Raw genomic sequence first — 122,730 nt, 5'->3', positions numbered from 1 at the left:
TGATGCCGGGGCGCAACTATGGGCTGTCCAGAGGGCCCACGATGCGGCGGTCGGGCAAGGCCTGACTGTCCCAACGTGGGAGTGGCCCGCAGCGCGCTGAGCCGTGTACCTCAGGACCTTATTAAAGTTTTGCATGCATCCATCCATCCATCCATCCATCCATCCATCCATCCCATATTCTTACAAATGCTTTTTCAGCAGTCCCTAGATATGGCCACACTACCTAAAGAATGGACAATCGGGAAGGTGATTCCCATACATAAGTCAGGTAAGAGACAACAACTGTCTATTGCCGCAGATTGCTAAAACTGATACAAAGAACGAAAGAACTGCGATAAAGCTCGAGCGGGGCCAACTGGATGAAGTCGGGTGCTGGCTCCCAGGGTTCGCACACTATGGCTTCCTTAACAGATGCGCCTTCATGAAATTGGCAGCCAAGGGTCAGCTGGGAAGACAGTGGGACACAAGGGTTGAGATTACGTTGTACTTACACATACTTGCTCCAAACGGGTTTGCGCGAGTGACAGATTCTGGTGACTCGGCGGTGCCTGCTTGCCACATTGCATGACCCTCTGGCCAGCGCCTGGATGTAGGAAGTGGCTGTTTTTGGTGTGGGCTTCCGCTCATTGCGAGTGGCGTGTATCACAGCCTACACATTGATCAGCCGGTTTCAGAGTCAGGCAATGAGTGGAGTTAGCACTTTTGAAGTTACTTTTGGTGAATTATCAATCGGGAAATATTGTATACCGGGTAGTACGAGTAACATTTGAGACGAAATAACCACGCAGGAAGTGGCGCGCTGAATATGGCTGACTGAAGTGTTTACAGAAACAATAGAAACCTTCCAACTACACGTAACTCTCTAGCTCCACAACAAAGAACTTAATGTTATTCCTCAATCAGCCACCTAATCGTTACACAGAAATATGCTAGTGGTGGAACAGGGCTCATTATTAAACCTTATATGCCTGATCGCATGTTGTGCTCGTTTTATTGAGAATCTGGGGTCACGTGACCCCATCTGTCTTCACCATGAAGACAGATGAGAAACAATCATGGGTACAGCAAGTAGGTGTGAGTAACTTCACTTTTTTGTATCAGTATATTGTCTCAACCGATGTATCAAATAGAGAAGAGTAGTCACACCATGTTTGAAGGTACGTTAATGTAAATGAAAGCTCTGTCCGCGCAAGACACACATCTAAGGTTATTTGATGAACGACTGCAGTTTTATGATGCAGTCATCAAAGGCAAGGTGACAAGTATGTGTGAATTAATTTTTTTGTTAACCTTCGGCAGTCTCTCGGGGAAATGTTTCTTGATTGAAGATAGGCGGTGTCCTAGCTCGTACTTGCTCAAAGAAGTAGACTCACACTTTCAGAAGAAGGCGACGTGGCGCATTTTATTGGCCTGAATCCGTGGCCTTGCGCCGTAGTGTTCAAACAAAAGACAACTACAAGAGTGTGTCGTGGACTGCTTAGCGGAAAGCTGCAAACGAAACGTAGTGGCATTGTCAAACTGCTCCTTTTTGAAAAGATTGACGATGTAGTTTCCCGAAACTTGATAGATAGGATCATTGTTTCATGTCCGAAGTCTTTTAGACGTCGAAGGAGTGATGCTTAAGAAATGTGTACATTGTGAAAGCCTCAGTGACCTGCAATACACAGTACTAGCAGCGGAGGCCGTTACCGAGGCATTGCATTTTTATAGCCTTGCTGCGCAAGTGCCTGACGACACCTGCACGGTTTTGAATGGTCGGAAGGAGACAAAACGAATAGCGTGATAGCTACCCGGAGAGACTCGAATACTGCCGTCTAAAGTGTAAAGATAAGAGTCAACTGGCATCGTACTAATACTATGCATTCGCGTGATGTCGTTTTCGTCTTCTACATTATATCAGGCATTTTGGGTGAGTATATTTATTCTCCAAGAATAGTCAGATGCCTAAGCTAGCACAAAGCTCCATTATTTTCAATTTACCAGAAGGTCTTTCGGCAGTAATTGCTTGCGCAAGCTTGAAGAGAAATATAGTCCGCGCTATATTTGGTGTTTCGGCTACGACAACCTTAATTAATTAAAATGAGGGATTCAAAACAATAGCATATTGCCGTGTTGCTAATTGGTTGATTTACGATGAGCTATGTTTTCACAGAAATTTCAATCTACGAAATTCAAGTAGCTGGCTTATGAACATGTTGCAGTTGATGAATTAAAACCAATGACTGGTTAAGGTTGATCGACTAAGCGGTAGCGCTTAGTTAGCACCACTTCTATTATTCGTCCATAAAGGTTTAAAAAGAAAAACAAACGAGCAACGCCACTGTATTTTCTCGTGTTTAGGCTGAGAATATTCTGAAGGCGTTGCTGGTAAAAACAATACTACTATTATACCACTCCTTTACCACGAACGCTTCTCCATGCTGCTCCATTGAATTATCTCAACATAACGCATTATATACATAACCTTGCAGCCACCACTGTACCTTCCTACTTTCGTTACCGTAATTATATAGTAGCTTTTCTAAAGCACCCATAAATTTCAAAGAACTTGAGATAGTAACTTTTCAACTTATCATAAATTTCAGCATTTTAATATTCAAAAGATCATTGCTGTAGCGAGGCTTTGAACCTTAACGTCCAGTGAGTTCCCATTTGCTTGAAGACCTGCCGAAAAATGACGCTGGTAACTTTCTGAAGTAAAAAATTGCTGATAACTTCACCTTCAAAATAAAAAATACAACTGCCGAACAGTGCAATTCAAGAGACATAGCAGTCACTCTCTAATGACCTGCCCAACTGTGTCTGCCCTGCAATTGGGAACGCTTTACTTGGCTTGGCAATCTGCTAAGCCAGATTGCCAAGAAAGCAATCTGGTTTAGCACGTGTCGATGTGCAGCGGTGTCCAACCAGATTTTACGCTCAGCACAATATTGAAGACGTAGAAGAATCACCTCGCGCGCGAAATACTTGAAGACCACGCAATCCACCAAAGATTCTAATAATAATTATATAATGATTTATTTCCATCAGCATTACATTGATGGAGGGGATGGGAATAAAAGCGATTGACGCTTGACTAAGTTCCCACCCCCCGTACAGCAGGTGAGCAGTGGCATGCGACGGCACCTCTGCCACGACAGCAAATACAAAGTCAATGCATCAGCATTCCGCCAAGTGATGTGACAAATGAGGAGCTCGACTATCTTGAATAACCGATATAGATTTATTCTTTGACTAACCACGTGTGCACTCGCATCAGCACATATGCTCTGTGTATATTTAAATAAATCATATGTTGATACTCTACGTTCGTGTTTGTTTCCTTTCTTGTCCCGTGTTCGTGCAGTTCACCAATCATTCGCGCGCAGTAGTTGCATAGTGGCTATGGTGTTGGGTTGTTAAGCACAAGGTCGCCAGACCGAATCCCGGCCACGGCGGCGGCATTTCGATGGGGGCGAAATGCGGAAACGCCGGCGTACTTAGATTTAGGTGAGTGTTAAAGAACCCCAGGTGGTCCAGCTTTCCGAAGTGCCCCACTGTGGCGTGCCTCATAATCAGTAGGTAGTTTTGGCACCGAAAACATCATTAAATAAAAAAAAGTTCACCCAAAAGGTAATATGCCCCAACAAGTCTAGGTGAAAACCTTTCTTCACATTATTTTAGGATACCTCAGCCTCGCGTTTTCTAAATATTTGGAATTTCTTATGGTTCCCACATTATATGCTTGTCCACGGTTAGATTGAACTGAACTTTTAGACATTGTCACTACGCACATATGTACGGCCATTCAGCACGTAGGAAATGTAACCTTTCAAATATCCCACTTTCAGCAGGAGCACGAGCAATTGCTTGCATTTTCGTGGTATCGGCTCTCCGACAGTCATATGGATATGTTGTGTCCACCTGTTTTAACATCAGCTTTAAGGACTGCACTCAACGCGCTAACAGACTGGCATTTTCACCGCAGTTGTGGAAGCGCTTCGTCAGAAAGTGAAAGGAGGGATACCGGCGAGAGCCGTTCGGGAACAGACCAGCAGGAAATGTCACACTTGTGACTTATATCTTACAGACTTCGCATAAGCTTCAGAAAAGGACGAGTATAGGCATAATATGCCGACTGTGCGGACCTCATGAACCAGTACAATTCTTCTCAGGCAGTCCTGAATTGAAAAGGAAAAAAAGAGAGCATGCTTGTGTGACTTCCCTGTATTACAAGCTAATTTCAAGAGCAGCTGCTTCTCTGATTAGCCTTTAAGATCTAGCTAAATGTCACACATAAATGTGTTCACGAAATATTAACAAGCTGAATCTCCTATTTCATCAAAGACACCGCGGGCGCCACATATACCACATAAGCATGCAGAGAAATGAGGCTCCAGGAAAATGTTGCATAGCTCCTTATACGGCCAGAAATGTCGCAGTTTCACCATGTTAAATCAAGTTTGTCTTCCATTTTAGCAAAAGTGAAATTTTTGTGACGTGCTCTCGGTCGACTGGGCAACATAGCAAATAAGGACTGTGCAATGCGGTGCAGCACTAGATGAGGGAATTACCTACAGTGTCTGCAATTACGGTACACACATTTCTCTTCACGTGGATATAGTGGTAAAAATGTTCCCCCGCAGCTTCTTTTAATGCATACTGCGCAATCAACATCCAAACCAGGTAGGCATGATAAAGAAACCAATAATACCAAGTAGGCGAATAAACAAGACCTTCCTCTTGGTTGCAGCCACAGCTCTCAGAGCATAGCAAACGCAATTCCGTGCTATTCTTAAGATAAGATTGTAGTGCTTCACAGCAATTGCACGCGTAATTTACTGGACACGCCATGATTATCTCAACGCTTTGAGCATACACACGTCACTCATACCTTTGTCTTATGTTCAATAAAGGCAAACCAGGCGGATTCTCATACTGAGGACATGCGGGAAACCTCCTACGAGCAACGTGGAATGCATGAACATAGGTGAAAAACGACGATTCAGTAATAGCATTCAGACCTCATATTTGGACCAGGGGTGTTATATTTCGACAAGCATTACACTTACTGTACCCTGCATCTTCAGAAAATTAGAACTCGGCAACGTCTTTACCGCTTTCGCCACTTGATAAAGAAATTTATTTATAAAGAAATGTTTCACAAAGGCTGTACGCCTCACCTCTTTTCTGTATTTCCCACACATGTTTGATTTCGCATACATGCAAGTGACATACACCCCCGCCTTTTCAACTAAATCTACATTGGTAGTAGCGATAAATTCCCAAATACAGCGCTTATATTCTGCGCCGTTTCTAAAAGAACATAACACACTGGAGGCCTCAAATGCATAATTTACTGTGGAGGTCGTGATTAACCTACACAGTTTTAGCTTATCAGTAGATGATGCTTAAAATTACCTCTATTGCCATCAACTATAAACAAGCTCCGCAGGTGCTGCAGTACGAAAGTAAGAAAATATTCGTGGTTCAGCGATGAAGTTTTCCCACATAAGACATTTAACATGCAATACATTTTGCCAACTGTGAACTTGGGGAGTATTTTGCAACAAGGAAAATATAACCAATAACAACCGTATAATAGTTTCGAGTCCTGGCTGAAAGAATTTTTCGCCAGAACTGTATTTAATTTTGGCGCATTTGCCGAGACAGTGACAGTGGAGATTATCTTCGGCTTGTCAATAAATTATTCTGTTGACGGTCGTATGTCTTCCAAGAAAGAGGACTGAATTATGCGGCATCGTAAAACACCCTGATAACGTTTCACAGCATTCGCATTCGTAAATTATTGGAAATACAGTAACCGACCCGCAAATATAAGTCAGATGCGTTGTTTACTTTATTGAAGACATGAGGTCAACCCACTATGTGCATCAAGGAACGCACGACATGTCACAAGACATGTCGGAGGAGGTAATCTTTTTTTTAAATATCAGTCCCCCCAGGATCCAATACCTTAATTGTCAATTTTAATTCTTCAGAAAGGCCTTTTAAAAGAAAAGAGAACAGCAGCATAATTTTCAGGTGCTATTGATGCGATAATTTAGTTTAAATGTGTGCAGTGGTGGCACGGCTTATTTTTCTTTACACAGGTGAAGTAACAAATATCTTTTTTCAAGCTAGCAAATGCGCACATACAATTCTATTTGCTCAATAATGTGTGACACCTGCAGGTCCCGTATATTGTAACGCTCAATGTCGTTTTTTTTTTCAGCTCTTCATGTATCGCGCTATGTGGCTCCTATCGAAGCAAAACTTTTAATCTGACAAACTCCAAGCTACGTTTAAACTAATGACCAATGGCCATAGCTATGGAAAGTTATATGGGTCATTAGATTAAATGGCTCCAGTGAAGCGGGGTCATAGCGAAAGTGAGGCATACCATGTGAGCGCCTAGAAGCGAAATCAGTGGTACTCAACCGTCAGAAAAACTAAGCCAGTGAGAAACTTGCATTAATCATTTGCTTCATCAAAAGACAAGTTTTTAACAATTGCCGCATGTCCATAAAAAAGTACGCACGAACAGTAATATGGCCTGTTTGCAAGCAAGTGCCTTTAAAAAAAGTTATTCCGCTCATACAGGAGAGTCATTGAGCTGATCATTTCGCGTTAACGCCTTGAGTGATAAGAGATAGAAATTAGTTTGTTGATTCCGGTAACTTGAAATTACACCCTTAAGAATGCCTAATATTAAATGACCAAGCATAGGCGTGAACACGCCTACGCTTGAGCGGGATTACGCCTTGACTATGGCGATGGCATCCACCATAAGACGAAGCGAAAAATAAGTTCTAGCGTAATATCATAAGAAGTCAACAAACACTGACAGTCAGTACCACATAGGGGAAATTACTTGTGCTTAATAAATGAAATAAAGAAACGATAAGCAAATGGAAATGAAAGTAGATGAAAAAACAACTTGCCGCAGGTGGAGAACCATCCCACAACCTTCGCATTTCGCGTGCGATGCTCTACCAATTGAGGTTCCGCGGTGCCATTTTCCCATCCACGTTCTTGGGTATTTATGTTTCCTAGTAGAAGCCTGGGAGTGTTAGCCAGCGCCACTACTCATAGACCTTGACGGTGGATGTGGAGCACCCCTTCTGCCGCAGGCGTCACGAGAACGTGATGTTTTTGGGTGAAGGCAACCGGTCAATATAACCAGGCATTCTAGCTGAAGGCATGAATGATACGGGATTCGAGATGGGAAAACGGCGCCACGGTTCCTCAATTTGTAGAGCATCGCACGCGAAATGCGAACGTGGTGGGATCCCACCTGCGGCTAGTTGTTTTTTCATCCACTTTCAATTCCAATATTTCATCGTTTTTTATTTCATTTATTAAGCACAGATAATTTGCCCCATGATGTCCTGGCTATCGGTGTTCGTTGGCTTCTTATGATATGACTAATAAAAATTGGGTCCCTTTGTTTTACCCCCTATCTTCAAGTTCTAGCATAAGCACGATAACGTTCTGTTTTTTTTAGAAATCAGGAAAGATTACAGCTCCTCCAGTGTTGTAGTAAGTGGCACGTCGTTTCAAAAAGGCGCGTTTTTTTTCAAACTTTCGGTCGCCGACATATAACTAACCTTTCGAACATGTTTATATTGCCCTGCACCTATGGTGATAATCCGCAGAAGGTCCAGCCATGCACATTTAAAGTATTTCCACTCAAAACACACAACATGCTCCCAATATTCACCAATCGTAGTTACGATGTGATGAAGAGTTCTCTCGAGACCTTCAGAAGCGTAGCGGATAACTGCCATAAAACGGTTTTGAATACTTGATCAATACATTTAACGAAGGCTCCAATAACTCACTTTGGAAACTGTGCTGGCGCATTACGCATGAAACACTTAAGGCCTTCCTTGAGAATGTGTACCTTATAGCACGGTAGGTTCTATTGCAATCGCAATTGTACGGACACTCCAGGCACAATCTTGCCGCCATTGCCACTGGGCCTCGTACGCTGTATGTGCGAGTGAAAGCACGCGAAGGAAGCCGACGATCGCGGCTCAATCTCACGCGTCCACGGGAGAAAAGAGGGGAGGAAATGCGCCATCTTCCGTCGCGCACATGGCGCCGGGGAGAGAAGGGAGGTGGACGGGCATTGTACTTCGGCGGCAACTGCGCATTGTGCGGTTGCGCGCGGGCTATCTTGAAAGCGATCTGCTTTAGGGGCCGAATCTAAGTGCTTCGACGGCTGACACATTTGTGCGTGCTCTGTTTTCACCGCTCACTTTGCGCTGAAGCGATAGACAACAGCGTTTTCAGTCATTGTCCGCTGTCATCGAGTATGATGTGTTCATGCTTCCCTGTATGTGCTGACGCCATATTTCTTAATTTAGAATGTAATGTAACCAAGAGTATGCGGCCGATAAAACTGCGATCCTTACTTCGTATATCTGTTTACGCATTCGTATCTCAATCGATCGTTTATCTATCGAAACTACGACTTCTTTCAAGGCATGAGGCCAACTTCGTAGGCGTTTCGTAAATACGCATGTAAAGCTCTAGAACTCATCAGTGAGTAAGGTTGCACATAAGTGGCAATTCTACTCCCCACTTCCAACTTTCGGTAAGGTCACCCTTAACGTAGGCCCCATACTTCGTATGTATACATTGCCTGTATCCATTAGGTTTTCTACGGTGGTTGGTAAGTTTGCAGCGTTTCATACAACGTCTCTAAGTAGTCCGATAACAAACGGTTTAGAAATTTTCATTGGGTTTATAATTATTCCCTCCACTCGAATAAGCTTTCCTGCCTGTGAGTTCAAAGATACTCTACGTTGCTCTAAATAGATGCTATGCAAAATACTTCATATTACCACGGAGATAACACTTTGGAGCGTTTCTTGTAGACGAACAGCTTTGCTGTAAATGTAAACCTGCAGTAATAAGCACGTGTATCGGCATGTGGAGTGTGCAGTGGAGGTAAATTGCTAATGTTCGTCATGATGTGCAAGTGATATATGTAGGGCCTTGCTCGTCTAGCCTTGTCCTTCAGTGCGGTAGCCAGAGGTTCGTAAGGGCGCAATGCCAACTGTGACAAGCGAGGTACGTCCCTTTTGTGCAGCGCACGGATGCGCTAATCTGATTATGGGTGCTAACGACAACTGTGACAACGCGAAATTTCGTCAACCCACGAAGAAGAACCTCGTTGGCTACTCTCATCCAGTAGACCTATTCTTCGATGTGACATACGCGCGCCAGCGTATGAACCAACGCTACGAAGCTCTCTAATGCAAAAAGCCTTTAACTGCAGCGCCGATAATCTATATCGAATTGATAACCTTATGGAGCTAGACAATATACCAATGGCTATGCAGGCGAAAACTTCTGAACTAGAAATTTGCCTCAATAAAGCTAAGCTCTAAGTCAGGATGGAACAAGAAGAAAAACCACTAGAGAGAGTAATGATACACTCAGCCCGCCATTAACAAGGCTTACACGATTATTGAAATCCGGTATAAAGTCACAGTGTCAATAAATATATATGAAGAACTCAGGAGCAGATATATAACCTATCGCCTATCAGGGACCACGGCACGTTTTTTTTTTTATGTGTGCCACCGTCAGAGATGCTGTCGCACTGTGAAGCCGATGCATAGAGCCGCGGCCGCTTACTTCACGGTCCGCACGTACGGTTCTTTCGCTCGAAGCACGGTTGAGAGCACTGCAATGCAATAGCGCATCAGAGCAGTCAAGAGGCTTTTAACAACGGAGATGTTAAAGCTTTCGTTCCATCGTGGAGGTTACCAGAAAATTCATCACAGCTATGCGCCGCCTCGCTTTGCCTAGCAACCATCTGCGATAGTGCCGAGCCACGTAACCTCCTCGTTATCCACGCGCGTAGGGCGGAGTCGGGACGTCACAGGCAAGTAAAAGCTCGGGCCAGCGCGGCGACACACTTCTCGCCTCCTGTGCTCCGCGTGTTCGGGCTGCTGACACGGGAAGACGGAAGAAAATCCGGATGCCCGAAGAAGAAGAAGCGGCTTACTAGGAAGAGGCCATACTGCCAAGCGAGAAGCGATGCGTCGCCGCCGAGCTGATCCTGAACATGGCGCCGAAGCTGCGACGTCAAATTCAGTGACGCCGACTCGAGCATCCCCAGTTTCAGTTCAGGGAACGCGAGAGTGGGTGCCTGAACGCTCGACTTTCCCGCGAAAGAGTCCCGGCTTGCGACTGCTCGAAAGCTTCAAGCGTCAAGCCCGCCGAGAAAGGGGGGTGCGAACGGCCGATTCCAGCGCGAATTTCTGGGCATAGAGTTTGAGCACTGCTGTCGCCTCTGTGACCTACAAGGAAGCTCGGCGCGCGGCTCAGCGGCACTACGATAGACGAAGGAGAGCCGATCCTGTCCATCGCGACGAGGCCGCCGGCGGCAAGCGCCGTCGCCGAGACGAGAATCCCGTGTTCCGGGCCGGAGACAATGAACGCTGCCGAGTGAATGCTCGGCGCCGCCGCGAATCGGTTCCGGGCCTGGGCGTCACCACGAACTTCCAACGCCAAGCCCGCAAATCCTTGGGAGGTGCGAACGACCGCAGCGTGAATTCCTTGACATAGAGCTCGGGCATAGCTGCCGCGTCAGTGGCCGGTTCTTGTTCGACGTGAATCTCTCCATGGTGAGCTCGGTGCGGAACTTTGAACACAGGAGCTCTGCCTTGCATGTGCTTCGCGAAGCTTTCCCCGACGCCATCGACCACGACGGCGACCACGACGACGGTCGGTCGTCAAGGACGAGGACCGGATCGAGATGATGACGACTGGTACTGAAGCACTGTACATGATGAATCCACGCACTGTGGATTGTATGCTTGTGACTTGCTAGATCTTGTGTGGCTCACCGGCCTGGCCATGTATGACATCTCAAAAACTTGGCGAAGCTTAGTATCAGCATAATTAAGCCATGCATAACCTCGTAAGACTCAGCAACATCTAGCTATGCTTGGTATGAGCCTAGCCAAGCCATGCATAACCTCGCAAAGCTTATAAAAACCTAGCAATACTTAGTAAAAGCTGGAACTATCTCCGCTGTGACCCGCCCTTATCCCACTAGTGCAAACTGCCTACATTTTTTTTTATTTTATATTTAGTGGGTTTTGTTTACACTCCGGAAAAAAATCACCACATAGCATGTACGTTGTCATAATAAGCTTGATGATGCTTTTTTTTCTGAATCGCCTCTACAAAGTGATGAAACACACATTGCCCTAAACTAAATAATAAATGATTTGCATATTTGATCTTAGGTAACGAACTAATTAAGCGAGTTATAAAATGTATTCGAAGGAACACAACATGACGGCAAACCATATGTTATGGGTTTCATTCAGGTGCTGTTAACCACTTTTCTTACAGCCTAGGTTCAAATTACGAGAAGCACCCTTTATGGTACCTCCCGCTTTTGCCTGAGCTATGGCTCCCAGTATTTGTAAAAAAAAATTACGTGCTAGAGCTACGATACGGTAACACATTGAGAGGGCGTCGGATAGGAATCATCACAACAATATTGTCTTCCACTTGAGAGCGAAAAAAAACTTAAAGCTTAAAGCTCTGGGCAAGAAGCAGTCATTTACCGAGAAACTGTGCCAATTCATTACCTCACCTAATATAATGTTGAATATCCTTTTGTGTCTTCTTTGAATACTTATCTAATGCTCCTGTTTTTATTCGAAATACACTGCTTATTGCTTGCGAAGTGAGTATGCGATTTCGACTGACTCTTCTTTAATTGTATTTACTGGTTATCGATTTACAGAGAACACAACTAACGCTCAAGAAGTGGAGCCTGCGCCAAGTAAGTTAAGCAATTTGTAGGCACTTTTTTGTTTATCTGTTCGGGCATTTTCGACTACTGTTTATACTTTTTGCTTTATTTGTGAATGCGGCGTTCTTTTGTCAGGACGATAGCACGGGGCAGGAACACACTGCACTGCTGCTTCGAATGAAAAATAATTATAACTGAGCTTCCTATTTCATTTCTGTTATTATCACTTTGTTAGGCCGAAGCCATAACAAAAAGCAGTGCGGGGGGACAAATAAATGAGTGTAATGTGGTTGCCAATAAAAAAGTCGGCAGATCCCACGCACTGTGGGAATCGATGTTATGCGAAGAAGTATGCGACGAAGCTAACAAATTAACGAAAAGATCATGACAGCACCAAGCAGTAGGAGATATTCATGTCCTGGCCGTTTGTCGTTTTTCATACCCTTTTGTCATACTAAGCCAATTTTTCGACAAGTGCACTTGTGTTCTTCATGCCCTTGAAGAAGACAAGTTCACTTGTCGAAACGTTGGCTCCTGCTTTCACCTTGTTCTCATTCTGCTCAATGTCTTTAATTTCCATCTCCCGCCTTCCCCGTGTTAAGCCAATTTTTGTACATATGCCAAGTTACCTAATCAACCATGAGAGCTCCAAGGCGTAGGTGGCTGTTTCATTATCTACATGACGCAGATGTCAGGAAATTCATGTCGTGTTCTATCATGTATGCTCGTCATACACTTTTGTCACACTATGCCAATTTTGTGACATAACAAGTTAACGAAGCGACAGTGAGAGCACCAAAACTAAGGCGGCTGTTCCATGACCTACATAACACGCGCGTCATGTCATTCATGTCGCGGTCCATCATTTATGTTCGGCATACACTCTTGTCTTACTACGCCAATTTTTGTACATACCAAGTTAACGAAACGACCATGAGAGCTCCAAGACGTAAGCGGTTGTTTCACGACCTACATGACACGCATGTCGTGACATTCTTGTGGTGGCCAATCGTTTATGTTTGTCATACACTATCGTCATACTATGCCAAATTTGGTACATACCAAGTTAACGAAACGACCATGACAATAGCAAGACTTAGGCGGCTGTTACATGACCGACATGCCACACATATCATGGCATTCATGTTATGGCCCATCATTTATGTTCGTCATACACTCTTCTCTTACTATGCCAATTTTGGTACATATCAAGCTAACGTAACATAGACGGGGGCGGCTGCTCATGACCTACATGACACGCATGTAATCACCTATAATTCAGATTTGTCATACACTCTTGTTATACTATGCCAACTTTGGTACATATAATGACGTAGGCGGCTTTTCCATGACCTACATGACACGCATGCCATGTCCTATCATTTATGTTCTTCATATGCTCTTATACTATGCCAGTTGGCGTACATACCAAGTAAGCGAAAGGAGCATTAGGGCACCAAGACATAGGCGGCTGTTTCCTGACCTGCATGACACAAATATTGTAATATTCATGTCATCAGCGTCATTTATGTTCGCGATACACTGTTGTCATACTACGCCAATTTTCGTACATAGCAATTTAACAATACGACCATGATAGCACCAAGGCGTAGGCGGCTCGACAGACAGACAGACAGACAGACAGACAGACAGACAGACAGACAGACAGACAGACAGACAGACAGACAGACAGACAGACAGACAGACAGACAGACAGACAGACAGACAGACAGACAGACAGACAGACAGACAGACAGACAGACAGACAGACAGACAGACAGACAGACAGACAGACAGACAGACAGACAGACAGACAGACAGACAGACAGACAGACAGACAGACAGACAGACAGACAGACAGACAGACAGACAGACAGACAGACAGACAGACAGACAGACAGACAGACAGACAGACAGACAGACAGACAGACAGACAGACAGACAGACAGACAGACAGACAGACAGACAGACAGACAGACAGACAGACAGACAGACAGACAGACAGACAGACAGACAGACAGACAGACAGACAGACAGACAGACAGACAGACAGACAGACAGACAGACAGACAGACAGACAGACAGACAGACAGACAGACAGACAGACAGACAGACAGACAGACAGACAGACAGACAGACAGACAGACAGACAGACAGACAGACAGACAGACAGACAGACAGACAGACAGACAGACAGACAGACAGACAGACAGACAGACAGACAGACAGACAGACAGACAGACAGACAGACAGACAGACAGACAGACAGACAGACAGACAGACAGACAGACAGACAGACAGACAGACAGACAGACAGACAGACAGACAGACAGACAGACAGACAGACAGACAGACAGACAGACAGACAGACAGACAGACAGACAGACAGACAGACAGACAGACAGACAGACAGACAGACAGACAGACAGACAGACAGACAGACAGACAGACAGACAGACAGACAGACAGACAGACAGACAGACAGACAGACAGACAGACAGACAGACAGACAGACAGACAGACAGACAGACAGACAGACAGACAGACAGACAGACAGACAGACAGACAGACAGACAGACAGACAGACAGACAGACAGACAGACGCGAATCGCCGAACGCTGCAAGCAAGCTTTCCTCTTTAAGCAAGCGTTGATGTGCTTGAAAGCGCAAACTTGCTGCAAGAAGGAAATATAGGAAGTGTTTCTCTTTTGATGCCGTAAACAACAGAGGAATTACCTAGCACATGTATAGCTGGAACCCTCTTTGCTGCCGGCACGGAGAGGGAGAGGCGGCAGAAGAGGAGGGCTGTCTTTACCGATCGCCTAAGGCCAGCATGTTAATCTTCAGACGCTTGAAACCTCTCGCGCGAATGTAAGTGCTTGAAGGACCAGCCGCGTTCACTTATGCGAGGAGCTCTGTCGCGCTTCACAAACGATGTTACGAAAGCATACTCTATGTCTATGTGGAGCCGAGCTATACACTCGGACTGTCACACGTTCCCTAATTTCTCACTGTCTCTGAGCGAACTACCACAAAAACACAATTCTCGTTGTGCACAAGCATCGGACAAACTAAGAGAGAATGCTGGTAAGTAAAGAATACTGCGGCATGCATAAATAAGAAAAACTGAGTCACCGGAGTACTTTTATGTCATTGAGGGGGAAAGCATGAGAAAAACCTTGAAATATGCCGCAGGCCATCTTAATTCATTTTATTTCACCCTAATCCACTTTATTTCACATTGAAACATGTTGTTTCAAGTAAATTAACTTTTCTCAAGCTTAGGTCCCCTTACTATAATATCGCAACTCCATTCCACCTAAGTGTTCCTTCATCTACTATAATTTACTTTAAGTGTTAATAATTACTCATAATTACTACTAATTACCGTTAGTATACTATGTACTAACTTCTTTATTTCTTCTTATTTCATGCGTGATCCTGATGACGTCACCGGCTCCCCATTGGTGGCGCCATCACGTGCCCTATAAATCACGCACTTGGCCACACGTTTGTTCAGACAGATGGCTGCGAGGAGATCTGTGCAATGACGCATGTACTAGGCACACTTTTAGGAATCTACAATCGTGGATCAGCTCTGGCGTCGAGGAAGCGTGTTCGTCCCGCATCCCAGTGGCCTGGGTTCGATTCCCCTCAGAATGAAATTTACCTATTTTTAATGCAAAAGCATTATACGCTCCATTACCCAAATCCGGCGTTGTAGCCGGCGCCGTGACCGAATGATGGTAACAGAAATGGCCGTGAAACCACAAAAAAAAAAATGAGAACTCAGTGCACTTCCGCTCTGTGAAGAAGGATGACCAGCGAAGCTGTATATGTGGGCCCCTTAATGGCGAACTGCACCTTTGCCGCCGGTCAACCTGGCACTCGCTATCTTCGAGACCGGCCCACGAATGGGGAGTTCTTAATGGCTGCTTCATCTCCACCGCGGCTCGACCCGGCACTTCACTATCTTCGGGATCGGCCCACGTAAGGGTGGGCTTAACGCCTGCTGCACCTCTTCCGACCCGTTAACACTACCCGCAATATAACTGTAGCTCTTAGTGGAAATGAAGGTCGCCATGTGTCAATAAGAAGTGAATAAATGCGAAAGGATATGCCATGAGAAGGCATCGTATTCAACGCTAATCATTTATCGACCTTTGCGTATGTATTTAGCATAAAGGAAAGGCTGCTGAATGTTGGTAATGCACTCTGATATTCCTGTGCTACTGCGTACACTGGCAAGTAGTGACCATAGAGCACTCCTAATGATGTGTCAACTGTCAGTGATTTAAGTCTATGTGCTGTTCAAGGCTGGTGATACAGGCTTTATTGTAGTACAATTTCCAGTAAACTAAATCTACGTGCCCTTAACACGCACGTAGATTTCCGCCCGATAACTAAGACGATACATAAGCTAGCTGTCTTAGGGAAACAAGGCGAATATGCAGATTTCACCTGTTAACTGCGGAGTTCCTCGGCATAATGATGGCATGAACTTGTAAACCGTAAATCAGGCCGTGAATCATACAGCGTAAAAAATACTTTCCTGGTGTCACTGAAACGAATCGATTTTTTTGTTTCTTCTAACATCTTTCATGAATTGATTGCAATTTTATTTGTGACGCAATTGCTCTACGTTGCAATATATTATTAAAATTCTCGCTCCCGTATTACCAAGCACATCAATAAATATCTGAATGAAACTCGCATGCCCTTGTTAGAATTGCTTACGTGTGCCGTGGGAGCTATATATCTCAGTTTCAGCAAACCAGCTTGTCTCCACGACACCACAATCTTCGACGGCCTTGCCACTGTGCTAGTGCAGAGGGGCAACAGAACAAAATAAGGGACAGTGAAGTAATTCGCGGTTAGTGTCGGCAATTATACAGTGCTGAACCTGAGTGGGTTGTGCGTTCCCCCCTGAAGTCAGGTGAATCTGCGTAATGTGCATCTTCAAGATCAAATAGATTACAAGTAGTTATAGGGGCGCTTTACTTAAAGGTAGTAAAAATATTTTTCGTTGAATATGAGACCACAAGAAAAAGAGTCTGCACATTATATTTTGGCCATTGGGTCAAAACTTAATTTCTTTAAGCACTGGCTATTGTAATCATAGCCACATATTGTCACGTGGTAGTGACGGTGAAGAAAGAAGCAGTACGGTGGAATACAAAACTAGCTTTTATTGGGCGAACCTGTGCCCACAAAACAGGCTACACTTATAGCACAACGAAAGCGGCGAACACAGTCGGCGATCGGCGAAAATCTCATCTGCGGGTCAAGCGGGTCGGCTTTTATAGAGCAGTCGTCGAATGTTCCAGATTAATCGTTCGGAACCGCGTGCCTTCCACAAAGTTCTACACCATTCGCGTCAGGTGATGAAATCAGATAACATAAGTCTCGGCGACAAGAGACAGCGGATAGAAGCATCGATAACTTTCCAGAAACTTCGGATACATGCAGGCGCGTCCCATGCTGCGCGATTACATTTGTTAGGCGGCGAAACGTGGTTGCCCGATAAAGATAAGTACACGTGTCAATACCCCCCTCTTAAAAAGCATCGAGCCGATGCTGTATACAAACGAGAGTAATAAAGAAAAACACCCGTAGCAAAGAAAACAAAATAAGGAAGTTTGTCAGCGTCCGTAAAAGGGTTTCAGACGCACCACGTGGACCACTTCATATCGTGCGCGGCGCCGCTGTGAATGCGAAATTCCGTCGGGCATGACCTCATAGTCCAGTGCGCCAATACGTCGAATGACCTTGTAGGGTCCAAAATAGCGACGCAATAGTTTCTCACTCAGTCCTCGTCGGCGTATCGGTGTCCAAACCCAAACACGGCCACCGGGCTGGTACTCGACGAAGCGTCGTCGGAGGCTGTAGTGTCGGCTGTCGGTCCTCTGCTGGTTCTTGATTCGCAGGCGGGCGAGCTGTCGGGCTTCTTCGGCTCACTGGAGGTAGGTACGGACGTCAATGTTCTCCTCGTCAGTGACGTGAGGCAGCATGGCGTCGAGCGTCGTCGTCGGCTTCCTGCCGTAGACCAGCTTGAACGGCGTGATCTGTGTTGTTTCTTGTACCGCCGTGTTATAAGCGAATGTTGCGTACGGCAGGACGGCATCCCAGGTCTTGTGTTCAACGTCGACGTATATCGTTAGCATGTCGGCGAGGGTCTTATTCAGCCGCTCCATAAGACCATTCGTCTGCGGGTGCTAAGCCATTGTCCTCCTGTGCCTTGTCTGACTGTATTTCAGAATGGCTTGTGTGAGCTCCGCTGTAAAGGCCCTTCGTCGGTCGATGATGAGGGCTCCTGGGTCGCCATGTCGCAGCAGGATGTTTTCGACAAAGAATTTCGCCACTTCGGCTGCGCTACCTTTCGGCAGTGCTTTTGTTTCAGCGAAGCGGGTGAGGTAGTCCGTCGCCACGACGATCCACTTATTTCTGGTTATTGACGTCGGAGAAGGTCCCAGCAAGTCCGTCCCGACCTGCTGGAATGGTTGGCAAGGAGGCTCGATTGGCTGTAGTAATCCGGCTGGCCTTGTCGGCGGTGTCTTGCGTCGCTGACAGTCTCGGCATGTTCTGACGTAACGGGTGACGTCGGCGGTCAGGCGCGGCCAATAATACTTTTATTGTATCCTCGATAGTGTCCGGGAAAATCCGAGGTGTCCAGCGGTCGGATCGTCATGTAGGGCGTGCAATACTTCTGGACGAAGTCCTGACGGGACAACAAGAAGGTAATTGGCGCGGACTGGTGAGAAGTTCTTCCTCACGAAGATAATCCGCGCTTAAATGCCCTGGGGACAACGTCGGTGTGCCCTTCCAAATAATCGACGAGGCCTTTAAGTTCCGGGTCCGCTCGTTGTTGTTCGGCGAAGTCTTCCGCGCTTATTATTCCAAGGAAGGCGTCGTCATCCTCGTCATCTTGCGGCGGCGGGTCAATGGGGGCGCGTGATAGGCAATCGGCGTCTGAGTGTTTTCGTCCGGACTTGTATGTTACAGTGATGTCGTATTGTTGTAGTCTGAGGCTCCACCGTGCCAGCCGTCCTGAGGGATCCTTTAAATTCGCTAGCCAACACAATGCGTTATGGTCGCTGACGACTTTGAATGGCCTGCCATATAGGTAAGGGCGAAATTTCGCTGTAGCCCAAACGATGGCGAGGCATTCCTTTTCGTCGGCTTTTGACAACGACCGGCTAGCGTAAGCTATCACGTGTTCATGTCCATCTTTTCTCCGGACCAGGACGGCGCCGAGGCCTAGGCTACTGACGTCAGTGTGGATTTCGGTATCGGCGTGCTCGTCGAAGTGCGCAAGTACGGGCGGCGACTGCATGGGTCGTTCGAGTTCTTGAAATGCCTCGGCCTGCGGAGTTTCTCACTTGAACTCGACGTAACATTTAGTTAGCTGCGTCAGCGGCTCAGCGATGCGTGAAAACTTCTTGACAAATCGCCTGTAGTAGGCACACATGCCAAGAAATCTACGCACTGCCTTCTTGTCGATGGGCTGTGGGAACTTTGCTATGGCAGCTGTCTTCTGTGGGTCGGGGCGGACTCCAGATTTGCTGATGACGTGGCCTAAAAACGGAAGCTCCTCGTAAGCGAAGCGGCACTTTTCTGGCTTCAGAGTAAGTCCTGATGACCTGATGGCCTCTAGTACTGTTGCCAGCCGTCTAAGGTGAACGTCGAAATTTCCGGCGAAGACGACGACGTCATCCAAGTATACGATACAGGTCTGCCACTTCAATCCTGCTAAACCCGTGTCCATCACGCGCTGGAACGTTCCAGGCGCCGAGCACAGTCCGAATGGCATAACCTTGAACTCGTAGTTAGGCCGTCAGGGGTGATGAAGGCGGTCTTTTCGCGATCTCTTTCGTCGACTTCTATTTGCCAATAGCCAGACTGGAGGTCCATGGACGAGAAGTATTTAGCGTTGCAGAGCCGATCCAATGCGTCGTCTATCCGTGGGAGGGGGTATACGTCCTTCTTCGTGATCTTGTTCAGACGACGATAATCGGCGGAGAAACGTAGGGTTCCGTCCTTTTTCTTTACCAGAACAACAGGTGATGCCCACGGGCTTTTCGATGGCTGGATGATGTCGTCGCGCAGCATTTCGTCGACTTGTTCTCTTATAGCTTCACGTTCTTGCGCCGAAACTCGGTAAGGGCTCTGACGGAGTGGTCGAGCGCATTCCTCGGTGATTATGCGATGCTTGACGACTGGTGTTTGTCGAATCCTTGATGACGTCGAAAAGCAGCCTTTGTATCGTCGGAGCAGACTTCTGAGCTGCTGTTGCTTAATCATAGGGAGATTTGGATTAATGTCTTAGTCTGGTTCGGGAACCATGGTCGTCGGGGTAGATGCGGCGGAATCCGAGAGGACAAACGCATTACTTGTTTCCAGAATTTTCTCGATGTACGCGATCGTCGTGCCCTTGTTGATGTGCTTGAACTCCTGGCTGAAGTTTGTCGGCAACACTTCAGTTTTCCCTCCAAGCAGTCAAGCGATCCCTCTTGCGACGCAAATTTCACGGTCTAGCAGTAGATGTTGGTCACCTTCAATGACGCCTCCTACGTCAGCGGGTGTTTCGGTGCTGACCGAAATAACAATGCTGCAGCGAGGCGGGATGCTCACTTCATCTTCGAGCACACTTAAGGCGCGGTGACTACGGGGGCTCTCCGGCGGCATTGCTTTATCTTCCGACAGCGTTACTGACTGAGATTTCAGGTTGATGATTGCGTCGTGTTGGCCCAGGAAGTCCATACCGAGAATGACGTCTCGGAACACTGTTGGAGGATAACGAAGGTGGCAGGGTAAGTCCGGTCATGAATGGTTATTCGTGCCGTGGAGATCCCAGTCGGCGTGATGAGGTGTCCTCCAGCGGTGCGAATCTGAAGGCCTTCCCATGCGGTCTTAACTTTCTTCAACTGGGCGGCGGTGTGTCCACTCATTACCGAGTAATCGGCCCCTGTGTCGACTAAGGCAGTGACTGCGTGGCCGTCGAGAAGCACGTCGAGGTCGGTTGTTCTTTGTCTGGCATTGCAGTTAGGTCTTGGCGTTGGATCACGGCTGCGTCGTGCTGAACAGAAGTTTGAACGTCGCGTCGTCAAGTCGTCTTTCGTCGGTGTAGTTTTGGCTTCCAGACTTCGTAGCGACGGCGGCGTGTCGTTATGTCGTCGAGATGGTCTCTTCGTCGTCTTCGTCGGCGGCGGAGGATTTTCGTCAGTTCGACGAACAGCAACCGCACCTCCATCGGTTGCTGCTTTTAGTTTTCCGGATATGGGCTCGCAGAGCGGCCCCGGGCTGGGCCAGTGTATGCACGGCGCTGCGGCGACAGGTAGCGGCCTGGTGACGGCGAACGGGACGGTCATCGAGAGTTCCACTGAGTGGCGGCTAGATAATGGGCAATGTCACGTGGGCGCTCCCCAAGCTGTGGACGCGCCGCGTCGACGGCGAACCCTCTCAGTCCCATGTCGCGGTATGGGCATCGGCGGTACACATGGCCGGCTTCTCCGAAGTGATAGCAGAGCGGGCGGTGGTCGGGGGCTCGCCTAATGTCCGTCTTCCTCGCATAGGTGCGCTGGGCGACGGGTGGGCGCGCTGGCGGCGGCGGCGGTGGACGACGGAATTGCGGTGTTGCAGGACCTTGGCGCGGTCGCGCAGGGGGGCCTTGACGGCGAGCGACGGCGGCGGCGTAGGTCATTGCTTCCGGCTGCGGTGGTTCTGGTTGCACCTCAGGAACTCCAAGGGATCGGTGCACCTCTTCTTTCACGATGTCGGTGATAGAGGCCACTTGAGGCTGCGACGAAGGCAAGACCTTGCGCAGTTCTTCGCGCACAATGGCCCTGATGGTCTCGCGCAGATCGTCCGTGGCCAGTGATTGAATTCCTGCGTAGTGGGTAGAGCTTGTGCGGCGGTTGAATTGCCGGTTCCGCATTTCGAGTGTCTTCTCTATGCCCGTGGCCTCGCGAAGGAACTGTGCTACGGTCGTCGGTGGGCTTCGTACCATTGCGCCGAAAAGTTCTTCCTTCACACCACGCATGAGTAGGCGTATTTTCTTTTCCTCGGCCATATCCCGGTCGGCGTGGCGGAACAGACGGCTCATTTCTTCCGTAAAGATGGCAACGTTGTCATTTGGTAGCTGCCCTTGGGCGTCCAGCATAGCTTCGGCCCTTTCCTTGCGCACGATACTTGTAAAGGTGCGCAGGAAGCCCCTACGGAACAGGTCCCACGTTGTCAAGGTCGACTCCCTGTTCTCAAACCAAGTTCTGGCGGCGTCTTCTAAGGCGAAGTAGACATGCCGCAGCTTGTCGTCGGAGTCCCAGTTGTTGAATGTCGCGATCCGTTAGTAGGTTTCCAGCCATGATTCCGGGTCTTCGAATGTTGAACCGCGGTACGTTGGAGGCTCCCTGGGCTGCTGCAGCACGATTGGGGACGCTGGGGCTGCCATTGGGGTTTCCTTGGCCACAATCTTCTTGGTCTTCTCAGGTAGAAGTCCGTGTTCCGGGGACAGCTGTTGAAGGCGGCGGCTTGCTCGATGTTCCGGGATGGCGCTGGTGTTGTCTTTGCGGTCCGGGCTTGGATTACGGCTTGTCGGGGGCGTCCGGTGCATGGACGTAAAGTACCTTCACCAGATGTCACGTGGTAGTGACGGTGAAGAAAGAAGCAGTACGGTGGAATGCAAAACTAGCTTTTATTGGGCGAACCTGTGCCCACAAAACAGGCTACACTTATAGCACAACGAAAGCGGCGAACACAGTCGGCGATCGTCGAAAATCTGATCTGCGGGTCAAGCGGGTCGGCTTTTATAGAGCAGTCGTCGAATGTTCCAGACTAATCGTTCGGACCCGCGTGCCTTCCACAAAGTTCTACACCATTCGCGTCAGGTAATGAAATCAGATAACATAAATCTCGGCGACAACAGACTGCGGATAGAAGCATCGATAACTTTCCAGAAACATCGGATACATGCATGCGCGTCCCATGCTGTGCGATTACATTTGTTAGGCGGCGAAACGTGGTTGCCCGATAAAGATAAGTACACGTGTAACACGTGATATAGAGCAGCCATCTTAATTGATCACGCTAGGGGAACTTATGTCTTTATAGGAACCATATACAAGTCACAAAACTGATGCTTTACAAGCAACCCCTAAGAAAACCTTTTTCCCTTTATCCCGGCCATGGCGGCCGCATTTCGATGGGGGCGAAATGCGAAAAAACCTGTGCACTTAGATTTAGGTGCACGTTAAAGATCCCCAGGTGGTCGAAATTTCCGGAGTCCGTGCCTCATAAGCAGCAAGTGGTTTTGACAGGTAAAACCTCATAATTCAATTATTTTTAACCTTTCCGTTACAATTTAGGATCTTATTACAAAGGGTTTTGCTTATACTAATTTTGGTAAAAACTCCGTAGGACATGGTGCGAAGAAATAAACTCATTTAATAATATAATTCAACTCTGCAACTACTTTTCAGACAATACAGCACTTGAGGAAAAAACAGAAACCCAATCTGGTAAGTTAACTTGACAATTCGTCATACTTTCTATTGCAAATTCCAAGAATGCACATAATTAAAAGCATACGCCTATTGAGCCCTGAACTTCATTCACGGTCTAGCTATGAAATTGTCAGGATGCAACTTTTGGAACAAAACGCCCGCCGAGAATTTTCATGACACATTTATGGCACACTGTCACTGCTGACAGATATTTCTTTTTCTTTAAGTTTGGAGAAGTAACTTTTTCTCTCCACGTGGAACGTATCAAACTTTCAGCCAATAAAAGAAAATAATATGATCTTTTTAGTTTCTTCTACAATACAGTATTTTGTTCATAGATATCAGAAGCTTGCGATGTTCACTTCGCTAACTTATTAATCGAATTAATAGGACGGTGCAATAAATAATAAATCGACATCTCTACATGGCATGGCATTTTGCAGAAACTGGAAGCTGTGGTTTCTACTTCGGTCGACATTATTCTGCAGATCACGCTCGCTTTCGATAACCACTTTTGTTTACTTTTATCTACCAATACTATTTGCCGAAGGCCGTTAAAGGTGGTTGCAAAAAAAACGACACAAGATTGCAATGCAGCCGCAGTCTACAACAGCCCAAATGAGGCATATACAAAAGAGAATGCACAATACAAAGCAAGAAGAAGCAAAACAAAAATTACATCAGAGTGGCACCAAATCTACCAAGCCGCTAAATTAAACATTACAACCAGGTCATAAGTCTTTAATTAGACAAATTACCATTACTAAAGTAGTAGTTATGTACTCCTAGACGAAGTAAAAATTTGTTAGTGTGGTTTCAGATTTATTTACGCTGTCTACAGTTAATGATTCATTGATGTGCAGCTCATTTGATTCCTATATTGTTCTGAGGGAAAGCGAGTACTTATGTACATCTATTCGTGCTGACATAGGTTGAATTTCCTCTTGGTGGCTGCTTCTTACTGTTGGAGAGAGACACTGTTTTATTTACTGGGTGTATTTAGATTAAACCAGTTATGGTGAATCAGATAAACAAGTTTTAGTCTAGCTATGCTTTTGCGTTCTGAAAGTTGAGGTAGGTTGAGCTTCCTGAGCATTTCAGTTACGGAGTCGGTTGAACGACATGAGCGTTGCCACTCTTCTTTGAGCTTTTTAAATTCTATCTACCAGATTTCTTTAAGCGGATTCCCACACGAAGCTAGCGTATTCTAATGTGGGACGAACAAGCCTCAAATATGCAGCTAATTTAGTTTGTTGAGGAGCAAGATTTAACTTTCGCTTCGTACAAGAGCTTTTTTTCGGCTGATGCGTATGCGTTGTTTATGTGAGTTTTCCAGTTGAGGTCACTCGATATGGTAATTTCTAGGCAGCTAATGTGATTTTCACGGCTTATGACCTCACCATCTATCTCATAATCGAAGGAGTCTATATTTTTAATCTTGTTGGTGGTCCTTATACGCATAGTCTTGCTGCAGTTTATTTTCATTTTGCACTGCTTGCACCAGTCACTAATGTATTTTAATATGGAATTTAAGGCGATCTGGTCATTGCGATTGACTACTATGGTATACATTATGCAGTCGAACACCATTGATATCAAGGTACGTAATTTGCTTCTTTGCACAAACTCGTGGATGGGAGCTAATGAGACGCGCTGAACCCTAATAACCTCTCATTTCCGTGGATGGCTCCGACATGGCTCCGACATGTTTCAGCAGAGAGAATACACGTACGAAAGAAATAATGAAGATAAATGTCACAATCCTTTATAGCAAACAATCATTTTGAGCTCTGTTTTTATTACTATTTAACTTAGTCTATAGACCTAGTTTGTTTGACCGGATTGCACTAAAATTGCACAATGCTGATTTCAAGTAATATTGGTTCATATTCTGCAAATGTAAATTTCATGCTATCAGACACACCTGAAGCTTCCACGGCGCCAGAAAATGGAAATGGTAAGGCAAATTTAGCGTTGCTGTCTTTCTGTGAGTAGTATAAACCTGAGCATATTGTATTTTGAGGACCATATTCACTAATATATCATCACTTTTTTAGGCGCTTTCTTTGAGAAAACAATTAAAATTAATTCCACGCACAGCTCCCAGCCATACAAACCTTGGGGCTGTTGACTTCAATAGGCGAGTCCCCATTTTATGCAAATTTAAGAAAACCTCATGTGTCTACAAGCATCATTGAATAGATATTTAACACTTCGACGCACAAGGGAGTCCTGCACCAATGGTTTCTCAAACAGTTCTCCTCTGCGTAGTTCTGCGTAAACTTCATATTTACCGGATACCATAACAACCAACTAGGTGCTATGGAACGCTTCGCAATATATAGAAAAAAGGCTGCTCACTTATGTCGATTTTATATATTTGCCTGTTTAGATTACTTACACAATATTCCTAATTTACCCCTAAGAACCAAGCAGAAAGAGCAAATATGATTAAAAACTTGAAATAACTAGAACAAATAGGCACGTCACGGATCACAACATCTCACAGCAAGATCTAGGACCAAGCAAACATTTTTCAAGGCCAGCAATGCGTTCACAATCGTTATTGCAATTTAACTTGAACCTGCAATACAAAATGAAACATTACTATTTCTGACAAAAAAAGTGCACAATTCACAATATACTTACATAATGATTAAAATTATCACCACGGAGACTCAGAGGCCCTATTGTGATGGTTCAAACATTTACCAAGTAATAATTGCTTAAGACAAGTGATCGCATTTATTAATTGTTCACGGAAAGAATGAGTCGTTGTGCGCAATATTTCTAGCAAAATGCGACGTGAACTTTCATATGTGTTAGACCTTTTTTGTTAGTTATATTTACCGAATTGTTTGAATGAAAGAGTAGTTTTTCGTAGAATAATGTACTAAGTTATCCTGGATATTTTTGCGTGTAGCTTGCCAAGACAGAATGTTGTGAACGGCCCTTAACACAGATGGGAAGCCTGAATTTTGTAAGCAAGGTAATTGACACCGACATGGTGCACTCCGCCGTATGAAAAGGTTTCGTGGTTCCTGTCACTCACATGCAATAAGTTCTTGCTCAGGAGATTCTAGCTGAGGCCTCGCGTTCTGGCATGAGTCTAGACCTAAACTTTATCATCAGGTTGGTAATTGACTTGTGGATGGCGAAAATTATAGTCACGCGTTGTGCACTGCTGATGACACGCGACTCGTTGTGCGGCAGAGCTGATGGAGGAACAGGACGCTTCAATATGTGTGCATTATTCCTGCTGTGAAACTCACGCGTTGACGCATGACGTACCCGGACACCCAATGTATCTGTCCTTGATGCGTGAACAATCTGCCCGTTGCATCTGTCGGATAGCGTGTGCTGCGATTGGAAGTTTTAGTATGGCGCAAACTGCTTGCGTTAGTGTTTGCATTTCCGCACGCTAAACCTCTGCGGGACGCTATTCAATATAGATTTAGTATAGCATAGAACAACAATGGACGCAACGCGCAACACTTCACCATGCCAACTAGGTGCGAGTAATCAAAGCTCCAATGTTTATTGGCTTGCCATCTAGTTAGTAGTACTCCAAACCACATTTTTGATAGTAGATAGTTTTATAATAGCTTTTGTCGCATTACGTACGTTAAACGTAGGCACTTTTGTGGGATGTTATGGTCGGCGTCCCTTCAATGCATTTATTTTAATGTGCGGCAAGGCAAACGTAAGAAAGACGTTAAATATAATGTTCCCAGATTTTCGGGTTTTTAGAAGACGGGTCACCGTCTTGTGCCTCATGACAAATGTATCTAAGCTAACACAGGTCATTAGCAACCATCTCGTTGTTGTAATACGGGCGCTTCTCGTCAGGCCTACGGATGCCGTAATCGCTGAACAATCTCAGAAATTGCACGCACTATGTGCTCATAACTAGCGTTTCAGCTGAGTTTAGAGGAAGCAAAAGCCAATTTCAATATTTACTGTCAATCGAAGAGAGTGAGAGTGTAGCCATTACGAGCATGGAGGAAGGAAATAGTTAGGACATAGTATTACGTCACTCAGCGAGCCTTGGCAAGCGAACGCTCCTTGAAGCCCATACATTGGCTCAGTGGCATCCGAACACCTAACGTATTTCGTCGAGATTGCGGGGCACGAATCGTGATTTGCTTAGATGTCTTGTTGTCAGTAGCTGCGCCAGCATCTTTTATTTGAAACGCGCATGTTCAGCTGGCCTGCCTTGGCTGTCACTGGCAGAGCGGGAACACAGAAACCAACCGTGCACGCTGGTGTGCGTTCGCGTGTTAGGCCGACAGGTTTGGCTTCAAGCGCGTTGCGTGATGCTCCCTCCTAACTTTTTCCTTCCTCCATGATCACGATAATTCAAAAGTAGGCGGGAGCCATGCGTGCCGCCTTGTTCAACAAAGCTATTTCTTAGCGTCCATAGACTGCGAGCGTTAGCGTATCCCGATAAATTCCAAAAATAGCTAAGGCACGCTATGCGCAAAGCTTATAGACGCGTTTTTAAGTTGTTTCACTGTATGGAAAGTGTATACTTAAGTTTTGAGATACAATATATGCGCATTACGCCCGAAGGCTAATACATAATTTCTTTAGGGTAACTTACGGCAACCTTGACTTGTAATGTTAAGCCGCCTCGTTTCCTTACTCGCTATGGTGTTTTGTTGCTAAGCACAAGGTTGCGGGAGTGAATCCCGGTCGTGGCAGCCGCATTTCGGTGGGGGCGGAATGCAATCGCAACCGTGATTTAGCTGCACGTTAATGAATCCCAGGTTGTACAGATTTCCGGGGAACTCCACTACGGCATGCCACATAATCAGGCAGTGGTTTTGGCAGGAAAAGCCCAATATTTTCTTTCTGACTTGTAAGATTGTCGTTATGTACAAAGGAAAGGCATTGAGAATCTATGGGCATCGATTTTAACGTAGTTGTGCTACTCGATATCGCCGCCAGTGCCTTTCTTGCTCGCTACATTTAGCTGGCTACGTCAGTGAGCAAAACCGGGAGCACTCCATGGCCTGTGTGTAAATAGCGAAAGGGTCTATAGCGTCCTGCGCGCTCGTAGTGTGGCCCCGCTACATCTGAGCGTTAAGTGTACGGCCACTAACACTATACTAAATCGATCTATTATGGCGAACACTCTCCTAAAACCAGTACTGCCACCTAGCGGCCGCGGTCACTCACACAGACCTCGGCGGCAATTGGAAAAGAGCTTTGTCTCCGCGTAACAGAAAAGTCTTTTCTCGTATACTGGAATTAGACTACGAAGCTATCATGTCTACAGCTTGTGTGTGTTTCGTTCTTTACGATTTATCTGACGTAATTTGCTTTTAAAATTTTCAGTTATTTTGATAAAGCATTTGCGCTTAGCGGAGTACATAGAAGAGAGAGGATAGGATGTATGCTGCTATTCCGTACACAAGCGCGCGTGCGTGACGTACATCGCTTGCGGTGGTGTTGCTTGTCTAACGTCGACAATAGATTCACTGTGCATCGAATTTCAGAGGGTGCAGTAGAAGCAGATTCTGCTAAAAATATTCCATTCTCATAAGCAATGCCAATAATTTCTTTGATTTCTTACAGAAACTACATCAACTGCTTCAGATAGAGCAAGTAAAAATGGTAAGCGGGTTTTCATTTTCTATTTCGTATATCTGTTTATATTGCTGTACCACTAATAGCACGCTTTTGTGTGGCCTATTCAGGCTTATTTGTTCTAGTCTTCACAATGGCTCTGACGAAAGTGATGAAGCAATCAACATTACTGTTGTTCTTCATTAGAGGCACATGTTTGATACCAGCTGGTCATCAGGGCTCTTCAATGAGATGGGTATAGGCTGTTCAAGTGCACCGCGTAAAAGAAAAGTCTTTTCTCGTATACTGTAATTACACTACGAAGCTATCATGTCTACAGCTTGTGTGTGTTTCGTTCTTTACGATTTATCTGACGTAATTTGCTTTTAAAATTTTCAGTTATTTCGATAAAGCATTTGCGCTTAGCGGAGTACATAAAAGAGAGAGGATGTATGCTGCTATTCCATACACACGCGCGCGTGCGTGACGTACATCGCTTGCGGTGGTGTTGCTTGTCTAACGACTACAATAGATTCACTGTGCATCGAATTTCAGAGGGTGCAGTAGAAGCGGATTCTGCTAAAAATATTCCATTCTCATAAGCAATGCCAATAATTTCTTTGATTTCTTGCAGAAACTACATCAACTGCTTCAGATAGAGGAAGTAAAAATGGTAAGTGGGTTTTTATTTTCTATTTCGTATATCTGTTTATATTACTGTACCACGAATAGCACGCTTTTGTGTGGCTTATTCAGGCTTATTTGTTCTAGTCTTCACAATGGCTCTGACGAAAGTGATGAAGCAATCAACATTACTGTTGTTCTTCATTAGAGGCACATGTTTGATACCAGCTGGTCATCAGGGCTCTTCAATGAGATGGGTATAGGCTGTTCGGGTGCACCGTAAAAAAAAAGCATTGTGAATGATTACTCAAACTACACAACTGCAAGAGAAAGAAGGTTGAACGGCAAAAGAGCAATAGCTTCTTAAGAAAGAACGGTTGTAGTAAAAATTGCACTATGAATTCACACATATACTCTCATAATCACTATAATAATTATGATCATGATCACATTAATCATTTGTTTATACAATGTATTTCGCTATATATACCGTCATGAAACAATTGCCAATTGTGGTTAAAATGCATACGCAAGAATCAATAGAATTTATTGATAGGAAAGACAGAGAGGTCGACCTGAACTAGTGCGCTCTAGTCTGCTACTCTGCACTGGGGAAGAGGGCAGGGGAGTGAATGTATTGGGATGGATGATGATGACAAGAGAAGTGGTGAGCGCTTATCTACACGAGACAGTTGCCTCGCTAGAGCCGCTCGTCGAACTTGGTGTCCTGCAGGAACTTCAACAATACTTTTGTTGCACGCACTGTAATTGCAGTGTCAGGCCATGGGCCGAGGATAGCTTCCTCCGACAGTAGTTGTCTGCCAACGCTGGCTAGGAAACTGTCTAACGTCCTTCGCTCCAGCATATATGCTGGGCAGTCGCACAGTACGTGTTGCAGTGTTTCGGGCATCTGGCAGTGTACACAATCAGGGTTGATCGATTGGCCGATGAGGTGTGCGTAGCGACGGGTGAAAGCAACGCCGAGCCGAATCCTGTGTAGCAATGATGTTTTGCTCCGTGTAAGCTTCGGGGGCAAACATAATTTACCGTCTGGGTCAATCGTATGCAGACGTCTGTAAATATTATCAGAGTGGGCTCTGTAAGCCTTTGTAAGGTCCTGCACGAGTGCCTTGATCATGGAGTTGGTGTCAGGTCGCGAGTAGGCAATCCGTACTTCATGAGAGGAAGAGGAGGCCGATCTTGTCTCACTGTCAGCGAGTTCATTACCAAAGACACCACAATGGCTAGGCATCCATTGAAAGGTGATCACGTCGTCACTTAACTCGGCACTGTGATAAAGTTCGACGATTTCCAGCACGAGCAGATAGTATGGTCCTTTTTTTAAAAAGTATTTTAGCGCCTGTAGCGCTGATTTGGCATCGCACAATATCGTCCTTTTATGGGGTGTCTGCGTTCTCATAAAACGGACAGCCTCTCGTATTCCCGCAAGTTCTGCAGCCGTAGATGTCGATTTGTGGTCTAATCGAAATTGTTGAGTAATTCCAAGTTGTGGGTGACAAATGCGGCCGTTGTGGCAGATGGCGTGACCGAACCATCGGTATATACTTGTACAGTCCCACTATATGATGTAAATATATGGGACAGGGTGAGCTGGGGCCCCTCTGAGCGAAATTTGGTCCAAGTGTACCAGGCACTTTTTGTGGGCTACATATGCTACAGCATGCCTGTGTTATCTAACATGGGGGTCATCTTGTATACGCACGCTGGAGAGCCTTCAGGCACAAGCACTACGAATGTCTTGGCTTGCCACGCTGCACGTAAACTAAGGGCACAATAGCGGAATCGCGGGCTTGTCCTATCGACATATACAGGTCTTGTGAACCTGTGCGAACCTATCTTCGGCTGCTAACCAGACACTCACACCATCCACTGTCAACACTTCCAAGCACCAACCTTGACTGTGCTTTTTCTAAAGCTATTGCATGTCACGCAAGCATTGTACCTGCAAGATTCCAGGCCACCGACATCCCCGTGACACCTACATGGACATTGCCAAGACCACTAGTGAGGCTTCAGATACCCGGAATTAGGAAGAAATCTCACGTTTCCTCCATACGCAAGAAAATGTGCATACGACAGAAAGCGAAGCACAGAACGGCGTAAACAATCGAAAATGAAGTCGAGGGAGCTCGCAAATAATGTTGTCAGGTCCATTGAAAGAAAGAACGGGGAGGAAGAACAGTCACGACTATTTCTGTGTTTCTTGTCTGTCAGACAGCAGTGGTGTTCGCGGTGCATGGTTGCGTTACCAAGCGCACTGATGACGCCGACGGACGAGTCCTGACTACGATGAGATTAACTTAACATGAACTTACACTCGAGCTCCGTAATATTCGTTCCGAAACGACAGCTACAACTTTCCCATCACCTTTCGCGATTTCATGCTTTTCAAAGCAACTGTCTCAACTTCCTCAATGGTGCTGCCAATTCCCCTCCTCCACGTTCCAATATGGTACCCTGAGTTAGTCACGCACCTCTTAATTCCCCTTTTTCAACAACGAGCTCTGCACCATCCGCCTTGCTACGGACACATACTTTTTTGAGCAACCGGTATGTGTCATAAAATTTGTTACAGCGCAAACACATGCAACTACAAAGTATGAAGGACGGGACACAAGCGCTGTGTGTCCCGTCCTTCATACTTCGTGGTTGCACGTGTTTGCGCTGTAACAATTTTTATGTCGAGTATGCATCAACTCCGGACAGGCCGCCATTGGAATCTGAACCTGGCAACGTTTAACGTTAGAACGTTATCTAGTGAGGCGAGTCTAGCAGTGTTATTGGAGGAATTAGAGGGTAGTAAATGGGTTATAATAGGGCTCAGTGAGGTTAGGAGGACAAAAGAAGCATATACAGTGCTAAAAAGCGGGCACGTACTGTGCTACCGGGGCTTAGCGGAGAGAGGAGAACTAGGTGTCGAATTCCTGGTTAATAAGCAAGTAGCTGGTAACATACAGGAATTCTTTAGCATTAACGAGAGGCTGGCAAGTCTTGTTGTGAAACTTAATAAGAGGTACAAATTGAAGGTGGTACAAGTCTATGCCCCTACATGCAGTCATGATGACCAGGAAGTCGGAAGCTTTTATGAAGACGTGGAATCGGCGATGGGTAAAGTCAAAACAAAATACACTATACTGATGGGCGACTTCAATGCCAGGGTAGGCAAGAAGCAGGCTGGAGACAAGTCACTTGGGGAATATGGCATGGGCTCTAGGAATAACAGAGGAGAATTATTAGTAGAGTTTGCAGAACAGAATAATATGCGGATAAGGAATACCTTTTTCCGCAAGCGGGTTAGTCGAAAGTGGACGTGGAGGAGCCCGAATGGTGAGACTAGAAATGAAATCGACTTCATACTCTGCGCGAACCCTGGCAGCATAAAAGATGTAGACGTGCTCGGCACGGTACGCTGCAGTGACCATAGGATAGTAAGAACTCGAATTAGTCTAGACTTGAGGAGGGAACGGAAGAAACTGGTACAGAAGAAGCCAATCAATGAGTTAGCGGTAAGAGGGAAACTAGAGGGAATCCGGATCAAGCTACAGAACACGTATTCGGCTTTAACTCAGGAAGACGACCTTAGTGCTGAAGCAATGAACGACAATCTCATGGGCATCATTAAGGAGTGTGCAATAGAAGTCGGTGGTAACGCCGTTAGACAGGAAACCAGTAAGCTATCGCAGGAGACGAAAAATCTGATCAAGAAACGCCAATGTATGAAAGCCTCTAACCCTACAGCTAGAATAGAACTGGCAGAACTTTCTAAGTTAATCAACAAGCGTAAGACAGCGGACATCAGGAATCATAATGTGGATAGAATTGAACAGGCTCTCAGGAACGGAGGAAGCCTAAAAACAGTGAAGAAGAAACTAGGAATAGGCAAGAATCAGATGTGCGCGTTAAGAGACAAACCCGGCAATATCCTTACTAATATGTATGAGATAGTTCAAGTGGCTGAGGAGTTCTATAGAGATTTATACAGTACCAGTGGCACCCACGACGATAGTGGAAGAGAGAATAGCCTAGAGGAATTCGAAATCGCACAGGTAACGCCAGATGAAGTAAAGAAAGCCTTAGGAGCTATGCAAAGGGGGAAGGTAGCTGGAGAGGATCAGGTAACAGCAGATTTGTTGAAGGATGGTGGCCAGATTGTTCTAGAGAAACTGGCCACCCTGTATACGCAATGCCTCATAACCTCGAGCGTACCGGAATCTTGGAAGAACGCTAACATAATCCTAATCCATAAGAAAGGGGACGCCACAGACTTGAAAAATTATAGACCGATCAGCCTACTGTCCGTTGCCTACAAAGTATTTACTAAGGTAATCGCAAATAGAATCAGGAACACCTTAGACTTCTGTCAACCAAAGGATTAGGCAGGATTCCATAAAGGCTACTCAACAATAGACCATATTCACACTATCAATCAAGTGATAGAGAAATGTGCAGAATATAACCAACCCTTATATATAGCTTTCATTGATTACGAGAAAGCGTTTGATTCAGTCGAAACCTCGGCAGTCATGGAGGCATTACGGAATCAGGGTGTAGATGAGCCATATGTAAAAATACTGGCAGATATCTATAGCGGCTCCACAGCCACCGTAGTCCTCCACAAAGAAAGCAACAAAATCCCTATAAAGAAAGGCGTCAGACAGGGAGATACGATATCTCCAATGCTATTCACAGCATGTTTACAGGATGTATTCAAAGGCCTGGAGTGGGAAGAATAGGGGATAAAAGTTGATGGAGAATACCTGAACAACTTGTGATTCGCTGATGATATTGCCTTGCTTATTAACTCAGGACACCAATTGCAATGCATGCTCACTGACCTGGAGAGGCAAAACAGAAGGGTGGGTCTGAAAATTAATCTGCTGAAAACTAAAGTATTGTTTAACAGTCTCGGAAGTGAACAGCAGTTTACGATAGGTAGCGAAGCACTGGAACTGGTAAGGGAATACATCTACTTAGGGCAGGTAGTGACCACGGATCTGGATCATGAGACTGAAATAACCAGAAGAATAAGAATGGGCTGGGGTGCGTTGGGCAGGCATTCTCAAATCATGAACAGCAGGTTGCCACTATCCCTCGAAAGGAAAGTGTATAACAGCTGTGTGTTACCAGTACTCACATATGGGGCAGAAACCTGGAGGCTTACGAAAAGGGTTCTGCTGAAATTGAGGATGACGCAACGAGCTATGGAAAGAAGAATGATAGGTGTAACGTTAAGGGATAAGAAGAGAGGAGATTGGGTGAGGCAACAAACGCGGGTAAACGACATCTTAGTTGAAAGCAAGAAAAAGAAATGGGCATGGGCCGGACATGCAATGAGGAGGGAAGATAACTGATGGTCACTAAGGGTTATGGACTGGATTCCAAGGGAAGGGAAGCGCAGCAGGGGGCGGGAGAAAGTTAGGTGGGCGGATGGCATTAGGACGTTTGCAGGGACAACATGGCCACAATTAGTACATGACTGGGGTAGTTGGAGAAGTATGGGAGAGGCCTTTGCCCTGCAGTGGGCGTAACTAGGGTGATGATGATGATGATAATGATGATGATGATGATGATGATGATGCATCAACTCGCCCAGAACGAAGTTTTATTGAACCGGTATGTGTTTGTGTGCGCGCCAGTGTCGTTATTTCAAAATGAAATGCGTTTCAGCAGAAGTGCTTATCCTACTATGTTACTGTGCATATTACGAGTCCTGACATCCAACTGACGCTCATCTCATCTATGGGGTTAACATGCCTTCAATTCGCCGAAGGTGGTTACTTATAAAACACAATAATTACACACAAAAAAGGAAAGTAGACCGATTGAAGACGGCGGTGTGCGAAAACGGTGCAAAATACACAAGGTAAAAACAAAGCAGCAACGGAAAATGGAAATACGAAGTACAGATTCATTGCTCCACACATGAATTGTGAGCGTAGCACATATGAAAAAGAGGGTGCAAAAACGTAAAGTATGCGAGACCTCCCATTGCTTCAATTTGCTAGTATTGTGGGTAGGATGTGTTTGCATTAAGTAAATATTTGCAATGGAATTATCCTTCCAAACATTGTACAGACAATTCTTAAATGTACAAATAAATTTGTAAAGTATCGATAATTTATTTGAATAATTCACTATGTCAACATGGTAGATGGCGTGGTGTATTTTCTAGGTACGTTCGTCGTAACGAAAGCACGACCTATAACTAAGATCCCATGGTTTTTAAATATATTTTTCCTCACGTTATGATTTGAGAATAATAGTGTACTTGCTATGTCGCCAAAAATGCGTATTTGGCCTAGTTCTTGTTGTGACTGGTGAACCATACCAATTAGGTTAGTGCTCATCTTCAATCTCCTTCTCTGATTATGGGTGTCAGGTAAAGCCTCTCTTCTAGCGTGTATTTTTACTACATGCATTTCGCGTAATAGGATCTCATGAATGTATATTCTGTATATACGCGTTCATATTCCGCGTACCATTTTACGTAGTTTACGCAATATCTGCCGAATGGAAGGAAACGGGTGACCGTTAAATCGGGTAATCGGTAATCGTTGTAATCGGGTGAACATTAAACAAGTTATCAGAGGTAATTTCTCCCTGAGTAATGAATTTTCTTCGGGAAATCACAAGAACAACACTGCCCTAGCTGAGCACCGCGTCCTGCTAAAAACGTCCACGCAGGCCTGAGTGATTTCTTTTCCTAATGAAGCGAATAAAGAAGGTCATTCAATTAATAAATATAGGATGTAACGAAAACGTTCTCATTTTCGATAATGGTGCACATCGCCTGGGAGAATCGTCAGGGAGCATCTACAGGGCACGCTCTGTTGGCACTTAGTGATGCTTATTAAAAATAAAAATGCGTTTTCTTGTTTTCAGGACTCATAAATGTTGTTAATTTTGCAACGCAACCCGATGTCGTTCTACCGCAAAATTAAGATCTTTTTCTTTCCGCGGCAATGTACGAATTCCTGTTTCTATATAGGAAACATGTGCTGGTGTTATTATTCCGATTTTGGTAACAGGTTCGTATTAATATTTGTTTTATTCCTGGTCTGTTTATGCACAGCCCACAATTTCGCTCTTATTGCGTTGAACACTATTCCAGTAGACAAAATACTGCATGCAAGAGATCAGCAATGTCAATAATAGAAAATTATCTACAAAAAATTGTCGAGCATAAAGAAGTTACTGCACTTATATCGCTTGTGTTGAAAGTGAATCTGCACGAAGCAACTTCTTACCGGTAGAGATCTGGTGATACCTTATTTGAAACCACCATGATTGTTTTTATCGTAGCCATTGTTTGCACCGTTGACAACCTGTACATCCATAATTACGTAGGTGTTACCGGCTGGAGGGTCCCATATCACCATCGCCCACTAGGAATGAGTACTACGTGCGGCACAGTATATGCAGGGATCTAGAATGCACACAATGCATTTCATAAAACGGCCAGTACTGCCATGTGCAGAGGAAACCGACAAACAAAAAGTTCTGTATTATATTCTGTCACTGTCGGAAATACTTTGGCGACACGTACATCTTCACATCTTGCACTTTGATGCACGATTTCAGGGGGCGGGGGAGGGGGTGGATTCTGTAAGAATTGGAAATGGTGGATTCTGTAAGAATCCACCATTTCGGCCGCTGCTTACTGGCTAGGGCCGCTAGTTTCCTCCTGGCTCGTACAGCTGCATCCAATCAGCAGCGGCCAAAAAGGACAGTCCACTAAGTGGAATCTTACAGAATACCCCCCCCCCCCCTGGTCTTTTGAACAAAGCTAGCTTTGGTGCCATGTTTCTTCGTAAGGCTAACATGAGAAAAGTAAGCCATTGTACTATTATTTCAGATGAAACTGAACAAACTCAGGAAGCAAAAGGTAAGTTTCACTATTACACCTGTGTTCGTTATCTATACATGCCGTTCTTGATTTCGACAGGAATAATTTTGCGGTTTCTCAGATCTTAGGGCACTATAACGTAAAGCTATTCAATTATTTATTCCAGTTCTGCAATGAGCCGTTCACGGCTGGTCAAAAATATTTTGCACACCCCCACTTCACCTGTTTGCCACGCGACGTCACGAAAACCGCGATACCTCCACACCTGGTATGACGTGTACACAGGAATTATGCATAATTCATCATCATCATCAGCAGCAGCCTGGTTACGCCCACTGCAGGGAAAAGGCCTTTCCCATACTTCTCTAACTACCGTGGTCATGTACTAATTGTGGCCACGCTGTCCCTGCAAACTTCTTAATCTAATCCGCCCACCTAACTTTGTGCCGCGCTCGGGTACGCTTCCCTTCCCTTGGAATTCATTCCATAACTCTTAATGACCATCGGTTATCTTCCGTCCTCATCAGGTGTCCTGCCCATGCCCATTTCTTTTTCCTAATTTCATCTAAGATATCATTCACTCGCGTTTGTTCCCTCACCCAATCAGCTCTTTTCTTATCCCTTAACGTTATACCTATCATTCTTCTTTCCATAGTTCGTTGCGTCGTCCTCAATTTAAGCAGAACCCTTTTTGTAAGCCTCCAGGTTTCTGCCCCGTACGTGAGTACTGGTAAGACACAGCTGTTATAAACTTTGCTCTTAAGGGATAATGGCAACCTACTGTTCATGATCTGAGAATGCCTGCCGAACGCGCCCCAGCCCATTTTAATTCTTTTGATTATTTCAGTCTCATGATCCGGATCCGCAGTCACTACCTGTCCTAAGTAGATGTATTCCCTTACCACTTCCAGTGCCTCACTACCTATCGTAAACTGCTGTTCTCTTCCGAGACTGTTAAACATTACTTTAGTTTTCTGCAAATTAATTTTTAGATCCACCCTTCGACTTTGCCTCTCCAGGTCGGTGAGCATGCATTGCAGCTGGTCCCCTGAGTTACTAAGCAAGGCAATATCATCAGCGAATCGCAAGTTACTAAGGTATTCTCCATTAACTCTTATCCCCAATTCTTCCTAATCTAGGTCTCTGAATACCTCCTGTAAACACGCTGTGAATAGCATTGGAGAGATCGTATCTCCCTGCCTGACGCCTTTCCTTATTGGGATTTTGTTGCTTTCTTTATGGAGGACTACGGTGGCTGTGGAGCCGCTATGTAAATCTTTCAGTATTTTTACATACGGCTCGTCTACACCCTGATTCCGCAATGCCTCCATAACTGCTTAGGTTTCGACTGAATCAAACGCTTTCTTGTAATCAATGAAAGCTATATATAAAGGTTGGTTATATTCAGCACATTTTTCTATCACCTGATTGATAGTGTGAATATGGTCTATTGTTGAGTAGCCTTTACGGAATCCTGCCTGGTCTTTTGGTTGACGGAAGTCTAAGGTGTTCCTCATTCTATTTGCAATTACCTTAGTAAACACTTTGTAGGCAACGGACAGTAAGCTGATCGGTCTATAATTTTTCAAGTCTTTGGCGCCCCTTTCTTATGAATTAGAATTATGTTAGCGTTTTTCCAAGATTCCGGCACGCTCGAAGTCATGAGGCATTGCGTATACAGGGTGGTCAGTTTCTCTAGAACAATCTGCACACTATCCTTCAACAAATCTGCTGTTATCTGATCCTCCCCAGGTGCGCTACCCCTTAGCATAGCTCCCAAGGCTTTCTTGACTTCTTCTGGCGTTACCTGTGGGATTTCGAATTCCTCTAGAGTTTTCTCTCTTCCATTATCGTCGTGGGTGCTACTGGTACTTTATAAATCTCTATGGAGCTCCTCAGCGACTTGAACTATCTCATCCATACTAGTAATGATATTGCCGGTTTTGTCTCTTAACGCATACATCTGATTCTTGCCAATTCCTAGTTTTTTCTTCACTGATTTTAGGCTTCCTCCGTTCCTGAGAGCATGTTCAAGTCTATACATATTATACTTCCCTATGTCAGCTGTCTTACGCTTGTTGATTAACTTCGAAAGTTCTGCCAGTTCTATTCTAGCTGTAGGGTTAGAGGCTTTCATACATTGGCGTTTCTTGTTCAGATCTTTCGTCTCCTGCAATAGCTTACTGGTATCCTGTCTAACGGAGTTACCACCGACTTCTATTGCACACTCCTTAATGATGCCCACAAGATTGTCGTTCATTGCTTCAACACTAAGGTCCTCTTCCTGAGTTAAAGCCGTATACCTGTTCTGTAGCTTGATCTGGAATTTCTCTATTTTCCCTCATACCGCTAGCTCATGGATCGGCTTCTTATGTATCAGTTTCCTCCATTCCCTCCTCAGGTCTAGCCTAATTCAAGTTCACACCATCTATGGTCACTGCAGCGCACCTTGCTGAGCACGTTCACATCTTGTATGATGCCAGGGTTAGCGCAAAGTATGAAGTTTATTGAATTTCTAGTCTCGCCATTCGGGCTCCTCCACGTCCACTTTCGGCTATCCCGCTTGTGGAAGGTGAAACGAAAAAGAATAAGTATTTCTGATGTGGTGTCTTTTAGTCCTTTGCCCTCTGTTATTGGTGAATAGCATTCAGGCTGAGCCCACTTCGCCTGTTCATAACTCGACGTCGCAAAATGGAGGAAACCCCACCGCGTCAAAGTGACGCACGAGGTCGCGGGATCGAATCCCGGCCACGGCGGCCGCATTTCGATGGGGGCGAAATGCAAAAACACCCGTGTACTTATGTTTAGGTGCACGTTAAAGAACCCCAGGTTGTCGAAATTTCCGGACTCTACCACTACGGCGTGCCTCATAATCAGAAAGTCGTTGTTTGGCAGGTAAAACCCCGTAATTTTTTTTTTGTCAAAGTGACGCGTATGCGTTACACATACCGTAATATGTCGAACAAAACTATTGTTTTATGAATAGCCGGAGACTGCCTCTTTCCGAAAGATATATAACATGAGTGTCCGCCGACCTCTCAAGCACTGGTTACTCTCGCCTGCACGATTGCATGGATTTATTTTCATATAATAAAGTTTTATGCGTGCCAGTATAACGTTACGGAGCCTCTTCGGTGCGTTTACGACACCGCTCTGCCAACCATTTTTTCCTGAGGATCAGTTTTAGCAGCATTATTAACTTTCCGTTGCACACCACCGCGATTTCCGACCAGCCACCGCAAGCTAAGTAAGGGGTAGCGGGCCAATCGCAGACATCAGCACAATTCTCCTCATTCTGTTACCTATGTGTCACTGCGCTGGCTCTAACCCATCGAAACCTTCTCCCCTTGATGCTGCTCTTTGCGTCTTGTCAGCCAATTAGACAAGAAAAACCGCTCAATGTAGGCAATGTTATTCGTTCTTAAAGCAATCTTTTATGTCAGAAATGGAATAATACATGTTCCATGAACTTCTGTACACATACATTATCACGTTTCCCCAATTGCACTTGCAGTTGCTGAAAGATGCCCTAGGAAAGGCTTCCAACAAATAATTTGGATTCACTTTGCGTGTTCGTTGCCACGGCACCACAAAAAAACATATAACAACCCTTGTGGAACTAAATCATTCTGGCCAAAGTCAATGCTTGTACGTTTTTACCTACCACTCTAGCTTAGTGACTATGGCGTATCACGGCAAAGTTCAAGATCGCGGATTTGGTCACTTCCACGGCGACTACATTCCCGCGGAGGCAGAATGCAAAAACTGTTCGTGTTCAAATATTGAGTGTGCGTTAAAGAACCACAAGTGGTCTCAAATGTTGCGGAGCCCTTGACTACGGCGTTCAAAATAATGCGATACACTTTCTTGAGTACAAGCCCCACAATGCATTATTTATACATTAGTGTGCATGTGCGCAAGTATCACCCCAGCAGCGGAAAGCGCATAGCTACCTCATGCGGAGTGATTGAGCGGGGCGTGGTAACACGCATTTATGGCTTCACAATTAAGCTTTCGCCAAAAAAAATTTAAATGACTTCCCTAGGCCATTTCACGGGTAGAACATATAGCCCTATTCCAATTTGCTGAAGCTCTATCATGACGCCTTTCCGACCTAAGATGAATTGTTAATTAGGAAGAACTACCCAACAAATATTGACGAACCAGAACATGCTTTTAATTTGGCGGCCAACTCGCCTTAATGTCATTCGCAATTTTTCAAAAAATTAAGGTGGTAATGAGTACAGGGCCTGTTCGTGATTCTATAAAAGGCCTAGACCTATACAACGCTAACCTTCGGTAAGGTTGAGCTTGATCTTCGGCTTGCGAAAGCGAATGGCTCAGGATGTGAACCACCATAAAAGCCATGCAGTCATTGAACGTCACTGCAATGAACGAAAACATGGCGCTAGGGTTCTACGTGTCCATTGTCTAACGTGACCGTTGCAAATAAGCGAAAAGGACGTGCATCCGCTTAATTTCTTTGCCGTCATTGTTTCAGTTATTTGATGGCATCTAGCTTCCATATCTCTAGATACTTTTCTGGCTTGAGTCTATGGGAATATTAGGAAAAGAAACATTTCTGTTATATTTGTTTTTTTTCCAAAACATGATGAGATGCATGGTGCGTCGTGGTGCCTTGGAAGCATAATGATCAGCAGTACACCACTCTTTGGAGGTTTCCCAGTGGCCTCGTCTTTGTCCTTACGATAGACAGGCATTTATCCCGTACTCATTGACGAGTCTCATTTGACTCCTTCATTAGGAGTAGGGGCAAATCCTATATAACTGGGCAAATCCTATATTTTCGTGTAAGTGACACACTCCGACAGTATACACCCCGAATGCTCGAACTAACGATACCTGTCTTGAATATCCGCAGGACATGTACCGTAGCAAATAAATCATGAACGAAGTCTTGCACGTCACACACCTATGACTATTGCAGCTGTCAGAAGGGATCGGTAACGAAAGCGCGCGTTAGACAATTGAAAAGGCGTCCTTGCATTAAAAGTCAACTGCGAAAAAGGACTATGACTTGAGCAAGTCGCTAATGGCGATTAGTGTTTTCCCTATGCCTCACTCGTTGAACCACCAGCTTCTTGGCCAATTATATAGCAAGCAGGCAGATCGAGTAAGTAAGCAAGCAAACAAACAAGCTTGCAAGCAAGCAAACAAGCAAGCAAGCAAGCAAAGAGTGAACCGGCGAGAAGAGAAATTTTTCGCTCCTAGTACGCATGCTGTTTTTCAGGAGTGCTAACCATATTTGGCCTTCCCATTGCAATTTCACAACACAAATTATTCGCTAGGCGGGTTCTTCAACGTACGAAAGTGTAGTTGTGTCACTCCCTGCTTCGTATCCTACAGTCAAGCAGACGTTGCCGTGCAGCTTGCGCAACAGTAATCTTTATAGGGAAATGCATGCGGAGAGCGCTACGTGCTTCGCATTGTATCTTGGCACAGGAGAACCTTATCATCAATTAGGTGGCTCGGATTCTTGTACTGAGCTTATAATTCATTGAAACGTATGCTGTTCTCTATGTTGTGCGCGTGATTGCAATGAATCTATGCACTATTCGCTGCATTATCCCAAGTGCTTCCAGGTTCTTCTTTGCGGCCGTATGTAGCATATAGATGATGATAGTATTCTGACGACGGTACGCAACGAAGAAATCTCCTGATCCTAGATAGATAGAGCATCGCTGTAATAAATATAGGTATAGGTATAACCTATAGGTATAGGTATAATATAGGTATAGGTATAACCATGTGCAATTGATTCGTGTGCAGTCGCTACCTGTTTGCGCGAAGGTGCGCAAAGAGTGTGGTTTAAGTGATGAAAGCCATTAAGAATTGTTTAAGACCTCTAGAATGTGTGATAGGACGACGTAAACATCTTTTTCAAAGGTCCGAGGCGAAAAATACAGTATGACTGCTCGCACCGGCCGTGACTACGTGCTTCGAAGTACGCTGCAGCGGTGGAATGGGCACGGACTCTCCCTTCTGCCACCGTTTTTCAAAGCCCTGGCAACTGGAGAGCAGTCGCGAAATGCTGGGTGCATTGGGGAGGCGGCACCATTTGGCCGGCTCTCCAATGCTATCACCGTGATACCCATCTACGGACGTGTACAGTACGCGTTAGTCGAGTTTTCCTTTTCGTGTTGTACAATAATGTTTCGCTTATTGGTGCTCACCTTCCGTTGTGGTTCTGTATGCATAAACGTGCACGGACCGATACCTAAGAAGTAGCCATCTTGAAACCCCGTTTTCGATCAAAGTAGTGTTAGCTTTGTGTTTCCTTAATCTGCTTTAGTTGTAAGGTCATTTTGCGTTCAATGCGCCAAGGTTAACGCTAGCTAACGTACTTTGGTTGCTACACAAATTCAATAATTAACGAAAGAAAAGTGAAATAAAATTATTGCTAACATTCTTCCAGATGATACAACAGCTAAAACAAGTCCAAAGCCCACATCTACGCAAGGTAATTGTATATTTATGGATATAAAAAATTTTCTTTATTACTTAACCGCGAATATTTATTTCTTTGCGCTCAATTCAGGTTCACTAGGTTTGCACTTTAAGTTTCTTTTGGCAAAATAATCAGTAAATCCATCAATTGTTTTATCAATCTATCAATTCATCAGTGATTTTATTGTTCTTCCCCGATTTACCTCAAGTACAAGTTTAACAAGAGCAATACCGACGACTATTTCTCAGAGTTGTGCAATCAATTATTGTGCTACAAAAGATGAAAACTGTGAATGTTCGCAAAGCTTGTGCAACTTTGACATTTAAGCGGCAAATAAATACTTTTGATGCGAAGGGTGATGCCCACTTCAAGCACGCAGATGCATACAATATTTTCCAGAATGGCTATTACTCACGTTACTATAGACTTCAAAATATTGAGTAAACTATGGTGTGGAAAACTCGGGCTAAGTCTCAGTGTACAAAACGTTCATAAATAGTGCATGGTAGGAAGGAAAGACAAAAAGGCGAAGAATACAATTTTAGCGTAGTGGTGAAGGTAAAGAAAAGAACGCGAATATGCTGCAGCGAACATGTACCGCATGATAATTGCTTTGAAGGTGTACTAGGAGAGCAGCATTTCTTAGCGAAATACTGCTGCATGCTTTTTGGAACATTTAATTAAATTAGAAATTTAAATGCAAGATCTAATATTAGCTGAATGTATATTTTCACTACACGCTATGCATAGTGGCTGAACAACATGTTGTAATAACGACGAGCATTAAGCCCTGTACACCCCTGATACATAGTAAGAGACTGACAACAGGCTTTTGCAACTTTGCATAAGGTCTATAATAAAATAGGTAATCTTGAAAGTGGTATAAGAGTATAAGAGTATAAGAGGTATAACTGGTATAAGAGTCTGATTGAAACTGATGACTGTTCAATAAAGAAACATTGTTCTCTTATTCAACCCAAGCAACATTAGGCAGGCGTCTCGTGAATTGCAAAGTTAATTTTTTGCTTCCTGAGATGACTTCCACAAACCAATAAATGTAGAACAGTTTTTGGGGCTACCGCTCAAGATAAACTGTCAGCTAGGCAAATGGTGATATTCCGCATTTTTGAGAAGCAGTCTTTTCCTTGTGCTTAGAATTCTTCATTACACATTATTTTCCCTAGGCACACCACCTGCGCCTGTGACTATGCCTGGTGAGTGCAATCTGTTCTTGATACTTGAATTACCACTATTCATAGAGAATTATGACTATATTTTTTTTGTTCTGTGTCTAAATTTACAGCCCATTATGAAGATGTGTAGGCTTTTAGTTTTAAGAGAACCTATTTTCACAATTTCCATGGGAATTTCTTTCGTGCTGCAATTTAGTGTGACAATGTAAGCCTTTGTAAAAGGGATGCATGTCACAGCGCTTGCGCTCTCTACTATGACAACGCTTGCTACTTGACAGCAGTTCCCATTCAGAGTATTCGCACCTGTATCTACGCGTTCAACGACATTTGTTGCATTGTGAGCCTCTATTTTGGCCATTACAATCGCTGCGATTGTTCCTTGAGAAAACCTAAAACTTCAAATTCGAGAAAGAAAACATAACCGTCAATATAGATGGAATGAACCTCAAATGAAACAACAGCAACAACTCTAGCAGAATTTTGATCCATTGTAAGTTCTCGGATAATGAACGCACTTTTGTTGATACATAAAAGATACCAGAACGCGAACTTGGGAGCTGCATTTGTTAGGCTGGGCAAAATTATAGGCAATTTTTTTCCGTGCCCATCACTGGGCTTTCTTGTGCTACACGAATGCTATCTTCGGATGGTGCCCTAGAGCGCTCTCAGTGAGAAAAAAAGAAAAAAAAATCTCTATGGCACTTTCACGAGCGGCGTTGTCTTCGGCTGGTTGGAAGAAGGTGCGCGCCCTGCGTTCGGCTGGTTTTTCTCGATTGTTGTCCTCCGTTTTCGAGCGCAATGAGGCGCTCCGAGTCATACAGTTTTATGGGCTCCGAGCCTTGTCGTCGGAGCAGTCATAGAAATTGAAACGACATCGCAGCGCCACGTCGCTGCTGTTGGCGACGGTCCGCCGTAAGATAGGCAACCTAGGCCACTGAATGCTGGCGTCTCGACGAACGCTCGTCCCGCAGGCGCGTCCGCCAGTTTTCTCGGCAATGCCGCGAGCTTTGGATAGACGAAACATCGGACGTTGGCAGTAGTCATGTGCTTTCGCATCTTTGAAACAGAACAGAGCAGTTTTCAAGACGACAAGCAGGGAGAAACGACACGGACGAGCGCTGACTTGCAACTCAGCGCTCATCCGTGTCGTTTCTCCCTGCTTGTGCCCGTGAAAACCACGCTGTTCTGTTTCAAATATGCCTTACCAACTCGCCCAAATGCCTGTTTTAACGAGTTGGGCGTCTGCCATTTGCTCCTCCTAAAGCGAGTCGCACGTTCGGCTCGTGCGTTTGTCCGGTACCTTTGAGCTCGCGGAACGCCGGATCTGCCTGACTCTGCTTCGGAGAATGCAGGCAACCAGTCGAAGATGCCATAATACTGCGTCCAAAAACAAGGTGCCAGTGAATGAAACATACACGTAAGCTGCACATCAAGATTAATTTTATTTTCCCATTTAGAAAATGTTCATACCTAATCAAGATTTCGGCACGACAAATTCCCAATCCCCACCGCGCCGTCGGACACTTTAACTCCAATGGAATTGTTTCAAGTCAGGTGCTTGTCGGTGAAGTCCTCCAAATCTGAGATGCTTGTTCTGTTGATGCTAATAACGTTGTCCTTGAATGTCTTATTTAAGAAGACGTCCAGGGAACTACAGGAGTAGCGTAAGGCTATCTGGAAAGAACGCAGTGTGTCTGATTAGCTATTCCAGTTTTAGCCCCACAGCGTTCACAAGACACTCTCGAATGTAGCGCAGAACTAGCAGCAGCGGAAGAAACGCTGCCCGTCTCCATCCTCAAACAATGTTAATCCAATCGACCATACTTTCACATGTCACTCAACCATTTTTATGAACCCACACGTGATTTTCCGGAGGAATAGTCAGCTTTTGCAGCGTTTACAACATAAGGAAGACAAAGTGTGCAAGCTTCCATATGTCGCCTTTCGGAATGAGCATGACGTTGGCATTTGCTTCACCGCATGCACCATCAATATTATGCCATTCAGTGCTGTCGTGTTCGTGACATATCATAATTCACGGGCGTTTGGTCCACATTGGAAACTTGCGGCAGCACGAAGTTCTTGTCTCTTTCTCTTCACGAAGCAGTTAAATTGCGCAATGTTTTCGTCAAACACAGAAGACAACCGCTGACACAATGTGGTCTGCTTGTAAACGAAAGCCCGTGCCACCGTGGCATGTAGTTGGTCGTCCAGCCGCTGCTTGCCTGGAAATTTCTACTCTGAATGCATTTCTTTCTCTTGAATCGGCAAGCGTTGTTTTTTATTATTCCATACAGCACAGCCGCGCCTCCAGAGGATTTTGACGCATTCAAACAATGCTTCGAGTTTCGTGCAGCGGCCGATGTGTGTCCGAATCCTGGCATGTGTTGCTGGTAGCGTGCAGTTAATTTTTGATGTTGCTATGATATTACAGATATCGTGGCCCCAGGATCCTCAAGAGTTGAAATGGCAGTCAGGTGCTTAGCACGGACAACACAGACTAGAATCCACACGCTCGTTACACACAAGTTACACGCTCGACAAAAAAAGAACAATAAAAGTAATAATAGTTCGGAACGCCTCGAATAACGTTAGGAATAACGCGCCTAAGAACACATAGACCGTCCTATTCGCTGGTGTGTCGTCGTCGTTGCCATGGCGGTTCTCGTCGGAGCCGTCGGGAGCTCAGTCTACAGAGCTCCGACGTGTACAGAAACGTATAAAGAAACGTGACGTGTAAAGTGTACAGCATGCACGCGGAACACCAGGCCGCTGCAGTACAGGTCAGGGGCTTGCCAGCCACTGTTGCCGCAGGCTGAGCGCACGTCGAATAACCTGGTGCACAATCGCGTGCCCCATTAGTCCCACCCGCGGACGCCACTTACTACATGGCGCTCAGATCATATACGGTACCAGGGCGCCACGACACCTGTCCACTGGACACTGGGTGAGGAGCGAGCGCAGATTGGAGATCAGCCCCACCATGCCTGCAAAGCTGCAGGACGCACGGTTGTAGAAGGTCGCGACTCGAACCGCCAGTCAGTGAGCTGCTGTCCGAGCCGATCCACGCTCCATTTCCTCAAGCTGCACACCACTCTCGCTCTCGTGACCCCGCGTTTCCTCTTCCTCTCTTCAAGGCTAGACAGTCCACATCATCACTGCCGTTCCCTCTTCGCCTCGTCGTGGTTACGAAATTACATATCATCGCAGTTCCCTTCTCCAATACCTGATCCGTACTTTTTTTTTTGGTTCCAAAGTGACTTCTTCATGTACCGCTGCCATTCGGCGAAGCCTACTCAACAGTTTTAGTCTGGAAACCGGCGAGTTCGCTTGCGGCCATCCTCAGCTCCACGCATCCGCAGACCGATCACTCCACACGCATGTAAACACCTCCACATGACGCATCCAACTAACGAATAAAACATTTGGGAATACAAACGTTCTGCTGACCATGCCATCTAGTGCTATGATACATTCGACGTCCCCATTCAGCCATCATTATAAGCTGAAGACGAAGCCATGCTAGTGCTGGCGGTCCTGATTTGCAGATGCGGCCAACAGGCATGGGAAATAAGTCAATTTTTTGTTACAAACTAGGAGGTTCGTTCATTATGCGAAAACGTGTATTGTGTGGCTGAATGCAGCAATTACACATTTTGTGGCATTTCTTTTTCACAATGCCAGCCTGCGCACGTTCATTCTTTTTCTACATTTTCCTGCACCACACTTGGTGCGTTAATTTCATAGTGCAGCGTACACAGGTACAATTCCATCTTGTCATGGGAAGCCCGTGACTCCTTTTAGTGGCTGAATACATCTTAGACTCATCTGGTGCGCTTTACATTCCTCTATTATGATCACATGACCCGTTTTATACGGTTTCCAGCACCCGACGGTTAGATATGCAATAACTGCAGCTCGAGAATGTAATGATTCATCATGTAAACCGGTAGCGGAAATCTTCTTGCGGTATTTCAACTTTCTGCTCAGGTAGTGTTCAGCAGCCTGAGGTCCACAAAATTCGTAGTCTATATTTGGAGATTACTGAAAATTTAGTGCTTGGTGATAGCGTCTCCAAGCAAAAGGTGCCCATCGGCTTCAGACGGGACGTTACTTGAGCTTGACAGGAACAAAGCAGTTCACTGTTATTGAACTTGTCTGATGAAACTGTTTCACCGCGTCTTACTTGCGTCGACGCCACTGATCCACCAATTGTTCCCAGGCAGTATCACGCAGAACTTTCATAGTTCCGGTCTTTCGATAAGTTGGTAAACTGTCAGTTGGGTACATTATATTGCACGTTACAATCTGGCTTTTCCTTGAACAATGGGCACGCAGCTGCTTGTATGGGGCACTCTGAAATAGGGGGACTCTGAAATGACGCAGATCAAGATGGTTAAACTAACCATCTTGATCTGCGCCAACGATTGCGACTTTCACAGATATTCATCGTCGATACGACCCCAATATGCACAAAGCAAATAGGATGTACTAGACAATCGAGAACAACCACTAGACAAAGTCCTTTTCTTGACTGACGTGAATACGGCAACCCAGGAAAGCCAGAATAGTCACCGACTGGTTTCCTTTACCTTGACCCGAAAATATGCCTTTTCGATGTGTTTGTTTATGGTGAATGGGGTGCCACAAAAGCACTGGAGGACATGCGATGGCTCAAAGTTGGCCTTTGTGCTTTTGTACAAGAAATCGTTTGCGATGGCATGTCTTGAGCATGCCCCTTTGAGATGAGCACTATCCGAAGGTGCTAATCTGCGTTGTATAATCTCATCGTAACATGCAGTATGTAGCCCAACCAGTAGGATCAGTAGTGGCCGAGCAGCAGGTATTACCGGTTAACGATGACGTATTGCTCCAGCAAGCCTCCATCAATCGGTAACTCTTTTGCCAGTTTCTGTAGCCAACTGAACACTCTATCTCGGTAGTTTTCAAGCAACAAGTTACGCTGTTTTGTCTATGGCGTGTATCTGCCAATGAAAAACAAATATAAGTGATGACTGCTGCATAAGCGAAAATCCTGCATAACCGATGACTGCTGCAACAGCGTGTCAAGCAGAAACAACTTTCTTCGAAGCGCTACACAGACCTACCTTATGGAGCACGAGGAAAACACTTTGCCGTTGGTGACTACGTCCGTGTAAGGAATCATGAGGCCATCGCAAGTTTTCATGATACTTTTTGAATACCAAGAGGATTATCGGACAGCGAGGAGCAGCTTATTTCTTTTGGAAGAAGAACGAGCGTGGAATGCTTCCAAGTTTCAAGCAGTGCACACTGCAGCTGGGGAGAAGTTGATAACCAACTGGCTTAATTTTCTGGAGTGGACTCTACCGCAGCCTGGCACACTGTCTCTTAAGGGAGTGCGTTGCCTTAAACCAAGAACTGTGCTACCTCTCTAGCTACATAGCGGAAAGAAGAAACAGCACAGGCACACAACAGCAAGCCAATACAGCCGGACTTGTTTCAGGGTCACGGAAGAGCACTTGATGGAAGAAAACTCCGATAAGTGACTACGCGCAGCTCAAGAGCTAGTGTTTCTTAAACGGCCGGGGAAACGTCACATAGTGAAGAAAACAAAGTAGTGTTCACGAGGAGCGAGGCCAACTCTCAAAATCAAACTCTCAAGGCCTGGGCCTGGGCCTTGCGCTCTGGAAGAACGCCATCGCTGTTGTCCCTGGTTCCTGCTTGCCTCGACAGAGCGACCGTTTCGTTTACCTGCAGTGGTGTTTTGGCTGAGTATCGGGTGGTTTAAGGTGTCTCAATAACCGTATTTAAGTTCCTGGTTGATTGGCATTCCCTGCGTCAGCCGTCTTGAGCTGATGTCGACCAGTTCTCCTGGCCAGGCGCGATCCGCCTGGTCAGCATCCCTGCCACCTAATGAATTGCCCATAGATTTATTTTTTAGCAGTGGCGTCAGCACCATTCCTGTGGCGCTTGTGCCTACCAATGCAGGTTCCATCAGGATAAAAAATCCACAGGCTGTCCAGAAGGCACTTAAGGCCACGTCTAACCACTTCCAGACCATCACTGATGTGCGAGCGTTCGGACGGGGAGGTATAGTGTGTCGTTCACCCGACCAGACCTGTGTAGAAGACCTCTCGAAATGCACTTCATTCGCTTCCATCCCGGTGAGCGCTTTTATTCCGCCTCACCTTGCGTGCACCAAGGGTCTTGTACGGGGCGTAGACTCCCGATTAAGTCCTACTGAAACCTTGGACAAGCTATCCGCAGCAGGCGTCATTGCCATCTACCGTTGCAATCGACTGGCCAATAACGAGATGGTTCCGACAGAATCTGTTATTGCAACGTTTGTGGGCACATCATGTCCATCTGAAATAAAGGTGTGGCCTCTTGTGTTCCGTGTAGAGCCGCTTTCGTCACGTCCAATCCAGTGTAAGAATTGTTGGAGATTCGGGCACAGCGCAGGAGAGTGTAAGTCTAGCTTGCGTTGCCGCACCTGTGGGGATGGTCATTCTTCAAGTGAATGCTCTACTCAATCTCAAAAGTGCTGCCTCTGTGGGGGAGAACACCCAGCGGACTATTCGAACTGCTCAGCTTGCGCTCAAGAAATACAAATTCTTGAAATAATCGACCGCCGTCGTTGCTCCCGAAGAGATGCAATTTCAGTTATCAAAGACAGGGCCTTCGGATACTCTGGTGTTACAGCGCGCAACACTCCAAGCTTGGATCTTAACCTCTCAGAAGCAATTGACTCTGCTGTGGAAAAAGCAATGGCTAAAGCGATGGATAAATTGATATCCAGTCTCTCTGATTGCTTAGCGGAAATAATTTCTAGTCACATGATGCAAATAATGCAGCCCACTAGGACACCAATGCAGTGCCCAATATCTAACGCCACACCTCGAACGCCTAGCAACGAGGTAGAGACGCCTTCCACAGTTGCAGAATATTCCACGGACACTACTTCGCTAGTCCAAATACGTGAGGATGAGCCCTCTTATTCAGACACTGCTAGTTTCACAGACATGGAACTTGACACTCGAGCTCCCAAACGTATGGGGTCCCCAATTTCAAAAACTATGAAACCAAAATCAAAAAAGAGTCAACCAACTCCTGTGCTTACAGAAAGTATTCTAAAGGCGGCTGTTGCCGCTGCTGTGCGTTCAACACCATTGGACGGTTGAAAGTGCTGCAATGGAACTGTCGTTCTCTATTTTCAGCTTCAACAGATTTATCTTGCCTATTTATTCAATTCAATCCAGATATCTTACTTCTTCAAAAAACGTAGCTTTCACCAGAGAATAATTTTCATTTAAAAGGTTTTCGGTCCTTCCGATTATATATAGACTCGCGAGGTGGAGGATTAATGATACTTGTTTCCAGTAAAATTTGTCACAAGGCAAAAATTTCTTTTTAAATCATGGACTGCGACTGTGAAATTTTGGTCATAGATTTATGTCTCCCAGGATACCATTCCCTTTCAATTATAAATGCTTATTTGCCCAGCGGTGTGAAAAGTACGCGTCAACTTGATAGGGCTGTGGCTGCATGTAGAAAAGAAATTTTGTTTGTAGGGGATTTCAATTCGCATGACGTGTCGTGGGGGCACAAAACAGATTTTTGTGGTAAGCGACTTTGGGAGTGGACTATTGATAGTCACCTTTCATGTCAGAACACAGGACAAGTAACGTTTTTTAGAGGACCCTTCCGTTCTGTGTTAGATTTGACATTTTGTAGCGCTGGCATCAAGGTTTTGTCGTGGGTAGCGGTTGAATCAGCAACCAACAGTGATCATCTTCCTGCGTCATTTGAAATCAATTGTCAAATAACATCTTTAGATTACCAGGCATGCACATTTATGGACCATACGAAATTTAAGACTTTCTTGCGTTCTGCCGTTTCGAAACTTGCCAATGCCAATGATAAAGAAATCGCTTCAACCATTTCCTCAAATCTAGAGGATTCCCGGAAGCAAGCTGAATTCGTCATCTCTTCGGCTAAAGGCATCGCTTGTCGTTGGTGGAATAAAGAGTGTACGCGGGACTACAGAAAAAGAAAGGCCGCTTGGACAATGCTTCTGCATAAGCAGTGCCCGACCATTTGGAAAAATTATCAGTTTCATGCTGGTGTATTTAAGCGTACTGTTAATCGAGCCAAAGAGGAACACGATATTAGACATTACGATTATCTATCTAGTTCAAAAAATAAGCGGGCTTTATTTTCATTCCTTCGTGCTAGGAAGGTGCTACCAACACCCTTAACATTAGATTCAATTGTTTTGACCCCGCAGGAACTGAGCGCCTCCCTAGAAAGGATCGCCGAAGGCTTAGGAAATCTATTTACGGCCAGGCTTCCGGCTAGTCATTCTACATTAGGTCCTTGGGATGACTTTACTCCAATTTCCTTAGCTAAACTAAATGAGACTGCAATATGTTTACCGAATTCAGCCCCCGGCCCTGATGGCGTCACAAATGCAATGCTAAAAATATTGTTACACGAATCGCCTAACGTTCTTTTAGAACTGGTGAAATATTCAATTAAATATGTATGGATTCCGTTGCACTTGAAGCTTGCCAAGGTAATATTGATGCTTAAGAAACAAGAAGGAAGGTATGTATTGGAGAACATTAGGGCCATTGCGCTTGCATCAAATGTAGTAAAATTCATTGAGAGGCTTCTTCACCGTCGCATCATGAAATTTATTAATGATAATTCCATTCTTAGTCCCTCTCAGATTGGTTTCAGGGCCGGCTCCTCCATCTGGCATGCCCATGTCGACTTAGAAAGCCGAATACAACACGCTCGGCGTCATAAGCAATACGCTGCCTTAGTGACCCTCGAAATCGCTAAAGCATACGACACTGTGGAGCACACTATATTGATCAATCGGTTAACTTCCTGTGGTACTCCTGGGTATATAGTAGCGTGGATTCGGTCAATCTTAGGTGAAAGAGAATTCTATTGCTACGAAAGCGGCGTTTCTTCTTCTAGACACAAACAAACGCGAGGCGTACCGCAAGGCTCAGTTCTTTCCCCGGTACTTTTTAATATTCTCATGAGCACACTGCCTTGTCATCAAGAAATAACTACTTATGTTTATGCAGACGATATTGCGTTTTTTTCATCTACAAACGACATCCACACGCTATTCCAACGACTGCAAACTTACCTTTATGATCTGGAGAGGTGGTTAGATGCTAGTCACTTCACCCTCAATGCCAGCAAATGTGCTGTTCTCGTATTTCCGATACGTGACATAGTGCACATTTCATTGTCTTACCACCTTCAAGACATACCAAAGGTGGAATCTGTTAAATACCTCGGAATTATTTATAAAGCCTCTCTCAACTGGCGCTCACACATAGATCATTTGACTGGGAAAGGTACCCGTAGAATTGGCCTATTGCGTAGGCTGAGCAGTAGTCGAATAGGATTGAGAAGAGATACACTCCTAATGACATATCGTATGTACGTTCGCCCTGTATTAGAATTTGGTTGCGTGCTCTTCTCTGGAGCTCCAGCCTACATTTCCCGTCCTCTAGTCCTCTTGGAAAGAGAAGCATTACGTCTGTGTTTAGGTCTTCCTAAATTTGTTGCAAATTCTATTCTTTATCTAGAATCCCATGTTCCGCCACTTTCGTGCAGGTTCCGGCTTTTGACGGTGCAGACGTTCTTAAGGATTTACGAATCACCACTGCGTCATCCCCAAATAATCTTCACTTCACAACCTGCGTTGTTTTTCGGTGTCATCTGGCCGCGACTACATAACCCACAAATTATATTCGTGCAAAAATTACTTGACTCTTTGGGCGTGCGCATATGCGATGTTCTTCCTATTACCGACAGAGCCGTTGCCACGGATATTCAATTTGATGACATCTTTCCTAATAATGCAAAATTACTTCCACACCGTATTCTTGACGGTATAGTACAAGATCACCTGAAAAACCTTCAAACAAACGTTGTAATTGCTACAGATGCTTCACAATATGAAGAAAAGTCAGGTGTAGGAATATTTTCCCCGATTCTCGACTGGACATTTTCTCTTCGGCTGCCAGATTTCATACCGAGTTTTTAGCCGCATTCATGGCCGTGGTGCTGGCATTATGCAAATTAGGACCATCAATTACGTCAGCCATGATAGTCACTGATTCTTTATCATTGTGCTCATCCCTTACTGCTTCTAGTGATTCTCGCGTGATGAGGACATTTCAATCATTGGTACCTGGTTATTTGAGAAGCGTGCGTTTGATTTGGGTGCCTGGCCATAAAGGACTAATCATTAATGAAATTGCAGACTCTCTAGCCAAGGCAACGATAAGTGGCCCGATTCTTCCTTGCTGCCCTTTGACTGCTTATGTTACTGCAGCTAGATTTCGCAGGAGTATCATTACACAGTCAGTATCAGGCCCCGCAATTACTAACTCTGTGGATTACGGACATCTCCTGCACCCTTGGAACAGAGATTTTTGCCGAACACGGAAAATTGAAGTGTCCATCACGAAGCTGCGCTGCCGTATACCTGCATTGAACTTCTACCTCCACAGGTCTGGTCTGGTCCCCTCACCATTATGCTTATTATGTGGCGAAGCGGAGACAATCGACCATTTCTTGTTGTCTTGCAGACGTTTTTCTATTATAATAAAACGACTACTCGAAATCCCGCTTCTCTCTATTGGTCTAACTTTATCACTGCCTGTGACCCTATCTTTTAGAGCCTCCATTGTTGGGTTCAGCAACGGAAATGTTTGCTTGGCGATCCAAAATTACCTCATTGAAACTAATCGACTTCCATGTTGGATTGATCGTTCTCCCTCCCAACCGTAGCTTTCTTTTGTTTCTTATCTTTTACTATTCATTATTGTTATGATTATTATTATCTTATACCCGGTTTTCATCTGATTATTTCCTTTTTTCTCCAAACACAAAACGTTTACTTTTAAACTCACATGCCCAAATTGTTAACTCCCTTGTTATCATTATTCTTTTAGGCACCTAATTAAACCGCCCGATTCTTGGCCAATCCCCCACTGTGGGTATGCGCCACGGCCACTCAGGACAACAACAACAACAACATCCCTGTCATTCTTATGCAAGCTCTGAAGTTCAAGACAGCAATCGTATATTTTATTTCCACCTCGTCGTCAGTAATAGCCGCTATAAATACGAAGAGCTCTGCATTGGTTACAATTCTTATGTAAGCTATTAAGTTCTCAAGATATACTATTTAGCCAAGTCGTGGAATAAGCCAGGTGCGCGTTTTATCGCACTTTGCTGGAACAAATAAAAGTTTATTTACTCACTCACTCATACTATTTTTTAAGCAGCCGGAGAAATGTCGCATAGTGAAGAAGACGAAGTAGTGGCCGCCAGGAGCGAGGCCACGAGAGCACAGTAAAGAAGATGATGTTCATCGGCCTACGACATGTCCCTGTCATTCTTATGTAAGCTCTGAAGTTCAAGACAGCAATCGTATATTTTACTTCCGCCTCGTCGTCAGTAATAGCCGCTATGTTAGCCGTGTTATCCCTGCAAACTTCTTAATCTCATCCGCCCACCTAACTTTGTGCCGCCCTCGGCTACGCTTCCCTTCCCTTGGAATTCATTCCGTAACTCCTAATGACCATCGGTTATCTTCCCTCCTCATTAGGTGTCGTGCCCATGCCCATTTCTTTTTCTTGATTTCAACTAAGATATCATTCACTCGCGTTTGTTCCCTCACCCAATCAGCTCTTTTCTTATCCCTTAACGCTACACCTATCATTCTTCTTTCCATAGTTCATTGCGTCGTCCTCAATTTAAGCAGAACCCTTTTCGTAAGCCTCCAGGTTTCTGCCCCATACGTGAGTACTGGTAAGACACAGCTGTTATAAACTTTTCTCTTAAGGGATAATGGCAACCTACTGTTGATGATCTGAGAATGCCTGCCAAACGCGCTCCAGCCCATTCTAATTCTTTTGATTATTTCAGTCTCATGATCCGGATCCGCAGTCACTTCCTGTCCTAAGTAGATGTATTCCCTTACCACTTCCAGTGCTTCACTACCTATCGTAAACTGCTGTTCTCTTCCGAGACTGTTAAACATTACTTTAGTTTTCTGCAAATTAATTTTTAGATCCACCCTTCGGCTTTGCCTCTCCAGGTCAGTGAGCATGCATTGCAGCTGGTCCCCTGAGTTACTAAGCAAGGCAATATCATCAGCGAATCGCAAGTTACTAAGGTATTCTCCATTAACTCTTATCCCCAATTCTTCCTAATCTAGGTCTCTGAATACCTCCTGTAAACATGCTGTGAATAGCATTGCAGAGATCGTTGCTCCCTGCCTGACGCCTTTCTTTATTGGGATTCTCTTGCTTTCTTTATGGAGGACTACGGTGGCTGTGCAGCCGCTATGTGTATCTTTCACTATTTTTACATATGGCTCGTCTACACCCTGATTCCGCAATGCCTCCATGACTGCTGAGGTTTCGCCAGAATCAAACGCTTTCTCGTAATCAATGCAAGCTATATATAAGGGTTGGTTATATTCTGCACATTTCTCTATCACCTGATTGATAGTGTGAATATGATCTATTGTTGAGTAGCCTTTACGGAATCCTGCCTGGTCCTTTGCTTGTCGGAAGTCTAAGGTGTGCCTGATTCTATTTGCAATTACCTTAGTAAATACTTTGTAGGCAACGGACAGTAAGCTGATCGGTCTATAATTTTTCAAGTCTTTGGCGTCCCCTTTCTTATGGATTAGAATTATGTTAGCGTTTTTCCAAGATTCCCGTACGCTCAAAGTCATGGGGCATTGCGTATACAGGGTGGCCCGTTTCTCTAGAACAATCTGCCCACTATCCTTCAACAGATCTGCTGTTATCTGATCCTCCCCAGCTGCCTTACGCCATTGCATAGCTCGCCAGGCTTTCTTTAATCTTCCGCCGTTACCTTTGGGATTTCGAATTCCTCTAGAGTTTTCTCTCTTCCATTATCGTCGTGGGTGCTTCTGGTACTGTATAAATCTCTACAGAGCTCCTCAGCCGCTTGAACTATCTCATCCATATTAGTAATGATATTGCCCACTTTGTCTCTTAACGCATACATCTGATTCTTGCCAATTCCTAGTTCTTTCTTCACTGCTTTTAGGCTTACTCCGTTCCTGAGAGCATGTTCAATTCTATCCATATTATACTTCCTCATGTCAGCTGTCTTCGCTTGTTGATTAACTTCGAAAGGTCTGCCAGTTCTATTCTAGCTGTAGGGTTAGAGGCTTTCATAAATTGGCGTTTCTTGATCACACCTTTCGTCTCCTGCAATAGCTTACTGGTATCCTGTCTAACGGAGTTACCACTGACTTCTATTGCACACTGCTTTGTGATGCCCACAAGATTGTCGTTCATTGCTTCAACACTAAGGTCCTCTTCCTGAGTTAAAGCCGTATACCTATTCTGTAGCTTGGTCTGGAATTCCTCTATTTTCCCTCTTACCGCTAACTCATTGATCGGCTTCTTATGTAAAAGTTTCCTCTGTTCCCTCCTCAGGTCTAGCCTAATTCGAGTTCACACCATCTATGGTCACTGCAGCGCACCTTGCTGAGCACGTCCACATCTTGTATGATGCCAGGGTTAGCGCAGAGTATGAAGTCTATTTAATTTCTAGTCTCGCCATTCGGGCTCCTCTACGTCCACTTTCGGCTATCCCGCTTGCGGAAGGTGAAACGAAAAAGAATAAGTGTTTCTGATGTGGCGTCTTTTAGTGCTTTGCCCTCTGTTATTGGTGAATAGTTTTCAGGCTGAGCCCACTTCGCCTGTTCATAACTCGACGTCGCAAAACGGAGGAAACCCCACCGCATCAAAGTGACGCACGAGGTCGTGGGATCGAATCCCGGCCACGGCGGCCGCATTTCCATGGGGGCGAAAGGCGAAAACACCCGTGTACTTATGTTTAGGTGCACGTTAAAGAACCCCAGGTGGTCGAAATTTCCGGAGTCTCCCACTACGGCGTGCCTCATAATCAGAAAGTCGTTTTTGGCAGGTGAAACCCCATAATTTATTTTTTTTGTCAAAGTGACGCGTATGTGTCATACATGCCGTAATATGTCGAACAAAACTATTGTTCTATAAATAGCCGGAGACTGCCTCGTTCCGAAAGAAATATAACATGAGTGTCCGCCGACCTCTCAAGCACTGGTTACTCTCGCCTGCAGGATTGCATGGATTTATTTGCATATAAAAAAGTTTTATGGGTGCCAGTATAACGTTATGGAGCCTCTTCGGTGCGTTTACGACACCGCTCTGCCAGCCATTTTATCCTGAGGATCAGTTTTAGCAGAATTATTAACTTTCCGTTGCACGCCACCGCGATTTCCGACCAACCACCGCAAGCTAAGAAAGGGGTAGCGGGCCAATTGCAGACATCAGCACAATTCTCCTCATTCTGTTACCTATGTGTCACTGCGCTGGCTCCAACCCATCGAAACCCTCTCCCCTTGATGCTGCTCTTTGCCTCTTGTCAGCCAATTAGACAAGAAAAACCGCTCAATGTAGGCAATGTTATTCGTTCTTAAAGCAATCTTTTAGGTCAGAAATGGAATAATAAATGTTCCATGAACTTCTGTACGCATACATTATCACGTTACCCCAATTGCACTCGCAGTTGCTGAAAAATGACCTAGTAAAGGCTTCCAACAAAATATTTGAATTCACTTTGCGCGTTCGTTGCCACGGCACCACAAAAAACATATATCAACCCTTGTGAAACTAAATCATTCTGTCCAAAGTCAATGATTGCACGTGTTTTCCTACCACTCTAGCTTAGTGACTATGGTGTATCACGGCAAAGTTCAAGATCGTGGATTTGGTCACTTCCATGGCGACTACATTCCCGCGGAGGCAGAATGCAAAGACTGTTCGTGTTCCAACATTGAGTGTGCGTTAAAGAACCACAAGTGGTCTCAAATGTTGCCGAGCCCTTGACTACGGCATCCAAAATAATACGATACACTTTCTTGAGTACAAGCCCCACAATGCATTATTTATACTTAAGTGTGCATGCGCGCAAGCATCACCCCAGCAGCGGAAAGGGCATAACTACCTCATGCGGAGTGATTGAGCGGGGCGTGGTAACAAGCATTTATGACTTCACAATTAGGCTTTCGCCAAAAAAAAAAATGTAAATGACTTCCCTAGGCCACTTCACGAGTAGAACATATAGCCCTATTCCAATTTGTTGAAGCTCCATCATGGCGCCTTTCCGACCTAAGACGAATTGGTAATTAGGAAGAACTACCCAACAAATATTGACGAACCAGAACATGCTTTTAATTTGGGGGCCAACTCGCCTGAATCTCATTCGCAATTTTTCAAACAAGTAAGGTGGTAATGAGTACAGGGCCTGTTCGGGATTCTATAAAAAGCCTAGACCTATACAACGCTTACCTTCGGTAAGCTTTAGCTTGATCTTCTACATGCAGAAGCGAATGGCTCAGGATGTGAACCACCATAAAAGCCATGCAGTCATTGAACGTCACTGCATTGGACGGAAATATGGCGCTAGGGTTCTCCGTGTCCATTGTCTAACGTGACCGTTGCAAATAAGCGAAAAAGGACGTGCATCCGCTTAATTTCTTTGCCGTCATTGTTTCAGTTAATTTGATGGCATCTAGCTTCCATATCTCTAAATACTTTTGTGGCTTGAGTCTATTGGAATGTTAGGGAAAGTAATATTTCTGTTATATTTCTTTTTTTCCCAAAACATGATGGGATGCATAGTGCGCCGTGGTACCTTGGAAGCATAATGATCAGCAGTACACCACTCTTTGGAGGTTTCCCAGTGCCCCCGTCTTTGTCCTTACGATAGACAGGCGATTATCACGTACTCATTGACGAGTCTCATTTGACTCCTTCATTAGGAGTGAATAATTAGGCAAATCCTATATTTTCGTGTAAAAGTGACACACACGGACAGTATACACTCCGAATGCTCGAACTAACAATACCTGTCTTCAATATCCGCAGGACATGTACCGTAGCAAATAAATCATAAACGAAGTCTTGCACGTCACACACATATGATTATTGTAGCTGTCATAAGGAATCGGTAACGAAAGCGCGCGTTAGACGATTGAAAAGGCGTCCTTGCATTAAAAGTCAACTGCGAAAAAGGACTATAACATGAGCAAGTCGGTAATGGCGATTAGTCTTTTCCCTATGCCTCACTCGTTGAACCGCCGGCTTTTTGGCCAATTATATAGCAAACAGGCAAATCGAGTAAGTAAGCAAGCAAACAAGCAAGCTAGCAAGCTAGCTAGCAAGCAAGCGAGCATAGTGTGAACCAGCGAGAAGAGAAATTCTTCGCGCCTAGTAGGCACGCTGTTTTTCAGGAGTGCTAGCCATATGTGGCCTTCCCATTGCCATGTCAGAGCACAAATGAGTCGCTAGGCGGGTTCTTCTGCGTACGAAAGTGTCATAGTGTCACCCCCTGCTTCGTATCCTACAGTCAAGCTGCCGTTGCGTGCAGCTTGCGCAACAGTAATCTTTATAGGGAAATGCATGCGAAGAGCGCTACGTGCTTCGCATTGTATCTTGGCACAGGAGAGCCTTATCATCAATTAGGTGGCTCGGATGCTTGTTTTGAGCTTATTATTTATTGAAACGTATGCTGTTCTCCATGTTGTGCGCGTGATTGCAATGAATGTATGCACTGTTCGCTGAATTATCCCAAGTGCTTCCAGGTTCTGCTTTGCGGGCGTAAGTAGCATATAGATGATGATAGTATTCTGACGACGTTACGCAACGAAGAAATATCCTGATCCTAGCCAGATAGAGCGTCGCTGTAATAAATATAGGTATAGGTATAGGTAGGTATAGGTATAGGTATAGGTAGGTAGGTATAGGTATAGGTATAGGCCTCGCGAGGAGCGAGGTCACGAGAGCACAATGTGCAATAGATTCGTCTGCAGTCGCTACCTGTTTGCGCGAAGGCGCGCAATGAGTGTGGTTTAAGCGATGAAAGCCATTCAGAATAATTTAAGACATCTAGAATGTGTAATAGTACGACGTGAACCTCTTTTTCAAAGGTCTGAGGTGAAAAATACAGTATGACTGCTCGCAACGCCCGCGACTACGTGCTTCGAAGTACGCTGCAGCGGCAGAATGTGCACGGACTCTCCCTTCTGCCACCGCTTTTCAAAGCTCTGGCAACTAGAGAGCAGTCGCGAAATGATGGGTGCATTGGGGAAGTGGCGCCGTTTCGCCGCCTCTCCTATGCTATCACCGTGATACTCACCCATCTACGGACGTGTACAGTACGCGTGAGCCGAGTTTTCCTTTTCGTGTTGTACAATTATGCTTCGCTTATTGGCGCTCACCTTCCGATGCGGTTTTGTATGCATAAACGTGCACGGACCGATACCTAAGAAGTAGCCATCTTGAAACCCCGTTTTCGATCAAAGTAGTGTTAGCTTTGTGTTTCCTTAATCTGCTTTAGTTGTAAGGTCATTTTGCGTTCAATGCGCCAAGGTTAACGCTAGCTAACGTACTTTGGTTGCTACATAAATTCAATATTTAAAGAAAGAAAAGTGAAATAAAATTATTGCTAACATTCTTCCAGATGATACAACAGCTAAAACAAGTGCAAAGCCCACATCTACGCAAGGTAATTGTATATTTATGGATATAAAAAATTTTCTTTATTACTTAACCGCGAATATTTATTTCTTTGCGCTCAATTCAGGTTCACTAGGTTTGCACTTTAAGTTTCTGTTGGCAAAATAATCAGTAAATCCATCAATTGTTTTATCAATCTATCAATTCATCAGTGATTTTATTGTTCTTCCCCGATTTACCTCAAGTACAAGTTTAACAAGAGCAGTACCGACGACTATTTCTCAGAGTTGTGCAATCAATTATTGTGCTACAAAAGATGAAAACTGTGAATGTTCGCAAAGCTTGTGCAACTTTGACATTTAAGCGGCAAATAAATACTTTTGATGCGAAGGGTGATGCCCACTTCAAGCACGCAGATGCATACAATATTTTCCAGAATGGCTATTACTCACGTTACTATAGACTTCAAAATATTTAGTAAACTATGGTGTGGAAAACTCGGGCTAAGTCTCAGTGTACAAAACGTTCATAAATAGTGCATGGTAGGAAGGAAAGACAAAAAGGCGAAGAATACAATTTTAGCGTAGTGGTGAAGGTAAAGAAAAGAACGCGAATATGCTGCAGCGAACATGTACCGCATGATAATTGCTTTGAAGGTGTACTAGGAGAGCAGCATTTCTTAGCGAAATACTGCTGCATGCTTTTTGGAACATTTTTTTAAATTAGAAATTTAAATGCAAGATCTAATATTAGCTGAATGTATATTTTCACTACACGCTATGCATAGTGGCTGAACAACATGTTGTAATAACGACGAGCATTAAGCCCTGTACACCCCTGATACATAGTAAGAGACTGACAGCAGGCTTTTGCAACTTTGCATAAGGTCTATAATAAAATAGGTAATCTTGAAACTGGTATAGGAGTATAAGAGTATAAGAGGTATAACTGGTATAAGAGTCTGATTGAAACTGATGACTGTTCAATGAAGAAACATTGTTCTCTTATTCAACCCAAGCAACATTAGGCAGGCGTCTCGTGAATTGCAAAGTTAATTTTTTGCTTCCTGAGATGACTTCCACAAACCAATAAATGTAGAACAGTTTTTGGGGCTACCGCTCAAGATAAACTGTCAGCTAGGCAAATGGCGATATTCCGCATTTTTGAGAAGCAGTCTTTTCCTTGTGCTTAGAATTCTTCATTACACATTATTTTCCCTAGGCACACCACCTGCGCCTGTGACTATGCCTGGTGAGTGCAATCTGTTCTTGATACTTGAATTACCACTATTCATAGAGAATTATGACTATATTTTTTTGTTCTGTGTCTAAATTTACAGCCCATTATGAAGATGTGTAGGCTTTTAGTTTTAAGAGAACCTATTTTCACAATTTCCATGGGAATTTCTTTCGTGCTGCAATTTAGTGTGACAATGTAAGCCTCTGTAAAAGTGATGCATGTCAGAGCGCTTGCGCTCTCTACTATGACAACGCTTGCTACTTGACAGCAGTTCCCATTCAGAGTATTCGCACCTGTATCTACGCGTTCAACGATATTTGTTGCATTGTGAGCCTCTATTTTGGCCATTACAATCGCTGCGATTGTTCCTTGAGAAAACCTAAAACTTCAAATTCGAGAAAGAAAACATAACCGTCAATATAGATGGAATGAACCTCAAATGAAACAACAGCAACAACTCTAGCAGAATTTTGATGCATTGTAAGTTCTCGGATAATGAACGCACTTTTGTTGATACATAAAAGATATCAGAACGCGAACTTGGGAGCTGCATTTGTTAGGCTGGGCAAAATTATAGGCAATTTTTTTCCGTGCCCACCACTGGGCTTTCTTGTGCTACACGAATGCTATCTTCGGCTGGTGCCCTAGAGCGCTCTCAGAGAGAAAAAAAGAAAAAAAAAATCTCTATGGCACTTTCACGAGCGGCGTTGTCTTCGGCTGGTTGGAAGAAGGTGCGCGCCCTGCGTTCGGCTGGTTTTTCTCAATTGTTGTCCTCCGTTTTCGAGCGCACTGAGGCGCTCCGAGTCATACAGTTTTATGGGCTCCGAGCCTTGTCGTCGGAGCAGTCATAGAAATTGAAACGACATCGCAGCGCCACGTCGCTGCTGTTGGCGACGGTCCGCCGTAACATAGGCAACCTAGGCCACTGAATGCTGGCGTCTCGACGAACGCTCGTCCCGCCGGCGCGTCCGCCAGTTTTCTCGGCAGCGCCGCGAGCTTTGGATAGACGAAACATCGGACGTTGGCAGTAGTCATGTGGTTTCGCATCTTTGAAACAGAACAGCGCGGTTTTCAAGACGACACGCAGGGAGAAACGACACGGACGAGCGCTGACTTGCAACTCAGCGCTCATCCGTGTCGTTTCTCCCTGCTTGTGCCCGTGAAAACCGCGCTGTTCTGTCTCAAATATGCCTTACCAACTCGCCCAAATGCCTGTTTTAACGAGTTGGGCGTCTGCCATTTGCTCCTCCTAAAGCGAGTCGCACGTTCGGCTCGCGCGTTTGTCCGGTACCTTTGAGCTCGCGGAACGCCGGATCTGCCTGACTCTGCTTCGGAGAATGCAGGCAACCAGTCGAAGATGCCATAATACTGCGTCCAAAAACAAGGTGCCAGTGAATGAAACATACACGTAAGCTGCACATCAAGATTAATTTTATTTTCCCATTTAGAAAATGTTCATACCTAATCAAGATTTCGGCACGACAAATTCCCAATCCCCACCGCGCCGTCGGACACTTTAACTCCAATGGAATTGTTTCAAGTCAGGTGCTTGTCGGTGAAGTCCTCCAAATCTGAGATGCTTGTTCTGTTGATGCTAATAACGTTGTCCTTGAATGTCTTATTTAAGAAGACGTCCAGGGAACTACAGGAGTAGCGTAAGGCTATCTGGAAAGAACGCAGTGTGTCTGATTAGCTATTCCAGTTTTAGCCCCACAGCGTTCACAAGACACTCTCGAATGTAGCGCAGAACTAGCAGCAGCAGAAGAAACGCTGCCCGTCTCCATCCTCAAACAATGTTAATCCAATCGACCATACTTTCACATGTCACTCAACCATTTTTATGAACCCACACGTGATTTTCCGGAGGAATAGTCAGCTTTTGCATCGTTTACAACATAAGGAAGACAAAGTGTGCAAGCTTCCATATGTCGCCTTTCGGAATGAGCATGACGTTGGAATTTGCTTCACCGCATGCACCATCAATATTATGCCATTCAGTGCTGTCGTGTTCCGTGACATCTCATAATTCATGGGCGTTTGGTCCACATTGGAACTTGCGGCAGCACGAAGTTCTTGTCTCTTTCTCTTCACGAAGCAGTTAAATTGCGCAATGTTTTCCTCAAACACAGAAGAAAACCGCTGACACAAGGTGGTCTGCCTGTAAACGAAAGCCCGTGCCACCGCGGCATGAAGTTGGTCGTCCAGCCGCTCCTTGCCTGGAAATTTCTACTCTGAATGCATTTCTTTCTCTTGAGTCGGCAAGCGTTGTTTTTTATTATTTCATACAGCACAGCCGCGCCTCCAAAGGATTTTGACGCGTTCAAACAGTGCTTCGATTTTCCTGTAGCGGCCGATGTGTGTCCGAGTCCTGGCATGTGTAGCTGGTAGCGTTCAGTTTTTGATGTTGCTGTGATGTTATAGATAACGTGGGCCCAGGATCCTCAAGAATTGAAACGGCAGTCAGGTGCTTTGCACAGACGACACAGACTAGAATCCACACGCTCGTTACACACAAGTTACTCGCTCGACAAAAACAGAACAATAAAAGTAATATTAGTTGGGAACGTCTGGAATAACGTTAGGAATAACGCGCCTAAGAACACATAGACCGTCCTATTCGCTGGTGTGTCGTCGTCGTTGCCGTGGCGGTTTTCGTAGGGGCCGTCGGGAGCTCAGCACCTCTCGAGATACCTTGTACCGGACCGTGATGTTGCAGCAGCAGTGAAAGTGCACAGCACGCACGCGTAACACCAGGCCGCTGCAGTACAGGTCAGAGGCTTGCCAGCCACTGTTGCCATAGGCTGAGCGCACGTCGAATAACCTGGTGCACAATCGCATGCCCCCTTAGTCCCACCCGCGGACGCCGCTTACTACCTGGCGCTCAGATCATATACGGTACCAGGGCGCAACGACACCAGTCCACTGGGCACTGGGTGAGGAGCGAGCGCAGATTGGAGATCAGCTTCACCATGCCTGCAAAGCTGCAGGACGCACGGTTGTAGAAGGTCGCGACTCGAACCACCAGTCAGTGAGCTGCTGTCCGAGCCGATCCACGCTCCATTTCCTCAAGCTGCACACCACTCTCGCTCTCGTGGCCCCGCGTTTCCTCTACCTCTCTTCAAGGCCAGACAATCCACATCATCACTGCCGTTCCTTCTTCGCCTCGTCGTGGTTACGAAATGCATATCATCGCAGTTCCCTTCTCCAATACCTGATCCGTACTTTTTTTTTGGTTCCAAAGTGACTTCTTCATATACCGCTGCCATTCTGCGAAGCCTACTCAACAGTTTTAGTCTGGAAACCGGCGAGGTAGCTTGCAGCGCTCCACAGCTCCACGCATCCGCAGACCGATCACTTCACGCGCATGTAAACACCTCCACATAACGCATCCAACTAACGAATAAAACATTTGGGAATACAAACGTTCTGCTGACAGTGCCATCTAGTGCTATGATACATTCAACGTCCCCATTCAGCCATCATTATCAGTTGAAGAGGAAGCCATGCTAGTGCTGGCGGTCCTGATTTGCAGATGCGGCCAACAGGCAAGGGAAATATGTCAATTTTTTGTTACAAACTAGGAGGTTCGTTCATTATGCGAAAACGTGTATTGTGTGGCTGAATGCAGCAATTACACATTTTGTGGCATTTCTTTTTCACAATGCCAGCCTGCGCACGTTCATTCTTTTTCTACATTTTCCTGCACCACACTTGGTGCGTTAATTTCATAGTGCAGCGTACACAGGTACAATTCCATCTTGTCATGGGAAGCCCGTGACTCCTTTTAGTGGCTGAATACATCTTAGACTCATCTGGTGCGCTTTACATTCCTCTATTATGATCACATGACCCGTTTTATACGGTTTCCAGCACCCGACGGTTAGATATGCAATAACTGCAGCTCGAGAATGTAATGATTCATCATGTAAACCGGTAGCGGAAATCTTCTTGCGGTATTTCAACTTTCTGCTCAGGTAGTGTTCAGCAGCCTGAGGTCCACAAAATTCGTAGTCTATATTTGGAGATTACTGAAAATTTAGTGCTTGGTGATAGCGTCTCCAAGCAAAAGGTGCCCATCGGCTTCAGACGGGACGTTACTTGAGCTTGACAGGAACAAAGCAGTTCACTGTTATTGAACTTGTCTGATGAAACTGTTTCACCGCGTCTTACTTGCGTCGACGACACTGATCCACCAATTGTTCCCAGGCAGTATCACGCAGAACTTTCATAGTTCCGGTCTTTCGATAAGTTGTTAAACTGTCAGTTGGGTACATTATATTGCACGTTACAATCTCGCTTTTCCTTGAACAATGGGCACACAGCTGCTTGTATGGGGCACTCAGAAATAGGTTGAACTAACCATCTCGATCTGCGTCACCGATTGCGACTTTCACAGATAATAATTGTCGATACGACCCGAATATGCACAACGCAAATAGGTTGTACTAGCCAATAGAGAACAACCACTAGACAGAGTCCTTTTCTTGACTGACGTGAATACGGCAACCCAGAAAAGCCAGAATAGTCACCGACTGGTTTCCTTTACCTTGACCAGAAAAGATGCCTTTTTGATGTGTTTGTTTACGGTGAATGGGGTGCCACTAAAAGCACTGGAGGACTTCCGACGGCTCAAAGTTGGTCTTTGTGCTTTTGTACAAGAAATCGTTTGCGATGGCATGTCTTGAGCATGCGCCTTTGAGATGAGCACTATCCGTAGGTGCTAATCTGCGTTGTATAATCTCATCGTAACATGCAGTATGTAGCCCAACCAGTAGGATCAGTAGCGGCCGAGCAGCAGGTATTACCGGTTAACGATGACGTATTGCTCCAGCAAGGCTCCATCAGTCGGTATCTCTTTTTCCAGTTTCTGTAGCCAACTGAACACTCTATCTCGGTAGTTTTCAAGCAACAGGTTACGCTGATTTGTACATGGCGTGTACTCTGCCAATGAAAAACAAATATAAGTGATGACCGCTGCATAAGCGAAAATCCTGCATAACCGATGACTGCTTCAACAGCGTGTCAAGCAGAAACAACTTTCTTCGAAGCGGTACACAGACCTACGTTATGGAGCACGAGGAAAACACTTTGCCGTTGGTGACTACGTCCGTGTAAGGAATCATGAGGCCATCGCAAGTTTTCATGATACTTTTTGAATACCAAGAGGATTATCGAACAGCGAGGAGCAGCTTATTTCTTTTGGAAGACGAACTAACGTGGAATGCTTCCAAGTTTCAAGCAGTGCACACTGCAGCTGGGGAGAAGTTGATAACCAACTGGCTTAATTTTCTGGAGTGGACTCTACCGCAGCCTGGCACACTGTCTCTACAGGGAGTGCGTTGCCTTAAACCAAGAACTGTGCTACCTCTCTAGCTACATAGCGGAACGAAGAAACAGCACAGGCACACAACAGCAAGCCAATACCGCAGGACTGGTTTCAGGGTCACGGAAGAGCACTTGATGGAAGAAAACTCCGATAGAGTTAAGCGACTACGCGCAGCTCAAGAGCTAGTGTTTTTTTTAACAGCCGGGGAATCGTCACACAGTGAAGAAAACAAAGTAGTGTTCACGAGGAGCGAGGCCAAGAGAGCTCATTAAAGAAGATGATGTTCATCGGTATACGACATGTCCCTGTTATTCTTATGTAAGTTATTAAGTTCTCAAGATATACTATTTTTTAAACAGCCGGAGAAATGTCGCATAGTGAAGAAGACGAAGTAGTGGCCGCCAGGAGCGAGGTCACGAGAGCACAGTAAAGAAGATGATGTTCATCGACAGCGGACCGAACAGGTCGATTGAACAGAGAGCAGCAGCACGTGGAGGAGCTCGTGGCTGTTGTCCCTGGTTCCTGCTTGCCTCGACAGAGCGACCGTTTCGTGGACCTGCAGTGGCGTTTTGGCTGAGTATCGGGTGGTTTAAGGTGTCTCAATAACCGTATTTAGTCCCTGGTTGATTGGCATTCCTTGCGTCAGCCGTCTTGAGCTGATGTCGACCAGTTCTCCTGGCCAGGCGCGATCCGCCTGGTCAGCATCCCTGCCACCTAATGAATTGCCCGTAGATTTATTTTTTCGCAGTGGCGTCAGCACCATTCCTGTGGCGCTTGTGCCTACCAATGGAGGTTCCATCAGGATCACAAATCCACAGGCTGTCCAGAAGGCACTCAAGGCCACGTCTAACCACTTCCAGACCATCACTGATGTGCGAGCGTTCGGACGGGGAGGTATAGTGTGTCGTTCACCCGACCAGACCTGTGTAGAAGACCTCTTGAAATGCACTTCATTCGCTTCCACCCCGGTGAGTGCTTTTATTCCGCCTCACCTTGCGTGCACCAAGGGTCTTGTACGGGGCGTAGACTCCCGATTAAGTCCTACTGAAACCCTGGACAAGTTATCCGCAGCAGGCGTCATTGCCATCTACCGTTGCAATCGACTGGCCAATAACGAGAGGGTTCCGACAGAATCTGTTATTGCAACGTTTGTGGGCACATCCTGTCCATCTGAAATAAAGGTGTGGCCTCTTGTGTTCCGTGTAGAGCCGCTTGCGTCACGTCCAATCCAGTGTAAGAATTGTTGGAGATTCGGGCACAGCGCAGGAGGCTGTAAGTCTAGCTTGCGTTGCCGCACCTGTGGGGATGGTCATTCTTCAAGTGAATGCTCTACTCAATCTCCAAAGTGCTGCCTCTGTGGGGGAGAACACCCAGCGGACTATTCGCACTGCTCAGCTTGCGCTCAAGAAATACAAATTCTTGAAATAATCGACCGCCGTCGTTGCTCCCGAAGAGATGCAATTTCAGTTATCAAAGACAGGGCCTTCGGATACTCTGGTGTTACAGCGCGCAACACTCCAAGCTTGGATCTTAACCTCTCAGAAGCAATTGACTCTGCTGTGGAAAAAGCAATGGCTAAAGCGATGGATAAATTGATATCCAGTCTCTCTGATTGCTTAGCGCAAATAATTTCCAGTCACATGATGCAAATAATGCAGCCCACTAGGACACCAATGCAGTGCCCAGAATCTAACGCCACATCTCGAACGCCTAGCAACGAGGTAGAGACGCCTTCCACAGTTGCAGAATATTCTACAGACGCTACTCTGCTAGTCCGAACACGCGAGGATGAGCCCTTTTATTCAGACACTGCTATTGTCACAGACATGGAACTTGAAACTCGAGCTCCCAAACGAATGGGGTCCCCAATTTCAAAAACTATGAAACCAAAATCAAAAAAGAGTCAACCAACTCCTGTGCTTACAGAAAGTATTCTAAAGGCGGCAGTTGCCGCTGCTGTGCGTTCAACACCATTGGACAGTTGAAAGTGCTGCAGTGGAACTGTCGCTCTATATTTTCAGCTTCAACAGATTTATCTTGCCTATCTATTCAATTCAATCCAGATATGTTACTTCTTCAACAAACGTGGCTTTCGCCAGAGAAAAATTTTCATTTAAAAGGTTTTCGGTCCTTCCGATTAGATAGAGACTCGCGAGGTGGAGGATTAATGATACTTGTTTCCAGTAAAATTTGTCACAAAGCAACAATTTCTTTTCAAATCATGGACTGCGACTGTGAAATTTTGGCCATAGATTTATGTCTCCCAGGATACCATTCATTTTCAATTATAAATGCTTATTTCCCCAGCGGTGTGCAAAGTACGCGTCAACTTGATAGGGCTGTGGCTGCATGTAGAAAAGAAATTTTGTTTGTAGGGGATTTCAATTCGCATCACGTGTCGTGGGGACACAAAACAGATTTGTGTGGTAAGCGACTTTGGGAGTGGACTATTGATAGTCACCTTTCATGTCAGAACACAGGACAAGTAACGTTTGTTAGAGGACCCTTCCGTTCAGTGTTAGATTTGACATTTTGTAGCCCTGGCATCAAGGTTTTGTCGTGGGTAGCGGTTGAATCAGCAACCAACAGTGATCATCTTCCTGTGTCATTTGAAATCAATTGTCAAATAACATCTTTAGATTACCAGGCATGCACATTTATGGACCATACGAAATTTAAGACTTTCTTGCGTTCTGCCGTTTCGAAACTTGCCAATGCCAATGATAAGGAAATCGCTTCTACCATTTGCTCAATTCTAGAGGATTCCCGGAAGCAAGCTGAATTTGTCATCCCTTCGGCTAAAGGCAGCGCTTGTCGTAGGTGGAATAATGAGTGTACGCGGGACTACAGAAAAAGAAAGGCAGCTTGGAAAACGCTTCTACATAATCAGTGCCCGACCAATTGGAAAAATTATCAGTTTCATGCTGGTGTATTTAGGCGTACTGTTATTCGAGCCAAAGAGGAATACGATATTAGACATTACGATTATCTATCTAATTCAAAAAATAAGCGTGCTTTATTTTCATTCCTTCGTGCTAGGAAGGTGCTACCAACACCCTTAACATTAAATTCAATTGTTTTGACCCCGCAGCAACTGAGCGCCTCCCTAGAAGGGATTGCCGAAGGCTTAGAAAATCGATTTACGGCCAGGCTTCCGGCTATTCATTCTACATTAGGTCCTTGGGATGACTTTACTCCAATTTCCTTAGCTGAACTAAATGAGACTGCAATATGTTTACCGAATTCAACCCCTGGCCCTGATGGCGTTACAAATGCAATGTTAAAAATATTGTTACATGAATCGCCTAACGTTCTTTTAGACTTGGTGAATTATTCACTTAAATATGCATGGATTCCGTTGCACTGGAAGCTTGCCAAGGTAATATTGATGCTTAAGAAACAAGAAGGAAGGTATGTATTGGACAACATTAGGCCCATTGCGCTTACATCAAACGTAGTAAAATTTATTGAGAGGCTTCTTCACCGTCGCATCATGAAATTTATTAATGATAATTCCATTCTTAGTCCCTGTCAGATTGGTTTCAGGGCCGGCTGCTCCATCTAGCATGCCCACGTCGACTTAGAAAGCCGAATACAACTCGCTCGACGTCATAAGCAATACGCTGCCTTAGTGACGCTCGATATCGCTAAAGCATACGACACTGTGGAGCACACTATATTGATCAATCGGTTAACTTCCTGTGGTGTTCCTGGGTATATAGTAGCGTGGATTCGGTCATTCTTAGGTGAAAGAGAATTCTATTGCTACGAAAGCGGCGTTTCTTCTTCTAGACACAAACAAACGAGAGGCGTACCGCAAGGCTCAGTTCTTTCCCCGGTACTTTTTAATATTCTCATGAGCACACTACCTTGTCATCAAGAAATAACTACTTATGTTTATGCAGACGATATTGCGTTTTTTGCATCTGCAAACGACATCCACACGCTATACCAACGACTGCAAACTTACCTTTATGATCTGGAGAGGTGGTTAGATGCTAGTCACTTCACCCTCAATGCCAGCAAATGTGCTGTTCTCGTATTTCCGATACGTGACATAGTGTACATTTCATTGTCTTACCACCTTCAAGACATACCACAGGTGGAATCTGTTAAATACCTCGGAATTAGTTATAACGCCTCTCTCAACTGGCGCTCACACATAGATTATTTGACTGGGAAAGGTACCCGTGCAATTGGCATATTGCGTAGGCTGAGCAGTCGTCGAATAGGATTGAGAAGAGATACACTCCTAATGATATATCGTATGTACGTTCGCCCTGTATTAGAATTTGGTTGCGTGCTCTTCTCTGGAGCTCCAGCCTACATGTCCCATCCTCTAATCCTCTTAGAAAGAGAAGCATTACGTCTGTGCTTAGGTCTTCCTAAATTTGTTGCAAATTCTATTCTTTATCTTGAATCCCGTGTTCCGCCACTTTCGTGCAGGTTCCGGCTTTTGACGGTGCAGACGTTCTTAAGGATTTACGAATCACCACTGCGTCATTCCCAAGTAATCTTTATTTCACAACCTGCGTTGTTTTTCGGTGTCATCTGGCCGCGACTACATAACCCGCAAATTATATTCGTGCAAAAATTACTTGACTCTTTGGGCGTGCGCATATGCGATGTTCTTCTTATTACCGACAGAGCTGTTGCCACGGATATTCAATTTGATGACATCTTTCCTAATAATGCAAAATTACTTCCACACCGTATTCTAGACGGTATATTACAAGATCACCTGAAAAACCTTCAAACAAACGTTGTAATTGCTACAGATGCTTCACAATATGAAGAAAAGTCAGGTGTAGGAATATTTTCCCCGATTCTCGACTGGACATTTTCTCTTCGGCTGCCAGATTTCATACCGATTTTTTTAGCCGAATTCATGGCCGTGGTGCTGGCATTACGCAAATTAGGACCATCAATTACGTCAGCCGTGATAGTCACTGATTCTTTATCATTGTGCTCATCCCTTACTGCTTCTAGTGATTCTCGCGTGATGCGGACGTTTCAATCATTGGTACCTGATTACTTGAGAAGCGTGCGTTTGATTTGGGTGCCCGGCCATAAAGGACTAATCATTAATGAAATTGCAGACTCTCTAGCCAAGGCATCGATAAGTGGCCCGATTCTTCCTTGCTGCCCTTTGACTGCTTATGTAACTGCAGCTAGATTTCGCAGGAGTATCATTATACAGTCAATATCAGGCTCCGCAATTACTAACTCTGTGGATTACGGACATCTCCTGCACCCTTGGAACAGAAATTTTTGCCGAACACGGAAAATGGAAGTGTCCATCACGAAGCTGCGCTGCCGTATACCTGCATTGAACTTCTACCTCCACAGGTCTGGTCTGGTCCCCTCACCATTATGCTCATTCTGTGGCGAAGCGGAGACAATCGATCATTTTTTGTTGTCTTGCAGACGTTTTTCTATTATAAGAAAACGACTACTCGAAATCCCGCTTCGCTCTATTGGTCTGACTTTATCAGTGCCTGTGATCCTATCTTTTGGAGCCTCCATTGTTGGGTTCAGCCACAGAAACGTTTGCTTGGCGATCCAAAATTACCTCATCGAAACTAATCGATTTCCATGTTAGATTGATCGTTCTCCCTCCCAACCATAGCTTTCTTTTATTTCTTATCTTTTATTAATTATTATTGTTATTATTATTATTATCTTATACCCGGTTTTCATCTGATTATTTCCTTTTTTCTCCAAACACAAAACGCTTCCTTTTAAACTCACACGCCCAAATTGTTAACTCCCTTGTTATTATTATTATTTTAGGCACCTAATTAAACCGCCCGATTCTTGGCCAATCCCCCACTGTGGGTATGTGCCACTGCCACTCAGGACAACAACAACAGCAACATCCCTGTCATTCTTATGCAAGCTCTGAAGTTCAAGACAGCAATCGTATATTTTATTTCCACCTCGTCGTCAGTAATAGCCGCTATTGGCGGCGAGGAGTTACGGAGTCGCCCTCTATCGGAAGCGCCTCGATGCCGTAGTATGAGGGATCACGTGACGCGCTCCTCATAGGTTTTGCTGTCAGCGCTCACTGAAAACACCACGCGCGAGCTCTCCCGGACATTTTTGTAAGTACTTTCGAAACGAGAGAAGTTTCTTACTGTCTAAATAATAATCTTGGGCAAGCTGAAAGCACACAATCGTTTACAGCCGCTATCTCTTTACCGAATACGTACAGTGAACGCCACTGCGCGCGGTCGCCGCGATGGAGTCTCCCGAACCGGCTTCTTGCGTGAAAGGTAGGTAAACGCCGAGAGCAAACTATGTGAAATATGTTCTTATAGTGTTTGTATAACTAAATGGAGCGTAATAGAATGAAGCCTCAATGCAGCGATCGCGCAGATCCGCAGCGACCGACTGCGCGTCTGCATGCTTGTCCGCGCACTGTTTCGCTTTCTCCGCGCGCGCGTTTTCGCACCGTGCCATGAGCTTTAGCCCGCAGAATATGAGCATTTGACAGTATACAGGCAACCATTGTTGCGTGGGCGCTATCAGAGCTGTTCAAAAATAATTTCATTGTAGAGACTTCGACGCCTACGGGGACTGTGATGTGCCGTCGCGACGATGCAATCTTTTTTTTCTTCTAAATTCTTTGACCTTTCAATACTATTTCTCGAGTTGCGTTGCACTGTATGTTTATCGGCGTTCTCAGCGTGCAATTTCCCGCTGCTCCTTTTTTGTAATCCAGTGCATTAATTCACAACACAAACATGACCATATGCTATGCTTTCTTTAAATGTGCTTCTCACCACTGCCTTTCCACTCCACTGAACTTGGCAGTATCTATAGTATCGACAAGTTCATAGACCAAGCCGTCATGACATTAGTCGGGCAGCGGACTCAGGCGAGCGTCTCAGTGCGCGTTTTGAGAACATCGCAGACCGGGCGCCGTAGCAGAAATCTTCCTCGCGTCTGTGCTTGCTGCATACCCGAGTTGTAGCCGATGACTGCCGGTTTTATGTTTCGCGAGCCAAGCTTCACACAGCTTCTTGTCCTGCGGCTACGTGTGAATAAGGCCGACACCGGCCTCCGTTACGTGCGTCCGGCCCTGCGGCACCGAGCAGTAGCCTACCATGTTGCGCGCCTTCAAAGGCAGCCACTACCTATTGTAGTGCTTTCAAGCGTTGTAAAGGAGACACTCGAAGCGGGAAAATTTCGCCACTAAATGAAAACCGCAGCGTACGAGGGAATTTAAACTCGTTTTCAGCTCGCTTCGGCGCGCCCGAAGCAGCCGACGCGGCCGCTATGTCCACGTGATCCCTCCTAGCACGTCACGCCGACGGTGGCGCCAGCTTTTCCAGTGGTGGAGCTCGAGGCCAATAAATACGAAGAGCTCTGCATTGGTGCCAGATAAACTGTCAAAAATAGCTTAAAGATTGGACATGTCTGCAATAGACTAAGAAAGCAGTAAATGGCCTGCAGTAGAACTGTCGCTTCTGTTTTCATAGAGCTCATCACTTGGGTTTCAGGTGTCTTATCATAAGTGTACCGATACAGGTGGAAAGCCATGTCGTATCTTCATCAATCATATAATAAACAAACTGCTCATTACTCGCCACCCGCAAAACTATGTGGCCGAGGGGAGCGTCCGTTGAAGTGTGCATTGAGAAAAGACATGTTTGCTCTGAGCTTATTCGTACCAAAATGCAGAAGGGTTTACTGTACATGATAACCCGGGAGATTGCCACATACTCCTTTGTTCAAACTTTTATTTTGTTAGATTGCCGGCCCGCTCATAAATATTCCTCTTTTTATGCAACATAATGAATTTGCACCAGAGGGAGAGGCTTACATTGACTTTCTGAATTTCTCATGAACTACCGTTATCTAATGTCAACGAATGTCCGCAATTTATTACTTTCATCAAAAATAATGGGATGACGATAATATGAAACAACACCTCAGTAAACCAAGTGTAACTTTATTCAACATATATCAAAATTTCTCAGTGCACCTCTTGTCCAGTCAATTTATTTAATGATGACATTTTATATGCGACAAATTTCATAGAAGACGCACACGTACCTATAGGCATGATGACTTGGGGAACTACGCTTTTTGTCATATTTAAGACGCAATAAGGGAAACTTGTCATGAATATGCCACGTGTACCACTTATTACCATATTCATTCACCTGCCACACAAACCATTTTGTCTAGGGTGATACGATACACACAAATCACCAGAGCATTGCCTTCCGTTTTCAGCAAAAGAATCTTGGTTTGTTGGGAAAATCGAAATAACATTGGGAAATTGCTCTTTGTACCTTCAAGGTACAACGTGAGCGTGAGAACTCTGCGCTGTACTTACTTTACAAGCTGTATTTCATTCGGTGACCTCCATTTCTTGTAATCAACTTCCGCAAGGACCGGTCGTACGGTAAATGCACTTAATATGGGCTGCTCCTAATTGTATCAACGTATCTTTCACTAGAGTAGCAGTATTGTCATGCCTTGAAAACCCCACTTGCGCAAAATTATCCAATGCTGTGTTATTGCGTCGGACAAAGAACACCACAGTGCCCGTAGTTAGGTACAGCTATGTTTCTACTTGATGTCAATTTCGTGAGAGCTCTAGGGCCCCACCACAGTTTCCACTCACAGAGAAGTGGGCCTTTCACAGGTTTTTTTTTTACCATTATTTTCCAGTTCATGTCATCGTTGTCTGTTTCTTTACTTAGAGTTGAGGTAAAAGTCTGGTAGTTTCCGAACCACATTTCAGTTTCATATTGCGCCTACCGTAGTTCGAAAGAACCCACTGAAAACAGTGAGCGCAATTACTGTAAGCAGCAGGGCTCCACAGCGAGTACATAGTTCACTTCCAGTAGTCAGGTAGCACTCACCTCATAGCGTGTTCAGTTAGCAGAACTGCTTTTCTTTGCACATATGTTGCGAACCGGCGCTTAGCACGTAAGCCATTTACTGGCGGCCAGTCCATTAGTACCGACATTTTGAGACCGGCTTGAGCGTTATAGCTGCTGTTGAGACACTTGTCTCTGCTGTCATCATCGTCACTCTTCACTATTTGTTCCCCAGGCGCCTTCATTCAGCCCCGATCCTGCGCCGGCTTTCCGCTTCACTGTACTTTTCTTGCCTGGCACAGTCCAGTTTCCGCCATTCGCTCCGTGCTACACACCGTGGTGATGTACAATAACTGCTAAGTTGTCCACGCTCCTACATTATGCGCACGCAGAACCATTGGGGTGGTCAGCCCGATTGAAGTTATACTGCTTCTTTTGCAACGGTTCGGGTATGTCCTAATAAGCATTGTTATACGTGTCAACTGTAATTTCATACGTATTCATTTTAGCCAATGTTCGATGCATGTACCCAAGCGTCGCCATTGACGGCTAGAAAGAAAATGTATTTTGGGAAATGATAAAACATTTAGGCCCATAGATGAGCTTGTATTTTAAGTGAGCGGAATAAATTGCCAAATGTAAGTTCCCATAGAGCACGAACTGTGACCCTCTTTCAAGTTGAACGCAAGTCTTGTCTAGCGCACAGTCACGCAAATACTAAGTTTTCATTTATCTTATTGCTTGAATAAATGCTTACTCTGAAGACATCTAGTGTGTTACCTGGAAAAGAGGTGTAGCTACTATGAAGTGTAGACCACTGAATGCTTGGGTAGCGTTTGTCCTAATCTTAGATGCAGTGCTGTGGCTCACGATGGTGAATTGGCTTTATCAATTGCTGCCTTAAAGTGAAACTTAAGACTTCGCACTAGCAGCGAAGATAATATCTTGGAGCCTTTTTCTACACATCGAAGGTTCCCAACGCTTGCCGTTACTCTCGCATTCGCTTAAACTATTTAAAAGGTGTAGAAGATTTGATGCAGAAAAATGTGAAATGCTTGTTAAGCTTATTGTTTATCCGAATGCAACATATATGATATATGTGCCATACATTTTTGTGTGGAGTGAAAACCAAATTCCAAGTATTGTTCAATTGTTTCCGTGAGCGCTTACTAATTACTCTGCTTGCATGAATTACAGTCCCTATCAGCCTTCCAACGATCCTAAATAGTAAGTTGACGCAACTTTCTTATCTGAAACCTCAATATTCTCGAAAATATCTTAAGTGCAAAGATATATACCTTGTGTTCTACGGTACCTTGGCAGAAATTTAACATGTACAATTACCACGTAGATGAGCACAGCTAAGGTACCGATGTTTGCCGTCGCTTGCAGAAAGTTAGAATTTTTTTTATTTGTCGTAATTACGTATTTAGTTATTGTTACTTATTAGAAACCTCAATATTAATTTTACTGAGAGAAAGGTTGGATGAAAAAATTCCATACCCTCCTGAAAAATTCCCAATTAGCTTTCTTTGCTGAGTCGTGCAACATAAAGGTGTTTCTCAAGCCTGGAAAAATCCCACGAAACACACAAAAAAGCTTTTCTTCTTCCGCGAGCTCTCACGGGCTTCTTTTAGGATTTCAAGAAACTTTTATGTAGCATATGTCGAGCGAAAAAAACTGGATCGGTAATTATAACTGCTTCCGTCAGCGCCAATAAAATGGATAGTAATGAAAGCTTTTCTTTTTTACCTTGAATAGCAGTAGTTGAGCGCTTAGTAATGACGAGCACTCAGTAGAAGACAAATGGGCGCTACTCACGACGACGAAGTTTAATTTCTTCACGGAGGCGAACAAAAGTGCCTTCTAATACACGTCACCAACCACATGAATCATGTGCCACTGGGAAGCAAGGTTACAGGATAGAGCTTACAAACTAGTCGAATTGATTGCCGGACCATTCTTTAATAAAGCTGGTTTTCTCCTTGACGAATAAATTTTGTTACACATGCGCAAAACTTTCACTTCTTCGGATAAAAGTGCCTTCGAATACACGTCACCGACCACGTGAACCACGTTTCCACCGGGGAGCAGCGTTCTATCTTGTTATCGTGCTCCCCTGTGGCAACATGGTTCACCTAGTCGGCGACGGGCTTTTGAAGGCACTTTTGTTAGGCTATGTGAAGAAATTAAACTTTACTCTTGTGAACAGCGCCCGTATGTCCGTGTACCTCCTTTTCTGTAGTGGTCTTTACTAAGCACTCAATCGCTGCCATTCAAGATGAAACAAGCCCATTTGGCCACACTTTTTTAATCTTTACTGAATGTGCGAAAGTCATGTGCAAGTACTGGTCATAACCGAAATGACTGTTAAAACCAATAATGGAAAAACTAAATAACTAGTCTTACAACTGCAATCGATGGAGAGCTTGCAGCATGTAGGACGGCGCGAAAAAACGCGCGTTTAAACATTAGTGTGCGCCAGGTAGATTTTCAATAGAAGACGATAATAACTAGCATTGTGGTATGTCAACGTGAACCTTTTAAAAACGAAAGAAACTTAACTAAAAAAGCCTTACTGACTCGGCAGGTCATGTTGGAGATACCAATGTCCTCACTACTTGTGCGAACCAAAACTAGGGCAAGAATTCAAATGAAATATACAGCATACTGAAGAAATAGCCAATAGTTTTTTGGAGGGATTTAATTGAATTAAACAAAATTACAGGCCGGGATGACTCCCTAATGGCGTGAAAAGTTCCTTAGGTATATCTAGAGAAATGTTGCTCGTTCATTGCCACATTTAGGGAAATAATTTACATGCTCTCGTGTGCAAGAGAGGGCTGTAAAATAGAGTAAAAGCTGCCAAAAAAACGACACTCGTTCTTGGTCAGGCGAAAGGGTTCTTTCACCATGCTGCCATGGTAAACTCTCACGAGTGAACTTGTGCGAAAACGCCTTCCATACGTCAACAAGTTTCACGTGTGAAGACCGGAACAGTGGTAGAAACCGGTATCAATATAGTTCGAGTCATTATTACATTTCACTGAGAAGCTAGCACTGGAGAGATACATGAACAGAAAGCAATGTAGACAGCTTGAAAGAGCACCAGGTAGCCGTTACAAGCGATATGCAGAGATGAAACAAAAAGTGGAGTGCCTCCTTACCCGACCGCAGAAACACAAATTATTTAGTAGCCTTTTCTTAACTTCTATACTGTTCTTATTGTGAACGTAAAAGCCGATGCCTACTCTCCCTATTAAATATTGATTATGCAATATATTTCCAGCAAGGGGAGGAGGACCCTTTGGCCCAGCGATCAGAAATCGTAAGCAAATTTTATATTACTTTTATTGTTGTGATACTCTTTATCGTTTCTTCCAAATATGCCGGCTTTAATAAACAAAGCTAGGAGACTAGTTCAAACGCTGTGTGATTCCATTTTGACACTAATGCATGGAGCGATGACCCTAACGGCTACTTTCTGTGCATGACTAAATATGAGAGAGCGGTATACCTTGTAGGGAAGCGTAGGACCTGCGTGCATATTATTTTACTTGTTCTTCAGCAGTGTCTTGGTTCTCGATACCATTCACTCCACTTCCATAGCCGTTACGAGCTTGTACCTAGGCTTGCTACGTCCGCCAGTGTTTCTGGCCTTCGAATTTGCCATACGGTGAAGCCTGTCATCATCAACTCGCCATCGTTACAGTCAGGTTTTCGTCAAGCCAACTCTCAGGCACTACCGTGACAAGAGCCATTCAGAATCAGAATCGGTTTTATTGGGATGATTAGAAAGATTACAGGATGTTATTATACATCCTGTAATCATCCCATTGGTCTAGAAAACAAAAAAAAACTGTTTCCACTACCGCATTTTGTGGTCTAAGTCCGTGCGGTATTCTGCACTTTGAAGCTGGACATTAACTACTGCCGTATCACGCAAATTTGGCGCTTCGTATTTTGTTGGAGGTCTGGCACCTCACATCAAAGAGAGAGTGATGGTGTCTGCGCGGTAATTCCGGAAAGCAGGACAGGCATTTTTACAGTAAGGAAAACATTTCAACACTAGTATTTCGACATATCGGCAAGCATTTCAACAATTCTTCGGTACGGTAATTTTTCGCAAAATGAAATATTGGGCTAATGACTCAAGAGTTCGTTAGCTTATTTTGCAAGACTATATGCATGCAATTTCGTATGATAGTGTAGAAAAAAGGAAACAAAAAAGAATTCGATGTTTCATCTGTAAGGAGAAGCATCGATTGCGATAGCGAATTACTGCACAGCTATACCAAGTAAGTATGGCAGTTTTATCGGCCGTATATACATGGAATTAACAAGCATGGTGCCAGCGCGCACGCGCGAACATGAATGCATCACACTCGATAAGCACGGACACTAGGGGTGCGATCTTGTACGCGTTCCAAACTCGAACGGAGGCGGTCCGTTCTTTCCGTCGCGAAATTGGCGGTCCGTTCCATTGCGTTTGTCCGATAGCAGACAACACGGAATGATTGACAGCAGATATCACTTCACAATTGACGTCATGGCGTTCTTCACCTTTCAAACTGACCAACCATGTGCGACTCACTCGGTGGAACGGACCGCCTCCGTTCTATTTTGGAACGCGTACAAGATCGCACCCTAGATGTCGAAAGGTTGGCGTAAGCAAGCACGGCAGCTGCAGCGAGCGAAGTGACATTCACGCTGTCTATCAATTCAACGCAAGAGCGGCGAGAACGCAGCGCGCACAAAGATACGAGCCGTCTGCCGATCACTTTGAAGATACGGCGAGTGTGACCGCCTGCGGCCGTGCAAAATAGGCACTTGTTGGCGGAGTCGAAGCCGCTCACCCTCCGTTCCGCGCTGCCGGCCCACTTGCCTCCATATATGGCGCGCGAGATTCAGCCGCGATCGTCAGCTCCCTTTGCGCCCGGTAGCGTAATGCGCACTTGCTGCCGCAGCACAGGGCCGCCCCCTACCCTCGATCTTTCGCGTGACGGAGAACGGCGCATTTGCACTCCAAATTCTTCGTTCGGCTGCGCCAGATTGAGCCGCAATCGTAGGCTTCCGTCGCGTGTTTTCACTTCCTCGTGCAGAATAGGACGCATGCACAGGACTTTATACAGAATATTACGGTGACGGCAATGGCAAAAACCCGCTTGAAGAGTCCATATAATTGCTGTGGCAATAAAAAGGATAAACGCCACTGCTATATATACGACCTGTCACGACAAAGCAATATGAAGAAATAATTATGTATTTGTTTTACCAGAGGAGCTAGCTAAACGAGGAGGCATGATTGTACCAAACGGAATAGCGTTTTCATTGATTTATAGATGTGGTCAATGGAGAAACACAAATGTTGCGAAGCAATTTCCTAGAAAGTATTGCAGAGCCTTTCTTTTTTTTGCCATTTCATATGAAAAAATTGCTTGCATTATTTACTGTAATCTACAGTATGCATTACTTAACAGACAGAGACACGAAGCGATGAATTATAGCAAGTGATACGGAGTAGGATAAAAACACACTGGACAAACGCGTGCTTGAGCTGTGGAGTGAAATAAGAGTTACAAGTGGGCCTGTGAAAATAAAGCTACGGCATGCCAGCTGCCATGGCGTCGGTGCCTTGCATTTAGTAGTTTTCAAAGCACAGAAAGGAGGGGAGAATCAAACAAGTAGATGACAAAAACACCAACGAGTAATTTAAGATCTGTGTAAGGAGAATCTCCGCCAGCGTTGCCTGCGTTATAGACTATCGTTTACTTTGTGGAGTCTCGTAAAGTACTCAATTACGTTGGAAAATCAACTGCAAGGCAAATAAAATATTTCTTCTTTGTAAGCGTAATGAACAGGTAAAAAATATGATTTATGACAACTTAGTAAAAGAATTTCGCAAGTCACGCTTGGAGCAGAGCCAAAATCTCGAAGGATTTTGCAGGCATTCGTGCTTTCGCTCGTACTAAATTTTCTTACATGATGACGCATTGTTCGTTCTTCGTTTCTGCTACCGACGGATTTAGGATTCGAATTTCCGGGAATTTAGATCTGCGTGTTTCTATTTTGGGGCTTTTCCTCCATACCTATGTCAAACCTTTGGCACAGTTCTGTTGGCGCTGAAGTTGTCCACTTCACAAAGATGTAGCGCTCATTGAAGGGCAACATAGCATATATTAACGGTTATTTTCAAAGTTTAGTAAAGAAATTTTTTGCTGCTTTCTAAGCAGGATAGTGCAGAATAACTTGAGTGTGTTTTATATTTTCCCCAGCTTACTTGGTCCGCCATGCCTGCAAGTTTTTTGGCAATTCATGCTTGCCAACAAAGTCCTGCAAGAAGAATTGGCGCCTACCGCTCCTTGGCTGCAGGAAAAATGAAGTCTGCTGCAACAGTAGTAAGATGCAGAATTTTTACATATGTATTGCATGCTGGTACATACGATGTAAACTTACTGAAGGTAACTTGAATAATGTATGTGAATGCTTTGAAGTTCAGGGGGAATATGGTATTAATGAGATAATTAGGTGCTCTTTTCCTAACACATTACCTTGGATTGATGGATCAAGGCTGCCCTTTTACGTGACACTTACTGGCAAAGAAATCGTGTCACCTGTCACGTTTGCGCACAGCGAAGAGCGAAATTTTTTGGGGGTTTTGGAAAAATACTTGTACTACAAGTGACGTTGGTCCTTAATTTTGAAAACGCCTGTATCTTTGCGATAACATTGAAAAATATGTTCGGGAATACGAAGAGCGTTACAACACCACAAACAAGACGTAGTAATGCCCTTGTGGCGCCTCAACAATTTTTTATTTCTCATATTGGCTGTTTTATGTGGGTTACCGAAAAAGCAACGAAACAGAAAAACATTGCGCTATGACTAGTCATAAAACTTACGTGCCTTTCGCATGTGTCTAAAAAAAGAAAGTCATTTCATTATTCGCTGACGAAACCCAGGTAACGCTCACAGATCTTTCTTTCAGGCTGGATATTGCCAGACTTCTTCAAAACTTTATTCGGAGTCGAGCTTCCAGACAGCGCCGCTTACTCTGTTCTATTCACTTCTGGTAGAAAAAAAGCAGGGAAGAGATTGGTATGACTGAATCCATTACACGCATAAGCGGCTGTACACGGTATACAAGAAAGTTTTGAAGAACAGAAAAGAAAATTAAGTACACGTATACAATATGCTACAATGAAAAGCCTGTATATCATGCATGATTAACTAAGGCTGGCTAGGTGACTATTTCTCAACGCACCGCTTTAATGCGGATGCCGTTATATCGTCATCACCATATAGATCGCAGTAGTTCACTTTTACATCTTAATTATTATCTGATTTACGATTTCTTACATAATTGGTTGGTGAGAGTAACCTTGCTCAAAGGCACAATTATCACATTGAATTTGTATTCGGAAGCCAACTATTGCAAACCATATTCATTCTTCGAAATGAACTTCCACTCACCGCGCTATCTCAGGGATTTGGCGTTGCATCACTAACCACAAATTCCTGAACTCGATTGCCGCCGCCTCATCCCCATTACAATGAGAGTGGAGTGCAAAAAAAAAAATTTGGCTCGCGTAGCCTTCATTCGCCCCCATGTGAGCAAACTTAATCCGGGGTCCACTACTGCTGCGTGCATCATAATCAGACCAGAATTTCCGTGCCTACAATCCCAGACTCTGTTTTAATTTTTTTGTTCCGTTACCGCTAAATACTCGCAAATTACTGTAGCAATTTGGTGCTAGCCGGTCATGCAGGCGTCGACCGGTTTTTGCAGTGCTGATATTCCATCCAGATCAGATCATGGAAAGCACAACACCGGTTATACAAGCGAAAAAAAAAAAGCTTTCTTCGCTTTTTTTTTTGCGCACGTGAACTGTATGGTCGTGCATAGTTGAAAATTGTACGCAACCCTAGGCACTGTTGTTACGCAGACTAAGATAAAATCAGTTAAATAAAAGAGCTGTTAGGTATGGCTTTCCAATAATTCCGCAGCTCACGGACCTGCAGCGCCCGTAACCATGCTCACGTATGAAGCCGCAGTAAGGTAAACATACCAACTCGGGAACGAAATTTCTCCGCGACACCATACAAGATGCGAGCTCTAATAGGCGCGCAAGCTCCATCTTCTTAGCTTAGCACTCACTGCACAATATATATATATATATATATATATATATATATATATATATATATATATATATATATATATATATATATATATATATATATATATATATATATATATATATATATATATATATTCTACCCGAGCATTGAATCGAACTCGTAGAGATTGTTGTAAACACGGTGGTTGTAAGTTCGTGAATTACGGGATTGATATGCCGGTTCTCCACAGCCGACAAAAGCACAATGCCTTAATTACGGAAGATTCATTTCTATGAAGCAGTGGCGAAATTGCAACGCAAATACCGTGATGTGTGGTTCAATTTTCAAAGAGGTTCGTAACATTGGTGGGTTGCAGGACTTTTGTTGATCTGAACCCGGCTTAGCGCCTTTGACTTTTTTGTGAACGTCTGGTTAGAGTTTTATCACGCCTTAATGCAAAATACGGAATACTTTTCTTTCCTCTAGGAAAAACGAGAAACTGCTCAAAGCTCGGAGGAAAATGCCGCAATGGTTGCCGCAATTATGGTGTTCCGTACCCTGTCGCTACTTGCAAGATTAGATGGGAAAAATGCTGCATTCGTGTGCAGTAGCAGGGGCCCAAGCAACGCTGCCTCGTAAAACGTCTTTCGCGTTCTTTCATGCCTAAAATATTCACTTTCATGTACAATAATAAATAACTTGTCAAATGAAATACAGAACAGCAGTGTTTTTTTCTTCGCTGTGTGGAAACACATCGAAACAACGCGCGTTGTGTACAGCATCCACCGTCTATTTCTGTCTCTCTCCTGTTAGCAGAGATTACATGTTCGAATTGAACAACGTTATATAGCGCCCATTAAACACATGCCGGGAAAATGCGCAATACCATGATTTTAGTCCTGTAAATGTCGAACAATATCAGACAAATCAGGCACAACAAAAACGGAGGCGCTGGCTTGGACGATAGACTCCGCTTGAAATATAGCTACCCACCTGCCGATTCAACGCAAATGCTACAGTAAGGACAAACCGCATCTGCGATGTGTCTTCACCAGAGTGGTGGCAATATGTTTCGTTATTGCTTGTTCTCATTTGACAAGAGTTTTAACACGGACGCTTGCGTTCTCCTCACGTAGTTATTGCGGCGTTAGTTCTTCTTTCCTGTGCTGAGTTAGCTAACATATTTGTCGGGATCATTTAGGATATTGAGATATACGCTATAGACCTTTTACTTAATGCTCGCTACACGTGGCGCACACCTCATTTCTGCCAATGCCGTGAATGATAGACTTGAGGACGAGCGCAGGACAGGTGTGCAAAGCTTGCTGAATGCGCACGCTCTGTTACAGGGGCCATTTTGTTTGCTGGGGCATTCCCTCTTACACGGCAGGTGCTCACTGCATAACTACAATCTGTGACTGACCATCTGGTCCTTGACAACGGGATTGGCGTAATGCCATGTCGCGATACCACCTATGCCCCGCGATGGTGTCGCTGAATAAGGTCAAGTGAAATCTGTGGGGGGGAAACCCTTTGACGGCGTGACCGGCAACATCTGTCAATCCTTCCGTAATTCCGGATTCCCCAAAAGGAGCTATGCAATAGAAAGTGGAGCGAGGAAGCGTGACGCGCTAAAATATCATGTGTAGTGGTGTAGCAAATTCATACCGTTGTATACCACTAGACAAGTTCCGTCACAACCACTTGAATATTCGGCCAATTCTCCATGTCACATTAATTTTCAGGGAGGCACCTCAGCTCATTTTATCATCATTCGTTTAACAAACATGACTGCTGTCGTCTACAAGGTATTTTGCAAGTGACTCATCCCATTACGATAGTGTCGCTCGTGAGTCTGATAAAACAGATAACCAGTTTACCTGTGCGCTGCACACATTCATTTAACTTCGCTCCGTTACTGAAGAATCAAAGCTGCAAGACTTAACTCTTAAAATAGGTGTGAAATAGACAACAACCGCCATGAAGCGGCTGAGATCGCAAATGAGGGGATGCATGCTTTGAAAACTGTATTGAATTGCGTGCTTCATTCATACCTTATTCTCGGATGTTATGATGCGGTTCGCGAGAGCAAGCGTCTCCAATTCGCGTCTCTGATCGTGAAGCGGAGACGCCTCCGATGGCAGCAACGACGGAACCGCAACAATCACCACATAAAGCATCTATTCAAACACACAAAATGCAAGTACAAGGGCACAAGACATGGGGGAAAGCGAGATCAAGCACCCCTACAAAGCGTTAAGATCGACTACAGTGCGCTCAATAGTAGCTCGCGCAGACTGTGGTTGGTTGGCTGGTTGGCGGGAGCAGAACACGAGTTGTTTAGAGGTCCGCTCGTGCCTTGGTGCTCGACCGGGTCCCTCCGACAGCCGTTGGCCCCCCGAACGTTAACTTCCGACCCGAGCCGACGCATCTTCCTTGCTGCGCTAATCAGCTCTATCTCTATCTCTATCCGCTTCTGAAGACTGCATGACCTAGGCGTTTCCTTTTTTTTTGTTTTGTGGCGCTTGATCTTCTCCGGCGCGCAATAAATCAGAGAGAAAGTACTGTCGCGCACGCCATGGTTATGATGGGGTTCGGGGAGAAGACTTAATTTTGTGAGTCAGAGATGCCTCCAAGGGCAGCAAGAAAGGAACGACAACAATCACCGCGCACAAACACATATACATACATACATACATACATACATACATACATACATACATACATACATACATACATACATACATACATACATACATACATACATACATACATACATACATACATACATACATACATACATACATACATACATACATACATAATACATAATACAAGGACATGGGGCATGGGGCAAGCGAGAGAAAGTCTCCCTACAAAGATTTCAAAGCGACTACCGCAATGCACTCGCAGTTTGCCTGGTGTTGCATTACTAGACCGGCGAAAGGCGAGCTCTCGCAGACTCTGGTTTGTGGGCTGGTTGACGGGAGCGGAAGACGCGTTGTTTGGAGGTTCCCTCATGTGTTGGCGCTCAGCCGGGTCCCTCGCACAATTCTTGGCCCACAGAAGGCTGACGTCCGACCCAAGCGAACGGGGCTGCCTTGCTGCGCTTCTCGATTCTATCTGTCTGTCCCTTCGCCTTCTGTACGCCGCATGACCCACGCAATTTCCCTGATTCGCTAAGCGCTCTTCTGTGACACCTCCTTATACATTGATATCGTATTCATTTATTATTTTGGTGCGTAGCGAGCGCACGTGCAGCGAGGTGTCGCCCTTGTTGTGGATGATCGCGCTTCCATGTTTTTGACGCCACTTCGTCGCCGTGCAGGTGTCTCTTCGCATTTAACCACAACGGAACTGTAAGAACACGTCGGTGAAGTATTTTGTGGCCAGTTCTGTCAGGCTGCCCTTGTCTACCCTGGACTCTCCACCTTATTTTATTTTTTAACATGAAAGCGTTATATGCCAAGGCCCACGACCATCTTCCTTTAATGGACGTGACATCGGCGCGAGCGCGTAAAATATGCTTCGCTTGACTGGGATGGCATCGCCATCTATAAGGAATGAAACGAAATATGGCATCATGACGCTAACGAGCTCCTACAGTGAGTGCTTCGGTAGCCTAAGCGCAGCATTGGCTGCAACGTGGTGTGGCCTAGTATAGCCACTGTAGGCCGCCTGCTGAGATGAAGACGCAGTTTCCGAACATGGTTTGACTTTCGCGTTCGACTAGCCTATGCTACTTCATCACCTACGGAGTGCAGCTGAGGTCGATCCAAATGGGTCGCGAAGCTTCGAGCGAAAAGTGGTTCAGAACAAATTGGCACCTACATCAGGAAGGGTGGTTATGGGAGCCGCGATTTAAGGGTGACTATACGAAGAGGGAACAAACATTGGTAAAAAAAAATGCGTTTGTAATTGAAACGAGTCACATTTGCAATAATTCAAGAAAAATAAAATTCCTATTCAATAGTAGATGAGTGTGACGGGAAAAGAAACGGCAGCTGTTTTTGAATATATCATTATCAACAAATAACGTTTTTCAGCGCCCACCATAAGAGGGGGCATTTACGCCGCTACCGCTTCCAATCCCTTTCTTGAAGTGTGGGGAAAGGCACGATGGTCAAGTTCACCTGTTACAACATGACCTTCACCCTCTCCCCTCTATGTTGTGCTCTTTTGCTTGTCGGCGTTTCTCGTAATTCGATGGCGCCGGTAGTTTTATCGTTTCTGAACTTGTTCAGCGAAAAGTAGTGAATTTAGACCACGAGGTAATTGCTTCCTATAGTTGTTATCGTATGACTGCGCTGGCGGACGGGCTTGGCGTCCGACGATGGGACCAGCGCTCTACACCCAAAGATTTCATCGGCCTCCAGTGAAAGTGTGCTTTCTGCAGGGATACGATTTCGATACCCATACGGTTGACCTTTTTTCTGCATCGCTTTCCACGATAAAAGCTTGGGACACCCATCAAGTTGAGTGGCAGCGAATTTGAATATGCAGCTGTAATGACAGGACACAAAAACAAATTTCGCGCCTTTGAGAAGAAAACGACGTCACTTTCCTTTTTAACACATATGGCGTCACATTATTTTTCATTCCACTGGAAGTGCTCCGTTCTCAAGGAGGTGCCGCTAAGCTCCGTGAACGGCCGATGAATCGCCTCGTATGGAACGTATGGGCTTCTAAGGAAGCTTCGCTAACATGTTTATTTACATTGGTTGAACTTCAGCCTGCATCAGTAGCGGTTACACGCCGCCTACTGCTTCGCTTGCGATGACGCCATGAAAACTCCTGTGCTAAGCGCCTGTCAGGATTGGGGGCTCAACCCCATCGCTCGTGAACCGTTGTCAAGATTGGAGTCGGGCATGAATTAGAAGGTAGCTGGCCCATGCCGTCGTCCAACTTATCCACGCTGAGGACGGTGATAAAGGGAAGGACTGCTTCTCATCGAGAACGAGGAATAAGGGTTTATTTACACGATTTACATGCAGTTCATCAGTCTAGCATGACTGCGAGAGAAAGTACGTCAGTCTAACACGACTGCTTGAGAGAGTGTCTCAGTCTAACATGACTGCTTAAGAAAGTGTGTCGAGCATCCGCACAACAGCCGTTTTATAAACACTCGGTCCTCCCCCGATTCCCAGGGGGCGGAAACGTTCGTACAGTCATCGTAAACACGCTGCCTCTTCGCTGGACGGTTTACACACGCACACACACACACGGGTTCATGGTCCGAAACCGACATCACACGGATTTCGTAGAACCCGGAGCGGACCCTCGCAGTGCGCCCTGGTAGCCATTGTCTTGCGTCTTGGTCGTCGCGTGGGAAGGGGCCTACGACGACGTTCCCGTGGCAACTCCTCTACTCATAGCAGATCAGGTTCGCGTTGCTGGGTTCGGTAACAATAGTTGGCCCGCCGAACTCATTCAGTCACACTGGCGATTTAGTGACGCCGTGGCTAGAGGTTTGCGGCGGCACTCTAGGAAACGTTGACGCCCGTTGTCGCAACTGGCTGGCCACACTTGCACTTCAGCTGGGCCGTTCTTAACACGGCGCAAAAAGGCAACGACGTCGACGGGCGAAGCTCATTTGGTCCGGTGAGAGAGACGCTTTCGCGTGTTAGCGGCGCACGCTGTGAACATTGCCACCTACCTTCCTGAACATACGAAGCCAGAAGAAAATCCTCGTATCTTCCCCGAAGCGATTCGGTAGCCAGGTGCCGCTCGCCAACAAGACGCGGCGCGCAAAGCAAACCTTCAACACAATCGCCATCCCACAAATCACGCGTATTTATATGCAGAGGACCATGAGATCACGAAGCAAACATGCAACAGCTTCTGTGAAGAGAGGTTTCACTTTTGCGCTCTACCGAAAGTATCATGTGCCCCATTACGCGAAAAACAAGGGTTGCAGTCGGCGGCATGACCGAACGATGGTACGAAAAATGGCCGACCGCAAAGAGGAAAAGCACGTCAGAAAATACTCGGATTGACGTCAAATTTTTCAGAAAGCTTCCTGCAAGCAAACAAACTAATGGCTTTGAAAAGATACACTACGTAAGTTTCAGTCAGGGTAGGAATCGAACACGAGCCTGCGGGCTGCGAGACGAGCACGCTTCCCGGAATCACGGCGGCTCCACAGCGGCTCCATAGTTGTGACTGACTAAATGTGTGCCTAGTACGTGCATCATTACGCACGTCAGGTCGCAGCCTTCTGGCTCGTGCGTCATTGGGCACGTGGCGGCCCAGCCCATGGGTAGGAGCGGGCGCCACGTGATGAGAGTACAAAATGAGTTTATAAAATAGAAAGCATCATTGTCTGCTGAACGATCCTTCGAATTATGCACTCCTCGCGCGTAATCAAGCGCGTTGAGACCCTTGATGCGTTGTCATTTGGCCTTACCGCGGCACAGTTAGAAAGCAGGCGAGAGCTTGCGCAGACAAGGAACGCCTAGAAAAACGTATTTCACCAAAAGGACTATAATGCTTTCGCATCCCCACAGGTAAGCAGCCAGAAGTGTCGTTGTCGAATTCTTAAGGCGAAAGCCTTAGCTCTCTGTGTGTCAAGGGCACCTTGTGAGGTATAGAAAATAACACGGGACCCGAGGAAGGCCAATAGCGAACCAAACCATGTCCATCCGTGTATAGGAGAGGGTTAATGATTAGCAAATGTAATTAACACTTCATTATTGAATGGATTGAGGTGGATTAGGGTGGATTAAAGTGTATTGTGGTATCTTAAGGTGCACTAATAAGAATGAAGGAGTAATAAGGTGCATTCGGGACATTAAGCTGCATTATGCAAGATTACGACGGAATAGGGTGGTTTAACGTGGATTATGGTCGATTAAGCTGAATTAAGGTAGATTATGGTTGATTAAGTGGGATTAAGGTGAAATACTGTAGCCTTACAAGGCTTTCGCCTTCGCGTCTCTTAGGCGATAGGTAAGCGTAACCGGCACTTTTTTTCAGCCTTTTCGTCTAACCCTTTCTTCTTTTTCGTTTTACTCCCACTTCCTCACTCTCCCCCTCCACCCTTCCTCGTACGTCCTACCCACAACGACGCCTAGAAACGCGATACGAAGTGCCCATTTTCTTTTCACTCACTTGCGTTATAGGCAGCCGCCGAGGCAGCGCCGAGACGTCAACCTACTAACCTATCGAAATGAACTCGCCGAGAATGCGGAGCCCACTATCTACAAGGATAGGCCCACCTACTAAAACTTCTTGCAACCTGTCTGAACCATTTCATGCCTGTTTGTACAATTTCTATCCCACCATTTGCTTCCTTCTGTCCGGTCTCAGCTTGACAGCTCGACAACACAGCATGAGCACCACACTTATTAGTCGTTGTGTCATCCCAGACAACTCTTGAAAACAGGGCCGGTATTTTGTAGCGATGCCTTTTCCGATTCTATGCTTTTTCAGGCTTTTCGCGCTTGGCCAGTGGTCAGAGCGACGGTCTGCCCACATTATCAACGGGATCAGGCGACCGTGTGTGGTGGATGATAAGAATAGCATAGAATAAGGCATAAGGCATCGCTACAAAATACCGGCCCAGGTTTTCTATAAAGGAGGGCAGCGACGGAACTTGACTGTTGCTGCCTCCCCCCTTGCCCCGCTCCCATATACACAGGTATGCCATATACACGTGATTTTTCCAGCTAAATCACTTGCCTACTTACCCTCAAATTTCACACGGATGTAGCATTTTGCAGATCAGTTTATAGCGTGAACGCATTGAACCGGCTCGTAAAACATCAGCACCATTTGGAAACCGCGCAGCGCACTGCCCAAGGTGGGCTTACCAGTCCAATACCGTCATTGCCACGCACAGCGACCACATGCATCGAGAAATTATCAAAGCAGCCCAAATTGCATCGACATCGAACTGCACTTGTGCCAGCACACTGTCTGTAGCAGTGGGATACAAAGATGTCTAAGTCCTGGTAAACTTATTAATCTGTATATAACTTTCTGCATATAGGAAGTAACAACTGACTCAGTGCATTTAATATATTCTCGCTATTTGTTTTTCTAGTGCGATAACAATTACATGGACACTGCAGGCGCACTTCTGCTGTCGGCGTAGCCATCGGCGTGAGGTTCCGTACAAATTTCAATGGCGATAAAATCGTCGCCGCGCGCCGTGTGCTGCTTATATGAGTGAAAGCGTACGATTTGAAGTCGGCGATCATGGCTCAATCTAGCGCCCGCAAGGGACACGTTCTATGCGGGCAGCCGCGCGCGCCGGCGCGGGCCGCTGTATTTTGAAAGCTATCGGCAATGGGGACAGAGGCCGCCGCGCGCTGAGTTTTGGCGGCTTAGTTCACGTTGACACGAGGCGCGGCAGCAGGTCAATTCGCTCGCTTCTGCTGCCGCGCTTTCTCACTCCAGCGTTTTGACCAAGAGATTCCGCCGTTATCGAGTGAGATGCGTTCGTGTTTGCTTTTGCGCGCGTGACACCATGCTTGGTCATTTAGTTCGTGTGCCCATGTTTACAAGTTTATACGGCAATAAAGCTGCTATCACTATCCGTACTTCGTATAACAATCCACTAATTTTGAAGTTTGAAGTTTGAAGTTTATTTCCTTTCTTCATTACAGAAAGAAAGAGGAAACAAGAGCTAAAGGCCATTCGGCCTGACAGGGGCTCTTGCTCCTAAGTGCGTTCGGGTTACATGACGATACGATGTACAAACAAAAAAGCAAATATAACAGGAAAACAAGCAAGTACGATGTACAAAAGACAAGTAAACAAGATAATGTGTACATTATACAATGACTATGTGTAAAAGACATTTATGCTACAGTTTTTGTTTGTGCAATCACATTTACCGCGCAGATTAAGGAATACATATATAGTGCATTATAAAAAAAATTAGTGTGAGAGCAATTTATGTGTAATTAATTTGATAGTGTATGAGTAGGTTTTTTATACATTGCTTAAAATTAGGCGCACAGAAATCAATTTTTTGCTCAACAATGTTTAGTAGCCTAGGTATTTGATAGCTTATATCCTGACGTCCGTAGTTACTACGCGTGAATGGTATTTTCTTGATTTGATATCGTAATGGTTATCGAAAAGAAGTGGGTATGCTGACAACATGGAGCCTGTGTTTTTTATATGTAAGAGTAATCTATAATAAAACACTTGATTTGCTCGGATCATTAAATGTTTGTCGAAGAAATTGTGTGTGGGTAAGTCACGCGGCCTACCATGGTAGTTTTCAAAAATTCGGACTACTCGTTTTTGCAAGCCTAATAATTTATCATAGTTTTTTGTTGTAGTTGTTCCCCAGATCAAGACACAATAAGATAGCTTCGAGAAAAAAAGGGCGAAATATATTGATTTCTTTAGCCATAAAGGAATTAAATCACCTATTTTACACATACAGCCTACTACTTTGCTAAGATCATTGCAGAGCTTATTGACATGATTATCCCAGGAGAGGTTTTCTTGGAACCATACCCCCAAAAACTTTTGCGTTGTTACTTGTTCTAGCGTCTTTGCTTGAAATAGAACAGTTATATTAACAGGCAATGGCTTGTTTATCGGTCTAAATATTATATATTTGGTTTTATTCACATTCAATTGTAGTTTGTTTATGTACAGCCATTCAGATAATAAATTTAAATAATCATTTATTTCTTTTTGTATGCATTGCAAGGAAGAATTTGCCCAGAAAAGATTAGTATCGTCTGCGTACATGATGATATTAGGTGAGGAAGAAATGTTAGGAAGGTCATTGATATATAGATTAAATAATATAGGACCAAGTATGGATCCCTGTGGCACGCCATTTTGTATATTGAGAAGTGAGGAAGTGGCCTGATTATATGAAACAAACTGGTAACGATCCGTTAAGTAGCTTCTCATTAACTCTAATGCTGTACCACGTATACCGTAGTCATAAAGTTTGCACAGAAGTAAACCATGATTTACGCTGTCAAAAGCCTTACGTAGGTCCAGGAATAAGCCTACCGTGTATAAACGGTTTTCTATATTTTGCAGTATTTGATGTTTTATATTTAAGAGCGCATCCTCACATGATTTATTTTTTTGAAATCCGTATGCGCCGTACTAATAATAGAATATTTCCTTAAGAAACCTTCTAGTCGAGTGTTTAGAACAGTTTCAAAAAGTTTTGAAAAAAGAGGTAGTATAGATATGGGTCGGTAGTTGTTTACACTATGATCAGCACCACCTTTATGAACCGGGCAGACTCTGGCTATTTTAAGTTTGCTAGGAAAAATTCCGGACTCAAACATTTTATTAATAATATGAGCTAATACATTAGAGATGATGTCAGACACATACTTTATAGGAGATGCCATGATACCGTCGAAACCTGCAGCACTGTTTGACTTAAAGTTTTTGATCACGCTCTCTACTTCGGTTGGTGTCACCGGGAATAGCATTAAAGAATTTTGCAGAGACGGTTTCACAGTATGCCCTATCTCTTCGGGATCTGCTGCAGAAATGTCGCTGCAGCATTGAACAAAGTGAGTGTTTAGGATAGAGACGGCTTCTTCACCCGAAAGAGTGCCGTTAACCGAAGCTATTTGTAGGTCTTGAGGGCTAGCCTTCCTCCAGATATTTTCTTAATTTCCAGCCAAACTTTTCTTGGATTCGTATATATGCGCGAGAACACCTTCTCATAATATTTTTCTTTTGCCTTTTTTAATTCTGAATTTACTTGGTTACGGTACTCCTTAAATTTGGCTAATTCATTCATGTCTCTAGTTCTAAGGAGTGTATGGTACATTTTATTTTTGTTTTTGATTTTTGTAAAAAGCACTACATCTATCCACGGCTTTCTAATTTTTTTTGGTCGTTTTGTAGCACTATGTTGCGGGAAGGCTATGTCGTAGCAAGTGATTAGTTTATCGAAAAATGAATTGTATGCCTTATTTGGGTCACTTTCAGTTAGTTCAGATTCCCAGTTTTTTTCCCGAATAAGAGAGCGAAAATAGGCTAGCGTCGTTGTATCTATGAGACGGTAGGAATATACAGGCGCATGATGCTTGTATTTCTGCGAACAAGGCAGAAAACAAAAAAATTGGAAGATGATCGTTTAGATCAGAGGACATGACACCAGCAGTCACAGTGGAATCATGTACATTAGTGATACAGACATCTAATAAGGTTTGACTGTGTGCTGTAACTCGTGTTGGCAAGGTTATAATATTCGAGCATGCGTAATAGTAAAGCAACTGAATATATTCTCGTGTTATTGTATTTTCAGCCATCACATCTATGTTCGTATCACCTAGTATGGCAAACATTTGGCCAGTGCCGCTGAGATAAGCTAGCAGGTTATCCACAAAGGAAACGAATTCTTTTTTGTTCCCAAAGGGTGGTCTGTAGACTACTGAAAATGTTCCTGCTTGAAGACTAATAGTGAGGCATTCAACGTTGCGATTAATTAGGGAGAAATCTGCAATTTTCTCCGAGTTTAGATCATTTCGTACATATGCTGCGAGACCACCACCTCTGGCGTAGGTACGGTTTAGTATGTGATGCCTGTAGTTTTCGAACTGTATCGGGTAGTCCTTATCAGATATCCACGTTTCAGTAAAAAGAAGAACATCTGGATTAGTGTTGGTGTGTTGAAACAATTCTTCAATTTTATCTTGTTTATTTTTTATGCTTTGGACGTTTAAATGAAAGATTGAAATATGTTTCTGCAAACCCGCAGATATATTTGTAAGTGAAAGGTAATCATGATAGAAAGATTTATCGACTGAAGCCATATCTGGACTTAAATCAATAAGAATTAATTTGACGAAATAAAGCTAAATATTAGGTTATCATCTTGCTGATTTCTTCAGTGCTGAAAATATGCAGAACAGGAGATGTTTCATTGCGCCTTGCCATTACTTTCCCTCCAGTGGTCCAGACATATTTCCAACCAACCTCATTCTTCCTTTGTTTCGCAGCACTTAGTAATTGTTTACCTTGTCTCGTCAAATGCTCATTAATGAATATAGGACGATCCTCATCAAAGCCAAGCATTCTGGCATTAACTTTTCCCTTTCGCGATTTAGCGAGAAAACTGTTCCTTTTCAAACGGCGCACGAATCGAACAATTATGTTTTGTTCATTGTGTTTCGCTGTCGGTGCCTTATGGCATGCATCAATGTCGGAATCTTGCACTTCCTCTGCAACAAGTTCGCCAATCTTCTTTATAATAGCTATTGGCTCAACATCAACAGGAACACCCTTGATTTCCAGGTTGTTGGAACGCTGGTACGTTTCAAGCTCCTCTAGTTTCCGCGTCAGCTTAGCATTTCGCACTTTAAGTACCTTGTTTTCTGTTACAATGGCATCGATTATTTCTTTCAATGCTCCTAAGTCCTTAATTTCCTGTTTCAGTTCTTTTAGATAATCTAGACTTTTTTTTATCTCTCTGAGTTCATCAATCATCTCAGCGCGCAATTCGTCCACAGCTTTTTTTGACATGAGGCTTCTGGACTATGACACTATTTCATGCTTGTAAAGTCTAGAATGTTTACGATGCAGTTCGGCAGCAGCGCATAAATTTGAGCGGGAGAAAACCCAAAATGTATAGCGCTCACCTGCAAAGCAGATAGATTTTAGTTGTGTGCTCAAGTTGCACTGCTGCCGAACTGCAAGCCTGGGGTGCTATGCAGGATGCGCCGAGTTTCTCGTTCACCCGAGTTTTGCCCGAGTTTGCTCGACGGCAGTCAGTGAGCGGAGATAGCGCGGAACGGGCCGAAGGTGCAGGCAAAAAATTATGTAGACAAAAAGTCGCGTATGACAACATGAGCGCACCCTGCGCGGCACGCTGCTTCCACGTTTCAAGCGCAGAAGGCTGCACAACGAAACGCGCCAGCGCCGCGTATTGTTATCAACGGATTATCGCAACTTAGCGATACCGTGACTGCCCCGCTGTCTATCAGCACACTTGCCGTGAGCCGTTTGCCACGCCTTTCCCGGGCGCGTCAAGGGCGTGCCTCATCTTTCGGGCGCTATCTATCTATCCTCCATCGAATGCGAATGGGGTACATGCGGCGCATTTTTGCACCTACACTTTCACTCAAACGAATACGTTAAAATACGACAAATAAAATAACGCACATTTTTATTTCTTTAGGTATCTGTTTTTCGTTTTCAGTGCTAGAAATTTGTGATGACAAACGGAGATCGAGCAAATTATTAAATTTTGCACTTCTTGCCGTGAGTGGCGACAGGGAGGCGAAAGCTTAGAAGCGGTACACTGAAGCGGGTCGCACGCACGAGGGCGTTCATACGGTGATAAGTCGCCTAGGGGCGCTGCAGTGCTATTCTCAATAAAGTCGGTCATGATCTTTGGAGGGTCATGGCCACTGTTTCTCTATTAGGATAATAGAAACGCAGCGCCGCGGTACGGCTGTTCATCGCAGGCGCTTCACTAGGCTATAAGGCCCCCGCTTTACCAACTAAAAATGACACAACAGCTGTCGCTGTAAAATGGCGGTATGTTATTTTAGAGTGCGTAGTGACGCAGTTCAGTGAAAATGTACCAGTTTATCTTTGTGCGCGAAGCCTCTGCGATACATTGCGAAACGTGCGTGGTTCCCCAGCGACAGAATTCATCGCTTGTCATCGCTTGCCCAGTGAAGGCGCCTCTGAGCGCATGTACGCAGTATATGAGTGTGTTGTGCAGTCGAAGGTGCTTGTGGATTCCCTCTGCTGGAGCCAGCAGCGATCGCAGATGGATATCGTAACGACACCGCAGCACTCGCATTGTGGCAGGTGAGGGCTCTTGTGTGCAGTTATGAAATCGGATTTCGAACGGAGAGAGGTGTTGGAACTGTTGAGTGCGCAGTGCTTGTGATGAAGAAATGCCATTGCACTGGGCCTAGAAGAGCGAGCGATTCTCGGACGCTGATCGTGTTTACGACGTTGTGGCTCCGTTTCATCACCGATGAAAGAGCAGCCATCTGAAACGACAGCTGCAATAAGCACTCCTCAGCATCGTCGTCCCCCTCGACGCCTCGACGCCTTGCAAGCACCTACAGTGACGTGCCGATAATTATTTTCTGTGCGCTACGCGCCACAATGCAGGCAATGAAACCGTGTTGTGCGGCCATCTCAGCCCGAGAAGATGTATGCCAGCGACAGTCAACGACAGATAAGCCAGCGACAGTCAACGCTTTGTTTTTGATAGTGGTGCTCAGTGCATCACCGATGACAGTGCGTTGTGCGTGTTTTATGTCGGCGGTCAAGATTGTTGATGCCTCTCAGCTCGACACCGCGTCGCTGTTGCCGGAAGATAAGTTGGGCGTGGCCCAACTGTAGTGGGTGCGCGCGCAATAGTTACATGCCTCGCGCGGGGCGTGACCTCTGGTGTTGATTGACAGGCGAGCTCGTGCTAAACTCGTACATCGTGAAACCCCCTCCGAGTTCAACTCGGGAACATGTCGGCGGCAGCAGCAACCTGTTTCATTGCATCCAGCGGCAGCAAGCGTCAGTATGACCGTCCGGACCCATTCACCTGCATGACCGACGGGGAGTTTCAGCGTCATTTTCGCCTGTCGAAGACATCAGTGTGCTTGCTGTGTGACGAGCTAGGCGAAGACTCTCGTCTGCGGAGACAGCGTGGCGGGCTTCATTCGCTCACTGTCGTAGAGGAAGTCATCTGTGCCCTCCGTTTCTACGGGACTGGGAGTTTTCAGGGAAGCGTCGGCGCCGAGCGTTACATCGGACGCCATCAAACTACTGTTAGCAACTGTGTCAGAGATGTGTCTGACGCGCTTATCGATGCGGCAGTGCGTAAACGGTGGCTAGATTTCCAGAATACTGCGGCGGAGCGGGCATATATAAAAGAATGCTTCCCACTTCATGGGAACATTACGAACGTAGTCGGGTGTGTCGACGGAACGTACGTAGGAAATAAGGCGCCTTCAATGTCAGCGTTACTGTGATTAACAGACTTTTTGGCTGGTTGATCACTTTTTGTCGATTGTTCTACTTATCTGTCAGGGTGCCTTCCAAATGGCTCACTTTCTTGGGAAAGGGGTTAAGTATAAATAGATAAATGGATATCACTAATTGTGTGAAGTAACCTATGAATCCTAATCTCATAAAGAACTTGGGGTTCTTCATTGGTGAAGTTACTAAGTATGCACAATGCTGAATTTTGGTCATGCGTATTCTATCGGCCGCACTCTAAAACAGCGAGGCATTGCACAATTTGTTGCAGCGCGAGATGTGGATGTTGCGCCAAGCCGGTTGTGCCTATGAATTTGTGGCGAAATGAAAATGCATTGAGAATCTTATTGTGTTGGCTTGCATGAAGAAAATACTTCAGATTGTTTGCTCTGTTCACTGTCGATGCATGTGCCAGAGGTTCAGTGCATCTTCTTTTTTTTTTTGGGGGGGGGGGGGGGCGACGTTATTCTGGATGGGTAAATTGTATATTTTCGTCTCATAATGGGGCTCTAATTAAGCATTGGAACAATGCACATCCGATACTCTGCAGAACTCTCTGTACGTGAAGATTTCATGAACCACCAAGGCATTATTACATATCGGGAGAAATGTGGTGCAGATGCCAATGAAAAGTGGGTCTTTAACCTACCATGATAAAAATAAAACTTGCAGAGCAAATAGACCATTTGTACAGCTTTAGAGCAACGATTACACAAAACGTGATATGCCCAAACGAGTAAACACTTGCCACATTGCCAAAGTAGGCTGAGCGACATGCAGCATATATTGGCATTGAACATGTCTCGTAACTGTTATTTTTATTGTAAGCCCTCACTGTCCCACCTTTCCCTCCAGCACTCCCTTTACTGAAACGTGGCACTGTCTTTCCATTGGTGTCATGATGATAATGGTAACGGCAGCAGCAAGGCTGGTTAATGCCTGCCTCTTTGATTCCTGTGAGTTTAGTGGTAAAGAATGTGGCACGTTCATACATACACCTGTGCTGCAAAATTTAACATTTGTGATTTTTCGGAGAGCTAATTTGTGTTGGGAAATTTCAAAGATGTGCACCATTGTGGCCTAATAACTAGAGCATTGGTGAGGTTGAAGACGGTGTATTGGTATAGAAGCTTGAAGTTTAATTGCACAACAATTCGATGGGACACAAAGAGAAATACACACAACAGAATGCTTTGCTGTGTGTGTTACACTTCTTTGTGTGCCGTTGAATTGTTGTGCGATCCAACTTAAAATAGAGCATTGGGCTTCTTTGGTGCAGGACCGAGGAAGTGTGAGCTATTCGACAACATGCCAGTGCCTTGCCACACACTTATGTAAGTCGGAAGGTTTGCAAACAAAGCTTTGCTTTCAAATCCACCTGCTCATGTAATACAAGCACTGATTGAAAGAACCATCACACAAAAATAATGGGGAAATCAATGGCCTGTGAAAAGTGTAATTTGTATATAGACACTGTTGACATAATAGGTGCCATACCGGTGCCATAATAGGTGCCATACCGGCCTCAAAATTGTACTGGACAGAGCAGTTTGTTTCCTATGTGAAGCTCAACCTCCCATTACATGCTGTGCAAATAACCAAGCTCAGTTTGTTTTGACGTGCTACACAACATTCAGGGTAATCTGTTTTTGATTCTAAAGAAGTGCCAAACACCCCCTCTTTTTCAAGGACGTCATGGGAATATTTGGCGAGACCTTTTTCAGCCCCTCATAATGGAAGTGTGGCCAGCCAGCTTTGCTTGGATGCCTTTATAGATTTCTGCTCCTGACCATTGTGTGCTATCAAATTGCAGAAGTCTATGCAACTGGCGCAAGGCATTACGTGTTTCTATAGTCGGATACAACTTTAGGAGGCTGCGGAATCTCCACTTCAAGGCAGGTGAACACACAAGCCTGCAAGCCCTTTCACAAGCCCTTTCACAAGCCTGCACCAATGGGCACGCACTCGAGACTGATATCGTGCCGCCAGACAGACTAATATTGCTCATTTGAGAGGGACTATTTCTTTAGACGTGTAGGCAATCGGCTGCTGCGCTTTGGACATCTGGGTGGGGCCTCTCCTGTCTTCTGAAGTTTTTTCCGACTGTAAAGAGTGCTGCTTTTCATACAACACAAAAGGACAAAGTGTACAATTATTTGGCCTATGAAATGGATACATCAGAAGTGTGCTATGCAAGGGCTTAAGATGTGTGAAATATGGTACATGCAATTATGAGACAATGTTAAAGAATATGTGGTATCGAACATGCATGTAATGGCACATTTGAATCGGGGAGTGTTGCAGTCTTATGCACAGTCTATAGGTGATAGCATTATTAAGCTCCTACTGTTTCCTTTCTTCATTGTGAATTACACACACCGTTCATCTTGTGGCTAATGAACACGCACTGTATTCTTGCACATAGAAAGAACAAACAGCATGATGATGTGTATGCTGCATTAGTGTATATTTAATTTACATGGTCCAAGAGTGGCACAGGTTGTCTTACGTTTTTGCCTATTTTGCATATGCACAGCACAATGTTTACTGCAATAATTTTATTCATGTTCTTGAATAATAAACAAAATATTAAACTGAAAGCTCCTTTATAAGGTGCCTTCTGTGGGCTCGACAGGAGAGCAGTGAGGGCACCGATACTACTGTTGCAGACCAGCCCTCTGGACCTCTGCCACACTCTCAAGAGCACGTGCCTGGCGCTCGCCTACTGCCACCAGGCGGTTGAGTGGCTCCAGCAGCAGAATGTTTTGCTGCAAAAAAGTGTATTGGAATGAATCAGCCACGTACAAACCATTATTTACAAAGAAAAATGCTCGTTGCACTATTAGTACTAAGTGCCCTTAAATGTGGAAGCCTCTAGTGTAGTATGCATAGTAAAACAATGCGTTGGGACAACGTTACTTTATTTTTCAAAACTGGGGTTTTCTTTTTCAGAGCCAATTGTCATGTTGATTAGTGTGCCAGCAGCTGAGGTGGCCCCGCACCTTCACGAGTCTCTACTGTCAGCACCACAAACCTATTTTTGTTCGCTGCAAAACAAATGCCTCACCCTACAATCCCGACTTATACGAGCTGATTGCATCCTATGCCTACAAACATCATATTCTTGTCGCATTACGCAATTTTGTAGTTCTCTCTCCTTGACATCCATTCTGTAATGCTTATGTAATCACCTGATATGAATTGGCAACAAGTGATCGAATACGTGCATGGCATGCCTGACGATTCCTTTCTTTTTTAATCTCAACTAGCATATCAGTTGCCACGGTTTACTACGCCACTGTCTTCCTGCCTTAATGCTATCTGCAACAATTTTTGTTACTTCGCTTTCTACACAGTCCTTGACATCTAAAGTTTCTTTTTTCACCTCCAGCTTTATCTCCCATATTGCATAACCGGTGGAATGCAATGATTCTAGACTTTTTTCAAGGATATCGGTAACGTGGCGATCACGATTCGGTAATGCCTTCCATGTGCTGTTCAACCCATGAAATTTTTGTATAAGTTTCCCGCTTTATATCAGTACTTGCTATTGATATTTAACTTGGATAAAGATACTCTTCCATAAATTTTGCTAGCTTAATGTCACTCGTGAATTTCTGTTGCCTCACCAAGTTAGTGAAGGTTACCTTCATCTATTCCATATTTTCGCGGGCCCACTTGCACGTAAAAACACGAACACTCATTGGTTCTCACTGCCTTCTTTAAACTGCTGGACATTCAGTTCGTTACTACGAAAGTGACTTAATCCGTGCACTCTTATTATGCTAAATATGAAACAGTAGAAATATACTTATCTGCAGTTTGTCGATGTCTCCTTCACTGTGTTGGTAGCGAGATCCATCGTCGGTACCACCTCCTTGTCGCATCGTAGCTATATAGGATATCTGCCTTTTGCCCACACTATGTAATGTTCGTGACGCTCGCAGTCACGCAGAGTGGAGGAACTCAGCGCACTCGCAGAAGCAGCACCGGACAAGTTGTTTCTTCAGCACTTCGCCGTGAACAGTAGGTGCGCGTTGCGATCTGTAAAATCGCCGAAGCTATTGGCAGTCTTACCGGGTGCACGGGAAGATTGCCCACGGAGGAACCGAACTATCCAAGAAATAGTGGCATTCGTCGAGCCTGATCACTACGTCGCGCACTGCAAGCTCGTTGTACGGGTTTGTTTACACTGGGCCTCTCTGATGCTTAGCCGCCATGCTTGCCCGGTGAATGGATGTGATGACGCCACTACAGCGCTCCCTCGTGGTATAATGCGAAGCGTACTAAATTACAAATTAGTCTAAGACGCATTCAGTGCACATCTCGTCAGCTTCAAAATGCTTCTAAACCACGTTAAAGTAACTAATAATATATTACTAAATGCATTTGTTTTACAACTTGCTTCTGCATGTAATGCACTCGGTGGAACGACAAACAAGTGAAAGAAGGCACGACCATGCACCGACGGTATGATCACGTGAGCCCCAGTTTGTCGACCGCCCAGAAGGCAACGCCCAAGGAATGATAGCCAGGCAGAGTGAATCTAGATAAACCAATGAAACTGGAGGCTTGTCGAAAGATAAACTGTGTCTCGGTACCATTCGTGCTTTCATCTTGGGGTGTCGCCAGAGCTCGTGAAGATCCCGAGTTTCGCCAAACTCGGCGCATCCTGCATAGCACCCCTGGTCGTCGATCCGCCGCTTTTTAAACCAGCCGTGGTGTCCTGCTGCCCTCTTGTGGCAGAAAAGGTGCCCAGGGAACCACATGGGTGTCAGATGGACGATACAAGGCCAGGGTGATGAAGCTCCGCAATCTTTTCATTCCGCAATCATTTCCTATCGCAATCGATGCTTTTCCTTTCGCGCGAAAGTGCAACATTTTTTTCGTCGTTGTCATTCAAAACTGGAAAGACTCCGGCCTCAGTGCGTCAATGTCTTAGTACGGCTCAACCTTAATACAGTGCAACGAGAAGGTCAAAGAACCAACTGGCCTAAAACAACACATTTTTACACTACCGACCTGGCCTTAGAAACTTCGATGGCCAGTTTTCTTGGAACACTGTTGATATTCCCTGGACTCAAGATAACGTTTGCGCAACATCGCAATGGGAACATAAAGCACACGCATGACGCATGCGTATAGAAATGTCGTTATTATAGATCAATACAATGTAACGAAGAAGAAAAAGTGGCACTTAGGCTCGGGCATTCGCAGCGCGGACCCAAGAAAAGATAACCAGGCAAGAGTGAACTGCTGCTAGGCATATTACACCTCTATTCATGCAGAACTTTGGACCCAAATTGTAATATTGGACACAACATTAGGAATTTTACTTACCACTAGCACCTCAAGTTTTTCTTGCAGGGAATACTTCACCAGAAATGTTGAAGTCCTGCTTACCAAATTCCACTTTCGAATACCTACATTAAACTATTGTCTGTATAGATCTCGTCTAGCACCCTCTTTCCTGCTTTCATACTGTAGAGATCATGAGACGATAGAGCACTTCCCATTTTCCAGTTTTCCAGCTTTAAAAGAACATAATAATGGATGGACAATTTTAGGGTGTTGGATTAAGTGTAGCAATTCTAGATAGTTTATTTCCAGGAGTATCCTTTCTAGGTCATTGCCACAGGGATGTCGGTGCAGCTGTTGTCATGATTATAATTGAATCACTACGATGTCCTTCGAAGCGCTTGAATATTTATCCCACTTCATATACTTTACATATATTTCAGATGTCTCGGTAGTCTTCTACACACACACACACACACACACACACACACACACGCACACACATATATATATATATATATATATATATATATATATATATATATATATATACTATTACAATAATTATGGAGGCACCTGAGCAATTATTGTGCTGTACAAAGGCGAGAGCGTTACTTGGGGCGGTGAACGCTGCTTCGCTGCAGCTGCTGGCTTCGCACATTTCGCTGGGTTGCGATGGTGTCATACTTCGTCGGCATTGAACTGGAGCCTCCGGTCTTGCTTTGCTGTCTCTCCTGATGATGTCGATGATGATTCAACTTCGGACGATGAACATTTCAATGCGCTGGCAGTGGCGCCCCTCGTATGAGGCGCCATCTAGTGTATCGCCCTTCAGGCAGGGTCCTATCACATCCACAGCCTCAAAGATATTCAGCACTGCCACCTGTTGCAATGGCGGTGCAGCGGTTAGCGCTCGGCTACGGACCGGTAGCGCTGGCGGTGGGGCAGAAATCGAATTCGCACCGTGGCCACTTTTATTTAGTTAGATGAGCATGATTAAATTTGTGTGCTGTTTTTTTGCGACGGCTTTTCTGCAACGGCTTTCTGCCACGACGTTCTGATGACGGTGGGGTCACACAATGAGCCAAGTAATAATCTCGTACGAATATGTGTCTAACTTACCCTAATATTGGTCAACACGCCATGTTGAATATATGCCCCTCGTAGAGAAAATCCAACGAAAGCAGACATTCGCAAGGAAGGGTACAATGACGCTGTCAACGAAAACACAGCCTAAGGCGGCGCAGCCTTAAGCACAACCCTTGTGACACTTCGCCGTCGTGGACGGCTCCTGCTGCTAAAGAGAGCTGTTCACGTTTCCCTTGCTATGGATATCCCCTCATTACACAATCCACCGCTAAGCCCCTAAGGGGTGCCAATCACGCTCCCTTGGCAATGGTTCTGGCTGCTGCGAGTACGGCCGCAGCCACCGCTTCGCAGTACGCAGATGTGCATAAAAGCATCCGATTGCATGAAGACGCTCATTGGTCCCGACAGCTGCGAGTAAACCTGCGTCTTTCGGCTCACTGCGTTTCAGAACTTCGGAGATGAGCAACGCCATAACCCCTATTTGAGAGACGTCATTCTCCGGCGGACCTTTGAGGCAAGTTCGCCTTCTCTGCGTTGTTTGCGCTGCATGATGGTGTCTTGTACAATTACAACATGCAACGTGACGGTACCGGACTGCTCTTGGTTATCTCCACACATATGCGTCAAACTGTCATCGCACGACGTTCCTACCACATGTCACCTAGGAGTCTCTCGGACGTATGACCATGTGTGGCATTGATTCTTTGCGCGCCGTATTCATCGTATTGCTTGCCCTTACGTCGCTTCCTGTGAACAATGCCAGCGCTACAAGAACCAGCAGTAGTCCCATCTGGCCGCTTTCAACCCGTTCACGCACCACTGCAGCCAATATTTAAGGCTGTTCTTAACTTTCTTGGCCTTTTCCCTTCCTCTAAGTAGATAGCAGCCGCTACCGACTGCACGATCCAGTACGCGATTTGTGTAACCAGCTGTGCAACTTACGTCGCTGGCATCCTCCTCGGAGACCACGGCGTTCCTCGAAGACCACGAGGGTCGTGCTTCACCACCGCGCTCCTCGACTGCCACTCGCAGACCGGGACCGCTATTTCATATTACAGGATGTCCACGACCCCTTGCACTCCTGTTGTACAAATCACAAGTTGACAACGGCGTACAACACTCATATCAAAGGTCTCACAGAGCATCTTACTAGAACTATCAAAGACATGCTTGCTATGCATGTTTGTGCTGACCATCATGGCTAGGACGTCACTCTGCCCTTCGTAACATTTGTGTATAATGTCTCCTAATATGACTCTGCAGGTTTTTCTCTGTTTTATTTCTCGTGTGTCGGGAACCTCCCGTTGTCATTTGACACGCTCTTCCCCGCCGTTTTTGATACGTCGTCATAATAGGCCCCCGAAGCCATGCTCGGGGCTGTGGAGGCAACCCAGGTTACCCACCTGCTCCTTACTTCTTCGCAGGAAAAGCACCGACGCTTCTATGATAGCCGGCACCACTACGCCTACTTCAGCCCTGGTGATATGGTTGCCATGGTTCTTTGGGCACCGTCATGGTGGGTAAGCTTTCGTGAAAAGTTTATTTCGTCTTGCCCCAACCGGTGCAGTGTCTTGCGCCAAGTGACCGACGTCACATATGAAATCAAGCCTCTCGATTCCACCATGTCCCGACCTTCCATCGATGTCGTCCACGTTACCCGCCTTAAGCGACATAACTCGGACAATGTACCGAGCATCGGGATGGCGCATTCGCCACTGGAGGTCATGTAACCAAGCACAGCAAGAGATGAAGCTGATGACAGTACAGAAGAAAACGATTCTCGCTGAAGTTGCGCGGACTTTCTTCTATCTTATACGCCAGTGAATACATTGCGAATACCTGTAACCATATTGAAACCTCCCTTCTTCCCGTAACAATATGTACATAATAAAGGCGCCATTAGCAGACCACCATCTAAACCAATCTAATTGCAGAGTCGTAACAAATAGCGTAAATTTTTTAAATGTCCTGTGGCAATGGAAACCAAATTGATGTTCATAACAAAATAAAAAACAGGCATATAATGCCAAATATTCTCATAGAATTTTGAAGCATCTCACCAGCTGAATGAAGTACTCGACGAAGCAAATGAACCTATAACTGCTTTAAAATAGTGTAACTATGCACTGGCCTCAACGACCTCCACTGTACTCGCACATTATGTTCCAACTAGGCCGACTCGCAGTTATGCTAAAAAACAACTTCGTCCTAAATCCATTAGGCACCTATATCCAATTTGTTTTAACTTTAGGGGAATATCCGATCAAACTGGGACAAGTAGGTACAGACAAGAAGTCCACATGTGCCCATGGTAAGGAATCTGTACTCCAGATCTGTAGCTAAGCCCGTGGTCAGTAAGTGCTTTTCAAACGAGTCAGTTGCTGCTGTTTGTCTAAAATATCTCTGAAATTACCTTGTCCAGCCACCTTCCTGTCCAGTCCAGCCACCTTCCTGTCTCTTTGTCTATGTCTGCCTCTCGAATTTTTCCTACTCTAAAGTCAGCTGGCATTCTCCTAGCATTACCTTGTCGAGTGCCTTTTGGAAAATAATTGAAGGTGGTGTTGCTAATTTCATTTCAATTTTACTTCAGAGATATGCACTAGTTTTGTACTGTTTTGCTCCGCTTATGTGTCCCTGTGATGTTTTTCAAGATCTCAGAAATTGGAGTTTATTTTTGTGCACAACATGTTCTTAACTTCTTGTGAACGTGTGTGATATATTTGTCTTTATGTTATAGAGTAGCCATCAGCGCACGCGAGTGACTATATGTAATGACTTTGTCGTATCCCTAAAGTATAACTCGGCTTTTCGAAACAACCAAGAGTAGTGAATCCAGGGTCACGCTTTACGGCTCCATGATGCATAACGTGGAGAATAACGGGGCTTCAGGCCATGAACGACTAGCGGCATAGAAATTTTCTCAAGAAGAAAAAGCTTGGCTCCCGTATCACCATTATGCTACTGAGTTATTGCTAGTCAGCGCAGACAGTTATACACTAGACATCGCTGATAGCCAGCAGAATGTCAAGTGAACGTTAAGTATTATATTTAATGAACAAACCAGGAGTACGCCGATTCCGTAGTCTGACATTAAAATGCAATGTAGTGCTTACTCGAAGGTTGCCTAATGCGCTCACCTTCTACTGACGCAGCTTGTTTTTCTTCAGCTAACCAGGCCCACTTCCATTTCTACCAATGTATCAGTGGCCTAGGTTGACGGCTGCCTGATATTTTCTTCTTTATTTATACGTCGTCTCAACCAGTCACCGAGTGGTTGTTATTCCGACTCAATTTAGGACGGTCGCTTCATTTCCTATTACTTGAGTCAAACAATACCGAATGAACGCTCTCTAAAGAGTGAGCCATACACCTTATTAAGTCTATTTAAAGCAGACTCCACTGCAGATCGGCGCACGACATGAATCAAACCGGTGATTTTAATAAGCTTGACCACGAAACGTACGATATATTCGAAGTGTGGGTGCTTCAGAGAGAACGTCACAGAGTGAAGTGATCCATAGAACGTCGCGCGGCGCTGAGGAGATGCTGTCGATCTTTAGAGAGGACAGCTAGTCCTTAAGGGTGGAGAAGGAGACATCCTCGGCAGGGAGCGGTGACCGGGAGAGTGCGTCACCATCTAGCATGCTTGCGGCCAGAGCGGTATACAACGCGGATGTCATAGTCCTGAATCCGAAGAGCCTAAAATGCAAAGAGGCCTGATGGGTCCTTCAATGAAGGCAACCAACACAGTGCGTGGTGGTCAGTGAGAACTTCGAAGTCGCGCCCATATAAATATAGACGCAACTCGCCGAGTGCCCAAATGATTGCAAAGGATTCTCTCTCGCTAACACTGTAATTTGATTCAGCTTTCGCGAACGTTTGACTGACATATGCGACAACATATTCGGCGACGCCAGGTTTCCATTGCACAAGAACTGCACCGAGGCTGACACCATTTGCATTGGCACCACTTGGAAACGGTAGCGCCAGTGTCTACAGAACATGTGCATGGGCACCTTCCACAAAAACATTCAACAATTTTCTATGGAACAGGGTGAAGACATCGAACTTTCGGCACCAGCGCAGTTGTTGAATCCTGAACTCCAGCACACAGTTTACCTTTTCCCCCGGGTTAGAACGATGACGCATCGGAGACAAAGAGTGGCAATCCCGTGAAGGTAAACAAAGATGGTGGACGGCCACATATACGAACATACTGGATAGCGGATTCGAAGAGTCCTAGCGTTAACGGTGCCGGCCAGTGTAGTAGGTTCCATGATGAGAATCCCTAAACATTTGCACGCGATAACCGCAGTGTCTGGTGATGTGGCCGGACACCATATGCAAAACAGATCGGGTGTTTAGCGGGCATACGCCAAGTATTCGCGGCCACGACGAGACGATGCGAATCAGTAGGCGGCCAAGGGGCTATTGCGGCGACGGGACTACGCAAACTAACTGGCGTAGAAGTGAATATCATAGGCGACACTTGATGAAATGGCAAATAGGCTTGTGGTCGGTGCCATTTTGTTCATTCGACCTACTTCACAAGCGCGGCGACAGGCTGCTGCTGGACTGCCACCAGCAGGGTCTCAGCGATCTGCTCCTCAATCGCGTGATGGAGGATAGGACCCAGAGAAATGGGCTGCTGCTGCTGCTCCCGTTGCGGGTCTGGATGCTGAGTGATGGTTGAGAAAGAGTTGAGGAGGGAGGTGTTTCCACAAAAACGTTTTTATTTGTGCGAGGAGGGCCAACTGGTCCGGCGCGACATCCAGCCCCGCGAGAAGCTCGTACTGTGAGTGAGGAAGCCAGGTCAAGCCTGGCTACTTCCGCAATTCATCGTAACCGTGAAACATTGTCACATCTTCGGCCACATTCACAAGGTACTTCGGGAGAAGCATTACAAAGGCTTCATCGTCGATATGCTTCATCATGTGCCTAATTTTAACAGTCTATGTCATTGAATTGTCGGCAAGCTTGCACAGGTCGACGATGTCCTCGACATAGCTCGTAAATGTCTCAGCATGATGTTGCACCGGAGCACGCAAATGTAGTTCGACGCACAGCTTCTGGACTGCAGGGCGGCCGAGAACGTCCAAGAACGACACTTTGAAAACTGAACAGATGTGAAAGTCTGCCTAGTTGTTTTTATACCACGAGTTTGCCACGTCCGAGAGCCAAATATGACGTATATAACTTCGTGGTATCATCTCGTCGATGGTGTGGGCTCCCCTTTTGTACCATGTGAGCCAGTCCTCAACGACGTAGTCGTGGGTGTCTTTGCCACTGAACACAGCGGGCTTTTCTAGTCGAAGCGTCTCCGAACAAGTGACTGCCGGTGGTGGTGATAACGTCTGCTGAGCGGCATCGGTTGCCATCGTTGGCTCTAGCGTGTGGGATCAGTGTTCCGGGGAGCAAGCGTTGTGGGGACGTCCCCACCTCTACCAATTGAAAACAGGTTTCTTGGACGTGGGCTGTGAATCCATAAAGATCCGCTGCGAAAAGCACTGATTCAGATTGGGCACTGTCTGGCCTTCTTTGTTAGTGATCGCGCTTGCGCCTGAAATGTCCTCCTCTACTTCATTACAGGATTAGAGCTATGGCCCTTCTGGTTAATACCCGTTATGTTCCATCTCAGTAAACGCTGGATAAGGCAAATGTAAACGACATGAGCCAATCGCCATTATTTGTACAGGACCTGATTACCAGTTTCAACAAAATACTAGCTTCACACAGCTTCAAAATTCGTGTTGAACCTGCGTAATTTTTAAAGTGCACAGGTTCCTGTATGTCTTCTTTTCATTTTGCGGATGATGGCTTCTGACTGTTGGCTGCTATTCTGCTAAGCGTAAAGCTTAGACGGCTAGTTATGTGTCACTGAGTATGTGCGTAAACTTGTGTGTCCGGGTATATCTGACTGGGCTTGTGCCACTGGTTATATCCCCAGACAAATAACTCAAGACTGATAATATGTCAGTTCCATTGTGTCATTGAGTGTGTGGACATTCTTGACCAACTCCCAAGAATGTGCATATGCCAGTAGGTAGACGCACAAATAGGCAGGCTGAATTAGCGGCATCAAATAAACAGTTCTGAGACAGAATATGTGTGTTGACTGCAGAGAGGGGAAGAAGCCGGTGACAAAACACCAAGTGCGGATAAAGAATTCAAGGAACTGCAGCTGGACCAGAGCGTTTATTCAGCAAGGAGCCTGGTGCTATCGAAAATGAACTCCACTTGAGAATACTCAAGATGTTTAGAGGGAAATGTGTGAGAAATGGGCAGCAGTTAAGACGAGTGTGGAGAAAAAAGTCACCAAGACGAGACACGACAGGTCATTAAGCGAACAGCGTTGACTTGTGTAGAAGTGAAGGAAAAGTGAAGCGAAATCATTTATGTTAACTTTACAGAAAGCTTACATCGTAACCTAATCACACATATGCGTGGTATCTGCCAATTCCTTTTATGTGGTTTCTACCTGCTGCAACAATGTGATGGAGATGGGTTCAGTGCCGTTTATTTTGCACGGGAGAAACCTTAGCTGGTAATATTATAACGGAAGCCACTGATATATGCCGAACAGCGTCAAAACAGAAGCCACTGTTAGACAATATCAATAAATTGGTTTACATAAAGCTACGAGATGCGACTCAGTGGTTTGTATTTTGTTATTATTATTTTGTTAGTATTTTGATAGGCTGCCGAGCATCTCTGCTGCCTGTGTCGGCGTTCTTTCCACCTGTGTTCTTTTCATCTGCAATGCAGCACTTTTCTGCCTTCAAGCATTTATGTTGCAGCATTGCATTTTAAATGCATAGCAAACCGTAGAGAAATAAAAAGTGGCACACTTATGGAACATTTCAGAATAGAAACCTACATTAGGCGGGGCTGTTCGTGAAACCGCTTCCCACGCCATTATTCATTTTTTTTTTTTGTCGCTTAGCCTCTGTGGCGTGCAAGAATAGCTACGGTTCCTATGATCATGTCGCGAAAAACACGTGTTTTTTTACACTAGGATTGAGAGCTGCGCAAGTTGGTACAGAAGTATATTCTGATTTGATCGCAGCTCAAGAAATAAGCGGCCCAACAGAAATGTTTTCTTCGTACCATGGTCTCACACATAACATTCAACGCGTACTGAAATTTTTGTGTTAAGAGCCTGGGTTCCATTTGTGTCCCATTATCCATGGCGAGGAGAATGGGACACAAATGAACATGGTGTCCGGCAGGTGTTTGTTATCTTCCAAGTGTCTCTGTAGTCTCGTGTTTATAATTTTTTCGTACACGTTGCCGAGGCAGGACGTGAGCGATATGGGTCTGAGGTTTTCAATTGCCAATTTCTTGCCTGATTTGGGGATCATGATTATTCGTGCGTGTTTCCACATCGCCGGTACCGTACGTTGTTCCCAGTGTTTGTTGAGAAAGGCCGTGAGCGCGGAGATAGACTTGTCGCTCAGGTTTCTGATCATCGAATTTGAGATCTGGTCCGTACCCGCCGCTGTGTTACGGGTGGTGGCTGCGATGACCGCTATCATTTCATTTTCGGTGATAGGTTCGTCCATTAGTGGGTTGGGTTGTCCTGTGTAGGGTGTTCTACATGGTTGTGTGGGAGTGGGATCTCCATAGCACTTGGTGTTGATGGCATCGATGAGGTCTTTTTGGCTGCCTGGGTAGGTGTGTAGTAACCGTTCCAGAGCCCTGTGTCCTTCTCCTTTGGTTTTGGTGGGGTCCAGGATGGCTTTGAGGATGTGCCACGTCTTGGCCGTGTCCAGCGTGCCACCTAAGGAGTCACAGAATCTATACCAGTTCGCGGAAGCAAGTTGCATGGCATATTCCTCTGCTTCCGCTGTTATTTGGGCTATGCGCGTCTTCAGTTTCCTGTTATGTTTCTGTTTTTTCCAGCGGCGGGTAAGGCCCCGTTTCGCATCCCACAGGTGTAGTAAGTGGGGATCCACCTCTGGGGTCTCTTCCGTTCTGGCGATTTCCTTTGTGTGCTGAAAGGGCTCGATAATGTTGCACAGCTACGTGAGAAGTTTTATTATACGGAAATAAACCCATGCTCTCCGGCAGGTGCGAGTTGCCACTACATCAGCGATTGGCGGGCAACCATCTTCTATTCCGTTTGGAACGGGGCAGCCTGCTGCTATTCAGAAGAAAAATCATGTCTGGTAGGCATAACAATGCATCTTTAATGCGAACACGTAACGTTGGCGTGTTAGTTTTCGCAGTTTTGTGACGCCGAGTGGTAGACAGACGAAATGGGCGCAGCCCGAAAACTTTTGACCAGTAGAAGAAGGTTATTGGCAGAAAAGCCTCGAATCAGAAATAATATTGTTTCTTTTGTTCGGCCTAACCAGGCATAGTCAGTGTGCACATATGATATCAGCCGGGGTGTTTCCGCGGTTTTGGGGACATCGCGTGACAGACATATGAAGGGGCGGTTGCCCGAAAATTTTTTGGCCAATCGCAAAGTGCTGATCGCAGAATTGGAATAGAAAAGCTTGAAATAGCTTTACGTTATAGCGCTCCAGGTCTATAAACGTTATTGTTGTGGATAATGCTATGCTTACGCACAGCCAAACTACGCTTCACGGTACAACGGCTTGTTCTGGTCGTATGGTGTTTGGCGGGGGTAGCGTTCATGAACGCTTCACGAAACGCATGAAAGCCACCCTGATGCTGTTCCCGGAACCACAACGTATTGTCGGCTTTATTGAAATGCCTCGCAGAACAGACTAAACGCCCTCTCTCTGGGGAGGTGCCGCATATAAATAACTTCTGAAAGTATGACACGTCCTGCCCTCACTTTCTGAGTGGGGCAGTGTCAGTGCAAGTGGCGATGTGGTGTGTCGTGGATAAGTGCCCCTTGCACTCCTTTTCTCTGCGAAAATGCTCGTTTGCATAACTATCCTTGGCAAGTTGGGACAAATGTGCACAAATCTAACAGCACACACCCAACTGGCCGACTGTGGGATTGTAAATGTAAGTGATCGAAGGAAATAACCATTGCCCTAGAATGTCATTCAGTGCTTCCGTAAGGAAGCCGCTGTGGTAAGGGCACCGTTGAGCCCGCAATATATGTACAGGCTTTATGCCATCGTTTGTGGATTTATAACGCAGAACAGGCGTACGCTACCGATAGAATAATAGTTCAGAAATCTGTGGAGGTGAAAGAGTACCGTGGTGTGATGTTTTTGATAATTGCGCGTGGTGTCACGCAAGATGAGGCGCTCATCTACAATGACGAAAACCTTCGACTGGTTTTGTAAGGAAAGGTAGTGATTCTCAGTGATCGCACTACGATGCTCTAGCAATTACTGTGTGCTCGTTGCCCCCGCCTCACAGCCAGGAAGTACTACTTTGCCAAGGAGCGCATAATCCCAACAACACTCGCCATGCGCGTCACCAAATGTGTTTATCCGGCACTCGCACAGTTGATCAATTAAAGATGAGCTGCTATTTATCTCCCGCTGTATCGTTTTTGTGGTATTATTTTATCATTATTTCTTTCCTGGGCTTCTGAGCTATTGTCCTTTTTTACCTGCTTTAATAACCTTTCAGCTATAGCAGACACTAATGTGGCCGAAAGCCGATCAACCCGAGCTGCATGTTAATCTCTTCTTTCTTCGTCCGCTGGCACAAAAATATTATCGAAAAAAATTAATTGCAGTAAAATTGTATTTCTCCCATTTGAATAATAAAACACCAATAAATAAGAATCATTCCGCTTTTTTTTCTTTCACTTTGGATAAAAATTACCCCAAGAAAACGTCCGGTACGACGAATATACCTGATCACCCAGAACCATTCTGCCAGTCCACATCACAAGATTCAAGGTTTGAAAATCTGGATTTCGGTGGACACAATGGTGACGTTGTTTCCCGAAGCCGAGAAAGCTGCAGTGAATAAATTGCTAGATCCTATTTATTTACGCTTATTTGTTGCCCCTTCCGCCATTTGGTATAAGAAGTATTGGTAATACAGTTGCTTCATAAGACAAAGTTGTTATGCGTATTTTTCATATAGAAGGACACTGCCATTGCTCCGTCAGCGCACTATACGGCAGAGTGCCGAAAAAGTTCCATTCCTGATGTTTACCCCAATTAAATGAGCCCTGCTCGTTTCTTTTAGCGGTGTGGGTAGGGGACATAAGGTCAACCGTACCTTCTTTTCTATAAGCTTGAAAGGCACCCAGTGCAAACGGCAATGATAGGAAATCGCCATAGATCCCGATATGCAGAAACCACCGCATAAACTGAAGGTTGGCGCTGTACTATTTTGGCCACCACAGAGCTCGAACATGAACTGTAAGGCGTAAAACAAAACGACAGAACACTGACAGTATATCGAACGCAGGCAGACAGAGCCATCCTGAGATTTTTTAACAGCGGAGCTGTTATAAGACGAGCCTTCGCCTTCCGGTGTCCGGTGTCACTAAGGGGGAAGGAAATGGCACAAACCCACTATGGGGAATAGACAACAGAAGGGGGAGGATATGGGTACAACAGCAGCTATTGCGCCAGCACGCGCTCTTTCACTGCATAAATTCGGTTCGGCGAGAGCGGCAGCGCCGACGTCGCGCAAGTTCCCAGCTTAGAGAGCGAGAAGCGCAAGCAAAGCGGCAGAGGAGGGAAGCCGCTGCTGCCGAGGATGGAGAAAGGGAAGCGCAAACGAAGTGCCGGTGGAGGCAAGCCAGACCCCACTTTCAAGAGAAGGCAACCCAAGCCAAGCGCCGTGAGAGGCAAGCTATCCTCCAACAGAGGGTGCCGATGGCCGATTCAAGAGAGAATTCCTCGACCGTGAGTGACCGTGAGCTGCAGGGTGTGTGATAGACTGCGGTGTGATGACAACCTTACGCAAATAAAGAGAGTACGCAATCCGGAACCGATACTCGAATCTAGCCAAATGGCAACGATCGAAACAAACGACTTTCTTGAAAATTGCGCTCAACACGATCTGAAACTTAACAAAACGACCACCAGCTTCCCTGTATAGACAGCTATCACTACGTGGAGCTGTCTACTCCTTTATTTATATAGATTTACACGTACTGCAGGCTAATGTTTTCGCCCAAACTGGAGGGATTGTGAAATGAATGACAAGCGAGCAAAAAACGTTGTATTACAAATGAAAGAGCATACAATACACAACCAAAAACAAGAAAAACTTAGGAAATACAATAATCACACCAAAGTACGTTTCAGCTCAATTGCAAAGTTTGCGGAACCGACGATCAAGCATAGCGCAAATGATCTTCCTTGGCCGGCGATTTTCCAATGTTCAGGCCCATGGACCCTCATTTCTAGCTTTCTAGCTCGCTGTCACCATAATTTCGTTGCAGAAGCAAAACTTTAGCCCCGCTGCGTGTGCCGTGCTGCGAGGGATAGCGGTTAAAATTTGTTACCTCAATTTTTCGCTTCAAATCAAGAACCCGTAAACTAAGTGGCGTGGTAGTTATTTTGATTCACTTCCACATCCGTGCACGGTGCACTCCGGCAACAGATATCTACCCGCAACCACGCCTACCACAACTAACCCTTACTTCTGGGTCGTCTCCAACAACGGCTCGTAGTGTGCATGGTCTGTCTATTCAATCCCAACGCGTCCATATGTATTCAGGATGCAGCAAACGCTCTGTCTCATGACTCATATTTAACGAAGTCGGGCTGCTTTAATAAGTATCCACGCATAGGCGTTAACCCGCACGAAATGCGCAAAATCGTATTAACTTGTCACGAAGTCACTCACATTCTACTTTTGCCATTGGGGTTAGGCAATGCTCCCAGCTCGTATCAAATAATAATGCGTTTAGTTCTGTACGATGCGAACGGCCTGCCGGTTTGCTCTTTCCTAACTTGATGATGTGACAATATTTGATGCAGTTTTGACGGGCACAATGAATACTTGCCGATCGTACTGCTGCGTATGCACATTTCTGGACCTATGGTCCATTCTGCGAAGGTTGCTCATCATAATAATTATCCGCATCAGCAACCCTTTATTACCAATACAAGACCAAAGCCCCTCGCAACAATCTGCAAATGCCCATGTTGTGCCAGCCAAGGACATTTTATCCCTGCAAGTTTCATCAATTCTCCACAACACCTAGTTCGCTGCCCTCCTCAACTGGGCTTTCTATTCGTGGCAGCCGTTATGTACCTCTATAAGGCCAATGATAAAGAAAGGGAAAACCCTTTAATGAAAGGCAGAGATTTTAGCCGGCGTACAGACATCGCTGACATCTACTCTGCGTGGGGAAAAGGAATTGGGGAAAGAAAAACAGGAAGGAGGCTCAAAAAACAAACGAATAAGTTTAAAAAACGGGCGCGTAGTTTTCTGACTCATGGGCAACCGCGTGCTATGGTAAAGGCCTTCAGCATGTGCACCATCCCACAATCACGCCACAGAATTCGCTGCGTGAAAGGTACATTCGGTTGACCGAGTAGAACTCAAGCTTGTCGAGCTGACCAATGTTTCCTAAGTGTGTGAATAAAAAGTTCATCGCACGCTTCTGTTGTAGGAGGCATGCTCTATGGCCTAAGGCACAGTAAAACGACAGAGGTCTCTGCGTAAGCGAATGCATGCAATATTTGTAGAACTCACGCTCGTCGGCATACGCTCGACACTCAAACAGGATATGCTCCACGGTTTCAATTGAGCCACAGTTGTTGCAATGTGGACTTGTCATTTGACCGAAGCGCTACTGTAAGCTGTGCCCATGGGCGGTGTTCAGGCGAAGACCATGATATAGTGTTTCCAAATAGCTGGGAATGTTGTATGGAAGTCTGGATCTGGAGATTTGGGTCGATTGAGTAAGGGAAAGGGTAATGCTGGGCCGGCAAGCTCCACAGCCGGTCCTTTTCTTCAGAAGCAACTCTTTTAGCTAGTTGTGAAGCATGAGATCTAGTGAAATATATCCGCTTACAGTTTTGGTGTTGAAGACTTTTGCCTGCCGCTTCACCTACTTTTTCGTTGGCCAGAATGCCACAATGAGCAGGTATCCACGGAAATTCGATACAGTGGCCTGGTGCAATGGCCAAGTGATGTAATTACGCAATGTCGAAAGAAACAGGCTGATGATTGTTTTTTTATGATGCTTTTTTAACAGAGTGCACGATCTTTGTAGTGTCCTTTAAAATCAGTGAAAATCGCCCATTGTTCAGGCGCTCAGCGCAGTATGTAGAGAACAGCTTCTTTAATGCCGTGAGGCTCTGCTGTCATTGAGGATGTCCTCCGCTGCAGCCGATAAGAAAGCATTTGCTCTGTTCAGGGCACGTAAAGACCACAGGAGGAAGTCTCCCGAGTGGTTGAGGCATCAGCGTAGATGTGGGTGTGTGAGTATATTTCTCGGCTAAATAGAGGAGAGCGGTCTGCAGCACAGCGGCCTCCGGCATGCGACTCTTTGTACCATTTACACCAGGTACAAACCGGATTAAATCTAGATGCGAAAGTATCCAGCGAGAAAAAGTCGAAGACAGTAATTTCTGTGGCTGAATAATCGGAGGAAGGCCCAAGATTTGCATAGCTTGGCCAAAGCCAGACTTATTACGGGTTACGTGGACGCGGTAGATGAAGTGTTTCTTCCCTTGGAGCACATGCCGAAGATAGGTACTCATTGTTTCTTGGGAAGCGATGACATCTAGCGGTGGACATCCTGCTTCCGCTACTGTTCCCGAGGCATCGGGAGCAGTATGAGCCCTTTCGGGAGGCCCCAGGCAAATCCGCAGGCAGTTGTCCCACGTGGCTTCCAGAGTCCTCTTGTTTGCTGATCCTAATCCCTGAAGCACCGGTAGGCAATAGCGCAACGTGCCTTTAATATAGGCTTTTTCAAGTAGTATCATTGAGTGGCAGTTGCAGTGCCATCGTGTTCCCGCCGTGAATTTGAAAACTGGCGATGCAGCAGCAACCCTCGCACTTAGTTTTCCGCCTGCGGTGACCAAGAGTAATTTTCCTCTATCAAAATTCTAATCAATCGCTGAGACCATGCGTATGACAGCGGTCGTCCGCCGAGTAAGAGTTGATATTTGGTCATTTTTTTCTTTTGAAAACCATGGCTGGGTTTTTTTTTTGGCGAGAGATGAAGACCTGAAGTAGCCAAATACATTGAGAGCTCCAGTAATCCTTTTTGAAGACCTTGTTGGGTGTTATAGAGCGAACTTGATGCACCCCAGATGCAGATATCTTCGGCATAGATTGTGATGTGTACTCCTCGAGGAAGATCTCTTGTTAGGTGTATCAGGATGAGATTGAATGGGAGGGGGCTGAGCACAGCACACTGGGGTGCGCCCTTCTCCAGTGCGTAAGACTGTGTAGGTCTGTTCCGAGCACGCATAAATATTTTCCACTCTGTTAAATTGTTATCAATTTACTTGTACAGCTTTCTTCCGAGGTCAAGGCTAGCCAAAGCTGCGATAATTGCGTGGTGAAAAAGTAAGTCAGAAGCTGCTTTGATGTCAAAGAAAACGCCTGTCGGGATGCGCCCAGCGTGAATGACCTCTTCAATTTAAGAGGCGAGGACGATGACATTATCAGTGGCAGACCTGTTTTGGCAGGAGCCATTCATTTGATAGGGAAACTTGTGGCTTTCAAGGAACCGTGTCATACGTTTGTAGATCATCCGTTCCATAAGCTTGCCTACGCAGCTCAGTAGGGCGATGGGCCGGAAAGATGCGTAGCTTGCTGGTTTCTTAAGATGCTTCAGAATCGGCACGATTTTTCCAGTTTCCATTCTTTTGGGACCTCTCCAGATATCCACGAAGAACTATAATATTCCGGAAGCCGTAAACGGGAGGGGTGGTGCAGCTTTGCGATGGCTTCATAGCTTATTTCGTCATGGCCCGGAGATGTGTGCCTGTTTGATTCAGCGATAGCGGTGGTGAGCTCTTCAATTGTGAAAGGCAGATCCAACGCTGACACTGCCCCCTTTTGGATGCCAGAGTGACTATCTGTGGAGGAAATCGAAGGCCTTGAACCCGCTGATAGTAGTCTGCAGTATTCATCTGAGATTTCTCTGCGGAAAAACGTTCATGCAGAGAGAGTGAAGCAAAGGGGGGACGCTGTTTTGGCGGCGGTCTCATGCCTTTAAGGATCCGCCAAATTTTGGCTACAGGTTGACGCACATCCAACGTGGAACAGAAGTTGCGCCATCTTTGCCGACTACGTTTATTCCGGACCGGATATGACGTTGTGTCCGTCGGCAGGCACGGAGTTCTTCAAGGCATTGGTTGCGTGAAACTTACCTTTCAGCTCGCTTGCGAATGGCACACAATCTTTCAAATTCTTCGTCACTCGGCTGTAAGCCGACATTTTTAGTGGAAA

At 45.2% G+C, this 122,730-nt stretch overlaps 1 protein-coding gene across 2 annotated transcripts; it reads left to right on the top strand.

The window, feature by feature from the left end:
- Positions 1-1,698: 1,698 nt before the first annotated feature.
- Positions 1,699-86,780, top strand: LOC135921138 (integumentary mucin A.1-like). 2 transcript variants are annotated; one of them, XM_070536718.1, is made up of 15 exons: positions 1,699-1,909; positions 11,762-11,800; positions 23,245-23,283; positions 25,187-25,225; positions 28,849-28,887; positions 29,474-29,512; positions 37,340-37,369; positions 43,767-43,811; positions 44,984-45,013; positions 62,564-62,608; positions 63,781-63,810; positions 79,159-79,188; positions 81,251-81,289; positions 84,237-84,359; positions 86,569-86,780. In XM_070536718.1, the coding sequence occupies exons 1-15, from the start codon at positions 1,858-1,860 to the stop codon at positions 86,691-86,693; spliced, it is 744 nt and encodes a 247-aa protein (XP_070392819.1). In that variant the 5' UTR covers positions 1,699-1,857; the 3' UTR covers positions 86,694-86,780. The 2 variants fall into 2 exon arrangements, with proteins under 2 accessions (XP_070392819.1, XP_070392820.1); XM_070536719.1 differs by lacking the exon at positions 25,187-25,225.
- Positions 86,781-122,730: the final 35,950 nt, after the last annotated feature.

Source organism: Dermacentor albipictus, chromosome 3, assembly GCF_038994185.2.
Source record: "Dermacentor albipictus isolate Rhodes 1998 colony chromosome 3, USDA_Dalb.pri_finalv2, whole genome shotgun sequence".
NCBI classification, from domain to species: Eukaryota; Metazoa; Arthropoda; class Arachnida; order Ixodida; family Ixodidae; genus Dermacentor; species Dermacentor albipictus.
The sequence above is the reverse complement of the archived record's forward strand: the minus strand, read 5'-3'. Positions and strand labels throughout refer to the sequence as shown.

Excerpts from the sequence above, each read along its gene's own strand:
- LOC135921138 (XM_070536718.1), top strand. The coding sequence starts at position 1,858 with ATGCATTCGCGTGATGTCGTTTTCGTCTTCTACATTATATCAGGCATT. Across the intron at positions 29,513-37,339 it reads AGATAGAGGAAGTAAAAATG|ATGAAACTGAACAAACTCAG; the intron begins GTAAGTGGGTTT and ends CTATTATTTCAG. Across the intron at positions 63,811-79,158 it reads TGCGCCTGTGACTATGCCTG|TCCCTATCAGCCTTCCAACG; the intron begins GTGAGTGCAATC and ends CATGAATTACAG.